Source organism: Glycine max, chromosome 11, assembly GCF_000004515.6.
Source record: "Glycine max cultivar Williams 82 chromosome 11, Glycine_max_v4.0, whole genome shotgun sequence".
Lineage (NCBI taxonomy): Eukaryota > Viridiplantae > Streptophyta > Magnoliopsida > Fabales > Fabaceae > Glycine > Glycine max.
In genome coordinates, this window is record NC_038247.2 from 37337450 (window position 1) to 37460585 (window position 123136).

General features: G+C 33.0%; 13 protein-coding genes across 15 annotated transcripts; 9 read left to right on the plus strand and 4 right to left on the minus strand.

The window, feature by feature from the left end:
* The first annotated feature begins 8630 nt into the window (after positions 1–8630).
* On the plus strand, positions 8631–15149 carry LOC100796182 (putative ABC1 protein At2g40090). The gene is made up of 11 exons (XM_003538414.5): positions 8631–8871; positions 9761–9915; positions 10050–10175; positions 10296–10391; positions 10521–10621; positions 10834–10870; positions 11848–12066; positions 12501–12612; positions 13650–13921; positions 14190–14303; positions 14514–15149. The coding sequence occupies exons 1-11, from the start codon at positions 8694–8696 to the stop codon at positions 14727–14729; spliced, it is 1626 nt and encodes a 541-aa protein (XP_003538462.3). The 5' UTR covers positions 8631–8693; the 3' UTR covers positions 14730–15149.
* A 470-nt stretch (positions 15150–15619) lies between these two features.
* On the minus strand, positions 15620–18887 carry LOC100802381 (cation/H(+) antiporter 15). Its single transcript, XM_003537438.3, has 3 exons — positions 18678–18887; positions 17298–18302; positions 15620–16915 (listed from the first exon to the last, which is right to left on the minus strand). Exons 1-3 carry the CDS (start codon positions 18885–18887, stop codon positions 15620–15622), a joined length of 2511 nt encoding a protein of 836 aa, XP_003537486.1.
* A 20223-nt stretch (positions 18888–39110) lies between these two features.
* LOC100499873 (GDSL esterase/lipase CPRD49) lies at positions 39111–44705 on the plus strand. Its single transcript, XM_003538415.5, has 6 exons — positions 39111–39635; positions 41529–41606; positions 41900–42040; positions 42745–42821; positions 42927–43076; positions 44246–44705. The coding sequence occupies exons 1-6, from the start codon at positions 39525–39527 to the stop codon at positions 44457–44459; spliced, it is 771 nt and encodes a 256-aa protein (XP_003538463.1). The 5' UTR covers positions 39111–39524; the 3' UTR covers positions 44460–44705.
* Positions 44706–46720: 2015 nt separating this feature from the next.
* LOC102670378 (uncharacterized) lies at positions 46721–47139 on the plus strand (the record flags this gene model as incomplete). Its single annotated transcript, XM_014763701.2, has 1 exon — positions 46721–47139. A coding segment is annotated over one exon (396 nt), but the record flags the coding sequence as incomplete, so codon positions are not given.
* Positions 47140–47669: 530 nt separating this feature from the next.
* Positions 47670–53923, plus strand: LOC100797609 (DNA replication complex GINS protein PSF3). Of its 2 annotated transcripts, XM_003538418.5 has the most exons (8): positions 47670–47972; positions 49981–50076; positions 51370–51469; positions 51726–51791; positions 51912–52012; positions 52444–52536; positions 52942–53081; positions 53200–53923. In XM_003538418.5, the coding sequence occupies exons 3-8, from the start codon at positions 51425–51427 to the stop codon at positions 53307–53309; spliced, it is 555 nt and encodes a 184-aa protein (XP_003538466.1). In that variant the 5' UTR covers positions 47670–47972; positions 49981–50076; positions 51370–51424; the 3' UTR covers positions 53310–53923. The 2 variants fall into 2 exon arrangements, with proteins under 2 accessions (XP_003538466.1, XP_003538465.1); XM_003538417.5 differs by lacking the exon at positions 49981–50076.
* A 3363-nt stretch (positions 53924–57286) lies between these two features.
* Positions 57287–58286, plus strand: ELF4A (protein EARLY FLOWERING 4a). The gene has a single exon (NM_001355644.1). The coding sequence runs from the start codon at positions 57386–57388 to the stop codon at positions 57788–57790; it is 405 nt and encodes a 134-aa protein (NP_001342573.1). The 5' UTR covers positions 57287–57385; the 3' UTR covers positions 57791–58286.
* A 503-nt stretch (positions 58287–58789) lies between these two features.
* CYP26 (peptidyl-prolyl cis-trans isomerase CYP26) lies at positions 58790–62080 on the minus strand. Its single transcript, NM_001255084.2, has 7 exons — positions 61881–62080; positions 61726–61804; positions 60344–60391; positions 60211–60234; positions 59852–60034; positions 59662–59737; positions 58790–59224 (listed from the first exon to the last, which is right to left on the minus strand). Exons 1-7 carry the CDS (start codon positions 62046–62048, stop codon positions 59086–59088), a joined length of 717 nt encoding a protein of 238 aa, NP_001242013.2. The 5' UTR covers positions 62049–62080; the 3' UTR covers positions 58790–59085.
* Positions 62081–66855: 4775 nt separating this feature from the next.
* Positions 66856–71438, plus strand: LOC100803435 (phosphoinositide phospholipase C 6). Its single transcript, XM_041006885.1, has 10 exons — positions 66856–67012; positions 67122–67496; positions 68117–68319; positions 68459–68594; positions 68724–68960; positions 69102–69319; positions 69422–69539; positions 69970–70122; positions 70203–70289; positions 70870–71438. The coding sequence occupies exons 1-10, from the start codon at positions 66977–66979 to the stop codon at positions 71167–71169; spliced, it is 1863 nt and encodes a 620-aa protein (XP_040862819.1). The 5' UTR covers positions 66856–66976; the 3' UTR covers positions 71170–71438.
* Positions 71439–73344: 1906 nt separating this feature from the next.
* On the plus strand, positions 73345–79613 carry LOC100799027 (phosphoinositide phospholipase C 6). Of its 2 annotated transcripts, XM_041006888.1 has the most exons (10): positions 73345–73862; positions 73937–73994; positions 76887–77083; positions 77220–77355; positions 77446–77670; positions 77905–78062; positions 78169–78286; positions 78435–78587; positions 78658–78744; positions 79202–79613. In XM_041006888.1, exons 1-10 carry the CDS (start codon positions 73726–73728, stop codon positions 79493–79495), a joined length of 1563 nt encoding a protein of 520 aa, XP_040862822.1. In that variant the 5' UTR covers positions 73345–73725; the 3' UTR covers positions 79496–79613. The 2 variants fall into 2 exon arrangements, with proteins under 2 accessions (XP_040862822.1, XP_003538468.3); XM_003538420.5 differs by lacking the exon at positions 73937–73994 and having other exon boundaries at positions 73425–73862.
* Positions 79614–82211: 2598 nt separating this feature from the next.
* On the plus strand, positions 82212–86900 carry LOC547865 (phosphoinositide-specific phospholipase C P25). The gene is made up of 9 exons (NM_001248395.2): positions 82212–82483; positions 83123–83319; positions 83711–83846; positions 83939–84184; positions 84291–84520; positions 85208–85325; positions 85548–85700; positions 85806–85892; positions 86201–86900. Exons 1-9 carry the CDS (start codon positions 82289–82291, stop codon positions 86492–86494), a joined length of 1656 nt encoding a protein of 551 aa, NP_001235324.1. The 5' UTR covers positions 82212–82288; the 3' UTR covers positions 86495–86900.
* A 688-nt stretch (positions 86901–87588) lies between these two features.
* On the plus strand, positions 87589–95711 carry LOC100799540 (NF-X1-type zinc finger protein NFXL2). Its single transcript, XM_041006882.1, has 13 exons — positions 87589–88958; positions 89051–89164; positions 89278–89333; positions 89907–89973; positions 90670–90762; positions 92120–92205; positions 92442–92604; positions 92746–92901; positions 93131–93321; positions 93487–93568; positions 93736–93942; positions 95250–95339; positions 95430–95711. The coding sequence occupies exons 1-13, from the start codon at positions 87798–87800 to the stop codon at positions 95583–95585; spliced, it is 2622 nt and encodes an 873-aa protein (XP_040862816.1). The 5' UTR covers positions 87589–87797; the 3' UTR covers positions 95586–95711.
* Positions 95712–96578: 867 nt separating this feature from the next.
* On the minus strand, positions 96579–98123 carry LOC100800078 (putative serine/threonine-protein kinase-like protein CCR3). Its single transcript, XM_003538421.2, has one exon. It carries the CDS (start codon positions 98121–98123, stop codon positions 96579–96581), a length of 1545 nt encoding a protein of 514 aa, XP_003538469.2.
* An 8207-nt stretch (positions 98124–106330) lies between these two features.
* Positions 106331–109336, minus strand: LOC100804497 (putative serine/threonine-protein kinase-like protein CCR3). Its single transcript, XM_014764238.3, has 2 exons — positions 106653–109336; positions 106331–106507 (listed from the first exon to the last, which is right to left on the minus strand). Exon 1 carries the CDS (start codon positions 109265–109267, stop codon positions 108137–108139), a length of 1131 nt encoding a protein of 376 aa, XP_014619724.1. The 5' UTR covers positions 109268–109336; the 3' UTR covers positions 106331–106507; positions 106653–108136.
* Between the last annotated feature and the right edge of the window lie 13800 nt (positions 109337–123136).

Below are 123136 nucleotides of genomic sequence, written 5' to 3' on the forward strand. Positions count from 1 at the left end.
TAATTAAAATTAATTTTTAACTCGTGTGATATACAGAATAAGTAGTTCGTTATATATATATACATATATATATATATATATATAACACATTTCACTTGCTAAATTATACGTCAATTTAAGTGAAAAAATAGAGTAACAAAAAATTAGTGCCTCAGTTTTGTATTTTGTAGAGTTAATATTCATATTTTCTTTAATAATTGGAGTATTTATCAACTAATAACAACCAAAATTAATCTTTGAAAATACTGAAATATATTTTCAAAAGACAGACATTTTCCAACAACTTTTTTTATACACACAAACATTAATCGAATCCATAACCAGATCTCATAGTATATATGTTTGACTGTTTGTAGAGTTAATAGTTAATACTCATATATTTGAGTTGAACCTAGTGATTAAATAAATGTAGTCTGATAACTGTAGTGTGGAATAGAGCAGTCAAGTCAAGCGCGCCAAATATGATATATAGCCATAGCCGACTCTAGCCGTCACACCAACACAATTAATTTATGCCACGGAGTATATTTGCTTCTAGATAGATAGAGTAAACTATTTTTAATTTTTTAATACTACTAATATACAAGTTATACCTAGTACATAATTCAAATTTACTATGATAGTCTGAAGGAAAATCTGTTGACTTGAACTCTAATTAATAAAGTCTTATTTTACAAAAAACATTATTTATTTTTTAAAATACAAGAATTTAATCTGATTTGTTTACTTAATATAAATATGAATTTAATTTTCTAAATGTTAGCCTATTATGAAAAATTATTCATAAATACACTCTAGTAAATTTATTAATCTGGCCAAATTAATTTACTGATTACTAATTAATAGGTATGGATTTATGTTGACATGAGTCGTGAGACTTAAGCCATTAAATAGAAGTATTTTATTCTCTTTGATTGTAAATTTTCAAGATTTTTTTATATTTTATATTATTATATTTAAATAACTTAAAATTATTTTTCAAAATATAAATTATTGTGTAAATAATATAACTTTTCTATAATTTTCTGTCAATATCATCTCTTACTAGTTTCATTTTTGTTGTTTTGACATGTATACTATTCAACTAGAAGGCTGCTTTTAATATTGTTTGACTTTCATTCAAAGTTAGAAAATAATACATCAGTTTAAATTCAAATTGACGACAACATATTATTAATAGTGATAATGTCAAATGTAAGAATTTCTAGAACCAGTACGTATTGGACGCAAAAGTTTTTCAATATGAAAAAATTGAAAGGTCTTAATTCGTGTTGAAAGTTTTGAATAACCGTGATCTCTAATGTGAGCGTTGTCTTTGAAATCCAATATGTATAGCTTTTTTACTTTTTTGTTGTATACATGTATAGCTTTCTACATTTTAGAATTTTCTTAAAGAGATTTTCCTTCTTCTTTTTTTATACATAACTTCAAAGAGACTTCTCTTGTTTGTAGAAATGTTATCATTACGTCATATTCAAGCACATCTATTAATAATGTGACAACTCATTGAAAAAAATAATTATCCTTGAATAGGAAAGATCAAACAAAACGCCGAAACGCCTTTTTAGCTTGCACAAACCTAACTTCTTTTTGTATAAAAAAGTTTAATAAAGCTACTCAATCCACAGTTGACCAAACAGATTGTTTCTCATGATCTCATCTAATCCTTATCCAAAGTCTATGTGTTACCAACTTACTTTGGTGTTTCCTTCTTTCTTACAACTTCCATGACGAAACGAACATAATATATTGTGAATCCTTTACTAACTTTAATTTGCTGACAAGGGTTTAGAGTATATTCTTGAGAACTTCTCATCACATCTGTCTTATAATTAATCTTTAGGTGGAAAAACACAAAACACAAAACACAAAACGCAAAACTTTAGCTAAAAAGAAAAAAAAGGAACCTATGACGTTTGTTAAGGCCTAAGGGGATGAGATTGAATTGAAACATTACGATAAAATGCAATCCCTCATTGTCTGTACGGAGGCCTTCTGTATTGCATATTTGCATTCCATGAAAAACCCTTTCGGAAAGTGATAAGAAAGAGACATTCAATTTTCATTCGTGTAGAAGAACTAAGAAGGATAAAATTACTCCTCAAAAGGATAAAAATTCAATCCTTTAAAAATATTAGAAAATGCAGCAAAAATATATATATTAAAAATACATATTTTTTTATTGTAATTTTTAAATTTTGTAGTATTTATTTAATTTTGTATAAAAATATTCAGTTATGTGTATTTTTATCAGTGAAATTTACACGTACAAACAAAAAGTGGTTAAAATACATTTTAAAATATTCCTAGTGTCTGAACTGAACACTAATGAATTACAATTAGATTAAGTAATCCATGTTACACAAAAATTTTGGATTAATTTTTTTTAGAAAATTGATGAAGCAATTCAGAATTTAAAATTTCCAAATTATATTACATGTGTGTGTGCGCTCAAATTCTATAACAATATCAAATTGAGGACCAATTTGGTTTTATTTATTTATTTTTAAAAACTATTCTATAAAATGGTTTTGAAGAACTATTTTTCAAAAATAAATAAATCTGAGAGGCATAAGTTTGTGTTTAAATAGATCAGTATTTTAACTAGTTGTAACCTGCTTACTTGGTTAAACGAATGGTCTGTGAGCCTCTCATTTTTTAAGGTAAGTGGTCTGTGAGCCTAAGTCCATATACTTAGTCTTATTTAAAATTAAATTGACTTAATTAAAATTTAATCTTTAATTATTTAAATGCTTTGCTATAAACTAAAGTTTAAATTAAACTTAAACTAAGAATTTTAAAAAGGACAGAATGAGAAGTTTTTTTTAAATAAATAAATTAGATTTAAGTATCGATTTTTAAAAAAAAAACAAGTTAAGTTCATTTAAGAAATACCTAACTTGACCTAATCATCTAAGGTAAAGTTTAATTCAGTGCGATTTCACTCTTAATTAGGGTATATCGATTTTTTTATTTTTACAAAAGTGTTTTTTAAATGGAATACAAAAAAAACTTGTGTAACCACGTTTATGATATGGTTGGCTAGGAGGGAAAAAAAACATATATAACAATGTATTTTCTTTGTTTAATTAAGAACTCTTTTTTTAATCAACAATGTAAATCTCAATTTTTTCTCTCCATCATTATTTTATTCCCACTCTACTAACTACATATATAGAGTTAGTCATGAAAACAACAGCTTAGAAAATTACTATAACGCTTTTTCATTCAAATTATTTAAAGTTTTAGACAAATTTTCTAAGAGTATATTTGAGAGTTGAAATTCCAAGGAAATTAAAAGGAGGGTTTTTTATTTTTATTTTTGATAAGTATTATTTGAATGTATCTTTTTTAAATAAGAGAATAATTTGATGTTTTTTTGTTAACTGAATATAATAATTTAATGTTATAATCTTTTGTTTACTTTTATAAATTGTATAACTTTCTTAATGTAAAAAAAATTGCCTTTTATTTTCCATTTTTCCAAAATCTTATTCAAACATATCCCATAGCTACGTGTTCTTCTGGAAAGTAACCAGACAATAAGAAAAATCGAGGTTTAATACAGGGTTAAATACTAAATTAAATGTGACATCACTCTCCCAACAATAACATACTAGTAAAGCTATTAATTAATGTTGAAGCATAACGGAAATCTTTCATCAGAGAAAAACACCCGTTAGATTTGAATACAATGGTTAGCTAAAAAACCAAATAATAGTGTTGCACGAACACAAATGAAAGATCACCAAAACCACCAAACACGTGGAATCACTGCGTGAGATTAATTATTTTAATTTAACTAAAAGTTTTGGATTTAAATCATGAATATGCGAGTTAAATATTTGAAGAAAAGTTTTCTTACATATAATAATCATATCCGATTTGAATAAGATAAACTCCAATAAATTAAAACATTCTTCTAGTCTAAAAAAAATGAAAGGTCACCAAAAGACAAAGTATAAATCCGCCTCCTGAAAATTGAATCAAGTGTTTGTGGCCCCTTAATATCAGATTTACACACGCATATGACGCGGAGAAGTTAGGGATCAGAATAATTAGGATAGATATTTTTTCATTAAGATAAATATAAGCGAGCTTCTTTTCAAGAAAGGGACTTATAAGATACGACATAAGACTTGGTCATTTCTGCATTCAAGATGAACCATTTGATCAAAAAGTCTGAATAATATAATATCAAAATTCATTGTGATGGCTTTTACTTGTCTACTATTTTCAAAAAATCATCCAATAATTGCAATCGTTTGTGTCATTGTGTACGTGTGTATTAAGTAATAATATTGCAATTTTAATTTTAGATTCTGTCCTCAAATACGCAATGTTCCGCCATCGTTTGATATCTAAAGCCCACAACAGTCATGGCACTTGCACTTCTGCCAAATGTGATGGTACTCTGGCTAGTTTTTAATTTGCTATTATCATACATTTTATGGTTAATATGAGTAATTTATAGATATTTATTTTGTGTATGCGTGACAAAAACAATATATATGAATTTCTTTACAGATATTTGCCTATTTCAAACTTATTTAAGAATTTCAGTATAAAATTATAATAAAATAAGAATTCATAATGGAATGATCCTAAACGCATATAATAAGATTATTTTTTTCTTATAAGATTATGAAATATGTTTATTTTACACCCGAGAAGAAAGAAACTTTGACATTAAATATGATTTAACGTCAAATCAAACACAACTTGAATTGTTAATACATGCAACTTTATTGTATCAAAAATGATCATCAGTACATTAAATAACATACTTAACCCGTGCATAAGATATTTTTCTTTATATAATCTAATTTTATGTGTTTCATATTATTATCTTGGTGTGATCTCACATAAGATCCCCATTAAAAAGGTAACTTTTCCCTCTCCTTCCTTCTCTTTCCCCCTACCGAGAGTTATAGTATGAGTAACATCTTTCATCATCTTGCAAGGCATGAATCACGGTATGGACCAAGCTAACTTGTTGGTCACGTCATATAAAAGAAATAAGAGTCGGCCACACATTACGAAACAAAACAAAACAAGCACACCACATTCTACGAACCACATGCATGCATGGCAACGAATTTCAAACTTACAATTCGCTTTTCACATTAGTTCCAATACCTTCCTCAATTATTCCTTAAGATGATGAACAATTCGCAAATGTTGTTGTCTGTTTAATATCCTAGTAGAGTTGTCAAAGAACATTCCGGAGTCCAACACAAACATTAGTGTATTACACACCAAAAAAGAACAACGTCTCTGGAAATAGATGCCAATATAAGAAACTCATGTGAACACACAAACTAGAGAAATTCAGCAAATAAATAGTATTTGACAAACCAAAAACAATTTGAGTAATAGAGATTACCAGTAGCTTCCAAACGTTAAACAATAGTAAATATCATGTACAGTTTTTTATTCCCAATTTTCCACCTTCCCTGGCAAGTGCCAATCGATACATATTTAGTTATTTTTGGTCTTGAGGATAAAGAATAAATAGCATGTACTGATGTACAGTTTTTGATTTCCAATTTTCCACCTTATCTGTCGATGTCAATCGATACGTACATATTGAGTTGGTTTTGGTCTTGAGGCTCGAAGCTCGGAAGCTAGGCTTCAGAAATTAGTTTAAAAACATGAACTATTTCTCAAAAAGTAATTCATTTTTTTTTCAATTCTCTTATAAAAATGGCGAAAAGATAATTATTTTTCTCATTTATGATAAAAGAACAAGCATTAAGCCAAATACTTATTCGTTGTGAATTCAAGCCTTGTGTCAGTATTATTATAACTTCCTGTTATTTAAATCTTTTTTATAAAAGAAATTTGACTTATTTACATCGAGGAATTTGATTAAAAAATAAAATAAAATTATATAACTTCATAACTTAATAATACAAGTATATATTATCAGAGTTAATAATTATTATTTTTTATCGATAATTCTTTTTTCTTCCAAAGTAAACTCCCACTCTATGGAATCAAGTCTATTGTTTATTAATACTCAACGAAAAATAACATTTGCACATAATTTAAAGCACAGTAAAGAGTACACGAAAACTGGAGTGGATCCAATATGCAACCATTAAAATAGATGTAGTGAATTTTGATGTGTATATTAATAAATAAAAAGATAAATAATTTATTTTTTTAATTTAGTTCTTTATTTTTTTAAAAAGTTTATTTTAATTTTTTATGTTTGAAAAAGACAAAAAATACAAAACCAAATGTAACTTTTTATTCCCTTCGTCTTCCTCCTCTTCTTCTCCTTCTTCCTCCCTGATCTTCTTCCATCCCAATTTCGTCTGAAATTTTATTGTGAAACCTCATGAAACCAAATCAACTTATCATGCTTCATCTCAATTCCTCTCACCAGGTGACACCAAAGTTGCAAAACTCCATCAACCCAAAACCATAAAAATTAAAATAAAACAACAAAATTCACCGTAAAACCCCATAAATTCAAAGCAGCTTAACACACCCGGTCACATGATACCAAAGCTCCAGAACCCACCAACCCAAAACCAAAAAAGATTGAAACTTGCACAGCCAAACAATGTTAACAAAGACCCATCACGCAAAAGTAACAAAATTTGGTAAAACCTGGTTTGTTGGTGTAAGAGAACTCTTCCATTAGCAAAAAGTAGAGAATTGAGAGAAAAAAGAGGACCTAGTCTGTAGTTAGTGAGCCACCGGCGCACCACGTCGCCATAGACAAACTCTCTCTGAACTACCACCGCGAAAATCAAATCGCGAATCCGCTATCCATCAGACAAAACCCATCCACACTAACCTTTCTGTTATTCCGTCTTCACCACCGTACAATTCTTCTCCTCTGTCGAGGCCACAAAAATGACATCGCCATTCACGGCCATCGCATGCCATTCTCACCGCCGTATGAATCGCCGGTGTCTCATTGTTGCGCCCAATCGTTGCGGGCTTGGCAAATTCCATCGCTGCTTCCTTTGCACCTTAATCCGAAACCCCCCCTTTTTTTTTCTTTCGCTATTTCAATATGTGAGTTCCTGTTCAGATAGGCAATTGCTTTATGTACTCCATTTTTGCTTGATGCACCCCCTAAACTTTTAATATTCCTCTCTTATCCTTTTTCCCCACCCCTCTCTCAATCTCTTCTCCTTTCAGTCTTCCTCTTCACCACATCGCACCTTCTTGACGCCGTCACCAATTCCTTCCCTCGAGCCTCTAGGTCGCTGCCACAACCTCCACCTTCAAATTCAGGATTTAGAGTTTTGATTTCATAATTTTGGATTTGAGTAATTCGAAACACATTTATCTATATTTCAGATTACTCAATCTCAAATACATACAATGTATTTCTGGATTGAGTTTTTTGGATTGACACGAGATATGTTGTGTCTTATACTCACGATGATAAATTTTTAGTTTGATATAGTTTTATATCATTTTTTTAGTATATCTATTTAACTCATGATATATATTTTAGAGGAAATTTGTATCGAGGTAATTTAGTAGAATAATCTTTTTGTAACTGTGACATTATGTTCATGTTTGGATTATCTATATGTATTTTTATTTAATTGATCAACCTATAAGTCACATCTTTTTAATAATTTTTTCAAGTAGACCCTACACAAATAACACAAGTTGCAAATTGCTAGGTTCTAAATATTCAAGCCATTCTCAAAACAGGTTTAAGCAAAACCAACATTTTTTTAGGTTGAAGATGAGTTAGGTTGAGTCAAATTAGCTTGATCCATTTTGTTATTTTCTATTAAATTACAAGTTTTATTAGTTAAAGATTACATTTTAGTTTATTTATGTTTTTTTCATTCTTTCCACTTTTATTTATTAAGTCTAGTTTTTTTTTTTGACATAAACAAGATATTTTTATATAACTATAATCAATTTAAATTTAAGTTAATGCATTATGTCAAATTAATATACACAAAAGTAATGTACCTTAATTCAAATATTTGTTTTCATAATTTTAAAAGTTTCATTTATTTAAAGATTAATTTATTTAATTTTAATAGTATAAAAAGTACAATAGGGGTGGACCAGAGAACACAGGATATCACTGTTTGAAATTTAAAGATTAATTTCTCAAAATTCTAAAATTTATTTTAAGAATATTTTTTTGGGACAAATATTTTTCAATACATACAAATTTAGAAAATGAAAAAAATGTTATGTTAAATTAATTTTTTATCCTTTAATTTATTTTTTGGATTTGATTTGATCTCTTAATTTATTTAGGTTTAATTTGATCATTTATTTTTTCAAATCAATTCAATTTGATTGAATCAACTTAAGAAATCATATTTTATAATAATCTAACATTACTTAATAATTATTTTGAATTTTAAATTACTATTAAGAAATTTTAAATTATCATAAAACACATAATTCATAAAATCGACAAATTTAATTTAAACGATAGAAATAAATTGAATCAGATTTAGAAATTAGAGAAATAAATTAAATAAAAAAATAGAGGAACTGAGGAAGATATTGAATTGTTTAAAAAAACTAATTGAACCAAAATGTTACTAACATTTTTATAAATTTGTTGAAACTGAAAAAAAAAAGAACATACCAGTTAAATCGTATTATTAGGTGTATTTTCTATGCTTTTATTCTTGTTCTATCACCAAAAAAATTTACTGACACCACAGTTTGGACATACTAATCACATGGCTTGGTTATGGCGCGCAGGAGCCAAGCTCTCTCTTGTTGCCTCCGCCGTGGGCGGTGGCGCCACGGCGGCGCTCATTGCAACCTCCGACGACCCCGAAACGGCGCTCAAGCTTTGCGCCACCGTCCCCCATCGCCTCTTCCGTGACGCCGCCACCGCCGCCAACATTGCTTTCGGTACTGTTGATCTAACTCAACTTCCCTTGTTCTCGAAGTATCTGTGAATGTTCAATCTTCCTTTTATTTTCTCGTTCCTTCTCAAATTCTCAATTCTATTTATGGCCTCATGGAAACGATTACTGCTGAAGCGTGATTAGTGGTTAAGATAATTGAACTTGTGGAAAATTGATTTCGAGTGTATATACTTTAGGTAAAAGTGGTTCAATAGTCAAATTTAAAAATGTATGATTCTTTTCTGACTTATGGATTATGATTGAGTAAACCACCGATTTAGTTTAGATCCTGAAAGTGTACATTGCTATCACATTAGTCTGTGAAACTAAGAAAATTCTAAATAAGTTCCTGAAAGTACAATCCGTCAATCACGTGAGTCCAAAAGATTTTAATAATAATACTAACATGTGTTTAAGATTCAAAATGACCGTAAAGGCCTGTTTGGATGCATTTTTCTAAAAGCACTTCTAAGAGAAAAAGAAAATGAGCTCTCCATTAGCTAATTTGTAAAATTTCTCTCATATAGCTTCTCTAAAAGATGAGAGGACATTTACAAATTAACTAATGGTTGACTAATGGAGAGCTCATTTTAGCTTATGGAGAAACTCATTTCTTTTTTTCTTCTCTAAAAGTACTTTTAGAGAAGCTTACCCAAGCAGGCCCCAAATGGTTAAATTTAGGATTTTGATGAAACAATTGGAAATTATAGAAACTTGTTTAGAATTTCCTTAATTTCAAGAACTAATGTGACAAGGTGTTACACTTCCAGGGACCAAAATGGTAGTTTACTCAATTATGATTTGTGTTTGTATGCTAGCAAACATATTGTTAACTGCTTAATTATGTGAAAATGAAGCTAGTAAAGCTGGTTCTGATTTTGTGTTGTTGGTAGATTATGAATATTCACTGTGGGGACTCCTGGAAGGGAGTAGTGAGAGGGAGAGAATCAAACATGAAGTTCACCTCCGGTCAGCACAAAAACTTCAAGATCTGTGTTTCAAGAATGGAGGGGTTTATATAAAGCTTGGGCAACATCTTGGGCAGTTGGTATACGTTGATTTCCTCTCCTATTCTTTTTTAAGGGAAAATTGATATGAATAGCACTGTCTTCTTTAGTTGCTGTTGTCCATCTGTTGCACAATTGGTAATGCTGAGTTGTTAGTTTATTTATTTACTTACAGGAATATTTGGTTCCTGAGGAATATGTTCGGACAATGAGGGAGTCTATGCTAAATAGATGTCCTGTATCTTCTTATGAGCAAGTATGCAACGTATTCAAGAAAGAGCTTGGAGACACACCAGATAAAGTATCTACTATTTGTTTAGTTCCTTATTGACAAATACATTGTTTCTGTCTAATTAGTTTTGTTGGTCATGATTATGGTTATTGTTATCGTGGTGAACGATTTTTTCCTTCTAACGTGTAGATATTCTCCGAGTTCGACCCAGTCCCTATAGCAAGTGCTTCCCTGGCTCAAGTTCATGTAGCTCGCACGCATGATGGCCAAAAAGTTGCTGTGAAGGTTCTTGTTGTTGCTAATTTTTTTTACATATTTGTTAAGAGCATTTTGGATCAGTTTTCTTCTATGTTATTATTAATCCTTTATGATTAATATTTCTTGTTCAATTACATGTTATCTGTCAATGTTCAGGTTCAGCATACTCACATGACTGATACAGCAGCTGCCGATCATGCCACTGTGGAATTGGTTGTGAACACATTGCATAGATTTTTTCCCAGTTTTGATTATAGGTATTGCTTTGATGTTTTTGGCAGTTAGGATTTACTAGCATCATGATTGTGGGAAATTTGGAAGCCATCTATCTGATGGATGTGTGTGCATTTAACTATTGAAAAAGCTGAATGGTCTAAATTGTCTCTATAGCAAGAGTTTTTTATCTTCTGTTTCCACTGGTTGCTTTGCACTGATAGTTTATTAATATTCTGTTTACTTCTGTCTGCAGGTGGTTGATTGATGAGATTAGTGAAAGTTTGCCCAAGGCAAGTTGCTATTTAACTTTGAAGCATATGCCTAAAAATATATCCATGCTTATTTGGTGGATTTTGCTTAGTGGACCAGCTTAACTTTCAAAATGGACTTCATCGTGTATTATGATTTTGTACTCCTTAAAATTTTGGAATGAAGTTGGTGTATGGTTAAAATTGTTTGACCAAAAATTGATGGCAGCCTTAAATACATGTTAAATCCAGTTATATAATGACCATATAAATAAACTAAGTCATCTTTTCCCTTTTAACAGGACAATTTGTAAATTGTTTAACCAATAAATCATTGGGGTCTAAGAAAACCTAAGTTTGGAAAAGTAGAGGTTTTTATGCTTACCTCCCCCTCCCCAGCAAAAAAAAAAAAAAAACCTCATGTAGGGTAAAGATGACTTCTTTAGTTGGATCAGGAAATCTTACTTAAAATATTGTGGATTCAAGTGATAATCCTCCAGTATGTTTCTTACCTAATATAAGTTCACTTTTTTGTTATAGTCAGGTTTTTATGTCATGATGGTAGTTTATCTTCAGTTTCTGTTAGTTTCCATGGACTTTTAGATTATCTTTTGAGGCTGGAGGCGGGGATTGAATATTTGAATTAGATTCATTTGGTTCCATTATACACTGCATTAAAACCTTGATCTCTTTTTTCTGTAAATGGTATATAAAATTTCACATAGTTATCTTGTCAACCTTATTATTTTATAATCATTTATGACGTACAATTTTGACTTGCAGATTTTTTTTTTATTCTTTCAAAAAACATGTACAACCACACCTTAATCGATATGGTTTGCTAGCATGACTAATATTTGTCTACTCAGGAAATTTGCTTGATAGATGTTGGATTTTGGAATTTTATGTTTCTCATTCATCATTCTTGGATTCTGTTTTATTTTCTCCTTCATGTTTTCCCTGTTTGCTATGTGATTTATGATTTTATTTTTTCCTAATAGTAAATGTTATGCCTGCAGGAATTAGATTTTTTAACTGAGGCAAAGAATAGTGAGAGGTGTTTGGAGAACTTCCACAAGTTGTCTCCTCATATTGCGAATTATGTATATGCACCAAAAGTATATTGGAATCTGAGTACCTCGAAGCTGCTGACAATGGAATTCATGGAGGGTGCTTATGTAAATGATGTAAAGACCATTCAAAAACTTGGGATCAACCTGCATGAACTTTCAACATTGGTAAGTTCATGTTTATGGGCTTCATTATAGACAAATGGTCACCAATAGGTGTTGATAGTGTGTACTGTGTAGGTTTTTTTATAACATTATTATATGCCTCATGATATCTTTGACAAGATAACATACATCAATGAAGTCAGGCAAGTTAATGATGACCATTTTTTATTCCCTCATGCAATTAGTACCATATGTGGTTTTCAACTAAATAAAGTGTGGCTTGGTACCATAAACTCAAACCTCCTGCCCACGGAATGGTCAGATCTCTCTGGGTTTTATACTGCACAGTAGACAGCGTTTCCTTGCATTTTCAAGAGGCTGGTTCCACCAGTCAAAACCTGTGACTTCTTGGTCACATAGTGATAACTTCAACTGTTACGCATAGACTCCCTTTCATTTATTGAGTAATTTAGTAAAATGTGATCAACATTTTGCAGGTTAGTCAAACTTTTGCTGAAATGATGTTCAAGCATGGGTTTGTGCATTGTGATCCGCATGCTGCTAACTTATTGGTCCGCCCATTACCTTCCAGCAAAGCTAGTATTTGGGGTAAGGATTCCTTCCCTTGCCAAACTCGGACTATTTCTATCACTCATTATTGTCCTGACATAGATTTTGTTTTGTGTCTTTTTATATCATGTAGACTATTGGTTTGTTAATTTAGCTACTACAAGAAAGAAAAAATAGACTATAAATTTCTCCCCTTAAGTGTGACAGTCTCTCCCTGAACTAATTGGATATTAATGGCAAAACCTTGGACCAACTATATTTGGCTTTTCCAGCAGAGGCTTTTAAGCACTAATTCAATATGGGATGAACATCTCAAATGCAGTTTTCTAGAATTATGGTGACAGTTTCATTGATTTGATTTGAGGGGTTAAATTTTTTTCTTCAACAAAAAATAAATAGCTATGGTTGGCATTAATAAATGCCATGTTAGGAAGTCATTTGAAGACTGAAGTTTGTCAGTAAAATATGTAGGCATGTAGTAATGTCAGCTCTAATGCATTAAAATGTGGGAGCTTGATGAGGGGTGCAAGAAATGACACTCATCAGGCTGCATCTATAGTTCTCCACTGGTATTCACAGAAACATTTAGGAAGATAAAGTAACTGCAGAAGGATGAATGCTTTCCCATGCTGTCTGTTTAGATTAAAATTGAAAGTAGAGATGTATGTGTACATGTATGACACTGAGAATTTGAAAGTGATATTATACTGCAAAAAATGGTTATTTATTTTAATTTTTTATTTCTATCAAAAGCTCTTATTTCTCAATTGTTTGGTTGACAAAAATATTTAAAGACAATTATAAATGTTTTCTAATTTCAAAACTAATAAAAATGCAATTTCAATTTGCAAATACCATAACATTTTTCATACTTTCGATTATCAATCATCCAAATGCAGATACTTACTCTCTCCTTAAATATCTATATTCTTGTTCCATTAAAGCTTTTGGTTTGTTTGTTCACCTCAGGTTCCAGCTTCTTATTTGGTTTTTTACAATAACTGCATTGTTGGTATCGTGTGATTATCTGTTTTTTATTTTTTAATTTGCATACTTATTTTTTTTCTCATGTATAGGCAGGAGAAAACCACAGTTGATTCTTTTAGACCATGGACTCTATAAAGAGCTTGACTTCCAAACAAGAACTAATTATGCTTCACTATGGAAGGCATTGGTATTTGCTGATGCTAATGCAATCAAGGAATACAGTACAAAGTTGGGAGCTGGGGAGGATTTATATGCACTTTTTGCGGGAGTTCTAACTATGAGGCCATGGGATAGAGTTGTTGACCCATCTATGGATCATTTAGTTATACAGGGAAATGAGAGTGATCGATTAGAACTGCAGGTAAGATATAGTTTAAGCAAAAACTTTCCCCAGGTTCATGTACAATTCTTAATTCTTCTCGTCAATCCTGACTCTTGGGTTCTGCAGTTTAAGCACCTGTTTTATGGAATTGTTCAATTACAACATAGTTCACTTTTTACTAAATATTAAAATAAAAGTCTACTTGTTTTACCAAGATATATAGATGTATTGCATGGTTGAATTTCCTTGCTCAGTGTGCCCTTGAAAGAAAAGAAGTTCTAAAATGACTATGCTAATTGTTTTGCAGATGTATGCTTCTCAGTATTTCCATCAAATCTCGGAGCTTCTAAGGAGATTACCACGAGTGATTCTTCTAATGCTAAAGACAAATGACTGTTTACGAGCAGTCAATAATTCTCTGGTACATACCATTCTATGTTTTCCATTTACTACACTGCACACCACATGACCGATTGATTGATTAATACTCGTCAAACAAATGTAGCTTGTGTCTAGTTGTAAAATAGCCAGTCCAACACATATAAGTAAAAATAGCACTTGAGAGTTGAGAGTGTGCTAGTTGCTCTGTTTATAATGATAGATTTCCTTTTGTTTTTGATGTCTTGATCAGTTACAGGGATCATCTTTGGAGACATTTTTTGTAATTGGAAAGGTTTCTTCGGAGGCTGTCATTGAGGCAAAGATGTTGCAAAGCAAATCACTTTTAACTTGGCTAAACGTTAAATTGGATAAGATTTTGCTGGAAGTACGACTTTGGGGAATGCAGGTGGCCTTGTGGCTTTTACAACTAAGAAAATCTTTGTCTTGGTCTAACCAAGCATTATAGAAGAATCAATCAGCCTCATTATTTGCTACATTTTATTCTTTTGGGAAATAAGCTCATATTCTTTGTCTCCGTAGTCAGAAATTCCTTCCCAATATGTGTGGCTTCTGTTTGAGCAAGGATTGACGAATTGATTTATAGTATGTTTGGTTCTCTGTTTGGAATCTCAAAGTCATGTTTGAACAAATGGTATAAGAGACACTCTTTTGCTCGAATCATGATTTCTAGACATTCCTAACAGAAACAAAACATGCACTTTATAGGCTAAAGGGTGAAAGGAAAGTAGCAAGTCGTGCCTTTATGTTAGCCTGTACACTTTACAGTTACAGTATTCATGTATTTGGTGACGCAGAATGTTGTTGTAAACCCCCATTAATTTATGGGTAAAAAACAAAAGAAACTATTTTCTTAATTAAAGTTATACGTGAACTTGTCTTCAAATACACAATCAATTTTTTAATGTTTCAAATTAACTACGCAAATTTCACAAAAGGTAGTGGTGCAAATTTATAACATTGTACGCTATACTGAATGCTTTGGCACGAGCTTTCTTATTTCTAAGCAATATCCCTCTTAATAAATTTTCTCTCTTCATATTGTATAAATTGTTATGAGTTGTTATATGAATAACATTACTCATTTTTTATTGTTCGCATCGTCCTTTCGTTAAAAAACAAATAGAAAAAGTTGACATGTAAAAACAATGAATGATGTGAAAATAACATCTTGAAAATTCATTCTATTTTCCTTCTGCAACAATTCACCTAATTTTTCACCTACTCAATCAAACAATTCCCAACCTCAGTGGCAAAAATTACAACCAGTTTCTCTCTTCTTTGGTCTAAGCCATATCTACCCAATTAAGTGCACATTATTATCCCAATAAACAACCATCACTGATGATGCTGTTCTACCTTGATAGCAAGTGCCCCAGAATCATCATCATCATCTGCAGGCACTACTTCCCTAGGTTGCTGCTGTGTGGCAGCATTACTATTATCAAACACCATTCCCCCAAAACCATATTGCTGTACAACAAGCACTGAAGAGCTTGAACCAAAACTGTTTGATGCCACTATGTCCCCTATAACACCAAGTTCAGGGCAATCAGCCCATTGCATCAACTCTGACAAGATCAATGAGTTCCTACCTGTCCCTTGTCCTAGAATATACAAATCATACCCAATTTCTTCAATCTCTTTAAGCACTCGAGGAATATCATCACGACAACGAGCTTCTTTCTCTGAATACTTAATAGAATCTTCATTGCTCACTGCCTTGAGCCTAAATGCACTCACATACTCTTCATCCAATTCCTTTTGCCTTTCACTGTCTAGCACCATGGCTAACAGTCCGCGAGACTCAAGATGGGACGACAAAACATCAACTTCTGCAGCCTCACCATACATAAGGATCCTCATCACTGATAGTTGCACCCCTTGATGCTTTGACATCCTCCACGCGACCGCCAAGGCCTCGCGGTCATCTGGGCCACCAATGAAAAGCATGAGCATGCGCAAGTTCACCTTGAACAATGATCCTAGTCCACGGTCGACAAAGATTCCAACTGAACACGGTGCATCCCTCATCACATTTCGGTTTATGTCTTGGAATGCAGTGTTTGTTGTCTCCAGAATGCCCTCTATGTTTGACTGTTTGTGGAAAGGAAGGAGAATCAAGTTCGCTTGCTTCTCCTGCGACACGTTGTATATGTCCTCATGAATGGTTGAGTAAGTTGATGCTGCAGCAAATGTCTCCACACTGGTGTTCTCATTTGTGCCTGTGTATGCTTGGAAAATGTTGGTGATGCTCTCCAAGTCTTCTTGTGCTTTTGTGAGGGCTTGTGCTCTACCACTCTGCTGTTGGTTGTGCTGATTGAGATGAGAAGCCAAAAGGGAAATGGTGTTTCCAGTTAGTTCAATAAGCTGAAGCGCAAAAACGCGCAGAGGGGAGAGTTTTGTGGTGTGGCATGCATCGAGAATGTTGACCATTCCTGTGGCTTGCCGAGGGTTGTGAACACAAGCTAGTATTCTCAGCTCTATGTCGCCCTTTAAGTTCTGTATGGTCTTTAGTTTACTTTGCTTGTATAACTTCCTAGGCTTGTATATGGCATTGATGATTAGAGGCACCATCATTGTCATCATAACAACAGCTACTGTCAAAATTGAGAAGGACTCCACACTCAAAATCTGTGAGCAAAACAAAAATAGTATAAATATAGCTATTTATTGAGTAAGAAAGAATCATTTTTGAGTAAGTTATATTGATTAATGAGTGCTATGGTTTATTATTTCTTAATGCACATTTATAGCTACATCAACATTGGTTTTCAATATTCATTGTGCTTAATCTATGTCCTTTCAGGATTTGACTTCAAATGACATGAATACAAACAACTTACTACCTCCACCTCCGGTCTTATTTATAAGAAATAAGTTTGTAGTGTTGATGATATTGAAAAAAAAAAGAATTGTAAATAAGGTTTTATTGCACTACAAACTTGTTTCTTATAAATAAGACCAGAGGTAGTATTATATAAGGAAGGTGCCAAACTCTATTGTAGTCAATTACCTGCTTGTCCCAGGCGTTGACGAGCATTAATACTGGTAAGATGCCCTTGGTGTTCATAAGCAGTCCAATTGAGACACCATCAAGAACAGACATGCCATAAAATTGAGTCGCTATAACAGTGCTTAAAATCTTTGGGATGAAAGAGAGGAACAAAATCAAAAGCACCAGGCCCAAACCTTGAGTGTTTACAACATATACTATTCTGAGTCTTATTCCAATGCTACCAAAGAACAATGGAGCCAGATAAACAGCTGCAAAATCCTCTGACTTCTCTATGAGCATCTGAGTAAATTTACCACGAGGTATCATTATTCCATACACCAGAGCCCCAACCACAGGGTGTGTCCCTAGGAGATCAGTAACAAGTGCACTAGCATAAGATCCCATGATCACAAAGAACAACCCATAATTGTCCCACTCATTTTTATTGGTTTTGCTCACTATTATCTGTACCAAATAAGGCCGCACAACAAAGAAGCATAAAAGCGCAAAACCTATGGTTCCAAGCACCGAGTAGATGGCGCTTGCCCCGTTGATGGCGAATGGAATCAACATTGCAAACATGACCCAATTATAGAAGTCACTGACCATAGCTGTTGTTAACGCCACTTTGCCAAGTCCTGTGTAGAGGAGCTTGAGATCAGCAAGGATGTGACTAACCATAGGAAAACCTGTGACACTTAAAATTAAGGCCCAAAACATATAAGCATTAGTGGTGTTGAAATTTGCCCAATACTCAGCAGGTCCCTTGTACATGCTTAGAGTCAAAGCATATATGCCAGCACCCAATACCATTGGGATGACAATGCCAGCAATTGCAATGCTTGTGGCCTTCTTTCTTGCTCCTAGGATTGTGTCAAAGTTCATGTCCAAGCCAGCCAGGAACACAGAGTAAACGAGTCCCACATATGATATGGTTTCAGTAGTTAGGATTGACTTTATAGGGGTCAGAACCTCAGATAAAGCAGATATTCCAAATAGTTCAGGACTTATCAGAATACCAATCTGTTAACATTAAAATTATACCCACAAATTAGTCGGAATGCAAAACTTTTTGTTCGCTTCATCATGTAAGAATAAAACTTAGATACAGTTTCTTAGATGTTGTTCTTCAATCAGAATTGGAATCTTATTTCAGTAATTTATGTCAACATTTAATACAAACCTTTTATTATGCGCGTTATCAGGTGAAACTCTAACTTTAATAGGAGAACAATACTAAAACCACGTAAAGAATTGCGTCTAATTAAAATTTCATCTTGTATGTAATTATATATATAGTACATAATAAGGCCTCATTATTATTGATACATGATTCAAATGAAAGTATGCAAAGAAAGAAAGAAACAGAAAAACTCATGCATGGATGCATGCACTTACCAAAATCTCAGATACAAGACGAGGTTGGTTCAAGGGTCTGAGGATGTAGTACAAAAGACGAGTGGACAACAACATAAAAGCAACTTGGGCTGCAAAGTTAGGAAGGTAGAAAAACAGGATGTTTTCACTTTTCCATATATCATTGGGATTTGACACATCTACGTTGTAACATCCTGTAGTTACGCTTCGTTTTACGTATTGATCTTCCATCACTTGCTGAAGCTGCTTTGTTTTCAACAGTGAAACAAACCCCCTTAAGCAGCTTTATGTATATGATTGATATCAATTGGCTTATTTTCCTTCCAAGTCTAATAACTACGGAATTTCTTGTTTGTTGGAAAAGTTAGAGACCTTTGTAGCCAAAATAGATGAACCATGCAATGAAAATTTTGGTAAGGGGATGAATGCACACATAAATATAGGAGGAGTGAACATAAACAACCATGTCATGGTTCATGTTTCATGCTTGTTTCGTTGGGGAATCGATGTCATTTGTCATCAGGTAGAAAATCTAGTTACAAAAGTCTTAACTGTTACCCTACCCTAACTGGGAAAATGCACTATATAAAACCAACTTTAACTGTCAAATGAGAAAAAAAACAACTTATATGTAAAAAAAGTCAATAAGTACATCTGTTTCAGTTTAAATTAGCAAGTGTTTACTAATTTGAGTAATTTCAGATAGGCGACGGTAATAATAACCATGATAATAGTAATAAAATTAATACGAATATTAATTGCGTAAATGACAAACCTAAATAGAAATTTATTGAATATATATATACATTCAATAAATTGAAGGAGGACATTGAGTAATTCGCTTGGTTACCTAAATTAATTGTCTTGGTGTTGTTTTCTATTTCGTTCACCATATTAAGGTTTTCTGAGTCACTTCTAATATAAATTATAATTTTTTGCTTTCATCTTACTTGCACAGGGACGCGAAAATTTGACAAATACAGTGGGAAAAATTTATAAATAGTTTCTAAACGTTTATTCTAAAAAAAAAAGTTCTAAACGTTTAATTTCTATACGTTTTAAATTAAAATTTTAAAATCATGCTAATTATTACTTTTAAAGTAAGCATGGCAAAATTTACTAATTAATTATACATGATGATGGTTTGTAATTAAGACTATTTATTTAATTTAATACAAACAACTCTGTCTAAAACAAATCCACTAACATATTTGACCTAGTGGCAGAGGATTTGAATAATCTGCACTAAGGTCTTAGTTTTATCAGGTTTGAAAAATCCTGTGACCTCATTTTTTTTAAAAAAAATTACTTCTATCTTTTTAAACGAAACATACATTGAGTTGTCAATTATTTTTTTAATGATATATACAAATTAAAAATTAAGAATTAAATGTTAACTCTTTATAATTTGATTTTAATCTCAGGATCTATTATTTTTCATCTTAATTCAAGGTTGTTATTATTTATTTTTAGTTTCTTACATTATGTAAGTATTCTCACAAGAGTCACTTCCTTTGTATAGGGATAGGAATGGCAACAAGGTAGGTCAAGAGCGGATTTACATATTTTCATTGTTATTCCTGCAAAAGATGGTTAGGATTTATAAAAGACAAGTAGAAAAATGAAACTTAATCTCATCTCCATCGATTTTTATCAAGGTCATAAAAATTCATGGGAAATTTATCTCACATTTTTTAAAAAAGTATTTCTTCATATACTTTAAATAAATAATAGATTAAATTATTAATTATATTGTAATTCAATCAATCAATCAAAATATATATATATATATATATATATATATAATTTAATAAATAATAAATAATGTAAGTATATTTAAGAATTAAATTATATTTTTAATTAAATGTATAATTTTTTTGAAAAAGAGTTGCTAACAACATATTTTTTTAAACATTATTTCTAACATACTAAGAAATTTATTAAAAATCATAATTTGAGTCCAACTTTTCATTTAACAATTTATGTTTTTGTCTAAATATGATTGAATTCTCTTCTTCTTATGATGTTCTTTTTTTTTAGGACTTCTATATTGCTCAATTGTCCAATCTACTGAAGGGTGAAACTAAGTGGCGTGTTGTCTTTTCAGTCAACAAAAATTACAATACAAAGTCCAACAACTATTTTGATGTAGAGCTATTAATCATGAGAATCTTAAAATATGTGAAGATGTTGTCATTTTTTATTTTAAGTTTTAATTAGGTGCGGCCTCATAATAAAAATTGAATTTTTTTTAATGTAAAAATATGTTTTATAAAAAACTATAAATAATAATATTTATTAATATTAAAAGAAAACAACATGAATAAAATTGGAATTGCAAAAATATTTAACTTCCATTTATTTCTATTAAGGTTGTCACTGAAATCATACTTAAAATCGTTAGAAAAAACATCTCAAAATATTTGTTACCTGTTTTTTCTATTGTTAAAATTGTATATGGTAATTAGAACATTGTTTAGTGATAAATTATTCAGTAGTATAATCATACTTCAAACAAACAATTTGATATATAGTTTACTAAAGAAAAAAATAATAAACATTTGTCCAAGTAATTAAACATTAATTAAGTTTGTGATAACATATTTTAGGACAACACATGTCACTAACAAAAAAAGAAGAATATAACGGTGGTGGTTTGACATCATCAACACTAACATCCCCCCCACCACCACCACTCCTTTCCTTACATTTTTTCTATCAGGCAATAAGCGTACACAAAGTAGATAGATCTAACTTAATAACTATCATCCATACTATTTTACGTTGTCTTGCATCACAATTTGAAATGATCGACACCATACGAGTCATATTTGTCATTAAGTAAATAGTTGGTAGATTTGGATAAACGATAGATATGGTGAATATGGTCCTCAAGTCATTATCGTTCTCAATTTTGTAACAAATATCGAACAAACTCACCTAATGAAAAAATAGGACAGCGGAACTACAACTCGCGAACCTTGAATCCCTCATACGGTTTTCATTGAGCTGCAATAACATCCTTCAAGGCTTCAAGAGAAAGATATTTCTTCACTTTAATTGCACTACCATAGTCTCTAACAAAAATACAACCAAATACAGGACATGAGCAATTAATAGAGTCGTCGTATTGAACAAATAACCATTGAGTCAGTCATGGTGCAGCCATTGTTGAATGTTGGTAGTGAGATGGAAGTAGGGACTACTTGCAATAGTTCTCTGTTTTGAATGCAAAGAATTGCAAGGGTAAGAAGACAATGATATAGGCCAATATTTATAACAATTGATATATGTTACATAAATAATGAGATAAATGTAGATTTAATTTTTTCGTAACCTTCATGCATAGGTTTTTGAATTATTCAACACTTTTTGTAGATTAAAAAGTGTGAATGTGATCATTGAATATTGACTCAATTAAAAATTCCTAACACTACCTTTCAATATAAAATTTTAAGAAAAAATGTATTAGTTCTCTTTTACATGAGATTATCATATTAATTAATAAATTATTGATTATACTTTAATTTGAGAAAATATTGATTATATTTTAATTAGAATACTAGTTGAATGAACGATTAAATACTTATAGAATTAATAACTATTCAAAAAAGATTAATTGAGTATAAGTAACAAGTTTGAGTTTTATGATAAAAAATAAAAACCTTGATTAAGACAATTAAATAATAAAATTAAAATGATATTTTTAAGTCATTTATTGATTAAATATATATTAATTTATCTAAACTTGACGGTAACATCTTGTTTTAGAATTAACTTAGAACTATAATTATGAAAAAAAATATTATATTAGTATTACTATTCTATTATTCTTAAATATAAAATATGTTCCTTTATACTATTCAAACATTAAGAAGTGTTGTTATATACTTATTTTGATCCGTATTAAACATATATGTCATTCACAAATCTGCCGATAAATCTATAAATATGTCCGTTTACCACCATTATCATTCTCCACACACTTGTTTTAACCTGTTCTACTGATGACAAATTATGGAGATGTACATTGATACCCCTCATAATTTGTTGAAGTTTAATATTTTTTATCTTATAATTCCAAAACCACTAGAAGTGTAGACAATGTAACCTGGTGTGTTACTGTATAATAATATCAACAGATTCAGTTGAAACTGAATTGAACTTTTGCCTTATACTTGCAAGTGCTGCTGATACTGTTTTTAAAGTAGATAATCAACATACTCATCATCAGTTGGAATAATTGCCACACAGCTCTGGCACTAATAAGGGAATAGTAAGATAGCATAAAGGAAGAGTAAGATACTGTACATCATATTTAGGGAAAGATCCCATACATATTATATAAACCATCAGTCAGAAATGAAACTGTTCAAACTGATAAGCTACTAACAGAAAAAGAATAAGATGCTCAAAATAATGATGTCCAAAAACCTACCTCGACAGAACAACCAAACATTCCCTTACCCCAGATTGAAATGAAACTGCTGGTCACCCCAACAGATTTCCTCCCAAGTCATAAGCAATCCATTTTTCTCTCACCCATGCTAGATCCCAAAATAAAAAATCTCAATCTTCAAATCAAAATAAATGAAACCAATATGCTTGACTCGTAATCCCTAAGGTTAAGCATTGACAGAAGGTGGAGATGATGGAGGTGTTTGAGCTGGTGCAACTTATGAAGCATAGACACTCCAACCCCTTGTCATGTCCAGTGTCTGACACGCGTTCGTGTCAGTGTTTGATACCGACACAACACCCGTACTACGTTCTATATTTTGGACATTACATGTGTTCACGTGTCTGTGTCCGTGTCGTGTCCGGTGTCGGTGCTTCATAGGGTGCAACTCCTTGAGATTCTTTTCTATCTCTTGAATCTCATTGCTGGTGTCCAGAATTCTACCCCTGCCTTGCTCTTGAATGGCTTTCTGAAGGAAGGTCTCACTCTCACCTGCAATAAAGGGAAAAGCACAGATTCTTATAGAACCTCCCAAACTAACATCAAATCAGATTTAGACAAAATTGAACCCGAACTTAAACTCGTGAAGACAGAATAGTGCTTCACATACTTGAATTTGGAAGACCGGTTTGAACTTTAATTAACTATCCACTAATTCATTACGTTCTAGTTGTTCTTCAATTGAAACAATGATGGAGAAAATGAGAAATTAATCATGACGCTGTCCCAGTAGACTAGAATTTGAAAGAGCAATTTTCCTACTAGTAATTATTCGATCATCTTGTTTTTTGTAAATTTGGTGCTTGATTTCTATTTTTTAATATATAAATCCAAAATCCACTTTGATTGCCAACTAAAATAGAATTGAGCAGCAAACTACCGAAGTCGTTCATTGTTTCTTTCTTCTTATTTGCTTATTTTGGTTTCTAATGGATTTTGAGAGAGAACAATGAGTTAAGAGTAGTATTGAAGAGAAAGAAAGAGGGATGATGATGGTGGTGTGTTGTGTTCACAGGGTTATTATTATGATGGATTCAATTTGATTCAACTACTACCGCGTAGACAGAGAGTGTCAGGAAGAGAAGTCTACATGGGTTATCGATGACGGGGACATCGGTTTCAACTGGTGAACGATGCAAGCGGCTGAGAATTTTCTTTTTGGGGGAGAAGAAGTGTGATTATTGATTAACGATGATAATTTCTTTTCTTTTCTTTTTTATTTTTGTTATTTTTATCGTAAAAAAAGAGATAAATATCTATTTTGATGGTACAAGGTATGAGAGGATCACAAATATATAATTGGTTACCATGAAAAAAAAATCAAATTTAATTTTTAAATGTACAAAAAATATCATAGATTAATCTTATAAATAATTTAATAATAAATTAATCTCTAAATTTTATAACATAATGTTAAATTAGTTTTCAAAAAATATAATTTATTATCAAATTGATTCTTAAAATTATAATTTAATAATAAAATAGTTTCACAAATTTAATGACAGGAATGTTAGACATTTTTTATCTTTTGAAAAATAAATTTGACTTTTCTATTTTTTTAGATACTAATTTATTATTGCATCACATTTTCAAGGATTAAAATAGATATTTATTCTAAAACAAATGAATACTATATAAGAATGTACTAGTTTTACACTATCATCTTATCACCTTTAAGTAGTTATTATAAAAATTAATAAATTTATTTATGAGTTGATGATATAAATTTAGTTTACAATAGACAATCTTTTGCTTGTAGATAATAAAATTTGATTTTTCTCTAGGGAGTCAAAGATATCTTTCAATCAAAAGTTAAAAGTTAAAGATTAATCTTTTAAGATAAAAAGATTCGTTGAAAGGTAATATATTTTAATAAATATTTTTTCTTATACATGAACTGGAATTACTAAATAGGTTGTTAGATTATTTTAACTTAATCAAATGTCTCAAATTCAAATCTTGAGTATGTAATTATGTGTGAAAAAAAACACAGATTAAAAATTGAATATACTTTTTTTACAAAAGAATTTAATTTTTATATATTATTAGTATAAAAAAATTTACGTAATTTTTAAAATATTAATTATTATAAAAATCAGCCAAAATTATTATTGAGTAATAATAATAATATAAAATAATTATCCTGTCAATACATATATTATTTATGTATACATTTCTTAAAAATATATGTGGTAAAATTAGAAAATAATAAAACGTTGTCCTAATTGTATACTAAAATTTCTGTTTTACTTAAGCCTAAAGTGAAATAGCGCGTTTAAGAAGATAAGTTAAGAGAGGAAAGAGCCCTTTGACGGAAAGATTATTAAGGAGAAAATGTCTCCAACAATAAATAACACTGGCATATTTTATACTTTTTCTTTAGTGTTTTTTTTAATCTCATTAACTAACGGTTAATAGAAATATGAACAAATGAACTTATTCTAACATTTTTATTACACTTGAATAACATTTTTATTACACTCGAATCCTATGTGTTTTTTTTCAAATTACATTTAATATCTCTTTATTTTTTTACATTACTTTTATTTATTTTTTAGTATTTTTTTATTACAATAAACAATATCCATGTTTGGAAAACTTTAGAAACAGTAAAAAAATGGAATTAAGATAGATAAAATATATGACTAATTAAAGATAAATATAATTTCATAAAAATGCTTTTCACATCGAATTCTATAACAATCAAAAGCTATACTAATTATATGAAAGTTCCAAAAAAGTGCACATCTATATAAAAAAAAAAGGATTCGGAACACTTTATAAAAAAAGAAGGAATATTTTACAATATTGAAAGATTTTTCATTAGCTCAATCTATTTTTAAGGGGAATTCAAAAAGCTTTTTTTTTTAACAAATACAAACTTTAGACTAATTTCAATTAACTAGGTTTATCAATTGAAATATGTGACCAGATGAAATTACCCTAACATCTTTATTAAATATTTAATAATAAATTAACAATTGACTATGTGAATGAACCTTTTTTAAGATAATAATAGGGTTTCTTTTAATATTTGACTTTTCATTATTGTTAACATTTAAAGAAGATGTAGTTTTTTATTAAAATATTATATCAAACACTTGGTCATAAAAATAAATATTTCAAAGAAAAAAAATAAAAAAAATACAAATACAGGAGCAAAACACTAAAATTTGAAGCAAAATGTCATATTCAATCAATAAACATTGTTGTAAACACTTCAAACAAAAATGCAGCAACCAAACGATCCAACATACACCAAAAAATTGAACTAAAAAAAAGAAAAAGAAATGGTGTTAACACATGGGTACCAACATAATGGATTCACATCGAACCAAAAGTTGAGTTCATGTCCACTTAAAAGAAAAAAGAAAAAAAAAAAAGAGTGTTCAAATATTTTCAGAATGAAAATGGTGTTATGTCTTTTATGGAATTAAGAGAAAAAAAAAAGAATATTTCAAACATATTTTTTTGTTAAAAATTATGTAATCAATATGTGTTTACTCTCTGTTAACGTATTAAACAGTGTTTAAGAGGAAGAGAATCTCAAAATAGTATAAGATAAACAATTAAAAGATTTGTATAGGATATAAAAAAAGAGGAATATCAAGTGCAATGCGAGATGTATGAATGTAATTCACTCATATCTTAATTTACATGCTCAATGTGTTGCGTTTAGTTTGTTTTCAGGAGTATTAAAATCAATATTGAGAGAGCTTGATGACATGTTTTAGACTCAATTTTTAGAGAGAAAATTAATTATGTGGCCAATAAAATTGATTTTAGATAAAACATATTTTCCCTAAGTATAAGTAGTTGAATATAAAATTTATAATTTATGGTATCTTATTTAGATTATACGGGTAATTCTAATTTATTGATCAAATAAAATCAATTCTTCTCCATTTACCAAGATTTAAAACTACATAGCCGTAAGTCTTCTTACAAGTATAACTAGCGGAGAAGAATGGGAAAAAATTATAGTATTACTATTACATACAAAATGTTTTAATATAGAAAAATATAAATTAATGAACGATTATTTTATTATTTAAAAACTAAATAAATAAGAGAATTGGTAAAAGGAAAAAAGAAAACGTGATTTTGGTCCCGAGAAGATAATAGTCACAAATTGACTATAAATTCTTGAAAGACGTGGATCTTGATTAATTTAGTCTCTTTTATTAACAAAGGTTATTTAATGTTATATGGGTGGTAAAATGAAATTGATTGAAAGAGTGGGTCAAGTTAAGGGGTATTCAACTCAATTATTTCTTTTGATCTCTTCGTTTTAATCCATAAAAAAATGAACTCAGGTGAGGCGTGTTAGTATGTCGGACTAACCATTTTTAAACTATTAAAATTGATATATAAAAAAAAAAGAGTCAATTACTTCTGCATCTCCTTTATATAACTCATTTGTCTAATATATTTTTGTTTTTTCAATATTATTTTGAGCCCACTAACCAATGACATTAAGTAACGATTTCAATTTTATATGGAATGATACAATTTTGTTCTCTTCTTTTTGGCAAAACTAAAATCTGAATTGAAAAGGGACGTAAAAATATTAATTAGTATTAAGAAACTAAAATAACCAAGAAATTATCTATATCTACGTTACAATTTCTATTCATTGTATATCTTACGATGCCATTATATTTAGGAGCAAGTGGCAAAGTTATAATTAACTTGCACATGGCTTGCCAGCTAACTAGTAAAAACTAAAGATAATTCATGAAACCAATTGGGAACTAACCAAAAAGGGGCAAAACAAACTAAGAGATGAACAAAATTTTATGAATTGAGTTTAATCTCAACTAAATCAACTGAGAGCAGCTCTCATGATTAGAGTATGTTATAGCCTTGCAAGGTGGAGAAACCATGTTTTGTGTGAAAAATAGCTAACCCTCGTCATCAGGCTACGATAACAGAATAAAAAGAATAATGAAATTTAATAAAGATACCCAATCAGCCTTGAGGAACAACATAAATAGGGGAAGAAGTGGTCCCCAAACCAAAGGCATAACAAAAAAATTGTCTATTTTCAAAGAAAACTGGTAGATTGAGAATTGACATTGTTGTAAAGTCATTCTCTTTAAAGTAGGGGAAGGAGACATTTATCATGGTATTTTAAAACAAGGAAATATAACTTTGGTTGTTCAGTGTGGTATTATTAGATATATAGATTAATTTAGTAAGTTACAAATTAGTTATTAATTTAGTTAGATATAAGTTAGTTTAGTCAGTTATATAAAATTTTATATATTTATGTAAAAATTAATTTGTTCATTCTGAGCATTATTCAAAATAGTATTCGATTTCTCTTTTTTCTTCTTTCCATCTCACTACCTTGATCTTTATCATGGTATTAGAGCATTCATCTCTTTTTTTTCACTACCTCGTTATGATTTATGCTTCTTCTTCCACACTGTTTTGATTTTTCACTTTCAAGGATAACATTTTCAACTATGGCACTTTATGGAACCACATTTTCCTTCAATGGTGGAATAAGGACTTGCATATCCAAACACATGAAGACTCGCTTCTTGCCCTCACCGGCGCAATCACCAAATGGTGTGACATCACCAGCGTTTATTCACATATTCACGACAGCAACGACCTCCTTCACCAGCACTTTGTCTCGAAAACACGCTCCTTTGAGTCACTTCCTCATAGGCATGGATCGCGCGACACCCTTCCTCATCGACATCAACGTGACTGGCTTCTGGTGGCACATAGCGCATTGCACCTCACACCTGCAAGCCATTATCTTTGCACCAACCAATGTCAAAATCAGTTTGATCCCAACACTCGTATATCTGCAGCAATTGAATGTGATCACCCAATCCAGAACCATCAGGAAGGTTAGATATTGTATTGTTTCTTCTTCTTCTTAGTCTTCCTCTGCCCTAGTAGCAATGTAGTTTCAGCTGATAAAAAGACAGCAACAGTCAAAGCCTCATCTAAGAAATCATAATTGTTTGCCTCCATTAAAGTTTTAGTTTTTCTACAAGGTGTTTGATTAAATGCTACTGAAGATTTTGAAGATATTGACTATTATTTGAAATTCTGCACTATTTCAAAAAGGTGCACACCAACTGTTTGGTGAATAATCTTTTCATTGTTTCATTGATATTTGGCCTGTTTTGGCTTATTGTTTTCATCCTTTTAGGCATGTTTTGATGATTTTAGCTTCTGTCATGGGTGGTTAAGCCTTGATTATTGTTGGTGCACAAAGTATTTGTGAAAAGTTCTCATAGAAGACAAATTTTGTGATTATTCTATTTTGTTGATGTAAGCTTTTGTCCATGGTGATTAAGCATTGTTTAAGTTTTTGTCATGGATGGTTAAGTATTGAATTGTTTGTTTTGCTTCTGATCTTAATGGTTAAGCCTTGTTGCTTCTGGCAAGTGGTTAAACTTTGAGGTATAATTTCTACTTGATGGTTAAGCTTTGATAGTTTCATGGATTGATGATTTGAGAGTTTTGATGTTTGCTTTGGACTTTTGAAAGAAGATTGAGAAAGTCGATATTGGTCGAACATTTCTAAGAGTTATGCACCATGATCACACCTACATTTTGATTTGTTTTTAAATTTATGTTTTGACCGATGTATTTTCGGCATGTTTAGCTATATTTTAATTTTTCATTTTATTTTTATTTTCTTTTATGCAAATGTATTATCTTCTTCAAACTAGAAGTATTTTACTATTTTAGATAATGCTTAAAATGAACAAATTAATTTTTACATAAATACATAAAACCTTATATAACTAAACCTGTAACTAACTAAATTAATAACTAATTTGTAACTAACCTAATCTATACTCTAATAGGAATCCCTTACCCATCTTACCAATTTTTCTTTTCTATTTACTGTCATTTAGTTAGTTTTTCGCTAACCTTTTATTTGACCTCTCTAATTATTACTAACTTCATCTTGTTAATTTTTCTTGTCTTTCTACTTATCACTAACCTTTTATCTAACCTTTCTAATTATTACTCACTTCATCTTGCCTGTTTTATTTTATGTGCTTAATTATTACTAACCCTTTATTTCATCCCTCTAATTGTTACTAAATCCATCTTGCTAAATTCTATTTAACTAATCATTTTTTTATCACAACAATTTAAACTCCTTGCTTATAAATTTAGTTCCATAAATATAATTTATTTTTTATCATAGACATAGTTAACACTGCACGTGAGAGATATATAATAATAAATAATATCAGACTCTCAAATTCTACTTTTTTTCTTTTATAATTGTTTGGTCTTCTTTTGTGTGTGTCGTTGGAAAAAAAAATTAAATTAAGTGTCACAGTTACTCGATTACGCAAATAAGTTTATTAATTTGCATATCAAGGAATATGATACAAATTAATGTGTGATTGAATTAAGGATGTAATATTAAATCAAACTATGTATGAGCATTATCGTGACACGTTGTTTATGCTTTACAAATTGATGACCAGGATGTGTACGTGGATGTTTTTATTACCTTGGGGATTTAAATGAGTGTAAATTTAGACCAAGTGGGTGGCCCCATAGTGTCATATTGACCATGGTACAACTCATTTATCCTGATTAGTCACTCCAAACTCTTAATAGGTGATCTCTCCATGGAGTATAATTTTATTGGGCCCTTTACATTATCATTCTTGAACCAATATTATAGATTTATGATAGTATCATGCATCATTTAATTGTATATGTTTGAATGGTTATATTTTCTATTTTAATTTACCTATATGATGTTTGTTCTCACTTCTTTGTTTTTTTTTAATAAATTATTTAATTAAATAGGTGAATTGAAACACTCTAGGCCCTTTTTAGGCTTTGATCCACGCAACTTTTCTAGGCATGCAATGGGCTATGGACGTCAAGAATAATACCGTAACTTTTATGGGATAGGGATCCTCTCCTATTACTCTTCCCAATCACCCGACACCAGTTATCCTAGATGGGCCTATGACTGTGACTTTTACCCTTCTGCCAATCAACCAAGTCAAACCACTCCACAATAGTCCCCCCCTGGATGTAAAAAATGAAGTAGAATTATGGGAAAGTGATTATAAAAAAAGAATACTTGCAATTAAAAGGTGACACTCATATATGGTAACAAAGATTCTTTATGTGTTTGGTGGGTTCACCATTATTATTTCAGAGGGAACGATGTATGAAATTACAATACTTTTTCATCAGATTCAGTTTTGATAAAGAAAATCATTCAAATAAGGGACTTTATTATCTCCAAAGAGCTAAGTACGGAAGAGGCAAAAAAGAGGATTCAATCTTGGAGCACCAATGAACAATTGCTTGTTGACAAAGTCTATAAATACATTAAAGGTGTCAAGCCTACTTTAGTTGGTGTTCTGTTATATGGAATCCAGCAATCCCCCCTAAGATGTCTTTCATTCTTTGGCTTGCTAAAAGGAACCGGTTGTTTACTCTTGACAAAGCTGATTTTCTGAACAAGGGTTCCCTCTGCCCTTTATGTTTAAATGAGGCTGAGTCAAATGCTCATTTGTTCTTTTCTTGCAGGAAATCTCTTCAAGTTTGGGCTCACATTCGTGATTTGACTCCTTTCCCAGGCGTTTCACTTATTTGCAACGCATTACTGACTCTTTAATTAGGGGTATATTCACATCAGGTGTTTAAGGAAAATTTCATTGTCTGACTATAGCAATTACAGTCTACTGCATCTAGCTGTCTAGGAACAAGCTGATTTTTGAAGATTATCAATTTTCTGTAATAGAGGTTATTAGCAAGATTAAGTTTTCTATGTATAGACAAGTACACCTGTTGCATTTGTTTTAGCATTGTGATATAGGTTTTCTTGTATTAAGGAGGCTTTTAATTTTCTCCGGCTGCGGGGTATGCCCGTTTATTGTTGTATCATTTTGAGTTTAATATAATTTACATTTTTCTCAAAAAAAAAAAAAATCGGCTCATAACAATACATAATTAAGATTTCGACTCATAACAATAAATATCAGTAATAAATGAGAATGAACATTATTTTTTATTTACCTATGGGCCTTTAGAGATGATTACCATTTTAGGTAATCCAATGCTAAGTGTGATTAGGGAGCTTAACCCTTGTCACCCCTCTAATTAGGATTTCCCTATCCTATTTTGAACTTAAGCATATATTGGCCGAATACCTACTTGATGGTATTAAATGATTATAAGTATAATACATTTAGGTTTATAATTCTTAGGTGTCCGATTATCTGGATATTTGGTTGATCAAATGATTATTCTGTATATAAATTATAATTAGATGATGATGTAAATTTTTTTATATTTATGTAAATAAAAATAAATTGTTATATTTATTAACTAATTAATTATTTTAAATTTAGTTCTATTTTTTCAACAATCATAATTAGGATCATTGGTCTAAGTGAGATTCTAAGATATTTCTATAAGTTTTAGTTCTTTAGATCAATTACGAGACTAATTTTTAGTTTAATAGTTTAAGATTTAGTTGTATTTAAAACTTTTTATTCTTTTCCAAAAGTGTCCTATGTGAAGATCAAGCTCCTACTATTCCACAAATTCAGCAAATATTGTCAATCAAGTTATCTCCATTGAATTATTCTAGGTTACTTATTAACCTTTTTTTCCGCTCATTTTTCTTGTCACCCTTTACAATTGAATTGCAACCACCTCTCTTAGAACAAGTAATTGAGTAGTACATTTAGATTTAGAGTGACTGACCTTGTGGTTGGTGTATGATATGATCCATTTACGAAGGCCGGGTTTAATTTTGTACAGTGATTATTTCAACAATCGATTGTTGTAATTAGACTCGGTTCTTTTGTTAAAGTTTGCTTAAAGTAATTAATCTCATTCGGATGCAATAAAAAATAACTTTTTTATAAGAAAAATAGTTGAAAGAGAAAAAAAATGATAAAAAAAACACAAAGTTACAAATTTTCAAATTTATGAAATCAACTTATTTTTTAGAAGAATTTTTTTATGATAAATTCCAGTTGATGTCCCAAACCTTTTAGCTTATTTTATAACTTTTAATATAAAAGTAGCTAAAATGAAAGAAACTATGTTTTTACAAACATGCTCTCAATTTAAAGTTTTTATATTATTTTTTATCGAAGATATCCTTCAATAGATAATTAGAGATTAATTCCTTTCAAAAAATAATGTCACTAATCTAGTTATCTATCAATTGTGTTAGATTTTATTATTTTATTGGTTTTTTAATATTTATTAATTATAATTTATATTTTATAATTTTTAAAATAATTATTACAAGAATCATTAATCTTAACATTCATAATACTATATTTATTCCTTTTTATTTGTCTTTTAAAATTATTTTGTAGAAACTAAAAAATACAATAAAATTTTAATAAAATATTGTGGTTGTGAAGTTTTTTATTTCATTTATTTCTATTTCCACTCCACAAAAAAATACACCTGTAAAATAATTAAAGATAAGAAAACAAAGATATAAGAAATAAAAAAATTAATTATTATAAAAAATGTGATTTTAAACTTTATAAACCACATATAATTAGGAGTAAAATTTCTTTAAAAATGTTAAAAAAACCCACATAAATTAATTTTAATTATGAGCCTTTTAATTAGAGTGTGTTTAGATAGAAAATTTTAACTGAGGAAAGTAATTTATCAAAGAATTTGAATCTTTCTAATTTAAAATTCATTGTTTGAATGCTTTATGAAGAATTTAAAATTTTATAATTTTAAAACAGAATTTTAAACAACTAAAAATCTGAAATTTCAATTTTCTTCTAAAAAGTGAGAAAATTGAAATTCTTCTTATCGTCTTCTTCAAGAAACACATCATTCGAGTATAAGCATAGAAGAACATGTATAACTAACACATCAATTATATTTTTATTTTTATTAATTTTTTTCATCCTCATAATTTTAATTTTTTTATCCAAACACAAAATTTTGAAAATAAAAGAATTTCAATTAAAGTATTTAAAATTCTTAAAATTTAAAATTTTTCAACATTCTAAATTTCTCAACAGCTCTAAATTCATTTATAAAACCGTACGCGGAGAATTCCGTGAATGCATGTATTGACGTGATCTGTCATTTAATGCTCTGCCCACGTATTGTTGAATCCTCATAAATTTCTAGTGCCTTTAAAGTGATACCGTTGGAAGACCGGAACTTATTTTCCTTTTTTTTAAAAAAAAAAGAAAAAGAGACAGAACTTATTTTCTCTAAAGCATAAGAAACAGCACAGAAGATGATTGCAAATGTAAGAAAAAAAAAGATGATTGCAAATATCAATTCCATAAACTATTAACATGTTGTACAACATTGTGACAAAATTAAGTGTCGATCCTTTTTTTTGTTATTGAAAAAAAGGGAGTAATAGTTAGAACTTAGAATATAAATCACTTTATATAAATTTTCCATCATGTATTCATAAAAAAAGATGAATTAAACTTTTCATAAGTTAAAGCAAACTTATGTATCTTAACTTATGAAACATTATAAAGATTTTTCTAAAAAAAAATGAACGTGCATATAAGATCATTTTAATTAATACAATCGAGAAATCATTTTAATATTTTATTTTATTTGTTATACATACGTACATGTTTTGAAAAGTTTATCTATAATATACAATTTTTTTTTTCTGAGAGAATACAATATACAATTCTAAAGCCAGAAGAACCTGCAAAATGATTGCAAAGATCGTATTCCATCTCCAAGTTGCAACAATGATTAAGTATACCAACCAATTTATGTTACTATTTAAGAGGGGGGAAATATTGGAATACGGACTTAAATGGATGGTCTATTCTTAAGCAATATTCACGTGTTTAACGTCAGGGATATAGAAAGCTGTTGAGTTTTAGTTAGAAGTTGTACATCTAATCTAACAATCAATCTAGGTACGAATTACGAACATAAATAAACAATTTCATTCAGCGATAAACATTTAAATCCTCAATAGAAATGTTAGTTCTGCCAAAAAAGAAATGTTGATTCAGGATTAAGAAACAACACCTAGCGGTTAATTGTTTTGTAATCTTGTATTTTTTTTAGATCAATATTGTAATCTTGTATGTACTTCCACCTTCTCTATATGCGTGGATTTGAAACTTCTTAACATTGTTTTTTTTATGGTTGGACAACCTTTCTTATGGAAATCATCAAATGTCTAAAGAATGGTTAAGGTTGTAATTGAATGTATTGTCTTAGGTCTATATAATAATTTTCTAAACGAGTCCACATTAGTTGTCTTAATATGTCTTTATATTAAAATTGAGAAAAATTATATATTTTACAATTTCTTATAGATAAAATCTCTTTTTATGTCATCCACGTCATGTCTAATGATATTATTAAGATTACTTTTATGTTTGTGAGAGGATAATAAATGAGTTGAAAGATAAAAATTTCAAATTTAATAACTGAATATAAAAAGTGTGATAAATTAATCTTGTGAGCAATTTAATGACAAATTAGTTTTAAATTTTATAATTATCAAATTGATACTTAAAATTTGAAAGTCATTAGCACGAGTGATATGGTCAGATAGAAAGACCTGCCTAAAGGTGACTAGGCAGGTTTCTCAACATAGATTAATCATCAATAAAACTGATGAATACTTAATACTAATATCATAATTATCAAAAACAAAATGATCATAAGAAAATACAACTTATTATCAAATTAGTTCTTGAACATTATAAATTAATGATAAAATTGTCTTACGAATTTAATAATAATGTCAATCGATTACTCTTCTTGCATATTTGATAATTAAATTTTTTTTATCTAGAAAATAATTTACCATTGTCTCATATTTTTTTAAGGACCAAAATGAATATATATATATTTTTTATAAAAAAAACTACAAAATAAAAGAAGTGGTCAATTGCAATTGTAACTTGTAAACATGATCAGCTGGTGAGAGATACCATTCCGATATCTTAAATGCCTTAGGTTTGTTTGTTGAACTCCCCGCCAAAACCAGTTGTGTCAATACGAAATGCCATTATGGTAGTCGTAAAGGATAGCCTACTCTCGTCCCCTCCATGTCTCTTTTATAGTACTGTTCGTTCATTCATTTCCACTCGCCCACCAACTGATCGATTCATTGCTCTCCATTCAATGGTTTTAAAATAAGGTAGTGTCAACTTTCATTAACTCTCTTGCTTTCATAGTAATTTCTACTTGAAAAATGATAAAAATATTATCTCTAACATTTTTTTATTGACTTAAATCTATTAAAAATCACAAAATTTTATAAGTTTTGTATCCTATTTAATGCATCTCTCTTTCTCTCTCTTAATTTTATAATTTTTAATAAATTTTAATCAATAATAAAAAATATGTTATAAAGTGTATTATTAATAATTTTCTTTTTATTTTATATCTAGTGATAATGCGTACGTTGAGATTATATATATATATATATATATTATACCTTCCTGGTTTTCTAATTTTATTCAGTACTTGTGCTTTTTTGCCTTATTGCACAATGTTAGACCTTGTGATACTTTAGCTTTCCTCTCTTTTTTTCTGCTTTCTCTCTATTTCACTTTCTTGTTTTTTCTTAAAAAAAACTTTATGACATCAAAGCAATTTAGAAAAAAAGAAGAAGTTTGCAAATAAATACTTTTATGATTTTATTTAAACTTCAAACTAGATATAGATTCATTAAGGTTACGAACACTCTTTCTGATGTTTTTTTTAATAATGTTTATAATTGACGGAAACTTATTAAAAATTTATGAATCTCATTTCTCATTTAATGTTTATCTCTTGTGACTTAAAAATGAGATTTACCTAATAAATTTGAGTAAATTACAATAACTTCGAGATTTCGTGAAATTACATAAGCATTCCATATTTTTTTAACTAGTACTTCTGCTTCCCTATAGGGAGTATTAGTGTAAGATTTAAGAGAATATTAGGATAATGTTTTTTAAACTTATAAATGGGGTTAGTGTAATATTTTCAGACTTAAAAGGAAATTAATGTAGAGAAAAAGTGAGATTATCCGTAGTTACATGAAATCTTAGGACATGTTTGTATAATTTGTTAAATAAATTTCAATCAATTATAAAAAATAATGTTATAATAAAAAGTGTCAAAAAGTGATGGCAATAATAATATTAGTGTCATGATGACAATAACAATGATAAAGATCATACTCAAAAGTAAATAATATGTCTTGTTAAAAATAAAAGTTAAATTCACCATTTTTTTGTTTTAAAAATAAATGATAAAATGTATAAAAATGAGTTAAAATTTGAGTCATGTTTTGAAAATTATGTTTAAAAATTAAAAATTTGTAATCACCTCAAACAAAACCTATTTTTTTTAAGTTCATTAGGTTGAACCAAATTAATAACATTTTTTTAATTCTTTTTAAAAATTATTTTTAATTACAAATATCATGAAAATAGATTCGTTTGCTTGAAGTTTCTATATAATTTTACTATGAAAAAAAACATGTTTCTTTTTCTATATAAATAAGAAAAAGAGAAATCTTATTAAAATTTATGACAAATTTTTTCGTGACCATTTTAATTTAAAATTTCATTCCCAAATATTCATATAGAAAATTAAAAGAAGGATTTTTGACGTAACATCATGATGTAAACATGACGTGTGAGCAAAATTCATAATGTGAAATGATTAATAAATAACTATTTTTATTAATATATGAATAAAAATTTTGAACTCTAAATTTATGTATATAGAAAAATATTTATTGAGAAATTAAGTGTCCGATGTGAAATGTCAATAAATGAAGCAAGACCAACCGAAGTTTTGTTTGTAAAACATTTAGGCCAATTCAATTCATCCTAATTTTCGCGTCTTAATTTGTGGAGTCGGGACAAGTTGAGTGACCTATTTTGATAGCCTTTAAAGAGGCGTTTGCTAGGGAAGAAATTTTTTGATTTCTTATGAATCTTAAATTGAGAATTTTGGTTTCTTATTTTTCATATCTATTTTTAAAAAATATCATTCCTAGGAAATAATATTTTTTGAGAATGTTTTTTAGTTAAATTTATCACAAAATTATTTTCATAAAGGTAAGATACTATTTTTTATGAGTTTGTTTTTTTTTTTGTGATAAAAATCTCACGTTACTCATATTAGATTATTTAATGTGATAAATAATTAGAATGATAAGTATAAAATATCACATTATTCTTTAATTTTGTCCCAGTAGGATCATTCATAGGTTAACAAAACCTAACCAAACGTGTGTATGTGTAACCTACCTATCCCTGAGTTCAATTTTGAGTTAAATGCCCCTCATGCATCAAATACACCCCCTGATATCTTGGGGGCGGTTTCCCATATCTTGATCTGGTTGTTGCTCCGAAGATCTTTGAGAGCATACCCTAAATGGTTACAATATGATTGAGATTGTGCCCCCTATGACGTGGTTATAATAATTATTGTGAAATTTGTAATCATAATTGGTGTAGGTCGATTATATTTGAGTTATAGGTCAATTTGGGGTTTATACACTCGATCGGTACCCCGATCAAGAGGGTACACAATCCTTTAGTCTTAAGTGCGTAAACACGAATAGACTCGAACTCAATCATGACTCAGTTGGCATATGATCAGAGGAGTACACAACTCCTCAGTCTCAAGTGCAGAAGCACAAAGAGACTCAAGCTCAATTATGACTCGATCGATATATGATAGTATGATGCACAACTCCTCAATCTTGAGTGAGTAAACACGAAGAGTCTCAAACTCAATCATGACTCAATCAACATATGAATGGAGGATGCAAATCCCTCAGTTTCCAGCTCATAAGCATGAAGAGACTTGAGCTCAATTATGACTCAATCAACATATTTACATGGAATAGATAATCCCTTAATCTCAAGTTATATGGCCAAAAGATATAAAGTTTGTTAAAAAAATATATAAACTCCTAAAAGAATATTTAACAACCAAATTTATTTATAGAAAAATATAGTTCCTAGAAATTTTGATTGTGGAACATGAAAAAGCTTTCGTTATACTAATCACTTCCTAAATTCTCGAGAATAAAAATAAAATGATTGTGAGCGTAAACCGACTTTTTATTTTTCCCTTTTTTGGGTGAATGATGATGGGGAGAGTGGAAGGCTGGAAGGTGAGATCATAACCAAACATTTTGAGATGCTTTAAGGAATCAAAATCATCATTGATAATCGATAACCAAACCAAACCTTAAACAATTTGCTTTTAGTATCCCACAAAATACAAACATAGGCTGCATTGACTCCACGAGCTTAGGAACAGACTCCTCTGTATCTTGTATTTTTATATATACTCTCCCTTCTTCTCTCTCTCATGCTCATTCTTAACCTCAACAACTCACTCAACTAACGTTACACAGAGAGAGAGAGAGAGAGATTAGGAGGGAAATGGCTGCACCTGCGAGGCCTCTGTTCGTTCTCTTCGGATCCTCCATTGTCCAACTCAGTTTCAGCCATGGTGGTTGGGGTTCTCATCTTTCTGACATCTACTCTCGTAAGGTATTACTAATCAACTCATCACTCTCTCAATCTCTCATTCTCTGTTATTGCTTACAACTTTCACCAACAATTGTGATTTCTTCCATTGTTGGTGCTGACCAATACAATTTCAATATAATCATATCATGCATCCTCCAATGACATGTGAATGTTATTTCCTCAACAAACTCAACGCCACTCTTCTCTTTCTTTCACTTTTCCCATAAAGGGTTTCATTCATTGGCTCATCTATAGGGGATGCTTACCAATTCTTCAATTTTAAAAGCTAGTTTGGTTTTTCACTTTTTTGTTCCAATTCACATCACGCGGACTCTAAAAAACTACTCCATGTTGCTTCCCATCTGGGACTGAGAGACAAGATTTTTTTTTATCCGTGAGAATTAAAAATAGTGACACATGTTTACAATAACTCATATATCTTATTCAATCAACTGCAATTTTGGTCTCAAAGTCAGGGTTTTTTGAGTGTATGTGACCGCGATAGTGACCACATGGTTTGCAATTTCCCATAACATCAAGGAACGCGACAAAACCGCGTCTGCAACCAGAATTTAAAACCTTGCTGAGCGACATCTTGGGGCTGGTGAAAAAAAGACCTTTTTGTTGCTTGACTTTTTCCTGGCTTGTGAAGAAAAGTCCCAATAGTGGTTGGTCACAGTGAAAATGGACTACAAGCCCAGGTGACCTTAATTGCAATGTCAGTTAGGGGCTTGAATCCTAAAGTCACCATTCTGGAAAAAAGTTTTACTTTTACCTAATCACCACCCGATTGAAGGGTAGTCTCAGAACTTTGTTTGTGGGGATACCCAGTCATAGACAAGAAAAAAAAACCTCTTTTTGGTCCTTGACAGTTTGGGCTCTTCAATCCTTGAAAAGCAACACCAAAATCATCCTTTTGTGTACAAACTATGATGAGATTGAGGGATTAGATTTGTGTCCAAAGGAATACAGTGTTTTTCACTTATCTTTTAGGGACCAAATTGATGTCAACCCATTTTTTCAGGGATCAAAATGGTAATTTACTCTAAAAAAAATTTAGCTACTCAATTATTGCTCAAATCTTATCTTTGACTCGTGTCTCATTAGCTGTGTATGATTTTCAAAACAAAGAAGTGAATTTGAATAAATTTACTTCAGTGCATGAATGTTGATGATACTAAGCTTCAAGTGTAACATCATGGTTGACTTCTCTAGAAGTATTACCATTATTGCATTTGACTAAGTATTCCCTCATTTAGTTAGAGGCAATTTGGACAAAGTTGTTCTTTACAAGAACTTGTAGGAGAAGAAAATAAGATGAAGTAAGAAGGTAAAATAAATCAAATTTCTCTTATCAGTTAAAATAAACTTATGCATATTAACTTATGAAAAAATTTAAACTAGGAAGCTTCTAAAAATGTTGAGGTACATAAGTTGATTTTAACTTATAGAGAAGTTTGATTCATACCTTTTTTTTTTTTCTTCCCCTTTAAGTACTTATTGAAAAACTTATCCAAATTGAACCTTAATGAGTTTAATAATGGAAATTTGAAGAAGAAAATCATAAAGTTAGTCAATTATTTTAATTTGTAAATTCTTTTTGGTTTACTTTCGTTTTGGTTACTGCTATGTATTTGTCCTGCTCATGCCTTCAAATTTTATATTTTACCCTTCCTAATAATCACCTAAAAGATGCTCTGAATGATTACAAAGTAGGAAGCATGTGCAATGGTTGTATCCAGGCATTTACATCTCATAAGTGTGGGTAAAGAGGAAACCTAAGTACTAAGTAACCATGCATTCTCCTCTGTGCTTATCATGAGCATTTTTTCTTTTTGTTTCTCTTTCGCTAATGAAATATTAAGGAGAATAGTCATCTTTTAAGTTATGACGGTGCAAAATTTCTTGTTGTAGGCCGACATATTGTTGCGAGGATACTATGGATGGAACTCGCGACGTGCCCTCCAAGTCCTTAATCAAGTTTTTCCAAAGGTATTGTACCTCTAAAGCAACCATTCACATGGCAGAACTCAAAACCAAAATGATGCCTTTGGTGCAGCTATTCTTCACTTCAGCTGATGCTTGATTGATGTAGCCTGTAGTTTAAAATGATTTATCAGTTAAAGCACAAAGTTTCTTGAAATGATATATTTTTTCCCCAGTTCTTTATGCATTTTGATGTCCTAATGGGATATCTCACTAATTTTATACTCTTTCAATTTGATAGTTTGATGTAGCTTATTATCCTTCTTACATTATATAATTTTCTGTATCCCACTTCCCAGGATGCTGCAATACAACCTTCTCTTGTGATAGTTTATTTTGGAGGTAATGATTCCATGGGTCCTCATTCGTCTGGCTTAGGCCCTCATGTGCCTCTTCATGAATATATTGAAAACATGAGAAAGATTCTGATTCATATTCAGGTACTTCTGCGCTGTTAATTACCAGGTTCTTTTGCTGTATAGACAGACATCTTCACTTTCAGACACATAGAGCACTAGACAGTTCATTTTTGTTAATATGGAAGCTAAACTATTTCTTTAAAATATCAAGTTTGAGGAAATACACTTGACTTATTGAAGGCTTAGCCATCACATTGATGTATATCTTACCTATCTTTGGTTCTCCAAAGTTGTTTCTCACAAATTTCTCAGTGGAATAGATCAACACAAATCAATAGTATATTCAATTATGAAATGTAGTTTGCCTGAGGTCATTTTATTCACATATAATTTTATATGACAAAACATATTTAAAATAGTTTGGTTGCAGAATTAAGATGTGGAGGTGTCAAGAAAATATAGTCTGTGGATAATAGTGGACACCATTTGAAATGGACAAAGTGAATATTGTTCTATTTCATTTAGTGTATTTTTCCAAATATTAACAAGCTAAACGAACCAGGGAAATGCGAAAAGAGAAAACAGCAAAAATAAAAAAGGATATCTAAGAAAACATAGTGAAAAATATTTGCAGTTATGCAGGAACGGCAGCAGATTGTAACTTCTATATTGAAGAAAAATGAATCTTAAATATGATGATCTTTTGCCTACTATGATGATTAAAAAATGCATTTTTAAAAGGGAAATTATTATTTGTAATTTAATAAGAGGGTATTAATTGTCAGGGTCTCTCTGAAAAGATACGTATCATTGTTCTCAGTTGTCCTCCAGTCAATGAGGAAAAAGTGCGTGGAAACACTAGGTAGCTTGATGATATATTTTTTCCGCTCAATTTTTCATCTCTGTACTTGTGTTCAGATAACACCATAAGTTTTAACCTTGATTTTTAATCCCCTTTCTTAATCAGTGGAATTTTTAGTGAGCTGGTAAGAACAAATGAATTGTGCCAAAGCTACTCAGAAGCTTGTATTAAGCTATGCAAGGAACTGGATGTCAAAGTTGTTGATCTTTTTAATGCACTGCAGAAGAGAGATGACTGGATGAATGCTTGTTTCACGTAAGCTTCTTGACTTTATCGTTCTCTCCCCCGCCCCCCAAATACCACTAAAATTCCGAACGCTGTCATATTGCAATCTAATTGTTTAATACCCAAATCCTTCCCTAGCTCTTTTCCAGTATCTTGAGCTTGTAATCTTCCATCTTAAAAGCATACTGACTGATGCAATCTTCTGATTAATTTAGACCTGCATCAGTTACTTGCTTGCAAGTTGTAGAATCTCTTATTTTCCTTTTCACTTCACTGGTTTGCATGTCCATACAATTCGAACTATTTTTTATCTTTCAAAGATTGGAATGACATTAACTTGGTTTTTGATCCTAATAGATAAGTCATATCAATTTAGTTCTTGAAAGTTGGAGACTGAATGTCCTCTAAATAAATTGACATCAATGTAGATCCTCAATAATAGAAAGATGACATCAATTTACTCCCTAAATCTTGCGGTTTGTGCATAGAAGGATGGTTTTTTGGTTACTTTCCACGGTTGAGGTACTAAATTGATGCAATATCTCTTAGGGAGTTAGAGGACAAAGTGATGTCTACCGAACCTTCCAAGGACCAAAATGAATTTTCACTCTAAAATTTATGTGCACTCCTGACTGCTTTTACATTTAGTGTCTTCATTTCATTGGGTTTCATCTATCAGAATTCAGTGATAAGAAACAGTGCTTCAACAATAGGTTGTGGAACATGTTTTTCTGAGAGGTAAGGTAGTCACAATGAAAAAAAGGACAAAACTTAGATCCAAAGCTATGTTGCATTGATTAACAAAGTAATCACATAATTTTGGTGTCATTTTCTAATAAGAATTGGAGTTTCATCTTGAAAGTTTATGTTGACCTGTAATGCAAACCTGTATTGCATAGATTAGTGAAGTAAAACTTTGTTTTTTATTAGAGAATAACATCAAAAGCATTTATGGATCTGCATGAGTTTTTTCCTAAAAAGGTGTGAAATAGGGGGAAAAAAGCCACACTGGATGTCAAAACCATTGTTCATCTGGTATATATTTTCATCTCCATATGATAGTTTTTTTTTCTTTTCTGATTTCTTGTGAAATATATTAATTAACTGCCTTCTTTTACATGTAAATGAGAATGTTGTTAATTAATATGTTAACCTAAACGATATCTTTAATGTGTTGTCATCTTCTATTCGTTTTGCAGTGATGGTATCCATTTAGCAGCTGAGGGAAGCAAAATTGTGGTTAAGGAGATATTGAGAGTGCTTAAGGAAGCAGAATGGGAGCCATGCCTCCACTGGAAATCCATGCCTACTGAATTTGCAGAAGACTCACCATATGATCTTGTTGCTGCTGATGGGAAAACTACACTGAATCCTTCTGAGTGGACTTTTTACAGAGAGATTCAGTGGGATTAGGTTGTTAGGTTATCAACTTTAATCATAATCATTTGCTCTGGCCTCCATTCAGGAGCCAACCTTTCTGCCAGATCCTGCAGGATTTAGCAGTTTCATATATTATATACGTTCTGCTTAGACATGTTGAGTGGTTATTTGGTGATATCATTGCCCTATATTTTAGATAGTCTTTTTTTATTATTCATCAGGATTGTTATTTCATAATTCAGCTGAAAGTTACCTTAATAGAATAGATCCATTCTTCCATAGCTATCTGCAAATTTCATTAGTTTCATAGAATGGTATCCAACTCCTAAGAAATTATTTTCATCTGTATGGAATGTATAAGGAATGAGACATAATAATTCATTATTTCAAAACTTGATGATATAAGATGAGATTGAATCTGAAATCCTTGCACTTGGTGCCAAAGATTACTATCAACGTGTGCTGATCACCGCGTAATGACATTTGAACAATACTACCTCCGGTCTTTATTATAAGAAACAAATACATTCTCATAATAAGGACCTGAGGTAGTAGACTAGTAGTATCTTTTTTCAATCACCTTTACACCGTTTCACAGCTTACATATGTTGTTACAGAGTATGATGACTAGCATACAAATTATAGGCGTTAAAAAAAAAAAAAAAAATCATTGCATGTGAGAGCTTAGCATAGATACTTGCATTAAAGAATATTGATAGTATGCAAACAGTAATGTTCATAACGCATTCCAGTTGAAATAATTTACCCTGATTTATACCTACTCCACATAAGGCATGTTAGGACGCACACATGACCGGCGCTAACAGATTATTGTATATAATATATACTTCATTTACACACTCGGACTTGTAGAGCATAAAATAAAATTATTTATTTTTACAATATTTCTATTTATTGGTATCTCATTGAATACTTTAAATTTTCAAATACATTTTAACTCTTTCGATGAGGATAACTCTGTAAAAAAAGTTATTTTACTGTAACAGCGTGTTATTAATGATTTTCTTAAAAAGTATGTATTAGTTTAAAAGATAAAATATTCACTAAAATAAATAAATAATATTAGAAGGGAAAATAATATTTTATTTTAACATCAATTAATCAAAGTAAACTCCAAAATAGGAATTCACACATTCGATCGGGCTATTTTCTAATCTCCTACATATGAAAAAAAAATAGCCACTTACTGTTGACCACAGGAAAACTTGACTGAAGCTTTTATAATAACTAGAAATTTTGGTGCATTGCACAAATATTCTTAAATTTACCAAACCAGTCACAAGTTCGAGTGAAACTGGAATTTCCTTAAGATTTTTGAATTTGAGTCATATGATTGAAAAAAACTGGAAGAGAAGATCCCACTAAAATCCGGGGTTCTATCTATATATTTCACACTTCATTGTGACATGTGTAATAAAATATAAATAAGTTAAAATTGAAATCAATTGATAATTTCTGTATCTATATTTCACAATTTTGACAACATGTAATTAAATTGAGCTAAGTGCTAAGTCTTCTGCAAGCCATTAAACAAGCCTTTTGTTTTGTTAAACGTGTACTTAAGTTGTAGGAGTAGCAGGCAAGTGCCCATAAATTTCAGCAGCAAAGAATGCACATGTCAGATGTCACCAAATAGACACAGTCACGCAGGCATGCATCATTTAGAATTTGTGATGGCTAATACCCGCGTGCAGGGGCCGCAATACCATGCCAACACTGTGCTATAAATATGGCCTAGACTTTTTCATCCATAACAACACACAAACACAATCAATCATGGCCAAAGTACCTTGGTGTCTTCGGCATCTCCTTTATTCTGCTCTTCAGCCTTTGTCTCCTTGTCCTTATTAATGGTAACATCCTAATCTCTTCACCTACTACTCCAATGTCACATGCCCCCTCTCTCTCTCTCCAACAAGATATATATGCTCACACAAATCCAACAAGATGAACAATACTATTTTTTAGTAGAAACCACAGACATTTTCTGCACAAGACAATTTTGTTCGAACGAGAATTTTACTAGTTAAGCTGAAACATTCCTGTACCGATTGATCTACACTAAAAATTTAATATATTACATGCATCTTATTAACTACTCCCTTGTCCAAGAAGTGTACATGATGTTAGCTAGTAATATGCCAGTTAATTAAACTCAAATATTTCAATGCCTGGCTTGATTTGTATATCTTAATTTATTAACTGGAGTCAACAGGGTCTAGTTCAGTTGGTTGAGTAGGATGTATGAGTTATTGTAAATCCTCTAATACTGTCTTGGATTCCCATGGGTAAAAAAAAAATACTATTTACAGGGACTTGACAATGTCTATCTTAATTTTTTTTTGTTCCTAATCTATTATTATGCAGAGGCACGAGTGGTGGAGGCAAAGATATGCGAAAAGTACAGCAAAACATGGTCAGGGTGGTGTGGCAACTCTAACCACTGTGACAACCAATGCAAGAAATGGGAAGGTGCAAAATTTGGATCATGTCACTGGGACTTGGGCGGAAGGCTTGTTTCTGCTACTTCAACTGTCCAGGTTTATGTGCTAAGCGCAGCAAGACATGGTCTGGTTGGTGTGGCAGCTCCAACAACAGTGGCAAGCAATGCAGGACTAAGGAAGGTGCAATTCATTGAGCTTGTCACGTTAACGTTCGGGCTTAAATGATATAGAGACCTTATGTAATTGCCTTAAATGATATAGAGACCTTATGTAATTGCCTAAAGACTCACATGGCCAAGAACAATTAAAACTATACTGTTGAAAATCATAAAAAAATGAACATTGCCCAATGTGTAGATTTCCATAACTAGTATTTTAGTTTTTACATATCACACAATAATTATTTTTTACATTATTACTAATTTTTATAACAAATAAATATTTATATATAAAATATATTATATATAAATTATATTTTAGATTTATAATGAAGAATTTAAATTATAATATAAGTTGTTTTGAATTCTTACAAAATTATTAAAATTTAATATATTAATAGAGATAAAGAATGTAGATTGAAAAAATAGGTGTTAACAAATATTAATTATATAAAAAATAATGACAAAATAAGAATAGTTGGAGATAGTTAATTTTTTTTTACTAATAATGTGAGAATTGAAATGTATGTACAAAAAAAAGAGGAGAAAATATTAAAAATATGCAAATAAAAAAGGTGAAAATCATGTTTATACTTTATATACTTAGTTGTGACTTCTGAACCGAGCGGTTAATCCGTTCATGGAAATTTGAAAACGCGCCATCACTAAAACGGAAAATTTCGAAACGCGCCAAGTTTCAAAATCACGAATTCGAAGAATAAACCCTAGTTTCCTTCCCCCAACCAAATGCACGAGTCTGTCCTCGGACAACAAATTCTTACCATCTCTCTTCCTTAATTGTTCAGTTGTAGACAAACCCTAATCCCTAAAGTTTCAATTTTCGTCATTCATTCAGTGCTCGCTCTCCTGCATTCGCACCGAGAGCTCCGTGCGAGACTCCAGCTCTGAATTGGCACCACAAGGTAAAAAGCTCAGTTCTCTCTCTGCGCCTCAGCTTTTGAATCCATCTTTCACTTTTTGGGCTTGGATCCGTTACTCTGTAATGTGTTTATCTGTTTTTATTTTGAATTTGTCAATGCGCTCTACATTCTGAGAATGAATTCTTTCGTGTATGTTCATGTGAAACATGGTTGTCAAAATTGCGAGTTTGTAATTACGATTTGAGGTGATTGCTTTACTTGTAAATTTGAATTTGTGGAGATATAAGGTTTGGTTGAGTGGTTGAGAAGGAGAGGAAGGAGGGAATGGTTGTGGGTTTGATCCCTCGTAACAAAAACTAACAAACTAACGATTAATATTTGCTCATAAAAAAATTTGAATTTGTAATTACCACTATAGTCCACGACTCAGTTACTCAACACAGCACTTGCTATGTAACTTACGTGAGTACGCAACCACTGAAGGCACATCACAAATTCGTTACACGACTCAGTTACTCTCAGCCATTGAAGGCATAGCTTTAAGCATCAATCCATTGAACCATTGAAGGCACAGCACAAAGCAGCGAACCGTTGAAGGCACAATACAACACGTAACTCGACCACTTCTCTTGGCCATTGAAGGAACTGATTTGATCTGATTTCATGAAATCCAAATCGAAAATGAGAAACCCTAGTCTCCAAATTGGTAAATCTCACTTTGCAAAATCTCAATTCTTAAATTCATCCCAAACCCAATTTCTTAACCCTAAACTCCAAACTGGTAAAATGTGTGTGTTCTTTGTAGTGTTTTCTTGCCAAAAAAAAGGGCATTGAGATTGGTGAATTCATTTGGAGTAGAACAATACTGGTGCGTTTGATCTTTTATGAAAGGGAACTTAGACATGAGTTGAATGTGCTTCTGTTACTGGGAATATTGAACCTTATGAAATGGAACTTACACTTGAATTAATTGCATGAGCTTCTGTTAGTTTACAAAGCGTATTTAGTGTTATTAATATTTGAATCTGCATAAGAAGCAATGCATTTTTGTTGTTTGTAATGGCGTGTTTGATCTTTTATGACATATTGACATGGAATTTAGACATGAATTGAATGTGCTTCTGTTACAGTATATCAGTGAATTCATTTAAATTTTTACATTGTTTTTATGATTAGTTTATTATAGTTATGATTAGTATAACAGTGAACAAAGGTAATGCAATTTTTTTTGTTTATAATTATGATTAGTTGTCAAATGGTTTGTTAAAGAATGACTGTAAAGTAATGAGATTACATGAGATCTATTAACTTTAAATATCCCTTTTTTCTTGGAGAAAGCTTCTCACGGATCTAAATCACAATAGTAAAACCAAGTTCTTGAGTTCTCCTCAAATATGTTTCACCTCTTATTGTTCAATCTTTATTTTCTTCAGTTGACATTAGAGAGAAACAAAGCCTTTTTGTCATTAATATTATGGTTATTTGGTTATTGTTGTCAGATTTATCCTTGTTTTAATTGTTAGTAACATTATTAACTAAATTTGCTGAATTGTTGGTAAAGTCTATCAGGTTAAGCTCTGACTCTATACATAGCTCAAGCTTAGGTGTTATTCATTTTGACATTAATTATTTGTGTAGGCCTTTGTCCTATCACACTAATTTGTTAGTCCTGATTCTGTGCAATGTTATTGCAACTATCTGAAGTTTGGGAAAGCTTAATTAACTGAGAAATCTTTGGTCATGGATTTTGTCCTAATTGCCTGGGATCTGGATCTGGAATGGTTGCCTGAGGTGAACATTTCTGTGTCTTGAGTTTGCTGGTGAAGAAGTCAGTGATTTTATTTACTCTAATGCCCTACATGCTTTGTTATTCTTTTAATACTATATGTGCTTCTCATTTGAGAGGGGATGATTTCATTCACATAGAGTTATTTTGAAAGTGTCCTATAATGTATCAGATCAGATCTCTCTATCTCTTTGCTATTGTTACTTTTGTAATGTTAAACATTTTATTGATGAAAATGATTCTTTGATAATTATGCTTCCTAAGGATGTTCTGGTGATACGAGGCCTCCTACCAGAGGGTGGAAGTTATCCAAGCATGTATTTTTCTTCCTAAGAATACACTCCCCTTTGACTCCTGAAGGTTATACTCTAAAATTAAGCACAAATTTATTATAGTTTAAATTGCAAAATGAAAGTCACAAGATATGTCAGATAAAAGAAAATAAGCATGTCATATCATAAAGTCATAAAGGTAGAAAGAGAGCTTTGGACTCTGATATTGCTTCTAGTGTGGGGTATAATAATTCCAATTTATACCTGGAATAGTTTCCATTCAGCAAGTTAGGTTTTGGATAAAGGTGCTTTTTGGAGGGTCGGAAATGGCAATGATATATGAATATGGTCAGATGGTTGGCTACCCTATCAGAATGGTCACCATGTTCGGAGCCCATCCTCACTGTTACCTTCTAAATTCTAATGGTACAGTTTCATCTTCAACTAAACTATATTCCAGTACATGGTACTCAGAATTAATCCAACAGATTTTCCACATGTACCATTTGAAGCAAACCAAATATTTCAAATTCCACTGCCGAACTTTAAAGTTTCAAACCTATTTTGCTGGGATGGTATGAAAGATAAGTGTAGGAAAAGATGAATGATGTGATAGGAAGGAAAAAAACATTATTTAAGTAATATAACTCTTAATTAATTAGCAATGATGCTGTTATCTTATGGGCATTATTCCATGACATTGTGGCTTTCTTTCTTTGTTTCCTTTTTTCAAGTTGAAACTTAAATTCCACCTGCAAATTATTTAAACCTATTCCTACAGACATAATTCCAGTTGGAAGATCTTGTATTATGATCTACAGTACAAATCATTCGTTATGAGTTCCAAACATTAAGATTGTCCTGTATATTGTTTTAGATTTCCCCAAATGCCCGTGCCCAAAATCCATATGGCCAATGTTAACTCACAGTTGGCCTAACCTATAGGGTGAGCTAAGGCGCTAATATATTTAAGACATGGCCTAATTTTATTTGTTTAAATTTAGTGTCTGGCCCTGAGCAACAAATTTTCACATTCAACTAGGAGTTAGGGTTTTGCTTTGCTTGATTCACCTCTCCCCTTCTTCATTTACTATTGACTCATTTTTCATTATTTTTTGAAAGTTGTGTTCTTTTTCCCTTTTTATGTGATGTATATTTTCTGTGCTTTTGTATTTCTTTTAAATGGAACTGCAACAACAGATGCAGGTTCTGAGTTTCATATTGATATTTTTTTTTTATTCTGCCATTTGTAGAACAGATGCTGGTTGTCTTAGCTGATTGATTTTTGTTGTCTTTGTTATTAGTTCAATCACAGTTTGCTTTTGTAATAAAAAATTATAAATGTATGTCATGTTTCAAACAAAGTTTTTTTAATTTGCAGTTCACTCTTTCGATGAGTTAAAAGAAAGTATAGAAGCAGCAAGCTGGAGGATAGGATGGCTAAGTACTATGATATTGATGATATTATCATTGAGGAAGAGGTAGGCATCAGACTCTTCATTTTTTTTAAAAAAAAAAATTGCTTCCAATTGATATATAAGGGAATGGTAGTTTTGAAATATTTGATTTTTTTGTAATTAAGGGAAATTGTTTTGCTACAGTATCCTTAAGATGTCATGGCCTGCGATGTTTTATGTTGTTGCCAATTTTAATTGCATCAATTCATTATATCTACTATACATAATGCAACCTGAAATTCTTACCCTAACACTAGGGTTTGTTATGTTCTTGTCACAGACTGTGTCAGTTATATTTCAGAGGGCTGCATCTGGAGTGGGAATAGATCCCAGTTCTTCAATCCTTGTAAGAGTCATTTACACTCTTCTATACATTTCCCAAGGAAAGAATTGTTGGCAGTGGCACCAGATACCTGCTCTGTGAAACTTAATCATTTGACCTAACATTACATTGTTTGATTTTCAGATTGAAACAGGTTCAAAAGTTGAACTGCCGTTTTGGCTTGCTCATGAGTTACAGTTGAGACAAGCAGTATCAGTCAATGTTCCTCCTTGTTTCAATCAAAAGTAGTGATTGTTTTATGTCTCTTTGAATTTTATAAGTACATTCTATCGTATAATGGAGCATGTCATGACATTAATGAGTTAGGAAGCACTTTTAAGTGTATATTTCTGTTGCACCTGAAATGTTTTGGCTGACCTTTCCTTAATACTCTTGTTGCATGGGATTTAAATGGATGTTGAAGCCAATTCTTAACCTTAATTTTCATGTACATTTCATCATTAAGTGCATGGTGTCACCTGGAACTATGGGTAAAAACAAATTCAATAATTGATGTACATGGCTTTCAGAGAAATTGTTAAAAACTAATATTGGCATATGTATGCTAAAGCTGCATTGGCATTCATATCAAAATTGTTAAAAACTAATAATGGCATTCGTTGATGGGTTGAAAGTGTCAATCTTTTATCATATAGTTGATGATTCTTGATTTCAGAACAAGGCAGGAGCTCCATGCTGATTCTGCAGGTGTGGATCTGAGGTCCAGATGTCCATTTTTCTATGAATTTGGTTGCAAGATAGCACCCATGTAAGTCTTTCTTATGTCTATATTTTCTTGCTTGCATCATCTGAAATAGCCTTTTGTCTCTCTTTGGTTTAAATTTTACTCACTTATTTTAATATGTTTTCTTATATTTTGCTGATTACTTTTATGACTTTGTCTTGGAAGATAGTATATGGCCATGTGTCGTGTCATCGTCCATATCTAGAGTGGACCTAGGATTTTCAATTACATGCTTCATGCAGCATCTCATTCAAATCTTTATTACCACAAATTCCATTGAGTTCAGACAACCTAATAAAAATGTGTAAGATAACAAAATGTCCAAAATTTTTGCCAACCAGCTTCACCACAAATGCCATGAGTCTTTTTTCAACAACTTTGGCAACTTGTTCTATTATACATTGTTGATTTATTTTTCACTTATGGCAGAGTTGGCGACCGAACCATTGGGTTTCTGTTGTTGACTGCATTTAAGAGTAGGTACAAGGAAATTCTCACCAAGGCACATACTGTAGCATTTGCACCTGGTTCCAAATTTTGGACTATTCTAACAAAAGAAGAGATCTACTGTGAGATGTTATCCTTGCTAAATAAATGAAGCATGCCTTTAATTTTCATTTATGTGGTCACAAACTTTTCCCTCGTGAGTTATTCAATTTAATTTGTTTATTCTAATGCTCTATGTAGTGTATGAGACAGCTCAATCTGCAATGGCATCTTTCAAGAAGTGGCGAATGGGGGGACCCAGATTTCAGATAGCTTCTGTTCTGGGAAGAAAGAGAAAATCTAAGGAATAGATGCTTTAACCTTATTACTTATTAGACATTTGTTAATGCCAATGTTTTGCACCTGCAAATTACAAGATGTTTTGAATAATGGATAAAAAATGCTAAATTTATGTTAAACATACAATACAATGTCTTCTAATTTACAATATTGCTAGAAATAGAAGAAAACTGGATACTGAAAATAAATATACAAGTGAATTTATTGCCCATCTTGTGGCTATGTTGTGTGCCACGAAATCCGGCGACTTAAGCAAGTTCTGGTGGTTGAATTTTCTGCACTACTGATCATGTGTTATTTGTGCTACTGTGTACTAAGGGTCACCTAAACAGGGTATTACAGGTTGTGTTAAGAAACAAGGCTAACAGTCAAACGATCTTACTTTGATTTTTTATTTATTTAGTAATATGGTAATTAGGATCTTAGGTTTCTTGATACTCTAAAGTATCTTTACAAGCTTTAGATTCTTGGACTGACTATTAATCAGGATTTAATCGCACTTAAAATTTATTGTCTTTTCTTGAGAATGTATTATGTAAGGTTGAATCTAGATATTCTCCAAGAAACTCAAAATGTGTTGAATTGGTAACATCTGGTATTCAATTCCATTAATTTAATAATTTCATTCCCTCTCCTGTGCCCTTTCTTGTAATTATCTCCACTTGTTATCTTGATTTCTTCCCATTTATTATGGAACACAAATAGGTTCTTACATTCATACGTCAAAACAATTTAGTCCTACTGCATGAATATAATTCTGTTGAATTTGTTTAGATGCCAATTAGGACCTATTTACTTGTGTTTTTATTTACTGTTTTTATTCATTGTTTTTACTCTTTAATTACAAAATTACTACTTTGTTTTCATTATGATTTTTTTAAAAATATTTTGTACATGAAACACCGAAAATAAATTTTTTTATACAAATTTTAAAAAGAAGGAAAATTAAAAGAATAAAGTGGTATTTTTTTAATTAAAAAAATGAAAATACAGGTAAGTGAAAACAGTAGAATATTCGCTTAATTTATTTTTACAAGATTCTAAGAAAATTAAACCAGATTATCTAATTAAAATTTAAAAGTAAATACAATAACATGCGAGTTAAAAAAATAAAGGAAAGGAAATATAACATTAAAATAAGGAATAAGTTGAACTCATGTTCGTAAGTCTCTTTTTGGATGCTTATACAATAACATCAAAATTTGTATTCTCTTTGTCGTAGTTTAAGAACTGCTATTATGCTTCTAGTAAGATTTTTTTTTAAAAAAAAGCATTGAAAAGTGAAAAATAATTACCAAGATATTTGTACTGCTGAAATTTTTAACTCGTAATTAACCCATCCAAGATATTTTGGTTGAAACTGAATCTAGTTGATGAAGTTAGCCATGCCTGAGTGAATCAACAATCGTATTCGACATTGATATCATAACTACCCCATAACTAGTAAGGTTCTCTTGTGTGTTGGGACCAAATATGTTGCCCTTTTTGCCTTTTTTTTGTTGTTTGAAGGTATATATTCGTCTAACTGATGGTGCTTCCCCTTTTTTTAGGCCTAAACTGTAGTAGATATTTTGGTCTATTCTGAGTTGTGTGTGTGTGACATATGAAATGAGATATTAATATAAGATATTTATTCGACGGCGTATACACTTTCCAATCCACGGAGGCAGAAACACGGTTCTTTCTTATCGTCGTGGCAATGCACTTTTTCACTTTTTGCATCCAACCCTCTTAGATATTTTCAGCTCCATGCTATCCCCACTCGCACCTTGCCGCGTGCAACTTCCTCAGCCTTTGTTGACCCTCGTTTTTTTTAATGGACGGATAAATTCATTTCTAAATTTTTAAGAGCATTGACTGAATGACTGATATTATATATTTGTAATTACTAATAAATAATAAAATAAATAAAAGTAATCAAACGTGAATCATTAAATTGTTCTAATTTTTTCCACCCAAAGTTCACCAATTAAATTAGAAAACACTCAATTTTTTCCTATTCAAATCCTAATATTCACATACTACAAAGTATTTCAAATTTAATTAACTTCTAAGCTTTTAAAACTATTTTATATTCTAAATGAATTACGAGCCTCTAGATATTTGGATAAAAAAGGTAAATTTGAGAATTTTAGATAAAAATTAATAAAATTACTAAATTTGCTTGATTTTAAAAATGGAAAATTTTAATTGACTAAGAAAATGAAATATTAAAATCTTACATAATTCAATTAAGAGATTTTAAGCTGTAATTAAACCTTTTCTAGTTCAAACGAGGGTTCACACGAATGAAATTTGTACATATTATTAATGAGCTATTATATGTTGTTTGTATTAGTTTATTTTAATACATCTAAATTTATACTTTTTTAATTGAGACCGAATCTAATCTATAATCTAAATTTCACATTTGATTGGGTACTAAGTACACCCAATGCAGAAAAAGAATAGAACTTAGTCAAAACAATAAAAAATTATAAAAATTAAAATGTTAATAAATTTTAATCAAATTAAATTAGGGATGACAAAACAAATTGAATTAAGCGAATCAAATCACATTGACAGGACATATATATATATATATATATATATATATATATATATATTTTAGAAGATGTAAATATTAGTAGGTATTTATGGTTTGGGTTATCACTTTGTATTTTTTTAAAATTTATAATATTGTTCAAAAATAAAAATACATATTTTTTATTATTTTTATATTATTTTATAAATTTAATTTCTCCAATACTTATAGAAAAAATTATATTAAAATAAAATTTAGAATAAATAATTAATATAGTTTAAGTTTTTCAACTAAATTTGCTCCTCTTAACAAAAAAACTAAATTTATTTATTTGAATTAATTCTATAAAATAAAATATATTTTTTTATTTTTAACGAACCAGCCTATCAACTCACTAATTCACCCTTAAGTGAGACATACTAGAAATTTTAACCCACTGTTAAAAGACCGGTGAGCCCACCCTAACCAATTTCTGGCACACATTAGTAGCCTGACGACCAAATCAGGTTGGACTTACGACCCCTAAATTAAATACTACTTGTTTGAATAAAATTTTATAAACAGAATAACATTAATTAATTTAAAGTGGCCTCAAATGGTATTCTTTCGAACTTTTGACTTTTTCTTCTAAGTTATTATCTTTCCTTTTCCTTACTTTTCTGCCACCTGTGAAGTTATGATGTGGTGGACATTTCACGCGCCCATGGCTAATCGCGTGAGTATCAGGTCCATGTGCGAATGTGTGATTCTCTCTCTTAGATCCAATTATATTGCTAAAGGGGGCTCATATTCTTCGATATCCCAATTCGGCTAAATGCCGCATATTTAACTTTATAATATAAACAATGTTACTCTAATATTTAAATAATAATCTTCTAAAATAAAATCGAAAAGCGTATATATGAAGTGTGTTTTTTCTTAAATAAAAAGATTAAAATTATCAAACATTTTAATTTAAAATAAAAAGTAAATACTTTATCAATACACTGTTGTTGTCGTTAGTTCGAGTTAAGTTTAAATATGTTAAACAAGTTTCAAAATTTTAGTTTTTTCTTTTTGATATCAAATCTTCTTAAGATATTTTCTTTTTCGAAGTTATACTCTTGTTTAGTAAATGAAAAATTGATCTTTTTCAGTTGTTATTTTATTAAACAAAATTTTAATACAAAAAATCATGAATTCACCAGGTTTAAGTTAAACAAAACCATTATAGATAATGAACGTTTTTTTAAATATGTAATATAATTGCATATTATATTTAAAATTTAAATTTATTTAAATTTTAAACTACTAATTAAACTAAAATATCTGTATAACACTTGATGCATTGACTCAGAAGATATTATGATACAAAAGTTGCCTGAGAATACTTTGCCCTTGGATGAAAAAGACCATTGTTGATGTGAATCTCTTGAATAATAACATGATTGCCCCTGCAGTGTTGTGTATATATAAGATTGCCCCAGCAAGGTTTGAACTCACGCACAAAACTTGCAATGTCTGTCTCAACAAGATTTGGTTGAGTCTTCCTTTTCTCCTCCTTTTGTGTTTCATGCACAGCACATGAACTCATCCTCCTCCGCCGCAGAGTCCACCATGGAAGACCGCCGCTCGAAGAAGCACCACCGCCGTCACCGCCACCACCCCGCCACGACGACAACAACCTTGAGCACGACGACCGGGGAGTCGGACGGGGAGGTGGAGGAGGCGGAGGACGGCGACCCGGAGGCGTGGGTCACCCTGAACAAGGGGTTCCGGCAGGTGCAGTCGGTGCTGGACCGGAACCGGCTACTGATTCAGCAGGTGAACGAGAACCAGCAGTCTCGGATGCACGACAACATGGTAAAAAACGTGTCCCTCATTCAGGAACTCAACGGCAACATCTCCAAGGTTGTCTCTCTCTACTCTGATCTCAACACCAATTTCTCCAACGTTTGCCAACAACGCTCCAAAAACTCCTCCAAATAAGTCAATTCAAAAGGTTCTTCCTAAGTAATGTTTCGTGTCTGTGTCCTCTGTCTATGTCTATTGCGTATGTGTCTGTTGTTGAAGTTGAAGAATTTGTGATGGTAATTTTGGGCTTTGTTTTGTCATCAATTGTCGATAAGGACGGTGAAAAGGCGAAGCATTGTATCGTCCTCTTTACTTCTTTTTCTTTTCTTTTCTTTTTATATAAAAAAAAAAGTTTAGGTGAGTCGAGTTCGAAGCTCACAAAGGTTCAGACCTCAAGCTCAAAGAACACTTACAACATTATTTACATATTACCTACCAACAAATGTCACAGCAGAAATCAGAACTCACGTTCTTTGGGGAATTGTGTTCCTTTCTTATCAAGTGGACCGTCCTTCCCTTCTTTCTCTACACATACTACTATATTGTCGCGTCCTACCATTGAATAGTAACTCCAATCTCTCTGTACTTCTAAATCAATAAATTAACTTGTCATTGGATAACTTGATCATGATCATTGCTTGTGAATGGATAATTGATCCTCTCTCAGTTGCATTCTTTATTTATTTATTGTTATAGAAAGGACTAGTTTGGTTAAATATGAGAGGTTACATAACATTTCTAAAAGCTTTGATCTTCAGAGTGACTAACTGACCACTTAAAGATCAACGGGAATTGAATCTAATAGGAGGAGTTAGTCTCCTAATAATGTAATGAACCAAAGCTCGAAACTCTACTAAAAAGTGTTCACATTTAGTTTTCAACTGTGTCACCAACAATGTTGCTTTCAAAGGAGGATACTTTAAAGAAAAAAAAAAACTGACCACTTAAAGGAGTATAACACTTTTGGAGTGCAATGTCGTATTTGTGATAAATCTGGATAATGATGGCATCTGCCTTTTTCACAGGAGAAAGAAAAAGAACGTTTTGTTTATATTATTTTATTTTATAATGGGCCATTTGTACTTCGGATTTAAATTGCAGTGGTGGAAGTGGAAAATGTAGCAAAAGACATGGTATATGATGCACTTGAATAAATAATTTATCCTCGTACCTACTACATTTAAAAAAAAAAAAATAGTTCAGAAAACGCACTTCAGCCTGATGTATATTGTTAATGAGTACCCACTCTGGCAATCCCTAATAAAACTCCTTCCCTAGGAGCAAGACTAGTGTAGACAAGCAAAATAGCATCAATATAGCCTTAAATTACACGAACATCTGCAAACTTATTCATTCACTAAATGATGAAGTATGCACACCGAATTTGTGAATCATGGCTGTGGAATCAATCTCAACTTGTATAAACCATGTCATGAAGTTAATTCTCCACTGTCTAATATGACAACCTTGTTCTTTGGCGAGCCGCTTTCACTTCCTTCTGCTTCAATCTTGTACAAAACATCCATACCGGAAAGTACCTTGCCAAATACGACATGGCGTCCATCCAGCCTTCCAAGAAACAAACGGAGGCATGTCAGATTGTGAGCTTGTGAAAAGGCCACAACAGTAGTAATGAATGAAAACTTGAAAAGTTAACTTTTCTTCTTAGGCTCTTTTTCATAGACATAAATTTTTTGAAAACGTTTTTATTTTATATTAGGAAGTTCAATCATGAGTGTCTAAAGTTCAGACTTGTACTCATTTATGTTTTAAAATAAAATCCATTCTTAATAACTGAAAGGAAAAATCCGATGGGCACAAAATGGAATAAACTTTTCTTTTCAACCAAAATTAGAATCATATCTTATTCCAAGAAAATAAAATCATTAAGAAAAATTCATATTTATAGCTGTCACTGTAAGGTTTTCATAAGAAGCTAATATACCAAAATTCAACAACTTTCAAGAGCATGCACAGAATAAGTAACTCAAGTGATTTGAAATTACCAGCTGGTTTTAACTGTTGTAATGAAGAACTGGGAGCCATTGGTGTCTTCCCCAGAATTTGCCATGGATAAGTATCCTGAAAAGTGCCAATCATGCAGCAAAGGTGAACAGGAGAAATAATATAAAATTTATTAATATTGTCATATTTATGGATATAATGGAATATCAGTAACAAAAGCAGTGATCTTACCCGGTCCGGTATGCTTCAGCTTAAAGTTTTCATCAGCAAACTTATCACCATAGATTGATTCTCCACCTCTTCCATCACCACGGGTGAAATCACCCCCTTGGACCATAAAGCTCGGTATAATCCTATGGAATGTGCTCCCTTTATAATGAAGAGACTTCCCACTTCTTCCCACTCCTTTCTCTCCTGAAATGAGATGCTGTTCAAATTTGTAGTTCTTACTACCAAGGGAATTATACATATCAAGATTGATTCCAACTGATCACTATAGAACAAGAAAGGGAGAAAACCATCATCAGCATAAGTAGTGGCTGCTCCACTTTAACGTCGAATAAAGAAAGTAACAATAGTTGCAGAGCTACCTGTACAAAGCGCTCGAAAGTTTTCTGCACAAAAGGGATGCTAAGATTAGTAATCAATTCCTTCACATGAAACCAATATCTGTCTAAATATACATCTGTAGCATATAATTCATTATGCTATAGAATACCATACCTGCAGTTTTCGGTACTGTGTTCCCATAAAGGCCCATGACTATGCGACCTGAATCAAGAAACAACATTTTTAGTGTTTGAGTGACCCACTTGAGATCATAAAGTGATGGTATAATAACTAAGGCCTAAACCATTAAGAACATAACAACCAAGGCAGAAAAAATGGGGAAAATTCCAGCTCTACCTTCTTCAACAATAGTGGATATGATGTAATAAGACAGATGCAGTCAAGACGGCAGTACTAATAACTGCTTTGCATAGGCTTAAATATGTTTTTGGTTTTGGTAAGTTAGCGTTTTTTTTTTTTTTTTTCATTTTTGGTTCCTGTAAGTTTATTATTCTAATCTTAGTCCCTGTAAGTTGACACTTTTCCAATTTTGGTCCCTTTAAGATATTTTGCTTAATTTTAGTTCCTGTAAGTTTACGTTTATCCAATTTCGGTCTTTGAAAAATTCTAATTATTTCATTTATAGTCACCATAAATTCGCGCTTACAAGGACCAAAATTGAAAAAATGCAAACTTACAAGGACTAAAAATGAACAAAATATCTTATAGTGATCAAAATTGAAAAGACTCAAACTTACAAGGATTAAAATTAGAAAAATGAACTTACATGGACCAAAAATGAAAAAAAACACTAACTTACAGAGACCAAAAACATATTTAAGCCATTTGCATATGTAAATTCTTGAAGGTGAGATCAGCTACATAGATCACATAACATTATTTGATTTGGGAAAAGAACAGATTTTTACAGATATTATTTACCATGAGATTCATCTTAACAACTTCCCCCTATAGCCCTTCTTGGTCTCCACTCTCCCCAAAACATGTTATGACTAAGTGTCACTAAATCATTCAGATGGCAACAGGGTCAGACTGACATAGAGCAACTTTAATGGGTCGAAAAAGTTTGCATTTTAGACTTCCGTGAAATAGAACTACCCAGGTATCCTTTATTTTCCACTTTCCAATTCCATGATATATGTTGAGAAATGCTATCTCGTAAAAACACACAAGTTGAAATATGTGTTCACTCACTCTCAAAATGACACAAATCCCTATCCAATCCTCCATCACAATATGCAAGATGGTGCCATCATGTGCAATTCCATTTCAGAATCAAATAACCCTTATTTTCCTCGCACCATACTTGAGAATATCATGGCAAACCTCTTCAGATGCACAACACAATTTGTTTAAGTATAATTCTCAAAGGAAACCAGTGAGTGATGTGTCGATTTAATGCATCTAAAAATCCCTGCTTACACTAAATTTACTATCAAATTCCAAATCATTGTCCAAAAATAATTGCCATAATCCAACAGATGCAAAGCATTGACACACATAAAAAATCGTACTTTATAAGGAATGAAGCATACCCGCTAATTTGCCATGGATCTGAATATCAAAATACACCTTGTGGGTGACACCCTCCAAATCCTGTTCCAAAGGGGTATCCTACAGAACATGGAAAAGGGGTTAATAGTGAGAGAAGGAATTGAAGAAAGAGAGAGGCAGAAAGATGAATCCTTACAGCGCTATGCTGTTGAGTTGCGATGAAGTTACTACTGCGAGAGGAAGGGTTGTTGTTGGTGGTTCCTTTGTCTACGAAGTTGAGCTGCAAGAAAGCTATGGTGGCGCATAGGAAGAAAAGCCATAAGAGACAAACCAAAATCAGCGTTCCAGTTCCTCTAGAGGCCATTACAGGCAGATCCAACAAAACATCAATCTATTGCTAAACATAGTTTGTTCTCTACCAATTATTATAGCTATAATTTTGATTTCTTCATATGTTTTGGGATATTTTCGTTTTGTTCCTAATCTTCAAGAGGTAAAAAAATAAACTGACAATGTAGATTTTATCCTTTTAATAATGATTTCTGATTAAACTTAAATAAAAAAAAAACAAAGAATTTTCACTTTCAAATTCTACATCTATAAAAAAAACTCTAATATAAAAGAAAAAGTTTTACTCTTTAGTTAAGTTCTGAATAAATATCAATCAACATTTCATTGAATTATTTTTTTATATTTTTTTAATTATTTATCCAATTCTCAATTATGACAAAAAAATAAAAAATAATTTTTTTTGAATAATCTACTCCCTTTAAACGTGAAATCTTCAAAAATTATTTAATTAAATAAAAAAATATCTCGAATAAATCATGATCAATATATCATCATTGAACTTTTTTAAAATCATGTAATTATTACAAAATATTTATTAGTTTTGTGTACTAATCTCTTGTAAGAAACCTTGATGTTTAAGTAGATTTTCTTTTTTTAGTAATGTTTTTTTTAATGCGACTTGAAGTCTTGAACAAAAGTATTTTTTTTTTCAAGTCTTGATGTTATTTCTTAAAAATAAAATAGTAAAATAACATATCAAAAATACCAAATGCTCCCTTTTAAAGAATAAGTTGTTCTTAACAAGTTAATAAATCAATCCAAAACATGAAATGCTTTTAAATCTATTGAGTGTTATAATATTATTAGATTTTTAGGTAAATAGGTATTTTTGTCCCTTAATGTATAATTTATTGACACATGCGTCCTGAAAATATAAAATTTAGTCTCTGAAAGTTTAAAAAGTGTGACAAATATATCTGACTAGATTGGATGAAAATGTCGATAAAATATTATTTTTTGGATGTATATGTGACTGGATTGGATGAAAATGTCGAAAATATTATGTTTAAACATTATATTAATTTATCAAAATAAACATTGTAAAAGTGTTCTAATCATTACATTTTTTTAAAATTATAATAATTAGTCACAATCTACTATAAATAAAATAAAAGATAAATATATCTCATATTTCACTTCTTTGAGACTATTTTATTAATGATAACGGATAGAGCTTAACGTTCGAATATATTTGTTGCACTTTTTACATTTTTGAGAACTGAATTTTGTATTTTTATCTTTCAGAGACACATTTGTCTGCAAATTACACATTTAGGGACAAAAGTGACTATTTACCTATTCCTATTCCCATAGAGTGGAAAGACCAAAAGTCAAAAAAAATATTTATGAAAAATATGTTCCTATATTGACAATTAGAAATGATTACGTTCACAATGATTTCAATGACAAACTCATCCCCTTGTATCACGTAGGCTATTTTATTAATGAACAAAATTTAATAGTCAAATATATTTGTCGCACTTTTTACATTTTTGGAAACTAAATTTTATATTTTCATCTTTTAGGAACACATTTGTCAGCGGATTACACATTTAAGAATAAAAGTGACTATTTACCCATTCTGATTCCCAGAGAGTGGCAAAACGAAAAAGTCAAAAAAAATATTATATGATAAATATGTCAATTTGTTATCAATTAGAGATTATCACATTAACAATTATTTCAGTAACAAATTCATCCCTCTGTGTTACATAGTCTATTTTATTAACCGTGTTGGAAGAAAGTTAACGGTTGAATATATTTATTCTTTTTACACTTTTGGGAATTAAATTTTGTATTTTCATCTTTTAGAGGCACATTTATCTATAAATTATACATTTAAGAACAAAAGTAACTATTTTACCTTAAATTTTTTTGTTATCTGAATGTTCTTTGCGCCAAAATTAGCCATAAACATGTACTTTCACTTTAAAAGAGATAAGTCAAACTATGTATTTAATAAATATAGTATTGAATACATTTCATTGTTTTTCAATCATAATTTTTCATAAAAATGTTGACAATTAATATTTTAAGAGAAGTCAACAATGTTGTTATTTAATTAGCTTAGCATGGGTCTGCAAATTTTATCTTCTCTCCAATGTACTGTAGTTCTTAAATTAGTAAAAACTTATAAGCGGTCTCTAAGATATTAAATGCCTTCAATTTAGTCTCTTGAGTGCATGTTCGAATTTTAATTTAGAAAACTTAAAAGTACTTTTACTTAAAAAAATAATATTTATTTATTTATTTATTTATTTTGTGTATTATAATTCTCAATTGTGCATTAAAATTTGTAAAAATACTTTTCAAACTTTTATCTAAAAATTGCCTAAGTTGGTATATTTTACTAATACTTGATTCAAAGACTAATTTGAAAGTTTTTTAATATTTGAGCGAATATGTAACATAAATTTTAATACTTAAATAATTAATTACATAATTAGTATTTTAATTTGTACATTGCATAAAATAAATGTTTATTTTATACTATTAAAGCCTATAATTTATAATAAATAAATATTTCCCATTATATAAATTTTATTATAATTAAAATCTATAATAAAGAAATTTGTTAGCATGTAAAATATATTTTAAATTTATGATAAATAATTTATATTGTGATATAATGTAATTTTAATTATCGATATTTTTTCTAAAAAATTATTCAAATTTAAGTTAGAAATAAAGTTATTAAAAATGATCATTAAATTTGAAGAGATAAGAATTTAAATTCAGTATAAGACGATATATCGTATTATATTATATAGGCTAAATTTTAAATTTTCTATTTTCACAAAATTTCAATTTTGATCTTCTTATTAAAACATAAATATGATTATTGTTTAATTAAATTAAGTAAAAGTTAATTAAAAACAAAAATAAAATGAAAGGAAATCTGGCGCTGCACCCTCCACGAATTAAACAAAAAAAATTAATGGCACTCCTCCTCCACCCTCCGCGACGTCGGCGTCATTGTCTTCCAGCGCAAGTTCTGCTGCAAACCCCTCGGCGCCTCTGTCTCCGTTGACCACATATACCTCGTCAATCTCCAACTGACTTTGAAAATGGTTTTTAATATTCTGTTATGTTACATCCTATTAAATTATTTAATTGACAATAAAATTTAAGATAATAAATTATGAAGTATAGACATAAAATGTTCAAAATATAAAAAAATCGTGTTAGTGTTTGACACGGACGCACGTCGGACATCAAATACAATAAAGAATTAAGGTGTGTGCTTCATAAATCATAAGAGAAACAACATTCAAATTCGAACGTAAGGAAACAAAGACTTAGACTGAAATTTCTCTTCATTATGTAAGAGAAAGAAGAATACTTAAAAGTTGAAATTGGTAGCTTATTCAATCTCATGTTTATTTAACTTTTGATCTCATAAATCCAACTTGATAGTTACGTGACAAAAATTAGACTTTAAAGCAGTAAAATAAACTAGGCCGGCTTGGCTCGTGACTGAACATGCATTTATACTAGTCTTTATTGGCACCAACAAATTCCAGCTTTTGTCATATCGCAATTTCAAGACTGTGTGATTCGCTAAAAATATTCAAATCAAATTATCCAGAGGTATATACATATTTGCAGAGTGACTTCTGAAGCTGCGTTTGATTTTCCCTTTAAAAAATGAAACGGACGTTCTGTCCAATAACAACACAAATCATGTACCAACCAACATCCATGTATTGACTTAACGTGTACTGATCTTAATATAAAATTTTTAAATTATAAGGGTGTTTGGTTTGGTTGTTTTTTATTTTTATTTTTACTAAAAATAGAAATTACTAAAAATAAAAAATAAAAATGTGTTTGGTTGGATTTCTAAAAACATTTGCAGTGAAAATGAAAATAGAAAACAACCAGAAAATGAAAACAATAAATATTCATTTTCAGTGTTTTCAGTTTAAAAGAAACCTCATTTCGCGTAAAATGAAATTACGGTGACAATGAATGTAATTTTAAACAAATCTAAAAATACAAAAAGACAAGAAGTCAATATATAATAAATTTTCAGTATTTTTATTTCATGAAAATAAAAAATAAAAAGTCAAACCAAACATATTTTCAGAATTATAATCTTTTGAAAATGAAAACAGTTTTCAAAAAATAAAAACAAAAAATAAAAATACAAACCAAACACACCTTTTTTAAACACTATACCATCACTTTGTTGCTTTAAAAAAAAACACATATACTGCTTTATGCGATTTAATTAGTGACTGTCTGGTATAACTAATATTTCAGTAAGTCAATACATTAACCTAGTCAATGAACAATTCTAGGTTTGAATATGAAAACATTAACAACCTTTGACGTTTTCCCACGATCAGAGCATATTTCCATTTTTCTATTAATTTTTCCCCTATGATCCCTCCCGCCCTCCCATAGCACATGAATTAATTGGTACAAAATTATTTTAAGTTGAATCAAATCAATAATCTGAAATTCAAGTTTTGTATATATAATTATATTAAATTTTTGAAGAATTTTTTTTTACTGTTTATAATAGTTCCACTCAATTCAAAAAGAATTATCTCCCATAAAAATACCAATATTTTGTAAAAGAAAAAAATACACCATGTGAACATACAACATAGTCCTTAATTTTATCAGAAGTTGTAATCTCAGTTTTATTCAGAAAGTTAGTACAACAAACATTTATTGAATGGCCGGACAATACACTGTAATGACTGTATCAACTTAAATTAAAATAATCTTTCAGACTTTCGTTAACTACATTTTATATTTTGGTCTCCGTGACTTAATGTTTTTTAATGGCTACTCTCATGGAAAAAAAATAAAGAAACAATTTTCGTGTGTGAACATTAAATTTACCTTGTTTTCTTCGACTTCGATCGGATTCATAAATATACAGTAATCCAATCGCAGATCCGGTACAAAAACACCAACACTTACCCAATGAAAACAGAGAAAAACAGAGGCTCTGCTTCCAAGGTTGTCTCACTTGTCTTACTCTCAAAACTGCACATTTTTTTTTGTTCAATAACAAGGCATCTATTTGTTTTCTCTCTTAATTTCATTGAGAAATTTGTTTTGTTGGCAGGGCAAGGTGAGAAAGAAAATGGAAACATACATAATCAAGGTGTTAAATTTCTTGACCAAAAAAGGTGAAGTCTACAAGGCAGAGCCACCCTTGGACCTTAAGGAAGCCTTTTCCAAGTTTGCTGGAGGAGAGAATCAAATGAAGAAGGATCAGCTTCTTCGGTTCATGGTGGAACACCAGGGAGAAAATAATATTAGCACCATGGAGGATTTGGATAAAATAGTTGAAAAGTTTTTGCAACTAAGAAATTCTTGTTCTAGCACCAAAACTAGCTCCACAAGAATTGTAGATGTTTATAGGAAACAAGGATTGAGTCTCAATGACTTCATCGATTTTCTGATTCTTGATGATTTCAACGGTCCCTTGAAAGACAAGGTTTGCACTTTCTCTGACAGATTGAGGCAGAAAAATTCTGGAAATAAGCTATTGTTGTGTGCATTATAAATTCTGTCTACTTCTAGTTATGAACCATTTGCACAATGCCAAAATATACCTTGTCTAATGTCTTGTCTTGCACTGTTTATTTTCGGGTTTTGTATATATTTTTTAATGAATTTAGTTAAAATGCACTAACAATGTCATCCAATCATAGTTACCACACATGGTAAAGATTGTTTGTCTTTTGTATTGATATTTGATAGTGTAAAAATCTTTACACCAACATTGTATGAAAATTAAATTCAGGTGATCTCAAATGCTAGACAAATCTGGACAAAATGTTGCTATGCATAACTTGCAAACTGATTTTGTCTGGTCATGAGATCAGCAATAAGTGTTTGAAGCACAGAAATCTTGCTGCACCTAGAAACAAGCACAAGTTCAAAGTTCATTGGCTGTCAAAACATTCTTAAATAGCAAAAATTAATAGTAATACATGGTCTTTGTTTCATATAGTGTTTCTTTTAATGTCAATGTCTCTAGTTTGCTTTGGACATTTATAAATGAATTTATAAAATTTCACTTTTGTTGACTATATAAGTCATATATTTTTCTAGGTACATCATGATATGAATGCTCCCTTGTCACATTATTTCATGTATACGGGACACAATTCCTATCTGACTGGGAATCAACTTACCAGTGAGAGCAGTGACGAGCCAATCATAGAGGCTTTGAAACAAGGCGTACGAGTAATTGAACTAGATTTATGGCCATCCAAGTCTTCAAATAATGATGGAATTAAAGTGGTTCATGGAAGGTACTAGCTGGTTATTAAAATCATATCTTAAGAGAGTTGTTAGCAAAGGAAAAGAATAAAAAAAATAGTTCATCTTAGAGAGTTGGATGATTTCTTTCTTATATCTTCTGATCTTGTGACATTTTTGGAATCAATGCAGGACTTTTACCACTCCAGTTCCGGTATCCAAATGTCTACAATCCATAAAGGATTATGCATTTCATAAATCTGATTATCCAGTAATTCTAACTTTGGAAGACCACCTAACACCAAAACATCAGGATAAATTTGCAAAAGTAAGCACTCATTGTGAATCACCCCCTCTAAATAAGAAAAGAAAAAGGTGTCCTGTTAAATTGACATGCATGCCTGTTATTTTTAATTGCCTTTTAGCCATAGTTTTTTTTTTTTCTCTATTCATGCAGATGGCAACTGAAATATTTGGAGAAATGCTTTACTGTCCTGAGACAGATTATTTGACAGAATTCCCCTCACCAGAATCATTGAAAAAACGGATAATTATATCAACCAAACCTCCAAAGGAATATCAACAATCTGATAGTATCAGAAAACCTATGCCAAATGGAAGTGAACCATCTGAAGAAGAATCATGGGGCCCTGAATTGCCAGATTCGGTGGCTAAACTGAAAACTGAGGATAGGGTGAGTGAAGCATACATTCTTCATTTCATTAAGGAGGATTTTTTTTTTAAAATGATGATATATGCCAAAAACAAAAAAGAACTTTCATTATTTGAATCATTAGTCCTGTGCATTTATGTTTTCTCTTTTGATGGATAGCAGAATTCAAGTGATGAAGATCAGGAAGATATAAATACAAGTGATAACAAATCAAACCAACAAGGCGTGCGTCAATACAAACACTTGATTGCAATCCATGGAGGGAAATCAAAAGGTTCTATGAAGAATCGGCTGAAAGATGATGTTAAAGTTAGACGGCTAAGTTTGAGTGAGAAGAAACTCAAAAGTGCTTCCGAGTCTCATGGAGCCGACCTTATTAGGTACCTATCAAACTCATTTGAACATTGCTAGTTTGAGCTGAAGATATGGTCAGCATTTCTATAGCTAACAACACCCATGGCACACGATGTTATGCTTTCCAGGTTCACACAGAGAAATATCCTCAGAGTTTTTCCTAAAGGAGAACGTGTCAAATCGACAAATTTCAGGCCGTATATAGGGTGGCTGTATGGAGTTCAGATGGTTGCATTCAATATGCAGGTTGGAATGTTAAGACAAATCCATAAAGCAAAGTGTTTTAGATAAAATGGTGTTTTGGTATATTTTGGCTTTCTTGTTGTGGTGAAAGTGCAATCTAATATGCATGTTGAAATATTATCGAGCGCATGTTTGGGTTAAAGTTTGCAAACTTAAGTTAAATTTAAGTTAGCAAACTGAATATGCATAAACAACTCAAGTCTTTTTTCAACAAAACAAAGTTTCTTGGTAAAATTTTAATGTGCAGATGTACTTTTTGAGGGTAACTAAACATATCATGAAACTGAGTTTACTCTCCGAAAATATGTTCAGCAATCAAAAGTACTTTTGGAATGGTTAACCAAACATGCCCCAAGTCGCATGATTCATTCTTATCTAAAATGCATCTAGAATAAAAACCTTTCAGGTATTAACATTTGTTTTCTTATGACAGGGGCATGGCAAATCACTCCGGTTGATGCAGGGTATGTTCAGAGCAAATGGAGGATGTGGTTATGTTAAAAAGCCTGAATTTCTGATCCGAACACTTCCACATGAAGAGGTGTTTGATCCAAAAAAACCGCCATCAAGGAAGCAGATATTAAAAGTAAGCCTACCGTTACTCACTATGCTAAAAGGAAATTGGGTTGTTTCATAACATCTGAATATTTTCATGTTGAACAATAGGTAAAAGTATACAAAGGAGATGGCTGGAGATTAGATTTCAGCCCAACACACTTTGATCGATTCTCTCCACCCGACTTTTACACAAAGGTCAGTTGAATAATTCTCCATACATTTATTTAATAGATTTGGAGCAATATAATGTAAACTCAGGTGGACCTAGTGCCCATACCATGAGTGATCTTTCACCATCAAATTCTATACTAATTTTTCATTATTGAATATTGTTACCTAGAACAAAATCCTTTGATCCTTCTTGTCTTTTGATTTTGTAAATTCATTTGGCTGATCTCTTACTCCAATATCACTATTAAATTGGAATCCACTATCTTTAAGCTGAGCCATTTTATGCCAAGAGATTGTTTAGTGTTTACGTATATTACATATATTTGGTCACGGCTAAGAGTGTTAAAGATACTAATTAGTACAGGAAAAAATAGGACTCAAGATTTTAAATACTGGTCATGGTTGCATTGCGTTTTCATCGCGTTTGTTGGTATCATGACAAGTTGTAGACAAATGCACCAATTCGATCCCAATTGCGGTCGCAGACAGTTAAAAAATCTTTGATATTATAGCCCAAATCACGGTCGCAGACCTTTTTTAAAACTTGAGGAGAAGTATAAACTGCTATACATTTATCTTACTGTTTGATCAAATTGTTGGACAGGTAAGTATTGTTGGAGTGCCAGCTGATTGTGCCAAGAACAAAACAAGAGTAAAGACGGATACATGGTATCCTGTTTGGGATGAAGAATTTGAATTCAAATTGAGGGTTCCAGAGCTTGCTTTGCTTCGGATAGAAGTAAAGGACAAAGATAAGGGAAAAGATGACTTTGCCGGACAAACTTGTTTGCCATTATCAGAGCTAAGGCATGGATTTCGGTCAGTCCCTCTCTATGACAGAAAGGGAAAGAAATATAAATCTGTGACGCTTCTAATGCGGTTTAAGCTTGAAACTTTAAATTAATTGTAGATATCATTCATTAAAATTATGAATATGTTGTTTTGTAAAATACAATCCATGAAAAGAACCTTCTTTTAGCCAGCTAGAAACAGTAACAGAATTTTGAGGCAATCTTTCAATCTTCGACATCACATGGTTCAGTAACACGTGATTGCTTTTTGGTAATTGGCAATTTGGCATAGTCAATGGATAACTGCATGTTGCTAACTTATTTTGTTAGCTGTTTTTCAAATACTTAATTTCACAAAATTAAATCAGCTCTTCTACCTTTGTGAATAGTACACTCTAATTGTTATTGACAATTAATAGTTTTATCTGTTGAAGTTCATAGCAGCTGGTTCTCATTGTTGTTACGATAAAAATGGGAATCATTGGCTGGCTTGACTCTGCATTTTCTATTGGCAAACGTTTTTTTACTGGAAGAGTGAAATATATCCATTTTTTTTGGTATAGACCAAGAGCCAGGAGGTAGGACAACAATACCACAACAAAAACAATTATAAGAACAAAAACACGTACATTTATCTAGAATCAATTATAAGAAAAAAGCACATACATTTATCCAATGAGTCTAACTTAGTTGACAATATATGCCGAGTTTGTATGGGGGAGAACTTGAGCTTGATCCCATAGGATACACTCTTGGGGAGGAGTAATGACTTTTAAGGGTGACTAAGCCCCAGACCCACAGGATTGGTCTCATAACTGGCCCACTTATGGGGATATCTGTGAGTTTTATAGGAGAGACAAAAGTGTTAATTATGGTAGTTGAACAAAAATAAACATACATTTAAATCAAATTTAATTTCCATTAAAGAAGCATTGAAGCTTAAGCTGACCCAATAGTTGAAATTGATTGTCATCTGGAGACAAACCTCATACCATATAATTCAACTTGATATTCTAGCCGTCCATGGACCATAAGATTGGCAGTAGCCAACCGGGTGTAATGCTTTTCCTTGGGACCATGCTTCCTAGTTCCTATCTATGATCTCATCGAAAGCTATTTTGTAACTGAAAAGAACCAAATGCAATACCACTGAAAAGCACTTCAAATCAACCTTCATAAAAATTTGTGACCAAGACTTGGCTGGTAAGTAATAAGGCATTATGCATTGCATATTTTAAACCTAAAATATCACAAGTTTGCTAATATATTTAATAAAATTTTCAATTTTTTTCAAATATTTAAATTTAATTAATAATGATATTTTAAAAATTATAAACCAAAGTGGAAATTTCCTTTAATATTTTTTGGGTACATTTTGTTTTTTTTCCTTCATTTTTTTTGGAAGAGAAATGTTAGTAACATGTTCTCTTTTAGTATACATTTTTTAACACTCCCTCTATGATTAGTTTGAACTTCTTGAAAATCACACGACTATGGGTCTCATATCTTATTTTAATGACTCTATTTTATGATGATGTAGTTTTCATTAAATTTCAGCCAATAATAAAAAATTTTAATATTTATGTTTTATTATGCAAAATAGCTTTATATTATTATCTCATAATAAATCACTATTTGAATTACTTTAAGATAATTATTTTAAAAATTAATAAATTTACTAGTGAAATGTGATTGGATGATTATATAATTTTTTTTTACATTGTGTGTATAATCTTTTTTCTCGTAATGAAATATGTATTAAATGAGTATGTTAAAAGAGTGTGTTGTTAACACTTGTCTTTCTTTTAATGCTTTTAAACATTTTATTAGTTGAGTAATAAGAGCATTTTTTATTGGGTGTAATTTTTTTTTGGGGAAGTAAGATATTCTTGTGTTGAAAGTCAATTATTCCTTTAGTTACTGAAATTCATTTAAGGAATTAATCTTTTCCAAACACATATTTTTTCTTACATATAGATCATGATCCAATTCATGACCATGACCACATTGGGTGCAATTTAAACAACCCATTTTAAGTTATTTTATGTTAATTGATTCTTATTGTGAAAGTTTCATATATTACTCTAATGATATTATTTTAAGCAATACTTAAATTACTCTCTCATATTATCCTTAAATTGTAATAATATTTTTTTTACTAATAAGATATTGTTGAACAGAGCTTTAATTATAAATAATCCAATATGATACGTAGATCTCCATGATTAAAAAGTTAAAAGTGTCTAAAAATAGACAATTTATTAAGCAACAAGGATAAAAATACTCTAAAGTGGAACTATTTTATTAAAAATATTTTAAAAAATTAAATATTTTTCCATAAATGGCACTGTTCTTATGCCCTCAAGTATGTAGCATTCATATAGTCACAGCACGTTCACTACAATTGCAAAGTCCATTCCATTCCGCTGCGATCGCCATTTCTTTTCTGAAACACACACACCGACACCAATCACTCTCTTTGATCCATTCCGTTTACACGATTATGGCCAGTCACAACTACAAAGTCTTCAGCTGCTTCAACAGGAAGTTCACCGTCACCGAGCCGGGCCCACCGCCCGACGTAGAAAGAGCGTTTTCTGAATTCGCCGCCGGCGCCTCCTCCCTGTCCGGCGATCACATCCTCCGGTTTCTGGCGGAGCACCAGGGCGATGTGGACTGCACCGCAGCGGATTCGGAGCGGATGCTCCAGCAATCGCGGAAAGAGGATCGGGAAAGTGGAATGGATCTCCACGACTTCTTCCGTTTCCTGCTACATGACGATTTCAATAGCCCCATCAAATCTCAGGTCATTTCTCTATACTCCTCTTTCTTTCCCCAGAAAAATAATATTTAAGCAAGGTTTTTAATCCTTTTCTTCAGGATCTCATACAATTTGCCCCATGATTTGTTTGGCTTAATAGAAACAAATAAGAGAAAGGTAATCAAATACTTTGAAACTTTGAATGTGTTTTTTTTGTTAGTGTTTGAATGTTTTTATTTTTAGAGAAAAAAAATTATATGATAAAAAGTTTTATAGTATTATCTAATCATAATTATATATTTTAAATTTATTAATTTTTATAATAATTATTCAACTATAAATTATAATTATAGGACAATGTAAAAAATCCATTAATCTCTTATCTCTTATTCTACAAAGCAGTTTATAGCAAAGTTTAACGTAAAATATTCTATTCAACATATATTATTTAATGTTTTTTAAACTCAAAATTAATTTTAGACCTTATATTATTTTTTTAATGTGAGACCAATCATGTTCATATTTACCTACTAAAATACATTAATTAGTATTTTAACTTGATTTTGAACCCAAACACAGATGTTCTGAAAGTGTAAAAATTAGAATTTGATATATTTATGAATTTTATTATAATTTATTAATACTATACGCAGTTTTTTAACATTATTATTAAATTATAGATAGATTAGCTCATGGTTAGATTTTTTGTGTGTTGAAAGTCATATGGTTAGATTGTTTATTTATGTAATAATTATTTTAAAAATTATATTTAACTTGACTTTTGATTAGTTAATAGTGTTAAAATCTTTCTATTAATAATTATAAGAAATATTTTTATATTTATTATATAGCGTTAATTTATATACTTTAAGTAAAGTATCTAACAGAAATTTGTCTTTTTACTATATTGTATTAATAAATATTATAACATGATAAATAAATATTTTTTATTAAATATTTGTGTAGGCTCTTGGATTTGAGGATTATAATGCTAGAAGAATCAAATTCTTTATGTAGTTGTAATAAAAAAGAAAAAAAAATCTTTATGGTTTTATTATTGCTAATAAAACAGTTTGGTAAAGCAAGTTTTTTTTTTTGGTTGTCTGATGGGTTAAGTGAAGCTAGTTAATGGAGTTATCTTGCTTGAGTTGTTTTGAGTCCTAGTTAACTTTTATTACGTAATAACAGGAGTAACTTTAAATATTTTTGCACAATTGGGGGCTTTGGGGCATCCATTCTTAAACACTAAAACTATTTTTTAAGGAAATTTATTAAATATAATTAAAATGAGTATTTAAATTAAGCTTAGTCAAATAAACACTAAACCATCTATAATGCGTTATTCTAATTTTTATTCATTTGCCTCCTTATTTTGCCATCTAATGGGACCCATGTTAACTAAAGAAGATCGAAGCAAAATGTTACTACTGTTTTAAACATATGAAACTGGGAATAGCATGAGCTTGTGGGAATTTTTTGGAGTCCCACTAGAAAGTCAGATGTTTACAGTGATTAAAATAAATAAAATTGAGACTCATCTTATGTGTTCGGGAAAAGTTTAATAGAACCTAACGCTTGTCAACTTCAATCCAACACTTTTTTTTTTTTTTTTTCCGTTCAGTGTTTAGGAAAGTGCAAACGAACATTCTTAGGCTTTGAATTTTTTTTTTCCTGAGTTTCTTAGGCTTTGAAATGGTAACCTAAATGTAGTATACTCTATTTTCATTTATTTACTTATTTTCTTTCTTATTTCTAACAATCTTATTTCTTTCCTTCTTAACAAACACATCCTAAGAGAGAATTTTTTTCACTTGTTGAGGGAGTAGTGTGTAAAATGTATCTGCCAAAGAGAAAAGAAAGCGAATGTTATGTTTATTTGAGAGTAGTATATGGAGAATTGTGTGTTCTAAATTGTAATATATATTTCAGGAGTATAATTAATTTTGACGTGAGATTCATAGTTTTTTTTAAATATATATGTATATATACTTAAAAATATTGCTTTCAAATTCTCTTAATATTAATTTTTGAAATTAATTCTTTCAAAATTTTAGGATGGGTTTGGCTGTGTAGAAGAGGAAAGAATGGAAGAAAAGTGTAGAGAAATATTTGAATTAAAATAAAGAGATTCTCTCTGGTGGAACTCACAAAATTTTGATTTTTTTTTCTTTATTCTCTTATTTCTTCACTACCAAACATACAGTAAAGAATGAAATTATGAAATTTACTTTATCTTTCCCGTTTTTACTTTAGGGACAGTTTCTTTATTACTTGATTCCATCATAAGTGGCAAAATTGACATTGCAAGTATTTATATAAATATCTTACAAACATTGAATATAGGGCCCTGGCCTAGTCTATATCGTTCATTGCAATTCTCAGATAATAAATCCTGATATATTAATCATAGGATTTTGTTTTGTCTTCTGTGTGTATATCGTGTAGGGGACAAGTTTACAATATGTATCATGAATCATGAATATGATGCCATAATAAATCCCAACTAAAAAGCAGATCGAGAATTTTAATAAGGAATAGATGGAGAAATCAATAGAAAGCAGAAGCCATGATGATTTCAATTACGAAAATAAGAATGCACACGTTGAGTTTACTTGTATTAGTTGTATATACTATGCATTAGCCCAATCAGCATTATATAGTCATCCACTGCAAGAATCTCTCTTCAATTGGATCTTACATTTGAAATTGTAACATTTCATTTGTTCATGTTGTGACAATGATATATGAACAATCAAAAGCTATACACTTGAACTCGTGTTTAAAATTAAATCTTCAATATCTTTATCTTTGTTAAAACCCATTTGCAGCTTTAGAAAGCCAACAGGAACAGAAAAATATATAAGAAAGGAATTCATTCAATAAATCAACTTCAAGATTAGTGGTGTATTATTTATTTATTTTGGTGAATTTAGTAGTCTTATTCTTTTGCATATAGTATGGATGTTGTCTACCCATTTTAATGGGGGAGTACTTTTGGATTTTGATGCATATTCAAACGAACAATGATTCGGATATTTTCTTGACAATACGAATGGTATCTTATTCCAGGTACATCATGATATGAATGCTCCATTGTCACATTATTTCATATATACTGGGCACAATTCCTATCTTACTGGGAATCAACTGAGCAGTGACTGCAGTGATGTACCAATCATAAAGGCTTTGCAAGGAGGTGTAAGAGTAATTGAACTAGATTTATGGCCAAATTCAGACAAAGATGATATCGAAGTAGTTCATGGAAGGTTCTAGATGATCCTGAGTTCAATCTTGTAAAATTAGATGATTTTCCATCCCAAATCTTTTGATCTTGCAGTTTTGTGAGATATTTATTGTGTGACTTTATAAATTACTTATGGACATTTTTCTAAATTCTTGCAGGACTCTTACGACTCCTGTCTCACTCATCCAATGTTTGAAGTCCATAAAAGAGTATGCTTTTGTTAAATCTCACTACCCACTCATTATAACTTTAGAAGATCACCTTACTCCAGATCTTCAAGCTAAAGCTGCAGAGGTAGATCTCCTTTTTATTTCCCCCCTCAAGCATCTACTTCACATTCCTATTTTATTAGGTGTTGAATGTGTATTTCCATCTCATATGTAGATGGCAACTCAAGTATTTGGAGAATTGCTTTATTATCCTCAGACAGATTCTCTGATGGAATTCCCCTCACCGGAATCATTGAAAGGTCGAATTCTTATATCAACAAAACCACCAAAAGAATTTCTTGAATCCAAAGAATGTGATGACAAGGACAACGAAAAGGAATCAGCCGACGAGGTTTTGTCATTGCCAGACCAAACAAGTGAACGGGAAACTGATGATAAGGCAAGTATATTGATGAAAATTGATTTACATTTTTTTCCCTTAAATCCGTAGAATTGTGACTTGAACATACGACCTTCTACCAAAATCTTTAGTTCCCAACTATTTGAGCTATGTTATGCTCAAGTGGCATTTGATTTATATAATTTTATATGCTCTGCATGCTTATGTCATCCTTTCCCTCTTAACTGAGGAAGATTTGAATGCTTATGATATGATGAAAAATCACACTAACAGAGTGCACCTGAGTACAAACGATTGATTACAATCCATGCTGGGAAACCAAAGGGTGATATTCAGGATGAATTAAAAGCTGCTGGTGCTGTTAGGCGCTTAAGCTTGAGTGAACAAGCACTTGAAAAGGCTTCTGAATCTTATGGAGCTGATATTGTTAGGTAGTTTTCTAATAGTGGAACTTGGTAATGGCAAATGCAAAGATTTATATACTTTGGTAGTTTAAAACTTCCCAACTATAAGTCGTACTTTTATGCCCCTTTTCAGGTTTACGCAGAACAATATTCTCAGAGTATATCCAAAGGGAACACGTCTCAATTCCTCAAATTACAAGCCACACATAGGGTGGACATACGGAGCTCAGATGGTTGCGTTCAACATGCAGGTTTGAGACTAGTGAATCAATATTAGATCTTTGGACTAATTTCTTTATCGCGAAGCAATCTTACATGCCTATTGAAATAGTATAAGTTGTGTGCGTCCATCTACATTATTTCTATGCTTAATCTTCAATGTGCTGTTTCCTTTATTAGGGGTATGGAAAATCACTTCGGTACATGCAAGGAATGTTTAGAGCAAATGGAGGGTGCGGTTATGTGAAAAAGCCTGAATTTCTAATTGAAAAAGGTCCATATAATGAGGTTTTTGATCCTAAAAGAACATTGCCCGTGAAGAAAACATTAAAGGTAAGAGATGTTATATTGAAAAGGAAATCAGTTAGTTTGTGACATCTTCTGAACGTCTCCCTCTGTATAGGTAAAAGTCTATATGGGGACCGGTTGGAGCTTAGATTTCAGCCAAACAGACTTCGATACTTACTCACCACCCGACTTTTACGTTAAGGTGAGTTGGGTAATTAATGATATGCTAATGTTTCACATTAGGAAGCACCAATATCCCAATATATATATATATATATATATATATATATATATATATATTTTTTTTTTTTTTTACTATGACATTGGTATGAAGTAGTCTTTGTCAAAAGTGATGACTAATCTTTATTTGGAACTGTGAGCGCATACAAGATGGGTATTTTCTTTCCAATACGATTTATTTCATACCCAAGAACCAATCAAGATTCAAATCTTAGATCACTTGATTAAGGGACACAAACCATTACTACTTGTGTCAAGTGTTGTTGGTTATACCAATGGATATAATTGAACATTTGTTGGTTAAAAAATCCTTTTAATTGGAAAAATATTTGGTTGGTAATGGCTAGAATTCTTATAAAAGAGAGACTTACAAGTTTATTATACTTATCCTAGGCAATTGATCAATTCTTATATAACAGGTTTGTATTGTTGGAGTTCCAGCTGATATGGCCAAGAAGAAAACATGTGTAATTTCAAATAACTGGTTTCCTGTCTGGGATGAACAGTTTGATTTCCCTTTGACTGTTCCAGAGCTGGCTTTGCTCCGCATAGAAGTTCGAGAGAATGACAAGAGTCAAAAGGATGACTTTGGTGGACAGACGTGTTTGCCTGTCTCAGAGCTAAAATCTGGATTCCGATCAGTCCCTCTGTATGATGAAAAGGGTGACAAATTAAAGTCTGTGAAGCTTCTAATGCGGTTTCAGTTTAGATGAATTATAGGATCAGCCATATAATAATCTTTAGTTGCTTGCAATCGGGTATTTCTGGCTTTACTATGTTATATTTTCTGCACCATCAACATCAATATGAAACAGTATTAAGAACTTCCAATATTGTCACATGGCCTTTTTAGATTACACTGATAGCATGCAACTTTTAAAGTTTATACTGATGCTACCTGAGATTGTATCAAGTTGTGGTCCACAACCACGATTGCAGCAATCGCATTTACCAATCATAATTTAAAACATTGGCTGAAACCAAAAGGCCATAATATAGGTCCATAATAGAAGGTCTTTATTATAGATTTTTAACCCTAAGGGTCATTAGTCTTTCAAAAATTCATTTTGCATTAATTTTTATTCTTTTAAAGTTTTGCCATCAAATTAATCTCTTAAACCTTTTGTTCTTTTTTTTATCATCACTGTTATTTTTCATAAAGAACAATATCGATAGCAAAATAAATCTTTATGTGATTAATTCACTAACCAAAATTAAAAAAATACTAATATGATGATTATGTATATAGTTAAATTTAAAAAATTAAATTGAATGTTTTTCTCTTATTTCTTAATAAATTAATAATACTCCAAGGTCTATAGCTAAGCATACATGCAGATATTAATACATACACGAATGGTATTTTGGTATTCCTTTCAAAAGTTTTGGGTGATGCTATCTGCCGACAAGATTGATTTTAGTAACATGTTTTTATTTTTGATTTTCAATTTATTGTTACGAATTTCAAACTGATTCTATCAAAATAAATTTGAGTCATTTAATGAAATTAATATAAAAAAATAAAAGTATATTAAGCTCATTTTCTGTATGACAACGTGGCTCGCACGTGCCCAGCTTTCATTCGTTCTATCGATTGGTGTCACCATGTGAAATTAGACCACCAATCATATTAACAGCTCATTTAATACGGCCAATTTTTTAAGGACCACGTTGCTACCATATTTATCCACATTCATATCCATATATATCATGTTTAATTTCTTTTAATTTAACATTATAATATACTCCATCCAATCTTAAATATAAGAAAAAACTGATTCCCACTAATTAAAAAAATTAGTTAATCACATTTAATTTTATTAATTTCAATTAATAATTTTTTTTTCCAATTTATCCTTTATTAGAATTTAATACTAAGAATAAAAAGAAATCACTAGAATTAAAACTTTAATTAAACAAAATATACTTTAGAAGATAATAACATTAAATGAAGTAAAATTAGTTAATTTTTTTTTTATATTTGAGATAAGAAATATATATATATATATATATATATATATATATATATATATATATATATATATATAAAAGAGAGAGAGAGATAAATATAGATATTTTATTATATTTGAGACCAAAGTAATTAATAAAATTCTTTAAAATCTTACAAAAAAATTGATATATTTATTAGAGGGTTAATTATAATTTTTATCCATATATGTGATCTTTCTAATAGCCTATCCATTTTAATTTATTCTCTTTTATCTTTATTTTTAAATTTAATTTAATACTATTTTAAAATATCAATAATTACAAATAATATTATATAAAATTTAAATTTTTTGTTATAAATGTAAAATATAACTTATAGATTAAAAAATATTTATTTATTAAAAAGTCTAAAACAAAATAAGTAATATAATAAGAAAATGATTTTTTTAATATTCATGCACTATCAATAGGAAAAACTTTTATATTTTCAATCAATTAGAAATGATGGTTAGCATGACTTTTGAGATAATTGTTCCAATATTAGAAAGTTCTACATTACTTTAATGTGAGTCCATTGATAATTTATAAATACTATGCTCTAATGTACCAAAAGGTCCCTAATTGATAAGAGGTTGAAGCCAATAGATGTTTATAAACACCCATCTTTCAAATCCCTTGAGCCGTCTTGTAGAGACAAAATCATAACAATACATTGAGTACCAAAACATATAATATCTCTCATATAATATTTTTGTCACTAAATGATGTGTCCAGGTCACTCTTATTCTTTAGTCTTGATTGGGGCTTGTTTTAGTATTTCTCAACCCTTGGTCTTGACTTTTTGGCATATAGAACAAGCTCGCCTCTCCTAAATATCATCCTTTATTAACTGATCGATATGTTTTTAAGAATAAAATTATGATGGAACATCCAACACTAAAGCAGATAAATTGCATAATTTTATCTTATGAATATAATATTTGAATATTGTTTGTGTTTACTTCTTGTCCAATCTGTATCCTGGTGTTTTTCTCTAAGAAATCTAAAAGATTGTCCAAATTATTCCCCGAAGCCTACTTTGGGCGATCTGATGAACAATTTAGAGAGTGATAAAGTTGAAAAGATGAGCCCACAAACAGAAAGCAATTTCAATTTTCAACAAAGAAAGAGTGCCAAGTGCCAAACATCTAATCCATTGGAGGCTACAAGTGGGTCCCTTCATGCATTCTTCGGAGTCTGGAAACACCCAAACGTATCTTCACGACAAGACAACATCTTCGTTGCCATCAAACACAAGAAACGTATCCATTCTCCGACCAAAAGTTTTATCCTATAATATCCGTATCTACACTTCACACGTCCCGTACGCGTTCACCCCATTAGTTTCCTTCGTCTTCAACACACACAGAGACTGAAAAAACATTAATTAAGACATGTCTAGCAAACAGACTTATAGCTTCTGCTTCTGCTTCCGCCGGCGTTTCAGGATCCCCGTGTCGGAGGCCCCGCCGGAGATAAGGACCCTTTTCGACGGTTACTCCGATGAGAATGGCGTCATGACAGCCACTCACCTCCGAAGTTTTCTGGCTGAGGTGCAGAGGGAGGACAATGCCACTGAGGAGGAAGCACAAGCCATCATCGATGGTCACAAGCATCTCAGTATCTTCCACCGAAGTGGTCTCAATCTCGAGAGTTTCTTCAACTATCTTTTTAGTCACCATAATAACCCACCTCTCTTACCTTCTCTTGGGGTAAGTAAGGCTAGCTAACCCTTTTAAGTTTTATACGTAAACTTTCTTTTCCATTTCTGAATGAATGCTTTTTTTTTTTGGTCCTTTATGTTCTAAGGGCTTGTTTGTTTTACCGTTGAAATCCGTTGACATGCATTTCAATGCACCGTTTGTGAGAAGTAACAAATCCTTGAAGCACCTTCCCCATGGGAAAAATAAACACACACTAAGCTTTTATAGTTTTGTATGTTGGTATGTAAACACATGCTGTTGGACTTCTTACTAATTGTAAACATTTAATAATATCGATTTCAATCAACATGTGTGGTATAGTTAATAGATAGCCATGCCTTTTAAGCATGTTGTTAGCGATTCGATCTTTCGGTATTTGTATATATATAGAATAACATCTATCGGGAGAGGTTAGTTGTTAGCCTGCTGAGGATACCCTGCATTTTGAAAAAAAAAACAGAAAAAAAGATCGATTCAGCTGAATTTGAGCGATTCTAGTGTTTCATTTTAGTGATAAGTCTATATCTTCCATCTAAGTATCCTACAAGTACATTAGCTTGACATAGGTATTGAATTATTATGTATGAGATTATGTGTACTCTGCTGTTCTGGTTATAGTTAATATTGTTTCTACTATTCCATTTGCAGGTGCACCAAGATATGTCTTCACCGTTGTCTCATTACTTCATTTATACCGGTCATAATTCCTATCTAACTGGGAACCAGCTTAGCAGTGACTGCAGTGACGTCCCCATCATCAATGCACTGGAGAAGGGTGTAAGGGTGATTGAATTAGATATATGGCCTAATGAATCAAAGGATAATGTAGATGTTCTTCATGGAAGGTAATTTTTGTAGTTCACCGGTTCAATCTTGCTGACTTTTAAACATGAATTTGAGTCATCTCCCCTGTTTCCCTTTCTTTTTTCCCCCCTCATTTTTTTTCCATACAAATCAGTTCATCCGTCTCAGAAGTTATTATTCATTTCAGTTATCTGTTTCTACTCTGATGTGATCTAGTGATTATAAGCATTCATTACCTAGAGAAGGAAAATTTGCAATGGAAATAAATAATATTTACTACTTGCAAACAAAATGATTCAATCTGGGCATAGCAGGAAAATTATATTTTCCAATATATTATTTACTAATGTAATAGCAATTTGAACTCAGCATTTATTTTTTCTAAATATTTTGGAATATAGTTCTTTACATCTTTATTTTTTTGTAATACAGGACTTTGACTTCTCCTGTGGCACTCATCAAATGTCTGAGGTCTATTAAGCAGCATGCCTTTGTTGCCTCAGAATATCCAGTTGTAATAACCTTAGAAGACCATCTAACTCCCGACCTTCAGGCCAAAGTGGCTGAGGTTAGTTAGTCGAAGTTCTCTAGGAATTCAAAAACAAAAAATGTTTATTTTATGATGGTTGACTCTTGACAGTCCTATGTTCAAATTTCTAGATGATTACTCAAACATTTGGAGACATACTATTTGCTCCTACCTCAGAAAGCTTGAAGGAATTTCCTTCTCCTGAATCACTTAAAGGGAGGATTATTATATCAACCAAACCACCTAAGGAGTACCTTGAGGCAAAAGAAGTACAGGAAAAGGAGGAGGAATCACAACAGGAAAAGCCTGCAGATGATGAAGAAGCATGGGGGAAGGAAGTCCCTAGTTTGAGAGGTGGCACTATCTCTGATTACAAGGTCTGAGACTAAGTGAATGATGTAGACTAACTGCCACTACATTTAATTTTGTAAGGGAGGGATTGGTTGATTTTGATTCTTTTTTCTGGCTTACCATCTTTTGCAGAACATTGAGGATGATGATGTTCTTGATGATGAGGAAGATATTGATGAAGCAGAAAAGTCACGTCAGGATGCAGCGGACGAATACAGACGTTTAATTGCCATTCATGCTGGGAAGCCTAAAGGCGGATTAACGGAATGTCTCAAAGTGGATCCTGATAAAGTGAGACGTCTAAGTTTAAGTGAGCTACAGCTTGAAAAGGCTGCTGAAACTCATGGAAAAGAAATTGTCAGGTATTGTGTCAAATGTTTCCAGTTATTTAGTCCTTGAGAGATTACTCATCGTCTCATTTGCATGTGCTTGGCTTCCCTCAATATGATATGAATTGGCACCGTTATATGAGTTTTTGTTATGCCTTCTACAGTTTCACAATTAAGAAATAGGAGGTAGATGCAATTTCTAGATAGTCCTTGATTATGATTTACTTACAGCTCTAGTGTCTGACTACTTAATACTTTATGCAAATGACACCTATCTGATAGAGTTGCAGCATCTTCAATGTGAGTTGTTTATGGGGCTCTTAAAGTTAAGAACCAGTTCTTATGTAGTTTCACTATTGGAGTAGTTGACGTGACACAAGGAATTTATATAAGAACTGTTGCTTATATAATCAATGTTTTAACATTTCTTAAGAATTGTGAGACAATTGTATAATTCGTTTTAAGTTTCTTAAGAATTATTCTATTGGAGAGAAAACCTGTTGATGTTCTAAAATCCCGTGTCATTTAGGGTCTACCAAAAGTGGAGTTAAACAATTCTAACATGATTGTACCATTGGAGATACTTCAGAGTATTGTGGTTAGTTAGGCAGCAAGCACAAATGGTTTTGTCATTATTTGCAAATTGAAACCAATCCAAAGCTCCTGTATTTGTTTATTTGCAAATGAAAAGAGAAGTATTTATTTCTTGATTGTTGGCAGGTTCACTCAGCGGAATATACTGAGAGTGTATCCAAAAGGTACTCGCATTACTTCGACAAATTATAACCCATTGATTGGGTGGATGCATGGAGCTCAGATGGTTGCATTTAACATGCAGGTTTCTACTTCTTCCACCCCTATTGTTCTATTTCATTTTTGTATTTGATTTCTTGAGGGGTGAGAGAAACTTGCCGAACTCAAAATTTTTAAGGATGAAATGTTATTGTCAATGACTTTAGCTTTACACGCATGTAACATAATGCAGTCTATTATTGACTAATGATACTGAGATCATGAAAGATTTCGACTAATCAGTTTCCATGGTTCCATTCCATGACAGGGGTATGGTAGATCTCTTTGGTTGATGCAGGGAATGTTCAAAGCCAATGGCGGATGCGGTTATGTTAAAAAACCAGATCTTCTATTAAAGGTTGGTCCAAATAATGAGGTCTTTGATCCTAGATCTCATTTGCCTGTGAAGACAACCCTGAAGGTATAAGCTTTACTGCATGGAGATATGAATCATGTTCCTTTCCAAGTTTCTGTAGTCTAGAATCTAGATCCTAACAAAGCTCATACTTTTCTTACCCTTATTTAGGTGACTATATATATGGGGGAAGGATGGTTTCTTGATTTCAAACATACACACTTTGATAAATTCTCACCTCCGGACTTCTACGCAAGAGTATGTTAAGATAATCTATTGGATCATTATGTTCCATAGATATTTAACATTTTACTTTTTTTTTCTCTTCATATTTGCTTCCCTGCAGTTTATTTATTGCATATGGTACCTTCTATGATGCACAGATAAATACGTGTATCAGATACCATACGTATTATTTAAAAATATATAGGATACACATCAGTGAAGTATCCAAGAGTATCAGTATTGGATACGTATCCAATACGGATATGTGAAACAAATTGAAGTATTGGCGTGCTTCATATACCTTCCGTGTAGTTGTTGTATGAACACTCTTATGTATGCAGGTGGGGATTGCTGGAGTCCCTAATGATACTGTTATGAAGAAAACCGAGAAAGTAGAGGATAATTGGTCACCTTCATGGAATCAAGTATTCAAGTTCCCACTTGCTGTTCCGGAACTTGCTCTGCTTCGTGTAGAAGTTCACGAGTATGACATGTCTGAGAAGGATGATTTTGGTGGCCAAACGTGCTTACCTGTGTGGGAACTAAGAAGTGGAATCCGAGCAGTTCCACTGTATTCCCGCAAAGGAGATAAGTATGCCAATGTGAAGCTTCTCATGCACTTTGAATTCATTTGATTTTGTGCATCCTTATGCTCCATGTTTTTGTACAGTCATTGCTATATGTTGTAGCAAGAGTGTGTATGTATGTAGCTGTGTAATATTGTAAATGTTGCTTATTTGGAGTGATGCTTTTTATTTATGTTGTCTTTTACTGAAAATATAAATGTGAGTGAGAGTGAGACTAATGTATTTGGGGGATATTGATGCTGTCTGTCACAAGGAGTGATTTTCCACGGATTTTGAATAATGCTGTGAAGAAATAAGATGTGTATACTATACACCTGGTTTTGTTTTCTTGAGGAGACATGAAGGAGCTGTTATTTATGTTGTAACTTGTAAGGATTGTCCATTTTATGTATCATAAACGAGAGTTCTATGGTTTGAAAGGCTGGCTAGTACTTCAATACATTACTGTTTCGTACTTTGCATTTTTTTTCTTCCTGTTTTGATGCAGCTTGATGCTTTTCATTTTATTCCATTGCCGATGTCTTTAGTAATTGGATTTTAGTATTATCTATTCGGATATGACATGACAAACACAAACTAGGCTTTTACAAATGTGTCACCCATTCTTAAAAAAAAAGAAAAAGAAGATAACACAATGATTTGTGGAAACTTTGTAAATGATTTAGTGTTTGTGAGGATTTTTCAAAAATAAATACCTGTATTACCCTTAATTCATTGATTACGATTAAGAATAATAATATATGAACACCTTTTAATTACAAACATCTTATCAACACAAGTTATTTATTTTTTCTCTTTTTATCATATCATATATAGTAACTATTATATTTACATTTATTCTCACTTTTTCTTCATCTTATTTGATGTCTAATAACATATCAATGAAAACTAGATAAAATAAGATGAAAACTACTAAAAGTAAATTTGAACAACTTATAAATCAGTCATATTAACTTGTAAGCTTTTATAATATGATGTTAAATACACTCTTAAAGTCATATTAACATAATTAAAACAAATTTTTTAAGTTATCAAATTTATAAAATAAGAAAAAAATTACTACTACTATAAAAGTAATAAATAGATACTAATATTACCTAAAAATACATTATTACTCTAATACATTATTTATTATTAAATATAATTATACAATTTTATTAGATATTAAAGAAACTTTATTACACTAGGAATAATTAAAGCTCACATTATTTAACTGTAAAATATACTTAAAATTCGTTAAGAAGTAAAATGCAGTAACAAAACACAAAAACAGAGACAACACCATTAACAGAAAAACCCAGAGTCCCATCACACAGAGGTTGGTGGATCGCAGCAGTGCCAGTGGCAGATCATGACATCACCGTGGAATAAGATTCACATTCACCACTCTCACCCTTCCCCTTCCCCGCCACCGCCACTTTCCGACTCCGACTCCGACGACTGCGGCGGCGATTCCTCCTCCTCCGCCCCCCTCCGCCACTCTGATCTCTCCGACTCCATCTTCAAGCCCTACCTCGAACTCTCCGGCCACTCCGGTGCCGACCTCTCGAAGATCCAATCCTTCCTGACCTCCTCCTCCGCCGGCGCTCTCTCCTGCCTCATCTGCCTCGAACGCATCAAACCCTCCGACCCCACCTGGTCCTGCTCCTCCCTCTGCTTCGCCGTCTTCCACCTCTTCTGCATCCAGAGCTGGGCTCGCCAAGCCTCCGACCTTGCCGCCGCCCGCGCCGCCACGCGCCTTCCTATTTCCCCCGCCACTGCCTCCGCCTCCGCCCTCTGGAACTGCCCCAAATGCAGATCCGAATACCCCAAATCTCACATTCCCAAAACCTATTTCTGCTTCTGCGGCAAAATAGAGAACCCTCCTAACGATCCATGGATTTTACCTCACTCTTGCGGCGAGGTTTGTGGAAGACCGTTGAAGCACAGTTGCGGCCACCATTGTTTGCTACTCTGCCACCCCGGGCCGTGCCCCTCTTGCCCCAAACTAGTTAAAGTTCGATGCTTTTGCGGGTGCCTTGAAGATGTTCGGCGATGTGGCTTCAAGGAATTTTCGTGTAACAAACCCTGTTCCAAGTTTTTAGATTGTGGGGTTCACCGTTGCATTGAGCTTTGCCACCCTGGCGCTTGCCCTCCTTGCCGGACACGTGGAGTGCACGCGTGCCAGTGTGCGAAGGTTAAAGAGGAGAGGGAGTGCTGTGATCGTGTTTTCCAGTGTGGGAATCCGTGTGAGAAGAGGCTTGGCTGTGGGAAGCATGTTTGTGAGAGAGGGTGCCATTCTGGTAAGTGTGGTGAGTGTCCCCTTAAGGGGAAGAGAACGTGCCCTTGTGGGAAAAGGGTTTATGAAGGAATGCCTTGTGATGCTCCTGTGCAGCTATGTGGAGCTACCTGTGATAAGATGTTGCCATGTGGCTACCACAGGTGCCCTGAGCGGTGCCACCGTGGACAGTGCGTTGAGACTTGCAGGGTTGTTGTGAAGAAGTCATGTCGTTGTGGCAGCCTCAAGAAAGATGTAAGCGATTACTGCTTTTTTGAATTTGGATGTGTGTTGGTTTATGGTAGTGAAATGGTTGTGGTGGACATTGTTGATTGAACTTAGAGTAGGTTCCTTGCTATCAAGATTTGGCGTGCGAAAGGAAGTGTCAGAGGATGCGTGACTGCGGTCGGCATGCTTGTAAGCGGCGCTGCTGTGATGGCGATTGCCCTCCCTGCTCTGAGGTGTGTGTGCCTGTTTTGTAGCTGTTATCTTGTTTTGGCAGAAGACTTGTGAGTTGTGATGGATTGTGTTGGTTGATTTTCTTTTATTTTTTATTTTTTTTGAAAATTGTTAGATATGCGGCAGGAAGCTTCGATGTAAGAACCATAAATGCCCTTCTCCATGCCATAGGTATGTCTTCTGTCTGTATTTCGTCGACCTTGGTCTGTATTCCTTTAGAAAACAAGGTGAATAGCTGAAATATTGCTTTCTTTAATGTTTAAACTTTAAAGATTAGTTTCATGATCCCCTGAACTGAAACCTATTATGATCCTAAATCTGAGCTGAAATCAGGTCAGCCTGTTCAATTTTTAGGCTGAAAACCGCGCTGGCCAGATTGCTTTTAGGCTGAGATCAGGCCATCCCAACTGCCTTATGGTTAATGCTGATATGTGGCTTCCCCAATAATTATCTCTTCTAAGTTCTTATTCAAATGCTTATACCAAGGTCTTTTTGGCACATGAATGTTAATTAATGTGTCATTATCATCTACTAACAATGTGATCACAATGGACTGCATAGAGAACAAACATATTATTGTTATTATTCAATAAAGTCAAATTAGTTATTGATCAGTTTATTTAAGAATATGGGCAAAAAAAAAAAAAAAAAAGAATAAAGGGACCAAATTGATCTCTTGAAGCATGAAGTATAAGACAGAGGCAGAACACATCATGATGACACTTAACTTTGTTCATCTTGCAGAGGGCCTTGTGCTCCTTGCCCAATAATGGTGACAATTTCATGTGCATGTGGAGAGACACGTTTTGAGGTATGAATGTGGACATTAGGATTTTATCCATGAGAGTAGATCTAAATAGTTGTTGGATCTTATCCTGTTACATGAAATATTAGTCTTCAAATGTGCCATGTTTGTTATTATTGTGAAGCCCATTTTACAGTTGTGTTCCCAAAACTTTATTGCTGTTTCCTTTGGACTTCTGTATTTTAATTTAAATAAAGGCTTACATATGCTTTTCATATGTAATATATTCCTTTTCTAGTTTACAACCTAAAAAATGTTTTTTATTTATTTTGTTACCTGACATTTTCAAACTTTTACTTTTGATACCTGCCGTTAGCTAACAGAGTGTCACATCATCATTTAACGGACTTAGACTAATGGTAGATACCAAAATCAAAAGTTTGAAAATGTCATGAAGTAAAATAAAAAAAGATTAGGTAGTAAACTGAAAAAGGAGTATATTACAATTTTGAAAAACATATTTAAGCCTTAAATAACTTGATAATTGTACTTAATCTTGCTGATTCTTTGTGTCAATAACCACACACATAAACACACTGATATTCTTTGTTATTTCTTGCTTTGTGTGTGTTTATGGTGGTCTATTTTCTCTTCTTTTTGTCAATATTCTGGATCGTGAATCTTGATGCTATGTACTCGGATTTCTTCAAATTTTGCTAGCACTTGCCTGAATTCTGTGCTGAGTTGTGGATTTTGTACCAGGTTCCTTGTGGTACCGAAATGGACAATAAGCCACCTAGATGTCCTAAACCATGTCCTATCACTCCTTTATGTCGGCATGCATCAAATATCAAGGTACCATTTGATATTGACTTGGTTTGATGCAGGCTTTTATTTATTTACATTTGGAAGCAGAGATATACAGGATTTGTAGTTAGCTGAGGCTATGGTAGAGGAAATTAATTTTGAAAAAAAAATAATGTCTCTTTTTTCTGCAAATGGTAATATCATGTCTTTAATAGGGTGTATCTATCCCCATTCTACTCTGGTAATTTCTTTTTATCAAACCATTAAGAAATTTGAAATAAAATAATTTAAATTCCCCAATAGGGTTTGGGATTCGCTCCTTGGCATGGTTATGCTCTTGATATAATGAATAAATAACCTTTTGTACATCCGTACAAATGTATTGGAATATAAGTGAAAGTCAGAGAAAATAATAAAATTTGATTCTCCTTGAGGTCTAAATTTTAAACTAGTGTGTACCGTGTAAGATAAAAATGTGCATGTGACTTTTAAATTTTTTTGTAAAGAAGCTTATTTCATCACAATCATCATGAGCGTCTGATTTCTCCACATTTCTCCACGTTGTAGCTGATTTCAAATATTCATGAGATGCCCAGTATTTGAGTAGAAGCTAATTATAGGAAGAATAAGTTTTAGGTCTTTGTATCCTTTATATGAATGCTAATTAAAATGGTTCTTGAAATATTATCCACTCTTTTCATTTTACTGTTGGATAATTTTCTACCAAGACATGTTTGTACTTTGTAATATTGTAGAATATCTTGAATGAGTTTGGAGAAGGTTTGGATCATACAGTCCTTTCATTTGGTTTAGCTATAACCATTTATACGATGCGCTACCTGCTGCTATCCCTATTTCATCATTGCTATTTTCTCTTATTATAAGTTAGGACTTATGCTTTTTAACTGCTATTAAGAAGTTTATGAATTTGCAGCTTTAGGTCTTTTAGATTTCTTAAAGCTAGCTCTCAGTTGAAGCTTCAAATATTTTTTCTTTTTTTAAATGAAACTTTACAGATTTATTTATTATAAAACTTTGTTGTGTATATTACTAAAATTAAATTTTTAATTTTGTGAAAATGCATCAGTAAGTCTATAAAATAAAATATACTTTCTTGAGGATCATGTTGTTCTTGGATTGGTTCACAAGTTCCATAATGGAAAATGTATGTAATTGGTGAAATGAAATAAGATATTAATATATATTTTTTATAAAATAAATATTCATAGTATATATTGATGTGTTTCTATTTTTGCATTTCTCTAAGTCTGAATGAATAGAAACTATCCATAAATATCTTTATTGTACTTATATAATCATTAATTAAAAAAAGTGTATGCTTAATTGTTGACAGTGCATCTTTTTTTCTTTTTCATGTTATTAACAAAATATTATTTCTGTCTAGCCACATAAATGCCATTATGGAGCCTGCCATCCTTGTCGGCTACCTTGTGCCAAAGAGTACCAATGTGGTCATACATGCAAATTAAGGTTTGATAAGTTTCTGTCTTTATGTGCAATAAAATTAATGCTTACACGTTAGGACTCAGGATTTTTTGAGCATTTAGTGTGAACTGAAAATCTAAACACAGATTCATTTGTCTCTACTGATGTCTTGAGTCTTGACAAAGAGTTGCATCAGAATCTAGTATCACATGATTAAACAACCAGTCCATACATTTAACTTTTAGTTAACATCTTTCCTCAACTCTTTTGTCTTTTTGAAGGTGTCATGGTGCTAAGCCTCCTCCTAATCCAGAGTTTACTCTTAAACCAAAGAAAAAGAAGATTATACAACAAAGTGAAAGTGTTCCTGGCACTCCATGCCCTCCGTGCCCAGAACTTGTGTGGAGATCATGTGTTGGGAAACACATTGGAGCTGAGAGAATGGTTTGTTTTGCTTATCTTCAAAGCTCTATATGAACTTTGATAAGCAAGATTCTTTATGATAATTTTGCTAAAAAGCAATTTGCATTAACTACTTTTATGCTGCGAATGTAGTTACTGTTTTTTTTTCCACCCTTCTATCAGATGGTCTGCTCTGATAAATCACAGTTCTCCTGTGAAAATTTATGTGGTAATCCTGTACCATGTGGTAATCATTATTGTACAAAAACCTGCCATGCCTTGGAGAACCAGTTACAAGGAAGCCAACCTTGTGAAGATTGTTATCTTTCTTGCCAAAAGGTGTTAAATCTTTATTTCCATTAATCCATTTTATTTTATTCTTTATTTTGCACTGGTGCCTTTGTCATTCATGGTCTGTGATGTATTGTCTCTGTCTTATCGCTGGATTTAAGCCGAGTCAATGAAGCTTCTCATTTGTCTTCCTGTGTAAAGCTGAGAAACTCTCCTGTATACTTTTTAAAATCAGAACTGGTAATTTGTTGCTTGATGTGTAAACTGCATTGATCAGGAAAGAGAGCCTGCATGTCCACATCACTGCCCTCGGCGATGCCATCCTGGAGACTGTCCTCCATGCAAGGTGCTCATTAAACGGTCATGTCACTGTGGTGCAATGGTCCATGTGTTTGAGTGCCTATATTACAACAGCTTGTCTGCAAAGGGTCAAGAGACTGTCCGCTCATGTGGTGGGCCATGTCACAGGTAATTTAGAAAGTGGCAAATTTAACTTTAAAAAAAAATCTAGTTTAGCATTTGAAACTAACTGTAAGTTAAAAATCTGTTAGGCTTTCGTTCCTCCTTGTTCCTTGTTCTATTAATTGATTATTGAAGTTAGATGACGGCTCTATTGGTCACATTGCTTTGCAGAAAGTTGCCAAATTGTACACATTTATGCCCAGAGACATGTCATTCTGGTCAATGCACAAATGCTGAGAAATGCTGTAAAAAGGTACAACACAATTCAATCACTATAACTTCATGCCTTGAATTTGAATATTACACAATCAGCTCAACCAGTGCTTTTGTATTACTGTTCTAGCTACTGCGTTCTAAGCAAATGACTACACTTATTTTGTATCCAATTTGACTTCTTAAATATGAAATCATTCTTCACAGGTCACTGTTCGATGCAAATGCCATACATTGAAAAAGGAGTGGGTTTGTCAAGATGTTCAAGCAGCATATCATCTTGCTGGTTGCCATCCTAGGGATATTCCAAAAAATCAATTTGGAATTGGACTCATTCCTTGCAATTCTGATTGTAACAGTAAAGTGCAGGTTGTTGAGTCAGAACAACAATTGCGTAAAACTAGAGTTACAGAGGTAATCATGTTTTCTTCAGAAGTTTCCACATACACTCCATATCATCTTTTTGCTGCTTTCTTTATTTTCATCATTGCTATTAAGTTGGATTGTACTTGTGGAATTGTAGCTCTTGTAAAGGCATCTTTGTGTTTGCATTGTCATTTAAGGAAATGGTGTAAATTTCAGAACCAAGTTAGAGTTGTATACCAAATCACATATACATATAGATATTGATGCCTGGCAAAATGTGGAGTGCATTTTTGGATGCTCTGTTGTTTCATAACTCAAATTACAATACTTACTCCTTTAGAGGGGGAAAACAGCATAGTGAAAGAGTGAAATTCTTTGGGTTTTTCGAGCATGTTTACATTTATTCTGTTGATACAGATTTGCAACACCTATAAATATTATACATTTGAGAATGTTAGACCCATTTTATACTTTGACAATACCCCTAAAATTAAATTTTCAACCAACACAATACCTTTAATTTCCATGAATCTTTAGACCTACGTATAAAGTCTGAAAAGGTGGTAATTGTGGGTATTAGGAATATTATTCGAAGACTAGGTCAAGTGAGTGAGTGAGGGCGTGAGGCTTGAAAACCCTTATTGGCATTGTCCATGACCATTATATATTGATATGAACTAACAGAATCAGTGAATTCTACCACCAGGATAAATCTTTAAATGTGCTGCTATCCATTCTTCTGAAAGAAGTTCTTTTATCTGGGCATGCTCCTCACAGCACTTCAAACTCCAGATAGCCACAATAACCTGGAATAATGAGGACATGGGGATCATTGGTTAAAAATTGAGTGAATGCATGTTACCAATTAAGAAAAAAACCATTTCTATTTACTCCATTTATTCTAGATAAGACCAAGGTGATCCCATGTCTGATGCTTTGGCTCCGTTCCCCTTGAACCTCAATCGCATCTAAGCTCATGAAACAACTAAACGGTTCAATAGTGTGGCCAAAATTGTTGGACCACATGATATTTTAAGTTCTCTCTCTGTGTCAGTAATGCTACTTTGTTTTTATTAATTACCTTATTCCCAATATTAAATGGCCTTAACTTTGAGAGTTTAATTTTATGCATTGTCACTGAATTTTTTTATACTGTCAATCAATTAGTTATTGAAAAAGTCAACAAACCTACCATACATATCTAATTGTGATTGGATGACGCTTTATGGTGTCAGATGCTAAACTATTAACTCCTAAATTATATTGTTTTTCAATGTTTTCATTAAATTGAAGAGGTATGCTTTTATTAGTCAGCTCTGCAGTGGTAGTGTCTAATACTCTAGTAATTATTGAAGGTACAAGAGCCAGATGTAGAAAAATCAGTTCGGAAGCGGCGAAAAAGGCGGGAACAAGTTCTAGAATCCAAGGAAACTTCAAAACTACAGGTAATGTTAGTTTTCTTAATAAAAGAGCTATATCTATGTTCCAATTGCCTTTTTCTTCGCTGACCACTTGTGAATGTAAACGTTGAACAGAAAATTATTTCAAGAATGAAGCGGCTTCTTCTATTTGTCTTTATTTTGGTCATACTTCTTGCTGCTACATATTATGGGTACAAGGGACTTTTATGGCTCAATGATTGGATGAATGAAGTGGATGAACGAAGACAAAGATATTCTAGAATCAAATGATTATTTATCAGTTTGATTGCCCCCTTTATCCACCATTTTTTTCATTAGTCTGATTACATTTTTTTAAGGACTGATTACATTATTTTTCTTCCCTTTCAATGAGGATATATAATGCGTTAAATTCAATATGCTTTGGATGGCTTCATACGTTATTTTTCCGTATAGGAAGGAAATTACCATTTAATAGATATTTAGACATGTTGAGAGTTTCCCAAAGTTTCGACTTTGGGTAATTATGGTCGAATAAGTTTTTTGCTGAACAATAATTATGGTAGAGATATTTCAAGATATAAATCATAATTCATCTTTGAAGGCTGAAGAGATTAATTATCAACTAGTGAATACTTCTTACCAATGTCTTTGTAATAAATAAAAAGAAAAGGCAGAGAAGACTGAGCATTTTGGTATGCCTCAACTTGAAAGGGAAAAAATAGTTAGGAAATTTATGGATAGTTTGGCGATAACGTGTTTGAAGAGAAAAAACTGTTCGAAAAAATCATAAAAGTTTATAGCTTAGATGCATGAAAAATATATTTTTTTTCAAAAAAAATATAGTTAATGTCTCAAACATAACTCTTAATAGTCACTGACTAAGGTCCAAGACAACCTAGTTCTTGATACTAAATTGTTGAAAGTAAAATAAGGTGCAAATGTATTTTACCCTCTATCACACACTCAGAACAAGAAAGAAATAGATAAGATTGAGTTCAATTCAGTTAACACTAAGAAAAAATAACATACAACGTACGCTTCTTTATAAGTCAAGTATTACATAAATATAGAAAATCCATCCGAGTAAGTGAACTTTGGGTTACAAGGGCTGGAAACACTGGAACAATCATGGGTCAAATTTTTCAACTAAATTGCAGCTGTAGAATACAGCTATGTAGTGTTGCTGAACAATTTTTGTTAATATAAGAGATTCTTATTATTGGAACATCCGAGATCGAGATATTACTGTTGGAAACGTTATCACTTGAGTCTGTATCCTCTTCATGCATATACTGGAATATACATGAGTACATCTTCTGTATTTACTGGAATATTAATACCCCAGCAGGAGAGAGAAATACTACTACGTCTTGTGTAAAATTCCTCTAAATGAAGAGGATACATACTCATGTGAAAGGACTCATGTGATTGTAATGCAGAGGAAAAATTCTCATAATATAGGCTACTACCACAAAGAGCCAAAGCCAGCTCCAAACTGGCCACAATGTCATTCATGGTTGGTCTATCCTTTCCTTTCCTTTTCACACAACATATAGCGGTATAGGCCAGGATCTCCAGTGCCTCTGCTTCTTTCTCATGGGGTGGTCCAACCCTTGAATCTAAAATTTCGACCAAATCTCCAGCCAAAATAGCACGCACTGCAAACTCCACCACATACAATGCAGGGCCTCCATCTTCCTCAGACTTGAAGAAAGCTGTCTTACCCGTTAAAAGTTCAAGCAGTACAACTCCAAGCCCGTACACATCACACTTTGTTGTCACCACACCCAAGTACTCAGGACAAATGTATCCCACGGTTCTCGCTACTGGCTCAGTGTGTACATCATCACAGTCAGATTCTCGATTCATGAACGACAAATCAAAATTAAATACTCTTGCCGTCCAAGTAGCATCAAGAAGAATATTGGAAGGCTTTATGTCTATGTGAATAATAATGGATGGAACTGCATAACTATGAAGATATTGTATTCCACGGGAAGCGTCCAAAGCAATCTTGATCCTCATTATCCACGAATTCAACACACTGCTAGCCTTCTCCACATTGTTCTTGTCATGCAAATGATCATGCAACGACCCATTCTTCATGTACTCATACACCAGCAGCCTTTCATTTCTGTTTTTGCAGAACCCAACCAGCCCAACCAAGTTCCGGTGATGTAAACGGGAAAAGATGGCAAATTCAGACTTACCAAACGAGTCTCCCCTGGTTGCTATCCTCTTTTTGATTGCAACCTCACGACCATCAACGAGTTTGCCTCTGTACACATAAAAATCAATCATGTTGTCACTAGAGAAATTATTGGTGGCTGCTTTAAGCTCAGCCAGGGTAAATAATAATCCAGGGAAATTGTTGGTGGCTGGTTCAAGCTCAGCCTGGGTGACTGGTATAAGCTCAGCCCGGGTAAATAATCCTTCAGCAAAATGTCTTTTTGCATTCGACACGGCTTTTGTTAATCGTGCTGCAATAGTCCTCATATCCGCAGCCGTAGCAAAAACATGAAAAGGGAATGTTCCCAAATCAGCTCCACTACTACTCCTCATCGCCCTGTCTTCTGCCATAGCAAAAACATGGACCGGGGATGATCCCAAATCTTCTTCAGTAGCACTACTACTCCTTATGGCACTGTCCACTAACGAATCAAAACTACGGACACGAGATTCTCCAAAAATGGACCCAGTCTCACTCCTTATGGCGCTGTCCACTGCCCAGCTAAAACTCCTTGCATCATCTGTGACATCAATGCTCTCAACCATTTCAGTATCCATTTTATTTGCTTTGGCGGAGGCACTGAGCACATATGTCATATACAGACACCAAACCACATACATATATATATTAATTTAGAAGGTGCGAGGCAAGCCAAGAGAAACTTCATCTTACCGATTGGATCCATATGCATGTGCGGGTCAATCACTCCTAACATCCACAGCTGTCTTCTTTTTCTTACTGTGATATTATTGAGAAGGTGCGAGGCAAGCCAAGAGAAGCTTCACTTTAAAGTCAACGGTCAATCTCTCTTTAGTCCAAGCATTCACACCTGTCTTCTTTTTCGTTCTATGATTTTTTGTTAAGTATTTTTACTGAGTTCTGTCATCTTATTGACAAATCTACTAAGTGGGAAAATTAATGTTTTTTTTTTTTTTTGTAAGCAAAAGTGATTTAGTATTAATAATCTGTATCACAAGGAGTGTACAGAGAAGTTGCAGCATGTACAATAACACTGAAATTCAGTGTAAAAGCAAACTGACAAAGCACTAATTCTAACTCACATGTTGACTGTGTCCTACCTTTCCTCCTAATAAGTGATTTGGTATCAAACTCAATTACCATCAATAACCCACCAGCACCGACTCATTCTTGTTCCCAACATACTTACATACACGAAAGCAATAAAATACTCCCTTGAAATTAGATTTTTTTTAACATTTAAAAACAGAATATATAAATAATAAAAACATAATGGAAAGCTTTAGATGTCCTTTCCCGGTTCTTAGAAAATAATCATTTTTCAATATATTATTCCCTAGATACTACATGAACATGGATGATCAGATCACAATCAATAAACAAATAAGCACAGAAAAGATTAACATAAATTGGATTGCATTCAATAGATAATAAAAAAGAGTTATATTACAAGTGTTGGTTTGTCAAGGCTCCCAACAATGAGGTTTAACATCTCATTGTCATGAGAGACTTTACACTTTAGGGAGAACTGATGTGAATAGAAGAAGGGATAGATGGAAAAAAGAAGGAAAGAATGGCTAGAGAAGGAGGATATATTTCCCTGATTAGAAATACTGAGACTAAACATATATTCAATAGAGAGTTCTGAGACTTGGTATCTTTCCGTGTTGTTTCCTACTCCTTTCATAGGCCTAAGTAGTTTAAAATCCACGCGATTTGACACTGAGCGCGTACTCCTGGGTTTAGCGGAAATGTTGGTGTAATCACGCACTGAGCGCGGTCTGGGCTTAGCGGTAACAGCGGCGATAATGCGCTTAGCGCGGACTCCACCCAAAGTGCACTTTTGGGCTTTCTTGTGAGTCTTCTTCGCACTAAGCGTGAGTTAGTCACTAAGCGAGGAGATGTGATAGGTTTGTCTTGTGCGCTAAACGGACTGTTTCAATCTCCAACTTTCCTTCAATTTTTTTTTCAATTTTTCTTTAAAACACTCGAAATTTTTTTCTTTTGAATCCTATTTGTCAAAAATTACATTGATATTAAATTCTTCATTATTTCATTAAAAACAACAAGTGAAAAAATCATAATCATTTTTATCAAAAATTAACTATTAATTAAACTCAAATTTCACGGCTATTATAATGTAACTACAAAGAGGTTTGAAATAGTAAAGGCAATTAACATACAATGATACACTCACAACAAGGGATTCCTGGAATTCGAGGACCAGGAGAGCCTCCAACACACACAATTGAGAAGAAGGTGAAAATCTTATTGATGATGCTGTTATTTACATAAGGGTATTTATATTGATATTCTATAATAACCGAATTTGTCTTTAAATGGAATATCAAGGAGAATGGAAATATCAAAACCGTTAAACACGATTCTGCAGCATCATCCTCATGGACTTCAAGCTTTCAAACGTAATCTTGCAGGTACTTGGGCTTCGAGGTCCTTCTCTTAGTGTCACTTGCTAATCGTACCTCTCCTTCACAATGCTTTGCTTGTTCTGCACCTTTATCTTTATCTGCTATTTGCACCTTGTGTATTGTAGTGTTATCACCTGGGGGCCCTTGCAGAATCACCTTGTCCTCAAGGTGATAGTCCTGCTGCAAAGTGTCTCAATCTTCCCAAGTAGTATCGTCGGGAGTCAACCCTTTCCATTGCACGAGCACCTGCCATGGGTCTGCTGGGGTGGGCCTCCTATAATCCAGAATAGATAGTGGGGAGATGAGAGGTTGATTCTGAATGAACTGATCCGGCAATGGGACCGGAATGTCAGACCCCGGTGTCCCCTGGAATTGCTTCAACACCGAACAATGGAAAACAGAATGGATACGCGCGTTTTCCGGCAACTGAAGTCGATATGCAACTGGTCCAACACGTTCAAGCACTTTGAAAGGCCCATAAAACCTCTTTGCTAACTTGCTGTGTACAGCAGAATTTTCCTTCATTGATGATTGCCGGCGAGGTCTGAGTTTGAGTAAAACCCAATCTCCTGGCTGATAAGACATCTCCCTCCTCTTCACATCTGCGAACTTTTTCATCTTAATTTGAGCCTTAATAAGTTTCCTCCTGATGCATTGGAAGGTCTCATCCCTATCCCTGAGCATCTCCTCGACTGCATCCAATTTCGATGTCCCTGTGATGTAATCTGGAAAGTTGAAGGGTTTTCGTCCAAAGGTAATCTCATAAGGTGTGGTCCCTGTTGCAGTGTTCCAGGAAGTATTATGGGACCATTCTACCCATAAGAGAAGCTTCCCCCAGCCTCGCGGCCTCCTATGGACAAATGCTCTCAGGTATTGCTCGATGATTCTGTTCATCACCTCAGTCTGCCCATCTGTCTGAGGGTGATAAGCATAACTCATCCTGAGTTGCGTTCCGCTCAATTGGAAGAGCTCACGCCAGAAGTTGCTAAGAAACAGGGGGTCTCTATCAGAGACTAAACTTCGGGGAATTCCATGAATTTTCCCGACAATCTCCATGAACAACACTGCCACCATGTGAGCTGTGTGTGAAGCCGGTAAAGTGCCCAAGTGTATCCCCTTCGAGAAGCGATCAACTACTACGAGAATTACGGAATGTCCCTGAAAAGGAGGAAGACCCATTATGAAGTCTAGAGAGAGGTCTTCCCAAGGTCTTTGTGGCACCGGTAAGGGGCAGAGCAGCCCTGCACTTTTCTTGGTTTCGTATTTAGTGAGCTGACAATCAACACACTGTGCCACAAACTTAGTTACATCCCTTCGAAGACCAGGCCAGCTAAAGTTTTCTGAGACTCGAGCTAATGTCTTGGCCACTCTCATATGTCCCCCAGTAGGGGTTGAGTGGAATTCAGTGAGCAATGTGGGTATTAACGACAGGCCTTGGGGAAGCCATATACGTTTCTGATACTAGATAAGATTGTTAACAATGGAGTAGCCTGGAAATGTTGCAGGAGATTGACCAATTGCATTCCTCTGAGACACATACTCTGATGAAGCCTCCAATTGACGGCGGAGCTCCTCCATAAAGGTAAGACAGGGTACCGACAGGGTCATTAAAGATGAATTATGCTCTGGGATCCTCGACAATGCATCCGCAGCTTGATTCAAAGCTCCAGAACGGTGAATGATTTGGTAATCATACCCCATCAATCTGGCCAAATACGTATGTTGCTCTGGGGTTTGTATTACCTGGGTTAACAATTCTTTCAAGCTTCTATGATCGGTTACAATGGTAAAACGATGACCCAATAGGTACTGTCTCCACTTCTTAACCGCCACTGTCACCGCAAATAGCTCCCGTACATAGGTGGAAGCACTCAGGAGTTTCGGTGGAAAAGGCTTGCTGAAGAACGCCAGAGGGTGTCCCTGCTGAGATAGAACCGCTCCCATCCCTACACCAGACGCGTCAGTCTCAACAATGAAGGGTTGGGCAAAATCCGGCAGAGAAAGCACAGGGGCCGATGAGACAGCTTGCTTAAGTCTCTCAAATGCTTCTTGGACTGAGTCTGTCCATGTGAAATGGGCCTTGGTGGTGAGATGAACCAGAGGGGCAGCAATGGTCGCATATCCCCTGATGAAGCGCCTATAGAAGCCAACAAGGCCTAGAAAACTCCTAACTGCTTTAATTGAATGCGGAATGGGCCATTGAAGAATAGCCTCAACCTTGGACGCCACTGGTTTTACCCTCTCCGATGACACGATGTGGCCCAGGTATTCAACTTGAGTCTGCGCAAAGAAACACTTTGAAAATTTGAGAACAAATTGATGGGTGAGTAGTACCTGAAACGTGGTTTCGAGGTGATTAAGATGCTCAGCCATGGAAGCACTATACACCAATATGTCATCAAAAAAGACAATAATGAAGCGCCGGAGATATGGCCAGAATATCGCGTTCATCGTCGCCTGAAACGATGAAGGGGCATTACATAACCCAAACGGCATTACACGAAATTCGTAATGTCCGTGATGGGTTCTAAAAGCAGTTTTCGAAATGTCTTCAGGGGACATACGTATTTGATGATACCCCTGAAGCAAATCGAGCTTCGAGAAGTAGTGAGCCCCGCCTAATTCATCCAATAATTCATCAACCGTGGGTATCGGAAACCTGTCTTTAATGGTGAGAGCATTGAGTGCTCTATAGTCTACGCAGAATCTCCAGGTTCCATCGTGCTTCTTGACAAGCAAGACCGGGGAAGAAAAGGGGCTATTACTGGGTTGGATCAGCCCCTTTTGTAGCATCATTTCAACTTGCTGTTCAATTTCCTATTTCTGGAAATGGGGGTACCTATAGGGGCGGACATTGACAGGTGTAGCTTGGGGAAGAAGATGGATACGGTGGTCTGTCTCTCGTTGGGGTGGAAGTGTATTGGGTGGTTGGAACAAAGGTTGGTAACGGTCAAGTATAGTTTGAATGTGGGGAGAGAGAGAGAGTGTAGGGTCATCTTGGATGGAAGGGGGCTCTGGTAATATCGTGACATGGAAGTATAGGCTGGGAGGTTGGTGTCGTCGGAGACGATGAAATTGGGTAGAAGAGATGAAGTTCAGAGTGGTCTCCGTGTCCCCCTTCAATTCCACAAAACTGCCGGCGTGAAAGAACTTCATACATAAGGTATTATAATCCGTGAGAACGGGCCCGAGGGACTTCAACCATTGCACCCCCAGGACGACGTTAGCTTCGGCAATGGGCAATACGTGCAGGTCAACAGTGAACCTCGTATTCTGAATAACCACCGTGACGTCCTCACAGACACGCGTGCACTCCAGTTGTTGACCATTGCCAACCATGACGCGCAAGGGAGTGGTATCACGAGTGGGAAGGCCCAACTCCGAAACCAGTTGAAGCTGGATGAAGTTGTGGGTACTCCCACCGTCCACCAGCAAGATCACCTGTCGGTCTCCGATGAAGCCCATGAAACGCAGCGTTTCAGGCGCCACTTGTCCTGCCAACGAGTTAAAACTGATCTGGGCCGGGTATGGGTCAGTCGGGTCAGGGGGAACTGGATCGGGTTGCGGGTCAGGGGGGTTTATAAGGCCTGGAGGGTTTCGTCTTCCTCAGCGACCAGGAGAAATGCCCTAGAGGCGCAGCGATGCCCTCTGTGGTATTTCTCGTCGCATGTGAAGCAAAGCCCTCTCTCCCGGTGAGAAGCAATTTCTTCCGGAGAGAGGCGTTTGACCGGAGAGGGGTTGGGTCGCGTGGGTGGTAATAACAGAGGTGGGGTGGGAATGGCGCGTAGAGGGATGGTGGAATTGGGGTTCTGGGAAGGGGGAACAGGGGTGACGGTGGTTGGTAAAGGTGGGGGGTACATCTGGGTGGGCTGTGTGGGACGAGTTCGTGATGCATGGCGGCCGTCGAGGATTTTCTCCTCCTGAAGTCGAGCGAGGCCCGCCGCCTGCACGAGGGTCAAAGGCTGATGGGCCTGGACCTCGCGGCGAATATCCGGTGCCAACCCCGACACGAAGTAGCTGAGCAGGAATGGTGGAGGGAGACCGATGATGCGGTTCGCCAACTCCTCAAATTCGGCGAGGTACTGGGTCACCGTACCCTTTTGGGTGAGCTTGAACAGGACACCTATGGGGTCCTCGTACTGCGAAGGCGCGAACCGAGTCTGAACCGCTTGAAGAAAGGCAGGCCAAGATGTAAATTGACCATTGCCGTTCATCCATTGGAACCAAGCCAAGGCGCAGCCGTCCATGTAGAACGCGGCAATGGTAAGTCTCTCTGCCTCAGGAGTAGCGTGATACTCAAAATACTGGGTGATCTTGAAGATCCACCCAGATGGGTCACTCCCATCGAAACGAGGAACGTCAATCTTGATTCTGTGTTGTTGTGCAGGTGAAGAAGAAGAAATGGGGGTGGAACAGGTGTGGGTAGCGTGGGAGGGAGACGATGCAAAATCTCATTCAACTGGAATGTTACCGTTTGCAAAGTCTCACCCATGGACAATTGCTGGGCTGCGAGCTTGAGAACGACATCTTCCAAGGAAGCAGGGGCATTAGAGGGGTCAGGCATAGCAACGAGAGCACCAATTGATACACTCACAGCAAGGGATTCCTGGAATTCGAGGACCAGGAGAGCCTCCAACACACACAATTGAGAAGAAGGTGAAAATCTTATTGATGATGCTGTTATTTACATAGGGGTATTTATATTGATATTCTATAATAACCGAATTTGTCTTTTCTGCCTAAATGGAATATCAAGGAGAATGGAAATATCAAAACCGTTAAACACGATTCTGCAGCATCATCCTCATGGACTTCAAGCTTTCAAACGTAATCTTGTAGGTACTTGGGCTTCGAGGTCCTTCTCTTAGTGTCACTTGCTAATCGTACCTCTCCTTCACAATGCTTTGCTTGTTCTGCACCTTTATCTTTATCTGCTATTTGCACCTTGTGTATTGTAGTGCTATCATACAACCAACCAAAATTGACTTTAATTTTTTTGTATACTTTAATTACATAAATATTTAACTTCTAACATTAATATTTAATAAATAATAAATTTTATAAAATTATTTATTAGTTTTACAAGTAAAACTAAAATTGATTTTTATTAATATAATTATCTCAAACGCTATGTTTCTATATTAGAGGTCTAGCTCTTGCATTCTAACAAATGAGTAGACCTGTTATTGGTCCAATTTGACTTCTAAGATATGAAATCGTTCTTCACAAGGCCACTGTTCGGTGCAAATGCCAAAACATTGAAAAAGGAGTGGGTTTGTCAAGATGTTCAAGCAGCATATTAGACTAAATTAATACTTAAGGGAAGATTAATCTGAAACTTAAGGCACCTCAAAGAGAGAGAGAGATGAAAATATGCCTCATCATTTAAACAAGACAATTGATAGAGACGGTGGTGGAATTATTGTATTAAACTAGCATTTATTTAGTGTATTATTTGAATGTTTTTAAATTAATATAAAATTTAAAACAATAAATAATATTTAAAATTATAAAATTTATATTTAACTAAAACAAACAAATGGTATGACGGGCATATTGACATGGTACGTAGGCTGAAAATTAGAAACCATGGCTATGGATGGGAGTAGTTTGTTCATCGTCCTGCAATGGAAGATTGACTTCTGAAAACCTAGTCCAAATGTCATAATCTAATTAAAATTTCGGAATTCCTTCGTATCGTAATATAGAAAAGGTAGTTAGAGAATAACGCGTAAATATATATATAAAACCGCGTGACTTTGAGAAAAAATCGCAGAAGCAGACTAAGACTAAGAGTGTTGTGCGTCAACTTCTCAGACAAGTCTTCTTGTGCTGGGGACCATGGTTAGAATGGTCAAAAGGATGAGTTATAAGCTAAGTAGCTTCCTGGTCCAAATGGAATGCTATGTTTTTACTTTGAAAGAAAGAATGCGATATTTTCTCTTAGTGAGAAAATATCGCAGAAGCAGCAACCTGGCACTTTAAGAGTGACGTGCGTCGTCCGCTCCAAAACCAAAGAAACTAAAGTAAACAAGTCTACTTGTGCTGGGGACCATGGTTAGAATGGTGAAAATGATTAGTTATAGTGGCTGCAAGCTCAACTTTTCTTTCGAATAACACCGTAACTGCACAGTGTTTTCATGCTCTCAAAGCCAAATTAACTTCTTGTTCACTTATTTCTGCACTATGCTCATCCAATGGGTTCACATTGTAAACTTTTAGAAGCTTCATTCCCAGTCCGAACTCGAATAATTAGTTTCTTAATTCCTTCCCAATTGAATCCTATGGTGCACTAATTTAAAGGCTATGATAACAAGTGCAATACTGATCAGACGAGAAGTACCCCAAATTTTGACGGACAAATATTATAGGAAAATTTGACAAAAATATTAGTATGACATGCATCAGGCATTAATAATACTTTAATCTGTCATGCCATGTGTAAATACATTGTGAATAATTAAATTGCGAAAACAGTGTGTAAATGAACCAATTTTCGGCCTGGCAGTTGGTAATTTCGCGAAATTCAACAATCTGCAATACTACAGGGTAATGTAGATGATCCCCCTAATCTTTACCCGCCAAGAGATTACCCATGCAATATATCAGAAAGAATCAGTAAGTATTCATAAATTTAACAATATTTCCTTGTGAAACAACAGAAATTTTTCTTTTTCTTTTTGGTAGGTAAAACAACAGAAACAACAGGGATAGTACCGCTATGACAACAACTAGCCAAAGCGCTCTCCAAATTGACCACTACTTCATCAATGGTTGGTCTATCTTTCCCTTCCAAATTCACACAATGGAGAGCTGTGTAGGTCACTAACTCGACTGCATCTGCTTCATTCTCGTCAGGAGGTCCAATCCTTGGATCCAAAATTTTCACCCATTCTCCAGACAAAATATGAGGCACTGCAAAGTCCACCACACTGCCTCCATCGTCCCCAGACTTGAATATAGCTGTCTTACCAGTTAAAAGTTCAAGAAGTACAACTCCAAACCCATACACATCACTCTTTGCTGTCACCACATGTCCAGCTAAGTACTCAGGATCAATGTATCCAACGGTTCCTGCTGTCTTCTTCATAAATGACAATCCAAAATCAGATACTCTTGCTGTCCAAGTGGCGTCAAGAAGAATATATTAATTGAGAAGGTGCGAGCGAGGCAAGCCAAGAGAAGCTTTTACACTGAAATTTTTACTGAGAATTAGTGCTATGTCAGTTGGCTTTTACACCGAATTTCAGTGTTATTGTACATGCTGCAACTTCTCTGTACACTCCTTGTCATACAGATTATTAATACTAAATCACTTTTGCTTACAAAAAAATAAATACATTAATTTTCCCACATAGTAGATTTGTCAATAAGATGACAGAACTCGCCAAAAAAATCATAGAACGAAAAAGAAGACAGGTGTGAATGCTAGGACTAAAGAGAGATTGACCGTTGACTTTAAGGTGAAGCTTCTCTTGGCTTGCCTCGCTCGCACCTTCTCAAAAAAAAAAAACACTGTAAATTCTTGTTCAATTACTTCTCCACCCTTCTCCACGTGCCCATCCAATGCTCTAAAAGTCAACTTCTTGTTCACACTGTAAATTCTTAGTAGCTTCCTTGTTCGAATGGGACAAAGTAAGTGGAATATAGTGAAAGTACCTTCTCCTCCGACTGTAAATAAATATAAATTTTTTTAATTAACCATGCTCTAATAGTTAATTACTTAATTCCTTCCTGATCATTGAACCCTAAGGTGCACTAATATACAGATAACAATATTTGTATGCATATACACGCATACTGCATACTGCATACACATGCTTCAGTCATTAATGATACTTTAATCTATCCTGCCATGTCTATATAAATACAATGTGCAAAATTAAATTGCCAAAATAGAGTGTAATGATACAGAAAGAATGATTCTCCTAATCTTTACAGGCCAAGAGTTTACCCATACAATATATCCGAAAGAAACAAAGTTAAGTATGAAATACAGAAAGAATGAATACGAATTCACAAAGTTTTCAATATTTTGTCCCCTCTTTCCCGGGTTTGGACTGTATCATTGAGAAACCACAGAGACGGTACCGCTGGAAATGCTATATATGATGGCAATATCATGTTGAAAGTAAAACAAGAAAGAAATAAAGAGAGCTTTAGATTTGATTTCAACAAAGATAGTATCGGTGGAAATGCTATCATATATGGCTACTCTCACAAATAGCCAAAGCCCTCCCCAAATTGGCCACAATGTCAGCCATGGTTGGTCTATCTTTCCCTTTCAAATTCACACAATGAATGGCTGTATAGGCCACTAGTTCCACCGCCTCAGCCTCATTCACATCGGGTGGTCCAACCCTTGGATCCAAAATTTTCACTAACTCTCCGGTCAAAATAACAGGCACTGCAAAATCCACCACACTTTTTATTGGGGTGCATACGAAATCTTTCCCCTCATACTTGAATTTAGCTCTCTTTCCCGTTAAAAGTTCAAGCAATACAACTCCAAGCCCATACACATCACTCTTTGCTGTCAACACATTTAGACCATAGTACTCAGGATCAATATATCCAAAGGTTCCCACTGTCCACATTGTTCGGTAATCCCGGTCAGGTTCTGGATTCACCAGCCACAAATCAAAACCAGATACTCTTGCTGTCCAAGTAGCATCGAAAAGAATATTGGAAGACATGATATTTTTGTGAATAATAGATGCATAGTTATGAAGATATTGTATTCCCTCAGAAACAGCGACGGCAATTTTGATCCTCATTTTCCATGAATTCAACACACTGCTACCCTTCTTGCTATGCAAATGATGATACAACGTCCCATTCTTCATGTACTCATACACCAAGAGCCTTTCATATTTTTCTTCACAAAATCCAACCAGCCCAACCAAATTCTTGTGGTGTAAGCGGGAGAACAAGGCAAACTTAGACTTACCAAATGAGTTTGACCAGGTTTTACCCCTCTTGATTGCAACCTCACGACCATCAACGAGTTTGCCTCTGTACTCAACAACAAAGCCTCCGGTACCAATCTTGTTGTCAAATGAGAAATTATTGGTGGCTGCTTTAAGTTCAGCGAGGGTGAATAATGGTGCAGCAAAAGCATGCACTGGGGAAGGGGATGATCCCAAATCTGCTTCACTGGCACTACTACTCCTTATGGCACTGTCCACTAATGAAGCAAAACTACGGACACGAGATTCTCCAAAAATGGACCCAGTATCACTCCTTATGTCGCTGTCGACTGCCATGCTAAAACTCCTTGCATCATCTGTGTTATCCCTCACATCAATTCTCTCAACGGTTTCAGTATCCATTTTATTTGATTTGGTAAGTGAAAGTATGTACTAAGTGCTTTGGCAGAGGCACTGAGCACATATATCATATACAGAGACCAAAGCACATACATATATATATATATATTAATTGAGAAGGTGCGAGGCAAGCCAAGAGAAACTTCACCAATTGGGTCCATATGCATGTGCGGGTCAATATAGGCAAGCCAAGAGAAGCTTCACCTTAACGTCAACGGTCAATGCTCTCTTGTTAAGTGTTCGTTGTCTCTCAACTGCGATACTAATCAACAACTGTATTGAGTCGCACAAATAATATAAAACGGTAAGAATCAAGTATCGTCACATGAAACTTGTTTCATTCAGAGAGCATTCATTCAGTAGGTAAATATTTGTATAAAGCCAGTAAATATAAATAGATGTGGTGTCTATAGTTCTAATTTTAACTACAAAATTAACTATCTAAATGTGAGAGACAAACAGATCATTAAGACGTTGGGTTTTTCTACTGAACAATTTGATGTAATTAAATATTTTTCTCTATTTAAGGTTGTTTCTGTATTCTGTGCCGAAAATGACTACTCAAACCAAGATCCTTCTAGTGCATGAGTCTAATTCTATTTAAACTTCGTTCTAGATTCCAAAACGAATTGCATTAAGATTACGACATATTATAAACTAAATCTCTGCACTCCGTGTCCAGACATACAGTTTTCTAACCTGCCCTATCAAGTTTTAAGGATTTAAAACATTTTCCAATGCTAAAAATTCTAACTTTACACACAAATGAGTGATCAAGCCACAAGCATGCAAGAATTAAATGCAGATAGAAGTAATGAACACATAAAAATAACTTTAAATAGACAGTAAAGAGTTTTACATCAAAGCTCAGCAGAAATCCCCAACAAGAGATTTAGCCTTCCATTGCAAGTTAGTACCTTTCAGCACCAAGATGAGGTTTTTGAAAGATAATTAAGATTACAAAGTAGTGGGGATGTCTCCACCTCTAAAAATCTAAAAATCACTCCTAAACCTAAAACCTCTTGAAAGTTGAGGTCTTTCCTTCAAGCTTTTCTCTCTTGCTCTGTTTTTCGTTCTGTTGCGTCTTTCCCTCGATTTTTCCCAACTTTAGCCTTTCAAGGGCTTTCTGATCCTGACGGCTCGCTTAGCGCCATTTTCTCGCTAAGCGTGAGTTAGTGAATTTTGGCTTTGGGAGCTGGGCGCGCTGAACGCCAGAAGAAACAAATGACTCGATGAGCGAGCTGATGACGCGCTGGGCGCGTGCATGCATAGCAGATTCTCTTCCATATTCTCCCAACCCGCTAAGTGAGCTGAGTGTCTCGCTTAACGGATGTTACTCGCTAAGCGTATACATCTCGCTTAGCGAGACACCAACTGCTACAACCTTCTTCTTCTTCATCCTTAAACCTGAAACTGAAGTTGAAAACACATTAATTCAAAATGTTGGGAATATTTACTGAGCGAAATTAAACTAAACCTAAAAATATGTACAAACCTACAAAAAGAACCATAAATTGAGAAAAAGATATACATTTCATGAAACTTTTTAATACAAAAATTAGTCGTGAATGACACTAACATTAAGTACATGCATACATATATTAATTGAGAAGGTTCGAGGCAAGCCAAGAAAAGCTTCACCTTAACATCAATGGTCAATCTCTCTTTAGCATTCACACCTGTCTTCTTTTTTGTTTTGTGATTTTTTGTTAAGTATTTTTACTGAGTTCTGTCATCTTATTGACAAATCTACTAAGTGGAAAAAATTAATGTATTTATTTTTTTAAGCAAAAGTGATTTAATATTAATAATCTGTATGACAAGGAGTGTAAAGAAAAGTTGCAACATGTACAATAACACTGAAATTCAGTGTAAAAGCCAACCGATAAAGCACTAATTCTCACTCATATGTTGATAGTGCCCTCCTAATAAGTGATTTAGTATCAAACTCAATTACCATCAATAGAAGTTGCGTATAATAGGGAGAAGATAAAAAATCATCAATATGGATTGAATCAAGCTGAATTTAATCAATTTTCATGTTTAGTTAATTTAACTGTCTCATTTATGACCATTCAAAATCAGATACTCTTGCCGCCCAAGTGGCATCAAGAAGAATATTGGAAGACTTGATATGTATGAACAAAAGATGGATTTGCAAACTTTTGAAGATATTCTACTCCCCGAGAAGCATCAAAAGCAATCTTGATCACGCAACGACCCATTCTTCATATACTCACACAAAACACTACTTACCCACGAAGTCAACACACTACTCCTTATTGTATTGTCCACTATGGAAGCAAAACTATGGACAAGGGATGTGTTGACTCGTTGGCAAGTGTACCAAATCGTTACAAGTAGTAAAGTGCTCGGAAGTCCGAGTGTCGAATCCACAGGGACTTTGTTTGTACTTGGACTAATGAAAACCCAATTTACAAGCATGAGATAATAAATTTAAAATAAAAAAATAGAAAAAGATAGAATATAAGAAAAGATAAAATTAGAAGATAAAGGAAAAGATAAAAGAATTAAAGATAAAATTAAAAGATAAAGAAAAAGGTAGAATATTAGAAAAGTGAAAGATAAAAGATTTAAATAAAAAAAGAAGATAAATTCAAGATAAGATAATGTTGGGAATTGACTTGCCTAGCCTGCCTAGGATGTATGAGTTTATGATTTTTTCTTTACCAACTCAGGTGATTCTATCCCACCCACATCTATCCATTTACTTGCCCCTGATGCCTCACGATGGCAAGCCTATTTTACCTATCTATCCCCCAAATGCCTTTGCAAAGACTTAATAGATAAAATGCATGAAATTCTAATTCTAGATGTTTGCTTTGACGTATGGGCATAATGCAATCATTCTATGCCTAGCAATGATTTTATTATGATATCTTTTCTTCTTGTTTTATTAGAAGTTATCCTCTCCCGAGCGTCTAACCCCTAAAACTAATGCATGCATATCTTCTTTAAATCTTATTTAGGAGTTACCCTCTCCCGAGCATCTAACCCCTAACAGAATATAAAGATGAGTATGCAAGGTAAAAACAGAAAAGAAAATAGGAAAGAAAAACCTGGTATTGCATTGATAAATAGTGAAGAGTACATCATACATCACATTGGCTTCTAGGCCTGCCAGACCCTAACTAAGGGTTCAGCCACTCATGGCCATTGAGGGCTTTACAACGAGAAGGGGGTGAAAGGAAGAAAGGGAGTAAGTGAAACCCCTAGGAGAGGGGTTCTGTCGTGGTTGTGTGTTCTGTCCCTTGGACTGGCTCTCTATTTATAGCTGATAAAGTGGGCTTTGGGCCTTCGTAGGCGCGCTCAGCACGACACTCCCTCGCTCAGCGCGTCTAGATCGCGTGCTTAGCGCGCATGTTGCAGGCTTAACGCGTGCTTCTGTTAGATCGCGGGCTTAGCGCGCGTGTTGCAGGCTTAGCGCGCGCTTCTGTTAGATTGTGGGCTTAGCGTGCGTGTTGCAGGCTTAGCGCGCGCTTCTATTGGATCATGGGCTTAGCGCGTGACGCGCGCTCAGCGCGCGTATTGGGCTGGGCCTGCTTCAGATTTTCTTCTTTTCTTCAATTTTTCTGGCCTTTTTGCTTGTTACACCTCCATTTTTTATATCTGCAGCCAAAATTCAACAAAACATCAATTCTTTAATATTTAAGCGCAAATAACTGCTAAATAATTATTTTTAAAGACAATTTTGCCTTATTTTCTATTATCAAAATACAATTATTTAGCAGTTATCAGGATGATCCCAAAATTGACGCGGTCTCACCCTCACTCCTTATATCACTGTCCACTGCGCAACTAAAACTTCTTTCATCAACTTCGATATCATCCATTTGATTTGATTTGATTTGGCAGGTCAAAGTATGTATGTGTTTTGGCAGAGACACGGGGGGCTACTTTGTCCACATATGTAATGTAATTACAGAGATCAAAGCATATACATGAGAAGGTCCGAGGAAAGGTAAGAGAAATTTCACCTTACCGATTGGGTAATATATGCGTGTGTCAACAATAGTCAACCATGGTGAATTTTGGTGGTTTCTGGAAAAGAAAACAGTGTTCTGTTACAACCAAGTGCTTTACATTTGACAAGTAGATTATCACAAGAGGACCAAGCATATTTGATATCGTTGTTTGGGATTTGTATCCTAGGGGACTATTGCATAAAATTACTACTCATCACAACCCAAAAGATACGATGATCAAAGCTGGTCCAGTCAGCAAGTTTAGGCAATTATTTTTGTTAGATAATCAATGTTGCCACAAATAAAATTACTTACACCCATAAAGGATTGTAAGAACACAACAAAGATTATACCATAAAAAAAATAATAAAGACTAAAATTTAACGTAATTCGACACCTCTTGCCTAAGTCCACGGAACTATCCCAAAAGTATTTTACTTATCACAAAAATGATTATAAGATTGTAACTCACTCTAAGTAGTGTATCACTCTTTAAACCCGAGTACCCCATTCAACGGTTACAAGAAATGATAACACTCTCACACAAAGACATTATTTTCTCAAAAAAGTGACTTTGTTTCACAATATCTCTTCTTATACACTCTCTCTTCATGTGTGTTTTTTCCACCAATTTTCTTCTCTATTTATAGTGAAGATTGTCGCCAACTATAATAAGTAAGTTCTCTTAAAAATTGAAATAAAAACAACTTTCAATGCATCCATTCAAATAAGCTTCATCTAGTAAAATGCAATTAATCTTCCACATTGCATTTAAATCACCTAAATCTTAGTGATAAAAATTCAATTCTCAATATGCATGCATCTTATCTTTTGGCTTGAAACTCTACAATTCTCTCCCTCAAGCCAAAAGAAAAATATCATTCAATCAATTTTAAAGTGAACAAAATCCCTTTCCAACGAAAGTATCTCCACACTTTTACAACATTAGAAAATTTCACTTTCTTCTTCAGTTTATTATCATGGTTCCTCTTTAGGGCCTGTCCATCCAAATAACAAAGATTACCTTTATTTTTTTGTCCTCAAACTATCAAGTGCCTCTCATTGTACACCTTGCATCCCCACTTTGAACCTGCATATTTGTACCCTTGTGATGTCATCTCCCCCCATTTCGAACCTCTGTGTGCTCTTTGCCATAGCTCTGATACTACTGTTGGATAATCAACGCTCACACAAATAAAATTACTCACACTCACAAAGGATCGTGAGAACACAACAAATATTACACCATAGGAAAAATAATAACAAACACAATAATTTAACAAGGTCTGACACCTCTTGCCTACGTCCATGAAACCGTCTCAAACGTATTTCACTTATCAACAAAATAATTATAAGATTCTAACTCACCCTAAATAGTGTATCACTCTACAAACCCGAGTTCCTCCCTCAATGGTTACAAGAAATGATAACACTCTCACACAAAGACACTTTTCTCTAAACAAAGTGACTTTGTTTCACAATTTTTCTTCTCACACACTTTCTCTTCATGTGTTTTTTCTCCACTAATTCTCTTCTCTATTTATAGTGAAGATTGTCATCAACTATAATAAATAAGTTCTCTTGAAAATTGAAACAAAAACAACTTTCAATGCACCCATTCAAATAAGTTTTATCTAGTAAAATGTAATATTTTACTTTGCATTTAAACCACCTAAACCTTAATGATAAAAATCTAATTCCCAATATACACGCACCTTATCTTTTAGCTTGAAACTCTATAGTTATGTGCATTCTGCAGTCTCTCTTTCTAGTTCATGAATTCACAGTTTGTAAATAATATTATGGTCTATTGGTAGCTCAGTCTCAAGTGTGAAATATGTCTGCTTACTCAAAATGGTTTATTCTTTATGAATTTCATGATTTCATATTTTAAGTGAAATTTTGATTGATCTTTGTTAGTTTGACTGTTATACAGTTACTTTGGCTAATCCCTTTTAGTTTATACCGTTGCTACAATAAAAATGTATGTGTTCTTCCAAGTGGTTCTGATTGCAAACTCACTTCCTGCCTTAAATGATGTCACTGCAATGGAGCTTCCTGATATTGTAGCTGAGGCTGCCAAGGTTTGTGTATTTTTGTACTATGAACTCTAATTTGGTTTGTTATATTTTATGTTTTAGAATCCCTTATAAATTTCTTCTGGATGTCCTCACCATCATTCATATGCCTCTTATTTGTTTTTATCGCCTTTGAGGGAACATACTATACTCACTAAAGTCCTAGGCCAGTTACCATATATGACTCTCCGGTGATATTTGATTTTCACAGCCTTATCACACGAATCTTATCTAATTTCTTTCTTCTTTTGAGAAAATTGGATTCTTTAGACGTTTTCCTCTGCATCTTTTTGCCCTAGAAGCAAAATGTATCTTTGTTGATATGGAACTTTGAGGCCAAAAATATAAGTGTTCAAAACAGGGTCATTCATGCTAAATGCCATTTTCCCCAAGCTGGAAAATCTCGTGAGAGTTTCGAGCATCCTCCTCATTTTTCATTATCAGCTTTAGGTTCCTCCAAACACTTTCTAATATTCCCCAAATCAATAAAGAAAGGAAGCCATGCACCTCACATGATTTTATGTTTGGAATAATTTCGTATCTACAATTTTTGTTTTATTTCAACCACATGCATGACATGAGTTTCATATTGTGATTTTTTTATGTACTTGAAGGTTTTGGCACCACTTTCAATTGGCTTTGTTGTGTTCATGGTTCACTTGGAAACCATCCCGATAACAGGAACTGGCATTAACCCTGTTAGGAGTCTAGGAGCTATTGTCATGTACAACCAACATAAGGGCTATATTAGGGAAGTCAGAGACAATTGAACTAACTACAAGGAAAAAATGTGTCATGGTTATAGGGATCATAACAGCTCTTAGTAGCAGGAAGCGCAGGGTAATTAGTTTGATGTAATCTCAAGAAACACAAAGCACCTAAGTAGGAGAAGATAATATTGAAAATTGGAGCAAATATACTTTTCTACTTTCTATAATTCCTTTTTGTATGTAACATTGTCCTTGGTCCTCTCTTTATTGCAAATCCTTATGAGATGTTCAAGCTTTTGTACATGATATTTTTCTGAATTTTATTTGTTTTATTTTTAAATTGAAAAGTACAGTTACACACATAGTGATTAATTGAGACCATAAATACACACTAATTTGTTTTATATATGTACAGATTTGTCAATTTGAACTTGTCTAAGAATGAGTATTATGATAAAAGGTATGCTGAATAATTTTTAACTAAAAATAACATTTTAATATAATTTTTTCAGAAAATTATCTTTAAACTGTTAATTTTTTTTAACATTTTAAAAATAAAAATAACCCATTTTAAGATGGTTTCTTAGAAAACTAATGTAGAAAATAAGATTCTAAGACAGTTTAAAAATTGTTCCGAAAAGTGTTGACTTTTTACAATAACAAATTTAAAGACGATTCATAATGTTGTGGAAAACATATAATAACTTTCTTTGAATATTTTTTTTGTAATAGTATAAACACGAAGAGGTTTGAAGTAGTGAAGGCAATTGACATACAACCAACCCAAGAGTAAGGATTAGGCTTTTTTTATACGTTAATTACTTAAATATTTATTTAATAAATAATAACTTTTATAAAATTATTTATTAGTTTTACAAGTAAAACTAAAATTGATTTTTATTAATATAATTAGCTCAAACGGCGTTTTTATATTAGATTTCTAGCTCTTGCATTATAACAAATGAGTAGACCTGTAATTGATCCAATTTGACTTCTAAGATATGAAATCGTTCTTCACAAGGCCATTGTTCGGTGCAAATGCCAAAACATTGAAAAAGGAGCGGGTTTGTCAAGATGTTCAAGCAGCATATCATTTTTCTGGTTGACATCAATTTGGGATTGAACTCATTCCTGGAAATTCTGATTGTAAGAGTAAAGTGCAAATTGTTGAGTCAGAACTATTGTGAAAACCTAGAGTTAGAGAGGTAATCATGTTTTCGTCAGAATTTTCCATCCAAACCACGCATTAAGGTAATGATAAATTTCAGAACCAAGTTAGAGTTGTATGCCAAATCACAAATGCATATATGTTAATGCCTGGCAAAATGTAGAGTGCATTTCTAGATGTTATGTTGTTTCAGAAGCCAGATTACAAATATGATTGCAACTACTTACTTAAGAGGGAAAAAAAAGGACATTGAAAGAGTAAAATTCTGTGAGTTTTCCTACCATATATATTTAATTACATGGAAAATGCTTAATAGTACGAACTACGAAGATTAATTAAAGTAGAAGTTGGCGCTTTTAAGTGGTGTGCGTCGTCAAGCACCCGGAAAGAAACAAAAGTAGTTGTGCTGGAGAGCATAATTAGAATGGTGAAAAGGATTAGTTATAGTGAATCAAATGAGACCGCAACTGCAGAATGCCTTCATGGTCCAAAAAGTCAAGTCATACTTTGATAGGAAATGATATGAAGAAGGAGAAAGAAGGGGTGTCAATGGCAAGGCCCAACAGAAAGAACACAAGGCCATAATACCTCAAAGACTACTTGTAACTGTTGGACATTTTAGTGTAATTGATCTCTTTATTATGTTAAAATAAGAGTGCACGCTTATTTTAATGTAATAACGAGATGTTCGATTTAGGCAAATTTTGGAAGTTACATGGAAGTTACTAAAACTTCCATCAACGGTTGGAATTTACATGGAAGTTACTAAAACTTCCATCAACAGCAGTTTTTAAAAAGAAATAACTTCCATCAACCGTCAAAAACCACCTGTTCTTTGATTATAAATAATCATCCTGGTTCAGAAAGCATGAAATGTGTGAAAAACATACAAGACCAAAACAAAACTCTTGAATTATAATCTTCTGATTTTATCCGATTGAACAATTTTGGTTGAACCCCGAAATTTGATTCAATCTGAAAGTGTTTATACACGACTTCAGATTTATCCAGGATTATCTCGATTTTCAAATTAACCAACAAAAGATTGAATCAAATCTTTCAAGATGACGAACGATAGTTCGAAGATGACAAGCAAGTTTGCCAAGTTGGACAAGTTTGAAGGGCAGGATTTCAGAAGATGGCAGAAGAAGATGCACTTTCTCTTGACAACATTGAATGTGGTGTATGTGCTGAGTACACCGATGCCGGTGTTTATGGAAGACGAAACTCTGGATCAAACAAGGAAGCGTTCGAAATGGGAAAACGATGATTATATTTGTCGTGGACACATTCTAAACGGTATGTCTGACTCTTTCTTTGATATTTATCAAAATGTTGAGTCTGCTAAGGAATTATGGGACTCTCTTGAATCCAAGTATATGGCAGAAGATGCCTCAAGTAACAAATTCTTAGTTAGTAATTTCTTTAATTACAAAATGATTGATTCGAGGCCTGTTATGGAACAATATAATGAACTGTTGCGGATTTTGGGTCAGTTTACTCAACATGATTTGAAAATGGATGAATCCATTGCAGTTTCATCTATAATTGATAAACTGCCTTATTCTTGGAAAGACTTCAAGCATACCTTGAAACATAAGAAGGAAGAGTTAACTCTGGTTCAACTCGGTAGTCATTTCATGATTGAGGAGTCGCTGAGGGCTCAGGAAATTGACAAAGTCAATGATAAAAACGTAGCAGGTTCCTCTTCCGTTAATATGGTAGAGAAAAGTGGAACAGTTAAGCAAAATTACAATGCTAAAGGTAACAAACAAAAATTTCAAGGAAATAAGAACAAAGGTCCAAACAAACAGACAAAATTGTCATGTTGGAAATGTGGGAAACCTGGTCATTTAAAGAGGGATTGCCGGGTGTTCAAAGGAAAGAACAAGGCTGGTCCAAGTGGGTCTAATGATCCTGAAAAGCAACAAGGTCAGATTGTAGTGAATAATTTTAATTCGAATACGAATTCAAATTATGTATCACTAATATCTGATGCATTCTATGTGCAGGATGATGACGTTGCTTGGTGGTTTGATTCGGGAGCAACAAGCCATGTGTGCAAAGATCGTCGTTGGTTCAAGGAATTTAGACCAATCGATAATGGCTCTATTGTGAAGATGGGCAATGTTGCAACTGAACCAATCCTAGGATTAGGTTGTGTGAATTTAGTTTTTACTTCCGGAAAAAGTTTGTATTTGGATAATGTCTTATTTGTACCTGGTATTCGTAAGAACTTATTGTCTGGTATGGTTTTAAATAATTGTGGTTTCAAGCAAGTACTTGAAAGTGACAAGTACATCTTGTCAAGACATGGTTCGTTTGTTGGATTTGGTTATCGTTGTAATGGAATGTTTAAATTAAACATTGATGTTCCTTTTGTTCATGAATCTGTTTGTATGGCCTCGTGTAGTTCTATAACTAATATGACAAAATCAGAAATTTGGCATGCTAGATTAGGACATGTTCATTACAAAAGACTAAAAGATATGTCAAAAACAAGTATGATTCCTCCTTTTGATATGAACATTGAAAAATGCAAAACTTGCATGTTGATCAAGATCACTAGGAAACCTTTTAAGGATGTTAAAAGTGAGACTAAAGTCTTAGACCTTATTCATAGTGATTTGTGTGATTTGCATGCTACTCCATCATTAGGTCATAAAAAATATCTTGTTACTTTTATTGATGATGCATCAAGGTATTGTTATGTATATTTATTAAATACAAAAGATGAAGCTCTTGATAAATTTAAAATTTATAAGAAAGAGGTAGAACTTCATCAAAATGGGCTAATCAAAACTCTTCGTACGGATAGGGGAGGTGAGTATTATGATCCGGTTTATTTTCAATCTACTGGAATAATACATCAAACTACAGCTCCCTATACACCACAACAGAATGGTGTAGCCGAAAGGAAGAATAGAATCTTGAAAGAAATGGTGAATTCCATGTTATCCTATTCGGGTTTAAGTGAAGGATTTTGGGGTGAGGCTATGTTGACAGCCTGTTACTTGTTGAACTGAATTCCTAACAAAAGGAATAAGGTTACCCCATATGAACTTTGGCACAAAAAGACACCAAATTTGAGTTATCTCAAAATTTGGGGATGTAGGGCTGTAGTCAGGCTTACAGAACCTAAAAGGAAAACCATAGGTCAAAGAGGTATAGATTGCATATTTATTGGATATGCTGAACATTCTAAAGCATATAGATTCTATGTGCTAGAATCTAATGATTCTGTTGCTGTGAACTCGGTTATAGAGTCACGGGATGCTATCTTTGATGAACAAAGGTTTACATCTATACCTAGGCCAAAGGACATGAATTCCATGTCGAAAGTCTCAGTTAATATTGAGGATATACCTTCAACTAGTATTGAAACTAGAAAGAGTACGAGAGTAAGAAAGGCTAAGTCATTTGGTGATGACTTTCAACTCTATTTGGTTGAAGGGTCAAGGAATGATATTGAATTTCAATATCAATATTGCCTTAATGTTGAGGAAGACCCAAAGACTTTTAGTGAAGCAATGGCTTCAAGGGATGCTGTATTCTGGAAAGAAGCAATCCAAAGTGAGATGGATTCCATCATGCAAAATAATACCTGGAAATTGGTTGACTTACCTCCTGGATGTAAGCCATTAGGATGTAAGATGATCTTTAGGAGAAAGATGAAAGTGGATGGTACTGTTGACAACTACAAAGCCAGATTGGTTATCCAAGGCTTTAGGCAAAAGGAGGGTATTGATTTTTTCGATACATATGCTCTTGTTGCTAGGATATCCACTATTAGACTGTTGTTAGAACTTGCTGCTATCCACAATCTGGTGATTCACCAAATGGATGTGAAAACTGCATTCTTAAATGGTGAATTGGATGAAGAGATATACATGAAACAACCTGAAGGGTTTGTTATGCCAGGAAATGAAAATAAGGTGTGTAAACTGATGAAATCTCTTTATGGCTTGAAACAAGCGCCTAAGCAATGGCATCAAAAATTTGATGAGGTTGTGTTGTCTAGTGGTTTTGTTATAAACCAAGCAGATAAATGTCTATACAGCAAGTTTGATACTCATGGCAAAGGAGTTATCATTTGTCTGTATGTAGACGACATGTTGATCTTTGGTACCGACCAAGATCAAGTTGATGAAACTAAGGCATTTTTGTCTTCTAAGTTTGATATGAAAGATATGGGGGAGGCGGATGTGATCTTAGGAATAAAGATCAAACGTGGAAACAATGGCATTTCCATCTCTCAATCAAATTATATTGAGAAGATATTGGAGAAATTTAATTTTAAAGATTGTTCTCCGGTAAGTACTCCCATTGATCCTAACCTGAAGCTATTACCTAATAAAGGTGTAGCAGTGTCTCAACTTGAATACTCAAGGGCGATAGGATCACTCATGTATGCAATGATTAGTACTAGGCCTGATATAGCTTATGTTGTTGCTAAACTTAGTAGGTTTACAAGTAATCCCAGTTCTCATCATTGGCAAGCTATGAATAGAGTATTCAAGTACTTAAAGGGAACCATTGACTATGGTTTGACATATACTGGATTTCCTTCGGTTATTGAAGGTTACTCTGATGCAAGTTGGATAACCAATATGGAAGATTATTCATCCACAAGTGGTTGGGTATTCCTCCTTGGAGGAGGTGCTATCTCTTGGGCATCCAAGAAACAAACCTGCATTACAAATTCAACAATGGAATCTGAATTTGTAGCTTTAGCAGCAGCTGATAAAGAAGCTGAGTGGCTAAGAAATTTGATCTATGAGATTCCATTGTGGCCCAAACCTATACCTCCCATGTCTATCAGGTGCGATAGTCAGGCTACTTTGGCTAAGGCATATAGTCAAGTGTATAATGGGAAGTCTAGACACTTGGGTGTTAGACACAACATGGTTTGGGAATTAATCATGCATGGTGTGATATCAGTGGAGTTTGTGAGAACTCAGCATAATTTGGCCGATCATTTAACCAAAGGGTTAAGTAGAGATCTCGTGAAAAGGTCGGCTGTGGGATTAGGATTAAAGTCCATCTGAAATCTCTTATGTTAAGATACCCAATTCCCATCTAATATGACATTAGGTGCTGAATTCAATGTGGAAAGCTTAACATGTAGAGATTGGAACACATCATCGAAAGTATCCCAAAAGGTATGTGTTCGGTTCTGTAAGTTAAGGAGGTTGAAGTATAACTTCTCAATGGTTCTTTTGAAAAATTGCATTTGCAGGTGCAAGAAAGAAAAGGACTACCTATATAAGCATGAAGTTTAGCCGCTTCAAGAAGCTGGGACTTGGATTTGATATGCTTATGAAGGATAGGGACACAGACTAGTAAATTAGTGTCGAGCAAGAGTAATGTTATAAACTATTGTGCAAATTATCTTCATGTATTCATTATGAATAGAAAGGGTTCAATCCTTAGTGACACCCTGATATTCGAATATTTGAAACGTGTAATTTGCTAAGATGAAATTCAATCGTCACGATATTTCATCTATGCAGTAGTTTGTTGTATGTTATGACTTTGGTGATTTGATCGGTAATTACACTAAAATGGGGGAGGTTTGTTGGACATTTTAGTGTAATTGATCTCTTTATTATGTTAAAATAAGAGTGCACGCTTATTTTAATGTAATAACGAGATGTTCGGTTTAGGAAAATTTTGGAAGTTACATGGAAGTTACTAAAACTTCCATCAACGGTTGGAATTTACATGGAAGTTACTAAAACTTCCATCAACGGCAGTTTTTAAAAAGAAATAACTTCCATCAACCGCCAAAAACCATCTGTTCTTTGATTATAAATAATCATCCTGGTTCAGAAAGCATGAAATGTGTGAAAAACATACAAGACCAAAACAAAACTCTTGAATTATAATCTTCTGATTTTATCCGATTGAACAATTTTGGTTGAACCCCG

Excerpts from the sequence above, each read along its gene's own strand:
- LOC100796182 (XM_003538414.5), top strand. The coding sequence starts at position 8,694 with ATGGCTTGGTTATGGCGCGCAGGAGCCAAGCTCTCTCTTGTTGCCTCC. Across the intron at positions 12,067-12,500 it reads TGCATGAACTTTCAACATTG|GTTAGTCAAACTTTTGCTGA; the intron begins GTAAGTTCATGT and ends AACATTTTGCAG. Across the intron at positions 14,304-14,513 it reads GAGCAGTCAATAATTCTCTG|TTACAGGGATCATCTTTGGA; the intron begins GTACATACCATT and ends TGTCTTGATCAG.
- LOC100802381 (XM_003537438.3), bottom strand. The coding sequence starts at position 18,887 with ATGGAAGATCAATACGTAAAACGAAGCGTAACTACAGGATGTTACAAC. Across the intron at positions 18,303-18,677 it reads GTCTTGTATCTGAGATTTTG|ATTGGTATTCTGATAAGTCC; the intron begins GTAAGTGCATGC and ends TAATGTTAACAG. Across the intron at positions 16,916-17,297 it reads TCAACGCCTGGGACAAGCAG|ATTTTGAGTGTGGAGTCCTT; the intron begins GTAATTGACTAC and ends TTTTGCTCACAG.
- LOC100499873 (XM_003538415.5), top strand. The coding sequence starts at position 39,525 with ATGGCTGCACCTGCGAGGCCTCTGTTCGTTCTCTTCGGATCCTCCATT. Across the intron at positions 39,636-41,528 it reads CTGACATCTACTCTCGTAAG|GCCGACATATTGTTGCGAGG; the intron begins GTATTACTAATC and ends TTCTTGTTGTAG. Across the intron at positions 43,077-44,245 it reads TGGATGAATGCTTGTTTCAC|TGATGGTATCCATTTAGCAG; the intron begins GTAAGCTTCTTG and ends TTCGTTTTGCAG.
- LOC100797609 (XM_003538418.5), top strand. The coding sequence starts at position 51,425 with ATGGCTAAGTACTATGATATTGATGATATTATCATTGAGGAAGAG. Across the intron at positions 51,792-51,911 it reads ATCCCAGTTCTTCAATCCTT|ATTGAAACAGGTTCAAAAGT; the intron begins GTAAGAGTCATT and ends TTTGATTTTCAG. Across the intron at positions 52,537-52,941 it reads GGTTGCAAGATAGCACCCAT|AGTTGGCGACCGAACCATTG; the intron begins GTAAGTCTTTCT and ends CACTTATGGCAG.
- ELF4A (NM_001355644.1), top strand. The coding sequence starts at position 57,386 with ATGAACTCATCCTCCTCCGCCGCAGAGTCCACCATGGAAGACCGCCGC.
- CYP26 (NM_001255084.2), bottom strand. The coding sequence starts at position 62,048 with ATGGCCTCTAGAGGAACTGGAACGCTGATTTTGGTTTGTCTCTTATGG. Across the intron at positions 61,805-61,880 it reads CAACTCAACAGCATAGCGCT|GATACCCCTTTGGAACAGGA; the intron begins GTAAGGATTCAT and ends CATGTTCTGTAG. Across the intron at positions 60,035-60,210 it reads CTTTCGAGCGCTTTGTACAG|GAGAGAAAGGAGTGGGAAGA; the intron begins GTAGCTCTGCAA and ends ATCTCATTTCAG.
- LOC100803435 (XM_041006885.1), top strand. The coding sequence starts at position 66,977 with ATGAAAACAGAGAAAAACAGAGGCTCTGCTTCCAAG. Across the intron at positions 67,497-68,116 it reads ACGGTCCCTTGAAAGACAAG|GTACATCATGATATGAATGC; the intron begins GTTTGCACTTTC and ends ATATTTTTCTAG. Across the intron at positions 70,123-70,202 it reads CAAGGAAGCAGATATTAAAA|GTAAAAGTATACAAAGGAGA; the intron begins GTAAGCCTACCG and ends GTTGAACAATAG.
- LOC100799027 (XM_003538420.5), top strand. The coding sequence starts at position 73,560 with ATGGCCAGTCACAACTACAAAGTCTTCAGCTGCTTCAACAGGAAGTTC. Across the intron at positions 77,084-77,219 it reads ATCGAAGTAGTTCATGGAAG|GACTCTTACGACTCCTGTCT; the intron begins GTTCTAGATGAT and ends AAATTCTTGCAG. Across the intron at positions 78,745-79,201 it reads CACCCGACTTTTACGTTAAG|GTTTGTATTGTTGGAGTTCC; the intron begins GTGAGTTGGGTA and ends CTTATATAACAG.
- LOC547865 (NM_001248395.2), top strand. The coding sequence starts at position 82,289 with ATGACAGCCACTCACCTCCGAAGTTTTCTGGCTGAGGTGCAGAGGGAG. Across the intron at positions 83,320-83,710 it reads GTAGATGTTCTTCATGGAAG|GACTTTGACTTCTCCTGTGG; the intron begins GTAATTTTTGTA and ends TTTGTAATACAG. Across the intron at positions 83,847-83,938 it reads TTCAGGCCAAAGTGGCTGAG|ATGATTACTCAAACATTTGG; the intron begins GTTAGTTAGTCG and ends TCAAATTTCTAG.
- LOC100799540 (XM_041006882.1), top strand. The coding sequence starts at position 87,798 with ATGACATCACCGTGGAATAAGATTCACATTCACCACTCTCACCCTTCC. Across the intron at positions 89,165-89,277 it reads ATTGCCCTCCCTGCTCTGAG|ATATGCGGCAGGAAGCTTCG; the intron begins GTGTGTGTGCCT and ends GAAAATTGTTAG. Across the intron at positions 92,902-93,130 it reads GTTATCTTTCTTGCCAAAAG|GAAAGAGAGCCTGCATGTCC; the intron begins GTGTTAAATCTT and ends TGCATTGATCAG.
- LOC100800078 (XM_003538421.2), bottom strand. The coding sequence starts at position 98,123 with ATGACATATGTGCTCAGTGCCTCCGCCAAAGCAAATAAAATGGATACT.
- LOC100804497 (XM_014764238.3), bottom strand. The coding sequence starts at position 109,267 with ATGGATACTGAAACCGTTGAGAGAATTGATGTGAGGGATAACACAGAT.